Here is a 144,179-nt window from a genome sequence, read left to right as displayed (position 1 = left end):
AATCAAAAGCCATTTGACACTTACGGGTCTAGGCCCTCCTGAGGAAATTTGTCCTGGACACAGGTAGTTGGGGCAGTCCAAAACACAGTCAAAGAGGTAGTAGTTTAACAGGGTGGACCATAACAGGTCCTGCAACTCAAACCCCCTCCCTAACCTGTCCACTGGAGCAGTGTTAGCACACCCACACACAAGACCCAAAGGCTTCAAAACTAGCACGAATCTTCCTGATGTCCTACTGCAGTACTGGACTATGATATCTCCATAATAAAATTCTGGTCTGTCCTGAAGGGGAAGTTCTAAAGCTGTTTGATCCACAGAGCTCTAAAATCCATCTGTCTTGAAGGAAGGGATGTTTCCTCTCTGAAAGGCAGAGAAATGTGTTGTCTAAGGGTAAAAATGAAGGGGACTTCAGGAAAGAGGAAGAGGGAAATAACATCTTGCCTAGTCTACCTCTGTAGTCAGTGGAAAAGGACAAGCCTGAAGAGATGTCCAGCCCTGCCATCCATCCATAGTTTAGTGTGTACTGAATACACACCTCAAGATGCCTGTCTCTCACCAATCAGTAACTGTAAACCAGAGACCTGACTTTTGGATGTATGAAACAGGAGCAAGTGTTCCCACATGTAACTAAACTTGTGTATTGATGAAATTGTCTGAAATGTTTAGATCAGATGAGACTGAGAAGCAGATATTCCTGTGGATCTGAGCCCTTTTGGAGCCTCACTGTGTGAGGAGTGGCTGACTCATGCTCGATACAGATGGTTCCAGACAGCTCCAACCAACCAACAACAGGGCACAGCTGAGCCCTGTGGAGTGAAAATGGTGGCACCTCATGGGAAACATATTTGAGAATGGGGAAAAAACCACAGGTCTCCAGAGAGCAAGGAAGGAAATGAAAGGAGTGTGAAACAACAGAGGAGGGGAGGACATCCCCCTGAGATTTCCCTACAGTTTACTCCCCAAGGAGACCATGGCATGGAAGTTATTTCCCTGCAACACACAAGAACAGGCTCCTGAAAGGAACTGCAGCCCTTGGCAAAGACCCATGTTGGATGATGGAAAAATCTGAGGAGTAAAGAATGGAAGGAAGGAGCTGTTCCCCATCCCCTTGTAAAACTCTTGGGAAAGGAGCTAGAGGACCTGGGAACTGAGGAGGGAAATTGAACCTGAGAGGAGGTGGAAGGTGTATTAGTTTCAGTCTTTCTCAACATTCTAATCTTTCAAACTGGCAGTAATTAAAATTAATTTTCTCTGTGTTGAGTCTGTTTTGTCCATAAAAGTAACTGTTGAGTGAACTCCCTGCTCTTATTTGAGACCATGAACTTTTCCATCCTATTTTTTCCCCCCTGTCCTGTTGAGGAGAGGGGGAGAGAGAGAGGCTGGGTCAGTGTCTTGTAAGTTAGTCTACCATAGGAAGCTAAAGTGTTCATATCTGTCGTAAAATATAACTAATTCAGAGTCCAAAGTCTCACTGATCTAGCAGCAGAAAAAAAAGTAAAACCCCCTGTAAGAACATAGATGGAATTCATATGCACTATGCTGATTATGAAGTGATGGGAACACCGTGCCAGGAGGTGGAGCAATCTTGAGTTGCATCACTCTGCACCAAAACACTGGCCCAAACCATTAAGTACTTTTTGTTTAACACTGAAAATTTTCTGTAGTTTTAGGAAGAGAATATTATAACCTACTTTCCTCAATATGCTGTAGCTCATCCTCAGTTTCATTAGGCTCATTCATGATTACAAGATAAATAGAAGTGCCATAAATAGAACTGTGTTGGCATAAACATAATTTCTGTACTTGGCACTTGACTTAGGTAAACAACCATGCACTTCCAGCAAGCCTTAAGTTTGGAGCCTCATCCTTTCACACTGTCAATGGTGTCTTCTACAGTTAAGCAATTTAACTCTGAGGCAGAATTGAATTAACTGCTGGGGTTGTATGCTTTCCTCCACTGATTACAGAATGAGCTTTGCACGAGATTGCTCCTCTGGCACTCAGGGTGGGGAGTCAGGTCAGGATTTGAGCTGCAATGTGCCCTTGGGGCACACCCAGGGCCTCGCAGGCCAAGCAGATCGCCAGCACACCACTACTCTGCACGGCAGCAGAGCAGGCTGGCTCTCACACTGTTGACATGGCCAGTGGTGAACCACAGCACACCAGGATTTAATTTCTGGGACCTGCAGGAGCACTGCCCCTGGAGGAGGCAGTGCTCCTGGAGTGGGCAGTTTTTCCTCCCAGTGGAGTACCAGGAGCCAAGACTTGTACCTTTCACAAAAATAAGAGACCAGTTGCAAGACAGCAATTCCTTGCTGCCAGGAACAGAGGGAGACAGATGTCATCCTCACAGCCTGTCAGTAGCTGTGACACTGGGTTCTCCATGGTTTTCCTCCAGTTCTGCCAGTGATGTTAATTCGAAGTTGTGGATGTTAACATAGAAGTCATTTAAGTGATGGCATCTCAGAATCTGGCTTTCAAAGGTTACAGTTTGCTGAAATAACAGAATGTACAAAGATTAACGAGGGTAATCCCACACAACTTTCTCCTAGGAAAAGAAAAACCACAAGCAGTTTTAAAGAATAATAAGGATGTAATTCAGCATCTAAGAGTTGGTTGTTTATCATGACTGAGACTTCTATGCCTGAGCTGAATCCATGTGGACATGCCTGGGACTGCCAATAAATACAGTGTGCCTGGGTAGTCTTTGTGGAGTGTTCTGTCTATGTACAATCAGCTGCAGAACTGGGGACATGAACAAGACCAAACATTTACTTGCAAAGGAAATAATTTTCTTGTACTAAAAGCCAGCTACCCAAAGTTTGAGCAACGCAATTGTGATTTTTAACTTGTTGTGTAATATGAGTTTGTGAATTAACTTCTTCCACAGTTTGCAGACTCCTTCAATGGCAGTGCTGTTCCAAGTGAAGCATGCAGTGAATAGTTAATCATTAATTCTTCATGGTTCATATTTGCTGTCTGCTTTACTGCATATAGTTTTGATACAGTTCCTTCCAATAGACTTAATGCTTTCATTAGGAGTCACATGTTGGATCTTTATCTGAACTATTATCACAGTCCAGACACAGCATTACAGCCTCCCTTTGTAAGCCAAAGTTATGGAGTTCAGAAAGGCTTAAAACTTAATAAATACTATGGGTTTTATGGTAATGGAACAGCTGCAGTGGCAGACTGACACACATACCCTGACTGAGCCTGCCTAGTTGCTGTTAACAGGTGCACCTAAAGGCTAAAGCTCTTTTTTTTTTTTTTTTTTTTTTTTTTTTTTTTTTTTTTGTCCATGACACTAATTTCATTGTCAAAATCTAGCCTGACAATTGTGTGTGTGTTGGGATAATGTAAAGGAATCCAGGCACATGTGGTGAATGAAATTCCTGGCTCTTGCAAAGGGGGCAATTTTTTAAATTGAAATTGCAGTTATCATTGTACAGATGAAACAGCCTGGCACTTGCAACAAAAAAAAAAAAAAAATCTTTTGTTATTATTGGAAATCATAGGCTGCTGCATGTTATGGGGAGACTGTCCTCAGAATAACAAAAATCACCACAAAGTGGAGTGAATTATAGTACATCCTGTTCATTCTAGGTACATTCCAGGAAGATCTAAACCTTTACTTTAAATTTTCAGACATAGCCTGGGATCAGATTCATATGTGTTTTGGAAAAACTAGCTTCTCACTGTGTTAAAGTGCACAAGTGGGAAGGCAGAGGCATTTAAAAACTTCAGCTCAAGTGCCTTAGATCAGATCACTAGTCCTGTGGCTAACCTCCTCGACCACAGTAGAAACACTTTCCTTCTTCTCACTGCACATTAATCTGCCTACTTCTTGGAAGATAATCACCACAGTCAGGATCAATGGTAAATAATTGCATTTGGCGTTCCCATTTGTTGACACCTTCCATAGGAGATGCTGTGAATTTAATTTATATTGGATGAATCACCTCCCACACAAAAGTTTTTTTTTTCCTTCCAGCCACTTTTGGAGAGTCTGCTTAAAAGGATGCGATGTCCCAAAAAGGGTAAGTGAATTCTAAATAGGTTACTCTGGAACAAAATACACTTTGCATTGGCACAACATCTTCTATAGGCTAATAGGCTCAACTGAGAAGCAAATTATGAGTCTGGGTAAAGTCATGGGTTAATACAGCCATAATGTTTCCCATAACCTTTCAGGAATATCCAGGGTGGCTTCCAGGATCTGCATGACACTGAACTGTGCCATAGATATGTATCTTCAGCCCATGGCTTTTAAATGAGCAAGTTCCCCTTGTTTCAGGTAAAAAATGACTTTTCCTCATTGATGTGAAAGATCTTATAAAGCACAAGAGAGATGAAGCCAATGTAGGTGTAGAGAAATGTTCTATGGAAGTTTATTTAGAATTAGATACTTTCTGAATACCTGTAAGCCATCCAGTAAAATTCAATACAGATTAGATCTCTGCTTTGGAAATTGATGAGTTGATGGAAAGGTGGAGGAGGTTTGCTTTAAATTCCATGTGGTTTCCCTCTGGTGGCTGGAAATTGTGTAGAAACAGAGGCATGTCTTTTTAGGATCCATATTCTCCCAGCCAGACACCGATCCCAACTTCCAGAGACAGTTTTAGTCATCCCTCTTTTATAGTGCATTTCTTGGCTTTTCAATTGGCAGCTGTGACCTGAGCATTTATGGAGATGTCATAAATGGTTTTAATCAGGTTTCCTCTGCTTGATAGCTGGAAAAGTAATCTCTACTTGCCTTCAAGAAATCAAACTTTCCAGACAATTTCCCTGTAATGAGGCAAACTATGGAATCGTAATGTCTCAAAACTGATTTAGAGATATTTCAAAGAGAATTCTCTTAATAACTGTCAAGCAGAGGTTTTTTGCATAAAAATCGGTGGAAGGTGTCCAGCTGGGTTTGAATTTCCTTGTGTTTAAGTGCAAAAAGTTCCACACATATTTTAGAACCTAGTCTATCAAACAGTGGCTGGCTGTCAGATTTGATAAAAGTTAGTTACCACATGTGCTTAGTGTATGATCCAAAACAGGAAGCACAGCATCCGATGAAGTAGATGACAAAGTGCCAGCAGCAGATATCTGGTCTATGTGTTGCTCAAAGAGAAAAGATATTTTGCCATTGGGCAATAGTTCACAAATTCAGCTGTGATTGTCTGCTTTCACTTGGTTGTCTGCAATTCAGATATTTGAATTGTTCTGAGAGCCTTCTCCACACCCCTTGAAATTACTGAAGGAAATGATAGTGATTAATTTCTTCTGCCAGTTTGTCATTGAATGATGAACAAAATTTAGCTTTAATAATTCTTTGCTTTAACACTTCAAATTTAATAATTCAGTATAGGTTGAAATTTGGGGGTATTTGGGACAAATGTTTAAAACACATATGCTTATTTATCAATCTTTAAATGCTTTTACCTTCCCATAACCCTTTTCTCAAATTACAATTTTTTGTGACATTTTCTGAGATTGATAAGGCCCAGCAGCTTTAAGTGCTTCTCTAATGTCTTATGTGTCCTAAGGTCAGTTCCCTGCTCTCTCCCTTATGAGAATTAAGATTTTTATTAACATCACACGAGAATGCTCTGGAAACACTTGGCCCTCCTGTGACTTTTCTTTCATCAGTGTTGTAAAAGATTTGTCTGGTACTTTGCATTTCCAGTCAGGACAAAATAAACTATATTAATACATTAGCATGTATACATTGTAGGTATTTTTTGTTTAGTTATTGTTTAGGTATAACAGGGACAAAAGTCCTAGACATAGAAGTGACAAGGAAAGTGAGGGGCCCAGCTATGGTTTTTGTGGATGCCAAGAGCTTTGGCTCTTTGTAGAGAACAGGGCCCACATAAATGGAGAAGCCAGAACGCAACTACTTATTCTTCTCACCACTCTTTTGCTGTTGGTTTTTTAAACACAGAGGACCTGAATTTGACCACATTCAATTCCTTCTTTAATGTTACTAATGTTTTTTATCTTCAGTATTCTCTTGTCTCAAGAGAAGAAGTTTCTCAAATGAAATTTGCATTTCAGTAAGGATCCATTGTTGGTTTTCTCTTTTACTTCCAGTATTTCCCTAATTTTGGGCCACTTTCCCTTCTTTGTTTATAGTCCTCATCCAGATCTTTCATGTCCAAGCCTGTTAAGCAGACAGACAGCTATGACAGTATAGCACTAAAAGGAATATAACATGTAAATGAGTCTGTTTCCCAGAAATAACTGTATTTCTTTTGGCTGCTCTGTGGCATGACAAACCTAGTTCAACTGGTGCCACCTAAAGTGAAGGGTTACTGTATTTGCTTTCCCTGCAGCCAACATAAACCAGAAGCAAATTAGAACCGTTAGCCACACTAATGGAATTGGCAATACTCACCCACAGTAGCAACGGGAAAGGCAAGTGCAATATGTGACAAGGCACAAGACCCATCTCCTCTACAGATCAAGATGTGACTCACAAATTTTGGAGTCATGAAACTGGCAGCAATGTAGCCTGGCCAATGGTAAAAAAACAAACTCCCAAGGAGAGATTATATTACACAGTAAGATTTAGTTTTGAGGCTGGCTTTTATAAATCGCTTTTTTATTTTTCCTCAGTTCCTGCAGGAACGCTGCCCGACTGCAAGATAAAGAAAAGAATAATAAAAAAAAAATTATCTCAATTACCCAGAACCAGCAGAAAAGTTCCCAATGATCTCCAGGCTGGATTTTCATCTCTATTTGAGAAGTCAAGCAGGCTCTGTTCAGAGGTTCAGCTACCAGATCTAAATGATTACCCCAGAAAACAGGGAGCATTTGAAATAAATGAAACAGCTGTCTGTATTGCCTCAGCTGTAAAAGGGGCTGAATGTCAATAAAGAAACACAAATAATGAAGTATTTTCTTGGGCCATGTTAGAATGCAGTTGGGACCTTTTCACTTTCAGCCTCCTGGTACCCCCTGGAACTTAGAGACCACATGTTCCAGGGAGCTTCTGGGTCTGAATGACTGGAAAGTGGATTTTCTTCTGAAACAAACCAGAAAGCATGAAGAATGCTATCACTCCAGAGTCAGGGAAGGCTTGCTATTGTTGTCATTTAGATTTTTTGGAGTAATTTTTGCTTCAAATAGAAGAGTGACTCCAGCTAAATATTATTTGCTTGCCTTGTGCTTGTAGTTTTTTTGTGAGGGAGAGGTGATTTGGTGATTTGCCCTCATGTTTGCATTTTTAAATATGTTTTTAAAAAGTTCAGTGGAATAATTATTTTTCTAACAGATAAGAAGTAAGAAACAAAACTGGTAAGAAGTTTTCCCCTGACTCTCATTTACACTGAGTTGTTTTGAGTTATCTAACTCACATGATAATGTCTAGGCCTGTCCAAACACCTGTTTTCTAAGGCAGAAAATATTGCCATATAGCAGTTAGTCTTGCAGCTTGAAACAAGTATGCATTTTGTCATGATTTTAAATGAAATGAGGCCTTCATGTTTACAAGAAGTGTTTGGATTATTTCTGGAGTGGGATGAAAGCTTAGATGGGAATCCATTGGATCACCTTTCTTCACTTTCAGCAGCTTGCTGACCACTGGGAGAGCGCCTGCATGATACAGGATAGCCTCTGCTGTAAATATAACAAGTGACAAACTGTGACCTCCCCTCTTCATTTCTCACTGAGAGAGATGGAACCTCGGGTACATTTGACTGTCAGAGATGCACTGCTGGGAGACAGTGTGGCTCCAATGACGATCATGGCTATGTGTTTTTTGCAGTTCCTTATGAATTTTCAAGGGAGAAATTCCACATTCTGGATGAGGAAGACAAGATAGCTATATTGTTTGAACAAAAATAACTTCTGGGTTTCTAGTTAGAAACAAAAATCTGTTTCAGAACAGACATGTATGTTTCATTAAAATAAAAACCTAATTTTTAAAGTGTACTAAAAGTGTTAACACAGTGCCTGCTGCCACAAGAGCCCACTGCAGTGCTGTTGAAGGAAGGAGGACAGCATCGTTATTTATGAGCGTCTGCACTCTCTCAGCCTTTCATGAATCCCTAATTTTATCTGGCAGCTCTTAAGAATCTCTAAGAAACTGGGTCCTTTGTTACTGCTGCATCCATCTAACTTCTGCACCTAAAAAGACACGGGCACTTCTTTCATAAATAAAGAAGTCCAAACATTCTGACATTAATGTCACACTACTGTTTTAGGCCCTAAACTTTCAAGCTCCCCTCTCTGGGCAAGCACCAACAAGTGCTCCTTTTTACTCAACTTCCAGCTCTGGCTTTTACAATAGTTTTGCTGAGAACAGAATCAGGCCTCAGTCATCTGTTTTCATGGGGGGAAAAACAAGACAGAACAAAACAAACAAAACCCCTTTATTACTCTTTGACAGGAGTAGTGCTAAGCCCAAGGGGGTTATTTTTCTTCCATTAACTTTTGCTAACCTCATCCCTCCCTCATTTTTTTTCTCAGATTTACTCCCAAACAGTTCATGAATATGTGTGCATGTGCCTGTGTGTCTGTGTGTGCATGTGTGTGTGTACATGCACATTTATCCTTGCAATAAAAAGGAATCTATCTGTTCAGATAATTTGCTGTTGTTTGCAACATGATACAGCTAGTCCTTTTGACTTCAGTGTGAATAAACAGTCTGATCCCATAAAATAGGCCTTTTCTCTCCCGAGAGCCTGTTCCAAGACTGCAGAACCCAGGCTAGCAAAGAACATCTGCAACAGTTAGTGGAAACCCTAAGAATTCTTGTGAATAAATAGATTGGAAACTAAGCTGGAAATTTCTCAGTGAGATATAAATTTTTAAAAATGAAATCCAGTTGAAGTACCCAGATTCCCTGGGAGAATACAAGTCTAGCCAACCCAAGTCTAAATACATGTGGTAGTGATCACTGTATGCTGTTTCCAGTTTATCATCAAAAACAATCACAGCAAAATATTGTCATTCAAATTTAGCTTCTAATAAAGAAATGTTACAAACCTCCTTTGTAATGAAGATGTTTGTTAGAAAAAAATAAATTTTTTTTTAAACTTACTCTTTTCTCTTTCTTCTTTTTTTTTTCTTTTTTTTTATGTTTTAAGATATCTTAGATAAACATTACATTTATCAGTAAAAGCCACCAATGAAGAACAATACAGGTCAGGCAGATTGAAGGACTGTAGTTCAAGTTTTACATTGGTCTGCTTCTTAAAATATTCAGGGTGGTAACCCTTTGCAGATCAGACTCAGCGAAAAACTGTTTAAAGTCTGAGATCACTTAACTATTTAGACTTTCACTTTTGTACTGTATCTTTCCTTAGAGGTGCCTTCTTCATTTCATTTGCATGCTTACTCTCACAATTGTTAAGCTAACACAGTCCTTAGAGACTGCCTTCAATTGTTTTGATGTTTACCCCTGGCAGAGTGTTATGAAGCAAAACATTTGAGTTATAGAGGTTATAAGTTAATAGATATGAGTTACCAGCTTTGTGGGAAATACTTCACCCTTATAAAAAAAAGAAGCAATATTGTTTGGTTTGATTTAGTATAGCTTTCTTACGTTGAATAAATCATTTGCAGCTGGCTTAGCCCTGCACATGCTCTGGGGGTGAGGAACACATGCATGTTATCAATTCATTATTTATGCTGCAGTTCCACTTATGTGCTGGACAGCGACAGCACTGTCTACTCTACATCTGAGGGTATAACAGTAATGGCAAGAGATATCAAGCTGTTGGGAAGACAGCAAAAGCTAGACTGTGGTTGGATTAACATTTGATTGCCTAAGCAGCACAGCTTTGAAAGCATGGGAAAATTTGCTTAGTGAGCATGATGGATTTTTTTAAAAAACATAAAGCCTGCCAACATCCCAAACCCAAGGGGGAGAAAAAAAAAAAAAAAAAAAAAAAAAAAAAAAAAAAATAGCAGCGCTTGTGGAGAACTTTAATTAAAGTAAATGGGAAAATCTCCCCACTTCTTCTCACAAAAACATAAATATGCTATTTCGACTCTATGGTCAAACTGGTTCTTTTTCTCTAGCCCCCCCAAAAAAAGTTAGGCAAGAAATTTTCACAAGTGTTTTTTATTGTTCTAGTCCCTATTTCCCCTTTTTTTTTTTTTTTTTTTTTCTGTTATGGTGAAGAGAAGAAAGTCTGTTCAAGAGAATACTGGCCCAAATTGTTCCAGAAGACTCAGTGTTTCTCATAAATATTTCTGCGTACCAAGTGTTTACTCAGTTTAGTCTGCTTTGGAGGCAATACGAAGTTTCCCCCCACACTTTGCTGCATGGATACAGACTGCTGAAGTGGCTGTACTAAGGATGCCCTCTACTGAGAAAAAAAGGATAGGAATCTAAGTAGGAGAGCTACAGAGAATCTTCACCAGCAAGTACAAGTAATAAAAGACTGCTTGTTTTCAGGTGTACAGAACATTAAGCTTTGTTTCATTTTCCAACTTGAGGACAGTTCTGATGAGCATGTGGACAGACTTGGTTACTGAATTACAAAATGTAGCGATACCAGCAAATTAAACTGGGCCAGGAGGTGCTCCTGAGCAATTTGTCTTGATCATTGGTGTTGTTCAAATGCTGGAAGGGTCTCCACACATCTTTGGATGACATCAATTAGCAGCTTCCTGAACAAATTCTAGGTATGACTTGGCAGTTGGCACAGGCCAATGTCCATCTTGAGTGGGGTGGAGTTGGCCGCCTCATTTGGGGTGGCCAAGGCACTTAAATACTCTTAGATACACATTGATACTTAAATACACATTGCTCTATACTAACTGGAGTCAAGTGAGAATATGAACTTTGGCAGATTTAAATTATCGGTACAGATGAAGCCCTAGAAAACAGGGATAAAAGGAGCTTGATAAGATCAACTGCTTCTTGCAGATGGGGTAGATAGTGCAGGACAAATGCTCAGTGGTCCTGACATATGTTTGTCCATACAGTTCTCAAAAATCTCTAGGGACAGAGATCACATAATCACTACTGGCTGCTCATTTAATTGATAATCATACTTGGTTTCATTCAAATCTAACCTAAACACCCCCTACAGCCATGATAGGTAGCTATTTTCATATCCCAGTGGACTCAGGAAAGACTGTGTTTCCTTTCTTTGCAGCTACCATTCAAATACGTGGGATAACACTTTATGGTTTCAATGGTTTCTTCTTAAAGTTAAAAGTAATCAATTATTTTATAGTTTCTTGTGAGTCACAGTTGGCAGATCTCTGACATCACACACATATATGAAGCATTTAAGTCAACATATTGACAACTAACAGAGCATAAGAAAATTCAGCCAGTAAAGTGAATTTTCATCCTCCTGAGGCTGTCATCTCATGCAAAAACAGCTAACAGAGGTATGATGAGTATGTTCTGAAGACACCTATTTCTTACCACTGACAACAAGATGAGTCCAGGTTTACTAATTCCTAATGAAAGATTTACAGAGAGTTGCTAAAACAAGAGCTGAAGAAAGAGAGGTGATCTATTATTGTTAGCACCAAAACATCTATCAGCAAACCCTGAATTCTTGAAAACCACAACACCTGTGGCAGTTCCTGTAATAACCACTACAGGCCCAAACACAGACCAACAGCTTCCTGGAAATATGAATAATTTTATTCTTGCTTATATACTTTTGTGATGAATAGTTTTCTTGCAATCAGGTAGCACATGGGCTGTAGACATTTATGGGAAAGCAGGAATTGCTGTGTATGATGGACAGGAGGATGTGCATCACAATAGTTTTGTTCAGAGGAGTCTCCTGAGGGAGCAATAAGCATTCTGTTAGAATATGGTCTATCTGGTCTTCATATTATTATAGACAGAGTGACATACACACTGTAAAGACACTACTGACCCTGAATGAATGCACCCTCAGAGTGACTGGCTTCATTGAGCCCATTCTCAGAGAAGTATCCAAAACACATCCTCTAACATTTTATCCTCTCTTGGCTATAAATAGGAGACAGATATAACTACTCTTTCTAGGAGGTCTCTTCCTGGAGCCTGAATGTCTTCTACAGTAATAAGGAAAACATTTGTAATGGAAAACAAAACATTTGTTTTTTTTCACCAGAAGGAATGGAATACTGGGGAAATTATTTTTTGAATTATATTGACTACATGCATTATTTACCAAGTTTTCTCCACTCTATCAAAAGGAAGCCCTCCTTTACTCCCGATTTCTGTCAAAAGTGACCTCTCTCTCTAATGTGGGAGGAGGGAGCTCACCAGTGCATTTTCATTAACACAAACTGGGCACTCTTCTGAGTCCCCTCCCTTTTCAAGGGTCTTTGAGGTTTTTTCCATGTCGTTTGATCCCAGAAAGGATGGAGCCAGACAGCAAATGCTTCCCATCACTTGGTGTCCTAGCCATTGTTATCTGAACTTCTTTGAAGCTGAGAACCTGACGCTCTTATCTGTGCCATTGTCTCACCTTTCCTGTTAACGTCTACAGCCTTTCCTTTTAGAGTTCCCTTTTCCTTCACAAAGCACTCAGACAGGCATCTGAGAAGCCAAAAACACACAGAGCCCCTGAAAGATTGCAGTTTTCCAGATCTGCCACAGAGGAAATTCAGGGCATGGAGAAATAGTGGGGTTTTTAAGGGAGTCTGCACAAAATATCAAAAGAAAGTGATTTCTTGGTGACTATGACCAATCATATGGTGCATGTTGGATGTCATTCCCTGATTTCACCATATGCCTAGAAGCTGCAACACAATGGCACGAGACTGCAGGTTCTCAGAGGCTGAGGCATCCTTCCACTAAGGCCACTGGTGACAAGGAGCCCTTAGATAAAGCTCAGGTATTTTAAATTCTTTTTGTGGAAGGATATTCCGTAATCCAGAAGTTGTATGTCTAAAGATTGGATTGAAATCAATGCTGTGTTCTGACTTCTACAGTGCAGATTTTTCTGTGCTGACATTCTCACCATGTGATGCACAAGTCTTAAGACTTGCATGAATAGTTGGTTATCTGGTGAGGCAGCAAGGATCAAGACTTAAGTCTATATTTTGGACAGATAAGTTTTAAGTTACAAAATGAAGTGATGAAATTAAGAGATTAGTGTCCTTTGCACTTCCCTATAATCAGTAGAGAAAACTAGAGAGGCTCTCCAAAAACACTGTCTAGAAAATCTCTCTCTCTCTCTCTGAAGGAGTATTTTGTGTAACATTAATTTGAAAAAGTAGAGGTAGGACATTATTTGAGGCAGAGTTAATATCTATTACTGATGTAGGTGGAAGAATTAAACAAGCTTTTAGGTATAGAAATATTTCTTAAGGCTGGAAAGAGAAGCAACAAATGCTTTGACATATGGAATTGAAATTGAATAGTATATCCCTGTTTTCTTACGCAAAAGAGAGGGTTATCAATATGAATTGTACTGAAAAGGAAGAAACCTTAGAAAAACATATTGTCAGAAAAGAGAAGGAATCTGGTTGTAATTGCTGGATTTTTTTCTTAATAGCTTTCAGTTTTCTTTCAATGGCTTCACATAATAACTAAAAACAAGGACTTCTTAGTAACTTTTTGTAGTACTAGCATTTTCCTAGTGCAATCTGCAATCTCAGCTTTTTCTGGTTAGGACTGGAACATCCACAGAGAAATAATATCTCAGAAAAGAACCCTATGAATATTCATAATTTTGTTTAGTAGAATGATAAAAAAACCCAGAGTATGGAAAAGTGAGAACAGCTCCAAAAGAAATAAGTAATCAAGTTAAGCTTTTTTTTCTTTTTTTGCAAAATAATCAACCAAGCTTTTGAAAGAAGATTTTTGGATCAATATAAAATATTTCAATTCCAAATGAAAGGTATGATTGGTAGCTTAGATAACTTTGCATCCTTTTTTTTAGTTATCTTTTTCTTTTGGTTTGTTTAATTTAAGGCATTGTTTAAATTAAAATATTGCTTCAAAATGAAAAATAAAATATAATTGTGAATATCTCCAAAAATCCATAGGTAGTCTCCTGATAAGTTCATCCCACACATAAACATTATAACAGTATGTTGTGGGATTGTTTATCTTCTTTACAGCTAGTCTGTTTTAAACTCCGGTGTCAGCAGTTTTTGCCATATTTGTGAGACAGAAGTGGTCTTTCACTCTATGTTTCTATAAAACCTTGCATTAAAAAAATCCTACTGTTTGTGTAGGACTCTAAATTACCACCAACCATGTGACTTGATATAAGTCTCGTAATGGAACTTTTTTTGGACAGAGACAGGTGATTAATTAAAAGTGAAACATTTCTCAGAAATTATATGACACTGAGAAAGTTGTGAAGAAACACACATGGATTCCAGAATCTGCTGACTGTGAAAATCTTTTCACTCACCTTGCTGATAAGGTACTGAGTGGATTGCTGAGGAGTTGAGCCTGAAGGCTGCCAGCCTTTTACCAGCACACATGGTAGATAAAGAAACAACACTGTGAAATACATTATTGTCAGAGATTGGTGCCTGTGCCTGGTGGACAGGCTACAAATGCTGTGAGCAGTGTGTAGCCAGCAATGCTGCTCAGCTTTAGCCTCTCTGCAGAAGACCATGTTGACTTTCCTTATGTCACTAAGTTACTCCTGAGCACCTCGTGTTAGCAGATATTCCTAAAACACTACATGTTAAACACACACTGACTAGTAAGCACAGAAAATCCCTGGCACTTTAAAGAAAAGCTAGGATTGCAATGCAGAGCATTACTTTGCAAAACTGTCCAAATGCCAGCAGGACTTTCATTGTTTAGACAAGAAAGATGGCAACAAAAGGACTACCTTAAATGACCTCTCTTAAGGGAACTCTTTGCTTGTGTCCCAGCAGAACATCAGTAGATCTTGAAAGCCAGGGGAATATCATAAATTTTAAACTGAACAGATGCACAGGCTAATACAAGGTCAGAGACAACAGCACTTACAACTTACTAATGTTGTAAGTAATATCCAAGCTAAAGAAAAGAAAAAAAAATAGACATCTTTCAAAGCTGGGTTTACACCCATAAGGGGAATTTATATACTGGATCTGAGAAATATATTTGGAGATCAATATCATTCATTACACTATGAAAGTTCTCTCCTGTTCAGTGTTCAACTAAAGTCCCAACAGCAGACAATCAAACCTGGATTTTTAGATCAGTCATTGCATAGTTCCCTTTGTATAAAATCAGAGGATGATTAATTTCTTTTCAAAACAGACCGTAAGTAAAGAAGACAAAAAAAAAATAAAAAATGGGCCATTGTAGAGCGGAAAGGTGGATATATTCACTTCTTATAGACACAAAACAACCCACAAATGTAACAAAAGATAATATGGTCTCCACAAAATAAAATTTTTGAGACACATCATTGATATAAAATACTTTTCTATCCTCAGAGACATCATAGCATGTTTGTCTATATTACGTGTTATCTTTTGGAAAAACAAGCCACCATCTGGCTTGTATTTGGTAACAAGCTTTCTGTACTGAAAATAAAGTAAACATTGTGATGGTAAGACAACTGCCAAGATCTAAGTAAATAGGCTTTTTTTTCCCTGAGGAAAGACAAGTGAGGATCATAACCAGTGAATCTGAAGAGTTTTGGAAGGAGACCACAATATCCTGCTAAACAAAATTAACATTTCATAATAAAATATAAATTCCATCAAACAGGAACAATATTTTGGGATAAGAAAATGGACTGCAGTAAGGTCAGGATCATCATGGCCTGCCTGATTGAACAGAGGAGGAACAGATATAAGAGTGTGACCATTCCATTTCAAAACTGGGATTGAGATACAACAAAAATATTATTGAATAGGAACAAAATTTTGTGTAGGAGCCTCAATCCCTACTTGTCCACTGGTGACTCCACAGGCTGTGTAACTGTAGTTCTCTGGTATCAGGGGAAGCTAAAGTGCAAATCAGTGGTTTGTGCCTGTCCTACCAAACACGAAGCATTCAAAAAGACAATTTCATTTATGGTGTTTTGTTATAAAAATGTACATGACTCTACCCAAAAAAGTTGCAGGTAGCTGAAACTACCATGGAAGTTCTGAGAATACATAGAGGAATTCATTTCTTCCAGTATGTGTGTATGACTTGGAAATTGGATGCCTTTAACATCGATGACGCAAATAAAGGTGAAAGAGCAAAACTGCACTAGAATGAATTCTGCAGCCAGAGCATGCACCTAGCAAACAATAATGAGTGAAAGAGAAGTCTGAGAGAGCTGGGACTATAGCCTGGAAAAAAGGAAGCTCAGAGGCAGGGGGAGGTGGATCTTATCAAATGTGATAAAAAGTATACACTGATATATTGATGAAGAAAAGGCAGGCAGATTCTTCTCAGTGGTGTCCAGTGATAGGACGTGTGGCAATGGGCAGAGGTTAACAAACCTGAAATTCCATTTGAATGGAATGAAAGCAAGAAAAAAGTCTTATTTACTCTGAAGTTGATCAAACATTGGAACAGGTGGCCTAGAGTGATTGTGTAGTTTCCTTGAAGATATTCAAAACCTGACTGGGCATTTTCCTGGCCAGGTTGCTCTAGGTGACTGTATTTGAGCAGAGAGGGTTGACTAGATCATAGAACCATCAACATAGAATTTGCTGATTTGGAAGGAATTAATCACGATCATTGAGTTCAACCTCTGGCCCTGCACAGCACCATCCTCAAGAGTCACACCATGTGCCTGAGAGCATTGCCCAAATGCTTCTTGAACTTTATCAGGTTGGTTCAGTGACCACTTCACTGGGGAGCCTGTTCCAGTGCCCAACCATGCTTTGGGTGAAGAACATTTTTCTAGTATCCAACATAAACCTCCCCTGACACAGCTACAGGCCATTTGCTCAAGTTCTGTCAATGGGCACCACAGAGATGAGATCAGAGTCTTCCTTTCCTCTTCCCCTCACAAGGAAGTTGTAACTGCAATGAGGTCTCCCCTCAGTCTCCTCCAGGCTGAACAGACAAAGTTACCTCAGCCACTCCTCACACAGTTTCACCTCAAGGTGCCTCACCATCCTCATGGCCATCCTTTGGGCACTTGCTAATGATTTAATATATTTTTTTATATTGCTGCACCCTAAACTGTGCACAGGACTTGAGGTGAGGCCACCTCATTGCAGAGCAGAGCAGGACAATCCCCTCCCTTGCCTGGCTGGTCATGTTGTGCCTGATGCCCTCCTGGCTGCCAGGGCACTGCTGACTCTTATTTAGATTTCCATCAACAATGATCTCTAGAGCTCCCTTCCACCCTAAACCACGGTGTGATCCTGTGACACTTTGAAATGGAGTGAGCAAGCAGTTAAGCTGTGTGCACAACCAGGAGTGTAACAGGGGCCTCAGTGCTTGAGATAGCTTTCTTGGTCTTAGTAGTGTAGATAAAGCCATTTTACAAATAGCCTTTCTCATAGTCCAGAAAGGAAGGACATGAATGGCAGCGAGCTAATTGCCCAGAAAGGTAACTAGAGGCAACAGCTCCAAGTCCAGATGTGACATAACTTGAACTAATGCAATTACAACTGCCTAGCACAGGGCACATCGAGACACATCTAAATGGCAGAGGGATGTTCGCCATAAAGTTTCCTGCTCATGCCATGGGACCTGCTGGAGCTCACAGTAGATTCATCACTGCTTGGGTAAGCTTCCCTTGCAAGACCTGGCAGTGTGAGAGGTCACCTTCTTTTAATTATGACTGCCACTTTTCTTTCTACCATGAGGGTGATATGAGGATAAAGCCATGCTAGGCAAAGGATGTGTGCTGCAGAAATATTGGGTCAACCCTGCACATGCAGAAGAGTCCAGAGCAATTAAGTCATTTCTCTTACTCCATTTATCCACATATCTCCCATCTGGATTTCCTAATAAAGGATGATGAAAATCCTCTTTTAACCTGACTATTTGGTTTGTACTTTCTATCCATCCAGCAAAAGTGTGCAAAATCCAAAATCAGACATACCACAGGCTACCTCTTCTTCCAGAGGATATGTAGGAAGGGAACCCAGATAATTTAAAAATTTGTTGAATAGTCACTGATAATTACTAGTTATTGTTGTATTTCATTAGGAATAACAGCTATGAGGGAGCAGGAATGTAGGAAACATATTTATAACACAGTAGATTCATCATTTCCACTGTCAGTGGAAAACTTATAAACCCTTTTCAAGCAGGAGTGACCAATTCACTTTCAAAGAGCTTAAATTTGTTCATTATTGTCCATCTAGTGACTCAGAATTTTTTTGATCTGTCAGTACACTGCACCATTTAAACATGGGCTATTATTCAACTAAATACCCAGTTAAAGCTTTCATATTCACTGATTTTGGTTTAATAGGAGCTGAATTGGAAATTCCCAGGCTTCTTCCTTTGACCAGAGATCCACAAGCACTTCTTCTTTCCTTTTCTTTTTTCAGATCACAAAATTTTCAGTGGTCTTGAAAAAAATCAGAAATACCTTGATGAAAACATAAGATGATATCTGGTTTTTGCTAGTCAAGGACTCACACTAAAAACGTAAAGCTGTTACATTGAACAAGCTGAAAACACTTACAAGAATGGAGGTAGACTTTATTAGCCCATGCTACTTAAATAGATTTTCTGCAGTTAAGTTGGATGAAACAGCCCTTAGTATAAAAAAAAAAAAAAAAAAAAAAAAAAAAAAAAAAAAAGGGATTTAAACCTCCAAAATGTTCAGAATAGTATTTATGAAGGTTTTAGAGAATTGTGCAGTCTAACCCCAACAGCGTTAGATTTTATCAACATTACTACTATTTATTTTTTCAGTAATCATAGCAAAGGACAGCAAATGCACTAGATATTTTAGAGAGAAAGCACAACTAACAACTAGTTATTAACCAATGTTACTGTGTCTAAAACTGAGCTGAAAATAAATATGCTTTAGAAAATTCCATGTTGGAGCTGTTAGTGTGTAGCATGTAGAGTTTAGTACCAAGCGTAATAACCAATCTGTAACAGGAGAAACCATCAGTATGCATATTTTTAGAGCTATAGGAATGTTTTGAATTCAACCTGACAAGACTATATCAGAAATACTCTCAGACAGGATGTTTTCCAAGTTATTTATAAACCCATGTGTTAATGATTTATCTTAGTCAAGCAGGTGAGATGCTATAATTCAGGGCATAACAAATGAAATATTTAGTGTGTCCTGCACCTACTAATCCAAGTGAAAAAAATATAAAGGGAACAGTCAGACATTTCACAGTTTGAGGTGAGAATACAGTTTATGCGAACAGTAAATAGGTTGAAAGGGAAATTCTGGATGATCAATTCTAGTTATTTGTATTAAACAATAAAAGTATTTTAATTGTGGATTTGTCTTTCATGATTTCAATAAAGTTTGGACTGTAGATCAAAACTCAGTGCAGTACAAGAGAATCCAGTGAGTGCAGCTATCAGAGAATCAGTCTTCTCACTGGTTGAATTTTAAAGAATTTTGCAAACCCAATGTACCTTCCAGGTAACATTTTCTATTTCTCTGCTCACACTTTAGAGATGCAAGTCTAAGCACTTAAAGTTAGGGTAGGAGTTCCAAGTACTGTTTTGATGGGCTAGAAATTACTTCTTCAGCTTTTTCTAGCATGCAATAAAGAAGAAAAGTATCCATGTAGTATAGGAGGAATGTAAAAAGTTATGATAAAGACCAGTGAAGTACATAGTGCACACTGTATATAGAGAGACAATTTTATGCAAGAAACATTATTTTGACAGTGGACAATATAGTTTATCAAACCATTAATGTGAATTAATGCTGAAACTTACATATATAAGACAAACCATGCTAGTACAGGCTCAGAAATGACCTTCCGTGACAGCTCCATTTCTTGTACAACAGAAGTTTGAAGGAAGCAGCCACTTGGGACATAGCTGCAATCATGAACAGGTCAAATAAAACATAAAATCTATTTGCAGAAACTTATGGAACTTGACCAAGAATCTTATAATTTAGTACTGTTTAGTTTAGAAGAGAAAGAGTATTTGCTAAATCAAGAAATATGGAAGTTGAAGAGAACATAATTCAATTTTCTCCCCAGCATGTGGTTACCCAACTTTCTCTGAGAAGTCATGGTCAAGCAAATATTGATAACTCTCCAAGAAACTCCAAATTTACTGCACACTTAACTTCTGAACAAGAAAATGGGGTGATGGGAACTGGAGGAGTGGATGGACCATGATCTCCGTCAAGTAACAAGGCACAGCAGCTTTCATTATATCAAACAACAGGGTTAGCCCCAAAATCATGCTTTGGGATGTGGTGGGGAAATCAGTAGCAGGTAGCTGATCTATTCCAGAGTATTTCTTGTGGAGAGGGAAGCTCTAGAGCTCCATAGACCCCAAGGACAGGGTGACATGAGGCAGGGGGTGGCAGAGGAGCTAATGGAATCCTGAAGGACCTTACCCTTCCTCATCCTCACCCCATATACAACTGCATCAGAAATAGTGGTTATAATTTTCTGAGGGAGAGGCCAATGCAGCAAGTGTATTTGTATGTTCACAGGAGAGAGAAAACTGAGATAAACTTCTGTAATATTCTATGTGTGTTCATATATGTATATATATATTTGTTGATGTCTAAGGTTTGCAATGAATGAACTGTCTACTTAACACATAAAGTCACTGCCAAGGAATATTTTTACTGTCAATGGAATTTGGCAAATCTGTATTCTGCATTCATCTGTTACTATTTGCCTTTCGTTTTCTTCATCTGTTACAGAATTAGTGATTTGAGTTTTTTATGAAGGTGTCCTTTATCATTTTGAGCATCTTCATGTGCACCAGTCCTGTGTGATGACTGTCCCCTAGTTAAGCTTATGTGTTCATTCACTGAGGTCAAAGAAGTTCCAGCCATATTCACATCTCAATGTTCATGTAACATTCAAATATTTGGATTTAGACCTTAAGGCTGCAATGTGATGGACACCTGCTGTTTGATACAGAGTTCCCATGTTTACTCAGGAAATGAAAATGAAATTCAGAGTTTTATGGGGGAGGATATGTTATATATTGTGTTTATCAGCACAAGGAGCTCAAATGGGTTAATCCACCTGCTGTTGTTTGATGAAAATGGGAAGATCAGTTCCTACAGTTCCTTTGCCATTATTGCAGTTTTATGAATGTGTTGTCATTTAAGGAGTTTATTCTTTTTACCTATAGACAAATATATCACACTCTTGCGTGTGAATGAATTATTTGGTTTGGATAAGAATATATACACAATGATTCTCCTAAGGACAGTGTTGGCTGTAATAAATTCTGTGAAAGAACTGTTGCAGTTTAGGAGTATTCCAACCTTGACTGACACCTGCTTCTTATTTTAAAATGTATTTATTCACCTTTCTTGTGAATAAATACTAGAATAGTTTTTGCCAAAATATATATTTACATTTTTTATATTTTGCAAATAAAGGCAAAAATTTCTACTCCTTTAGGCAAGTCTTAGATGGCAGGAAATGCTGTAAGCGTTCTCTCTGTGAGGTTTTCTCTATTCAAACACCTACTGCGATAAAAAATAAAGAACAAAATTTTCCATTCAAAAAATCAATAAAATTGTCTAACAAGATTGTCCTAGATTATACTGAAAGTCCTTAAATTCTCACCTTCCATGTCCAATTGAAAATAGGAATAAAGCACAGTATATCTATTAATTTTTTAAAAGGGAGTTATTTTTGTCCTTTACTGCCTGCCAGTTCAGCTGTCATTGATCCTTTGCTGCAGCTGATTTGCTGTCATGCTCTATTTGAAGTTGCCTGCAGCCATAAAAAGCTGCCAAACGCTGCTAAAAAGACAGCACAGAAAGGCTTTGCACATATTTTTTTCCTATTGTTTTGAAGAGCTTTCCCCTTTTAAAATATGCTTTAGGTGAGTTTAAGACATATAATTGAATAATAAATAGAAATTGATTGTGCCACCAATCATTTCTGTCATTTGTCAAACTAATCATCAATTACTCTCCATACTGGTTTGTCTGATTTCCATGACTGACCAGCTTTGAGCCAGAAAGTCATTCTAAAACTTTTTTTTTATTTTTTTCTTTTTTGTCCAAGTGCAAGAAACTGAATCAGGAATGGATTTCCACAGGCAGACCAGACACGGCACTGAGCTGATCTCCTTCCTGCTGGGGGCCATCCTTGCAAAGCTGAGTTGTGCACACCCAGGCACAGAGTGCAAGAGAGGGGAGCAGACCTACATCTTCTTTTTGCCTTCCTCCTCCAAATACCATGGCACACTATTTGTATGTGGACCAGAACACAGACAGACAGAGAAGTCTGACATAGACTAAGCCTTCTACACAGACCAGTATTATAGTTATTTAAATCCAGTCTTTTGTAAAGAGGTGAGTGATGTTCTCCATCCTGCACCTAGAACAGATCTGATGTGATAGACCTATGATGAAAATGGTGAGGAGAAAAATAGGATGTGGGGTTTTGCTTCAATTCTTGCTATTTGGTGATGTCTCATTGAAGGCATAAGAAACAAGAGGGATTATTGTGAACTATCCCACAGAGTCAGAAGGATGTTTACTTCCACTTATCTGGTGGCTACTTATTAGATATTTCTCAATATCTGTCTGGAAGTAAACACACCTTTTCATGAGGTCTTTATCACCTCACTCTGGATTTATACTCTGTCTCCATGGAGCCTGAGAAGAAAACAGATGTGAGCAGTGTTCACCAAGAGCTGAGTTAAACAAAGAAGTTGCCACAGCAGGAAGACAGCATTCCTTCCATATGCTGAGCAGCTGAGGGAAGGGAAGGGAAGGGAAGGGAAGGGAAGGGAAGGGAAGGGAAGGGAAGGGAAGGGAAGGGAAGGGAAGGGAAGGGAAGGGAAGGGAAGGGAAGGGAAGGGAAGGGAAGGGAAGGGAAGGGAAGGGAAGGGAAGGGAAGGGAAGGGAAGGGAAGGGAAGGGAAGGGAAGGGAAGGGAAGGGAAGGGAAGGGAAGGGAAGGGAAGGGAAGGGAAGGGAAGGGAAGGGGTAACATTTTCGTTTTAGGAGCTTTCTTCAGTACAATTTCTGTCTAAGTAAAAAATTGAGAAACTAAAGGAGGAAGGATGGACACCTACTATCCTGATCCCCAAGTCAGTTTTGGTTGTTTATCCACTGATAGTCTAATAGAAAGGAGATGCATACTGCAGTTAGCTGGGTCCAGCTGGGTTCCACTAAAAGCTCTAAGGGCTTCACAGGATCTGTGGATGAAAGATGCTAAATAGCATTTCTGTTCTGTTGTCAATTTTCTGTCAGTGTGCTAACCAGCCAGCATCTCCCTCCTTCTGTCAGCAGGCAAGACACTGTGCTAACCAGCAGCACATGGGCATTGTCATTGTGTCAAACAAAAGTAATCAGTGGTTTGACGAAATCTCATTCTTCATTTTTTTCTCCAAGGGGCTTGGACAGTGTTTGAGTGCCTGTCCTCATGATCTTGAATCCCAAACTGCTTTAACTGGCTGACAGACACTCATTTCCTAGCAATGGCAATCTGAGTGTTTGAAGGTGAATCAAAAGAGGAACTGAAGATTTCAAATAGATAGTAAGGTTTAATGGCTTACTGAATTTTAGATGCCTACGGGATTAAGCAAAACTGAAAACTGAGTGGCTTTTAGGAACTTAAGTCACAGCATAGGCAGGATTTTGTAGACTGAATCCCATTCAACATTTTTATCATCTGACATCTTAAATGAAGCAATTCAATCACCTACATCATCAGGCCAATTTCTTTGTTCATCCACCTTCTGTGTCTCCTTAACAGAGAGTTTTCACCAGCTTTTGAGCTCAGAAACACATTTTAAAATTCCAAATTAGATTTTCTGCAACTGCATTTACAGACCACAGTTTAACAGTCTGGGTCTTCAACATTCAGAATGTAGCCAGCATAATTGGTTTTTTTTCCCATTATCATGAATCCATGATTATTTCCAAGTCCCCATCTGACTCTGAATGGAGTCACTGTGAAGCATTGCCTCTGAATTTGACAACAGCATTCACCTTATTTGACACAGGTGCTGTTGCAATAGCTGATAACAGTCAAGAGCAGGAGGGAGGGGATGAGGGGGGAAAGGACATCCCATGGAATGAGCAGCAGGTACTTGCACAAACCTTTCTCTCAGTTCAAGTATGTAAAGTGAGATAAATGGTCAAACTGCAGACATACTGTATGCAGCAGGAGCCAAAGGCTGCTCCTCAGATTGGCAGCTCCAGAAACCATCAGCACCGGATCCACTCAGCAATTACCAGCTTGGAAATGCCCTTCCATTGATAATGATGGACATAAACCAGCTGAGTTTCAATACCGAGAGAACAGAGGGAGGAAGAGCCAGACAGCAGGACACAAACAGAACCAAACATTGGGACCAGCTGCAGCCTTCAGGTCACACTTCCATGTCAACAAAAAAATGTTATTTAATATTTTCCAGATACTGAAGTAATTCATCACAAGGTATAAGTGGATCTATAATGTCTGAGATTGCTGGTTGAAGATTAACTGCATGTATCACATTTCCAGTGCAGCAACTTAAATGGGAAACAAAATAGCCTGAACCTCATAGGCAAGGCACTTATTCATTCTCTGCAGTAGCAGGGTTCCCATGCTGGCCAGCCTCAGCCATGACATTTAGGAAATCTTCATGCCAGAACATTTATATGCATGAAGGACAGTGCTAAAGCAGGACAGTGCCAGCCTGTCAGAATTCAGCTGATGTGAGAGCCTGATCAAATGTACACAGCTGCCTTCATCTAATCTAGAGCCTGTACAGTACAAAATTACTGTGAATCACCAACTGAGACAGGAAGAGCTTGATTATTGTTTAAACGTAGAAACAATCTGGCATTGAATGGATCACTACTGGAGGGTGTCTCCAAAAATATCTACTTTCCCCTGCAGACAGTCTTCAAATGGACACCAGGCTTTGCGCCTGCCAGAGAGGCAGAGTTGCAGCAAGCTGCCTTCACTCACACACTGCACTTGCTTCACACAGCTTCAAGATTTTATAACAAGAACAAAAACCTTTAAAATACACAGCACAGAGGGAAGTCCCACAGAAACTTTATAGAGAGGGGGAATTGTGCCACATATCCCAAAGTGTAGATGAAAATAAAAGAGTTTGGAAGTGGCTTTTAATTTCTCACTCATTACTTTTTAGCACACCTAACTCAATCTGCATCTGTGTCAATTGCATCTAAAAACCCCAATAATTAAAAATTCAACCCAGAGTCATCCAGCAATGGTAATGGCTGACATTTCTGTTCCCTCACTTCTGACTGTCTGCATCACAGACTCCAGAACTGCTAACACTGCCTCAAGTCAAGAGCAATGTTCAGGTAGCAGCTGTGGAGCAAGACAGTTCTGACAGAAGCTGCAGTGGTGTCCCCTGTAGCATCCCTTCAGTCCCAGTCACTTCCTGGGAACACTGATTAAATGCAGCCCTTGTATGCCACAGTACCAGCTCTTCTACCAGACCTCAGGAGTGGATTCACATGCCCTATTGCAGGTGTCCAAATCTTAGATGGGCAAGTGTGAATACAGTAAGCATAAAGAGGAAAGAAAAAAAATCCCTCAGCATTTAAACAAAACCTCTCATCTGACCCCAAAAATTCTTTTCCCCACCAATGTTCCTTCAACAATTTTTAAAATAATGATTTTCTACAGAGAGTAAAGGTCAGTGCTGACAGTTTGAAGGTCTGGTACAGCTTTTTCCTCTAAACACATCCAGTCAGCTGGAAAAACACTGCCAGAAACATTTGCTTAGAATGAAGAGGGAGGAGGACATGCCTGTTCTGGTTTTCTTTTTCATTTTTTTTTTATTATTATTATTTTTAAGAACTCTCTCATTTTTCTGAGAGCAGTACCAAGGCTTGCCAATACACATCTATTCGAAACTGAAACCCTAACAAGTAAGAACTGATAGATACGTAGCCAGCAAAATTTCAAGTTCTCTTCTGATAAAATTCCATCTTTCAACAGCTCTTTTAAGAGTTAGCTTTGTGCTAGAGTGAAGGAGAAGTGACAAGGAACATTCCCTGATGTGTTGTCAAACAAAATAACTTCACTCACAATATGGCTTGTTTGAATTCAGTTTCATGTAAATTTGAAATAAGCATGACCCTTCTTTTCTAAAAAACAGTCAGCATTGTCCTGCATTTTTTTACTACCCATCATAGTTAGTTTACACTCCTCTCAGGGTGTCCTCCTGTATTTAGCAGAAACCAGTTCAAACCTAGCACAGACAAATTCTGCCCTAGAAGTCAGATATCTTAATTAGTTAATAAGTGAAGGGCTGAAGGAACATGCTTGACAAGAAACTTCCAAGTGATGTTGTCAGGACAGGGACTCAGCATGATCGCAGCAAGAGAAACCATCAGGGAGAGAGAAAATTCCCTGCCTAACATGCAAGGGTTGGCTATCCTCAAGGCTTTCAGCATGACAAGAGAGGGGAAGAACAAAGCAGGACTTTGCCCTGCCTAGAGGAGATGTGAACATCTGATCATTTAATAGAAAAAGGAGGATGACTGACAACTGATGAAATCAATTTCCTTCATCAGAGCTGGAGGTCTCACAATTAGCAAAGCTTAGGGCAACTACATGACTTGCTTCCCTTCTAGGTTTTGCATGTTTGTTTAGGCTTTACTTTACATCGCTGCATTACTCCTGTGCTTTTCAGTCTAAAATGACTTTCAGGCTGTATGCTGAGATCTCTGCCCTGCAAGCTGATTCATGAAGTCAGACAAGAGAAGTTTCTACACAGTCAAGGGGCTGCTCTGGGGACAGGGCTCCCCAAGATGAGAGTGTTGGAGATGCCATGGTGCCAAGTGACAGTGGAGGAAGCCAGCTCCTACCCAGGAAAATGTGCCGGGTGAAAGAAAGGGATTAGCCCTTGAATTCAAAAAAGCAAGAGGGGATTTTTAATTAACAAACAAAATGAAGAAGGGATTGATTTTAACACCCATGATTTGTGAGAATGCAGAACAGCACTGCACAGAATTAGCAGCAGCTGTAAAAGAGGTAAGAAAACTTGTCCTGAGAAAACATGTTACAAGATTTGGTACTGTCCTACCTGCTCAAGCTTTCCCATGAAAAAAAACAAAGAACAAATAAAAGCCAACAAAAAGCCAACACAAGTTGGTCTTGATTTGTGTGGGGTTTTTGAAAAAACAAAGGATAAAGAGGTGATGTGTCATTCTATGTAATTCACATATTTCACCACTTTGAAATACGTAACACTATTTGTGCTGTTTGTGTGGGCGACATATCCTTACAGCATCACCTCAGAGGTGAACCATGCTGTGCACACATGTCACAGGGGCCAATCCTGTGTGTCCCTGCACACACACACACCTTCTCCCTATTTCTACTCAAAGAAACACAACAGGCAAAAGATCTGAAGAGAACCCACAATTACAGAGCTGAAATGTCCTTGTTTGCAGTGAGGCAGCAGTGAGGCAGCATGTTGATGGGAACCTTGCCCAGACATACTCATGCTCAGCTCCACCAGGAGATGTTACCACTTCTAAACCCACCGCTGAAGTTGGGAGGCCAGGTCTTTACTTCAAAGCTGAGTAACCTTCCTTCCTTCCTTCCTTCCTTCCTTCCTTCCTTCCTTCCTTCCTTCCTTCCTTCCTTCCTTCCTTCCTTCCTTCCTTCCTTCCTTCCTTCCTTCCTTCCTTCCTTCCTTCCTTTTGAAATGTGGACTGGAAGGACTGTCCACTTCTAACCAATAATACAGTATCCAAGCCTCAGTTCTGGGGTTTGGCAAGTGGAGGAGAGCAGGAGCAAAAGGAGAGAAAGCTCTCCCTTGCCTCCAGCGTGTTCAGTTCATGCCACCATCAATACTCTGCACAAAAGGAGACATAGGTGAGCCCAGCTCACCTGGCAAGTAGTTTGGATGTGCCTGTATGGGGTGATGCAGTGTCCAAACACTTGCCTTTTCTCCTCAGTCCACACCACAGCCTTTCTGGTTTCTTCTTCCTGCAAGTAAATATGTGAATAAAAGACACATATTCCTTGTTCTACAGGGTGTTAAAATATAAATGCATGAAAGACAAAAGATGCTTGGATTCCCTTGGATAAGGGAATCATCTTTCTATTCTACAAGAATTATTTAGCAAAAAGTATCTGACTCTTACCTATTTTAAGATTTTTTTTAAGTGCCAAAATGTGTGCACAAATGCATTTGAAGAGAAAACTTGATACACTCTGTTCTTTAGAAAGGACAGGTCCTTCTCTGTATTGATTTTTTTTAAATGTCCTCAAAAAACAATAACCTGCCCTTCACCACCACCACCCCGGACTCCCATCCAGAGGCTCCTCCATGTGCCTAACTAATCAAAGTGTTGTGTTATGATTGCCATGGAGACTGCAATCCAGCAGCTGCCTTGACATTTCATCTTCAGCTGCTTTCAAAATGCTTTCTTTTTGCCAAGGAAAACTTTTCACTGTTATTAATTTTTTTTTTTACTATACACTGCTCCCTCCACTACAAAAGAAATATTTAGGAAAAAATCAGCGGAAACTGCCTCAGTTCTAAAAACATATTTTGCTAATTCCTTTTGTTCTCCTCTCAGGCAATTTAAAAGGTTTCTGAGGCTTTAAACTAAAAGCTTATGCTTTATTTTGCATATCAACTGATAATAAATTGTGCACTACTGTGTAGGGTCACCACAGGAGCAACCTCCAGCCCCCAGGCACAAGGGCAGCTGCCCGCCTCTCCGTGCACACTTTTGAGGCTGTTGCTACTTCTGTCTTTTGAGGAGGTGAGGAGATAAGATACTAGAGAATACATCTAAGCATGTCTGTTTCTTCCTGCCCTAAATGAAGGAAGGTAGTGAAGTACCTGGCTGGTGTGGAAGCCCCCAGGAAAGGTTTTGGGGAAGCCAAAGAGGGTACAGAGGTGGAAGACCATGATCCCCCACGCGTGGCATAGCCGTAGGGTTTAGCATCTGAAGCGGCTACGTTTCGTGTACAGACAGGGATAAGAAAGCAGCATACAGATTTTAGGGACATACAGAAGAGCTCTGTTAACTGATGATTCATTTCACTCTATTCATTTCACAAACAAGAATTTTTTAATTAAATAAGCTGGTTGCCCTCTTTCTTTTCCGAAGGAGGGAAGGTCATAGATTTTCTTTGAGCAGCCTGGGACACAGAACCTTCTCTGCAGCCTTTCAAAGCACTTGCCCCCCAAAGAGGCTTTCCCATCCTAGCCTGCACTCAAGGATGTCTCAGATCGACTGGTGCTAACAAGGTGTGGCTGGGGCATGGAGATGTGCACAGAACATATTGAAAAGAGATTGATTCAAAATCTGAGTAGAATCAATCATCTGCAGTTTGGCCAAGGTAGGAGACATGTTATATCTGTGGGTGTGTGTATGTGTGTGTAAGTTGAAAGGATTTTCACAACAGTAAGAATTATGTTAAAACTCTGACCCATTTGGGCTGAGAAGGAGTAGGGTTTAAAATGAAAGCTTCAAACCAGTTTTTAACAATTTTTCTTTGTTTATAAGTTACAACGACAAATTTGAGTTAAAAACCTTTATCTGAAAAGCATGTATGCTTAACAGGAGGAAGAAGGAAAACACCTTCAGAAGCAGTCAGCTTCCTGTCTTATGTTTTTGAAGTCAAGCTGATGGCTCACAGAACAGATCTCAAATATGTATATACATAACCTCCACAGCTAAAAGTTGTCTATTTTAAAAGACAAGTGTTTGCTCACCCTAGGAACATTGTACTTATGCTTCAAACTTCATGATCCATATGGGTTTTATCAACTTGTTTTCCAGGAATTTAAGTAAAACAAACTTTATTCATGTTCCTTAGAGAAATTAATCCACTTCATGGTCTGCACAAAAAAAAAAAAAATACAGCTTCAGGAAAAAAAAAAAAAAAAAAAAAAAAAAAAAAAGCCGAGGGCATTCCTGGAACTGGCAGGTCAGAGAGCCAAAATAACGGATCCACTTAATTTGAGAAATGAGTGACTTGCAGTGGCATAATTATCAGCACTAGAAGTACCAGCTTAGAAAGTGATTTCATGTCACATCCCATAAAGGACACCCAAATGTGAAGTGATTTCACAAGCCCTCCTAGAACCAGGCACTGCCACTGCTCTGAGAGCAGCATTTACTTTAAAGATGGGGTGTGTAATCCACTAGAAGCACGTGTTCCTGAAGACTTACCTTTGAGGAGTTAAAGTTACATGAGACCTATTCCATATTACCCTGCCTTGGTATATTTGTTTGTATGTAAAGAATTTAGTTGTATAACCCAAGGTTTGGTTTTCCAAGCTTGATGAAAACCTGTGGATCTCTACATAATTTATCAGTATCTTGTTTTCTGTATCACAAAGAACAGGCAGTTTCTGCAAGATGTGTTAATAAGCACTGCTGCTGCAAACAGAGGTGTTTATCTCCAATGACACTTGCTTTAAAAGTACAGTCCAATACAGGAAATATAAATTCTGATTAATTCTTAAAGCAAATAAATTATGCATATTAATCTCTATACAGCCCAAATTTAAATAGGCAGCCTAAAATTAAGGCATTGCAAATCTTTATGGTTGCAACTTTATAGCCTGGTATCTCACCAGCTTTTAAAGAAAGCTGTATTTCTGCTCCATGAGTGGTTTGTTACATTGAATTCATGTTGCATTAGAACCCTTTCAGTGAGTCAAATCACATTACTCACTCATATAGCATTCTTGGCAAGCATCAAAAAACATTTTTAATACTTAGGAACTGCAAGATTGAGCCAGACAGTGATCTGATGTTTAAAAGATAACTAGGCACCTTAAGTCAAAATTGCAGCAGAGGGGAAAAAAAAAAAAAACCACCAACCAAACAAAAAAAACCAAAAACACCCAAACCAAAAACTGTTTAGGTTCTCAAGTCAAAAGGCACCTACTAGTGAAAAATGTTTCCACGCACCCCTGCATCCTGAACAGAGTAGAATAATTTAGCCTTTTCTTCACATGTTACTGTGAAAAATAACTCGTGAAACCACAATTATTCTTCAAACAATACTGAGAAAAAAATCTATAGCTGATCTGTTCTTAGAAAAAGAACTTGATCTATTTTAACGGTGCACATGGTACCTGCACAGCCTGGTGGTGGTAGGGAGGGAGGGACTGTCCCCTTCTGTCCTCAGCTGTAAGGGCCTCCGCAGCATTTCCTCCATCCCTTTCTCTGAGCAGCGTAAAGGGACAAATCACATGAGCAAATCCATGGTTACCCCTGTTTAGCATTCAGGCGATGACACTTGGCTTGCTTTTCTTGCAGCAACAACCTCCCTCAGATGCATTCAACCTCTTGGCTGTTGACCTTGCAATGAGTCTTCAGGTGGCTCATGGATAGACACCAAGAAAGTGAAAAGTCCCGCACATCATGGGTTAATTTTTATGTGGATGATAACTGTAGCTGTTTACTTTTTAAAAAAATGCCTGACATACAGCACAACTGGCTGAGTGCACAGCCAAAAACAGACCACAGGAAATGTCTTTGACAGCCAGGATGGCAGAATTGTTAGCATGGGTCTGCATTATGGTTAGTATTTTTTTCCTAAATTAAAAATAAAAAAGGTCGTGAGATCTCAAGGAGAAAAGCGGATGCTACAGAAAAAACCAAAACCACAAATGGCCAGTTTCTAAGAAGAGACATCTATGAATAGCACAATCATAAATAACTTTTTCCATTTTATCTGAAGGATTATTGTGGCTTTTCACCCCAGTTTATTTCAGCGGAAGTAAAGACGACTCTGCAATACTTAGTAAATAAACCAGCCTAATATAAAATGTTCACTAAAGATAAGAAAGCACACTAGGTTATTTATTGCTGTATTTTTATATTTTATTTCTGTTCTCCTTTGATCTGTGCTAACACAGGCATTAAACTGACAGCTTAGGGCCACAATACGCACCAGGATATTGAAAGCCGGTCATGTATAAGGGAGTATCAGATTGTTTGTTTAGAGCAAGTTACAAGTTTTGGTTAATCGGTTCTCTGGGGTCTAGCTACCTCCTTAAAGATAAAATGTTTACTGGCTTTTCAAAAAAATTTTAAGATAGAGAAAATGTGCGTGCTCCTGGTTTTTTTAAGGTGTAAACATCTGCAGCAGATACTGAGGTTGATTTTACTTCCAGTTACAGTGGTGTAATAAGAGTTGTTTCACAGACTGCAGAGGAATTTCAGCAGTAAATGAAAAAAGAATAAGGTTCATTGTGCTTTTAATTTTGTTTCATGTAGGCAAGAGGGGAGAAAATTGATTTTAGTCCCAGCCTTTTTTTTCTCATACATGTCACTGATGCATTTTCAACCCTTGGAGAATTGGTGAATGTGGGAATACAGGCTCTAATACAAAACACTTGGCCTGTTTTCAGTTCCTAACACATACTCCAGAGTACATGTTATGGTTATCAGAAAGAATCTATGAAAAATGAAGCTGCACACAACTGCAGACCATCAGTGTGGCTTAACCCTGTCAGGCGGGGATGAAGCAGGAAGTGCTTTGTGACACTGACTGGCAGAAATATAAACTGATGAAGAAAACACGCGGCAGGAAAGAGGGTCTTAGATGGTGAGTTAGAGCTGGGGACATTAACTACAGCTATACTCTGCCAGGGCCAAGATCAGAGGAGCTTGACATACTTGTTAAAGGTTTCATCAAAAGGATTAGTTCCAGCAGCTTTTTTTAACCTTTCCTACAACACAATTTACCCAAAGGTGGCCGAGGGCAACAAGGGCTGCCCTGTGAGATAACATTTTTAATTGTACAAATGCCATTCTTGATGTCATAATCCCGAGGTTAATGCAGTTGCAGGTCCTGAACAGATGTGGTGTAGGCTGCTCTGTCGTACAGAGGTGGCCACTCAGGCAGTGAAAATCACCACAGTTCAGAGAGGAGTTTAGCTACTGCTCTGAGTATTTTCCTACACTTTCCCTACGAACTTTTGCACTGTTTTAAATGGTCTCTGCCCAGATGTAAAGCAAACAAAAATGTTGTCCATACAATGTGTTACCAAGAATCAACAGTCAAGTATAGCCACTGCCTGATGGCGCAACTCATAGACATGGCAAGCTGATCCATGAATGAATGAAAGAAAGAAAGAGGGGAAGAGTCCAGAAAGCAGCTGGATCCCACCATGCTAAATCTTATGCCTTGTATTTTAGGAGTGCTGATTAATAAGAAATAAGTTTCAAAAGGAGAACCCTGGCATCCTCTTTGAATTCAAATACACCTGGTAGATTGTAGCAGAGACCATATTTTGCACATTTTGGGAAGACTTTTTGATAGGTTTCTGGATGAAGTACTCTCTTCCTCCCTAAAAAAACAAACCCAAACATTTCTTAATAGAAGTGTTCACACCATACAGTCCAAAGAGAAAAGTTTTCCTCACTTTTAAACAGAGCAAATAGTTTGCTCCATGTGCTAAGCTGTTGCCTATGTCACCAGTTCCCAAGCAGAAAATCATGCCTTGTTGATGTGACACAAGATTTCGAGGGTTGCAGATCAATTAAATAAAGGAACTGAATATGGTCAAGTTTTATGTGGGACCAAAGAAAAATATTTCACTTGAATATAGCAGTTCAAGTATCTGCAGCATGGCACAGGGTAGTTCAGAGACATTCATTCACTTTGGGGTGGGAATGGGCAAAAAGCAGCAGATGAGGACACTCTTTAATAAAGGGCAACCGCTTTTTGTGTGTCAGAATTTGGGTTGTGTGCCACTAGGCGGTGCAGCAAATTGGGTCACTGCCACATGAGCTTTAGAAAAGCTAGGGAAAATCAACAATAGGCCATATTCTTGTTTAGCGTGCCATCTGTGTGCCTACAAAAGAGGATTTGACCCAGTCAGATGCAGCAACTGTGACTCAGCATCTCCTGTCCTTAGACCTCACTTACTGGGGTAACTCGATGCCTCACAAGATTGAAGGGTATCTTACCAGGGATATACGTTTCTCTGCTAATGACCACAGTCTCGTATCTCACATATGGCTGAGGTGTTAAAAGATCATTGGAATGATGCTTTGATTATCAGAAATATGGTTCAAATTTTGGACTTCTGGGTTATTAAATCCTGTCTTGAACTGTTTCAGTTCTACATGCCAGCTCAACCTTATTCATCCGTAATTCATCAGTGAGGTACTAAAGCAGTTTATTCTTGAAGGCATTGCATAGAATACATCTCTTCATGCAGGCATGACTTCCCAGTCATTAGGGCTGAAATTGCCACACAAATCCCATCCTGAACTGCTCTGCATCACTACACCTTGCAGTATTTGGCAAGGAAATCCCAGTGTTTGCAAGATATATGTAAAAGGAGGATTATTCATCCTGAATATTGGATAAGATAGGAATAAAGACAAAAACGATCATACAAGAAAAGGATTACTTCGTGCAGTGGAGCCAATTTACTCAAGATGATGGATGGAATTGCAAAGGGAAGGCATTATTTCAGATAGGATTTGGGGGAAGGCTAACAGGTGCTGGGGAGCACTCAGGTCAAATGAAGACATCTGCTAGGGATGTCGAGAGCACAAAGGTAACTCTGTGTCTGGGAGTAGAGGGTAGGATAAAAATGACAACTGAACAGGAAATGTGAAAGACTGGGACTGCAGAGGTACATCCCAGCAAAGAAACAGGGTGTCAGATGGCAGAGTAAAATACAAACAGACATACAAAAACTGTGAATGCAGACACTTGTGAGGAGCCTGGGAAAAAAAAATAAAAAAAAGAAAAGAAACAGGTGCACTAGAAGGCTGGATGTCTGGCACAGAAGGATGATGATAACCTAAAAGCATTTCTGAAACGTGACAGAGTGGTAATATTAAGGCAGAATATCCTTCCATCAGTCTTTATAAGTGAATGAGATGTCTTTTGAGATGCTTTCAAGCTCCTATACAGACTATAGACTTGACTCCAAATGCAAACTGACCTATTGGCTACACTGCATAGGATATCTGATAGGATGTTTTCAATGACCCTGTGACTAAAATATGGAAATGAACAAGTACAATATAACATATGGGCAGATCAGCTTGCACTGAAGCAATTTATATCAGCACTTCTGTGAGCTTTTAAGTCATTGAAACTTGATCTTTTCCCTTTAACAAATGTATGACTACGTTTAGTCAACTTACAGTAAAAACATACTAAAACATATGTATTCATATATTTAAATGAGTGAAAAAAAGAGATAAAAATAAACTGCCAGAGCTTTTATCCAATATGCTTTTGTTTAGTACAAAGGCACAGAACCCTTTCAGTTAACTGAATGTTTGACCATCAATATCCTGTCTATTGCAAGCAAATGCTCCCTTGTAAAGAAATTCAAATAAGGCACTGCTGAGTATAGAAGCTTTCAGGTACTTTCAGTTTACTCATTTAGGTTATTCCATATGTTGGAGTTCATCTTTCTCACAACAAGACTTAAAATAAGTCCTGTGTGATGGACTTTAATAAAATGCAATAAAAAGAGCCAACAGTGTAAATTGAAAGTAAACACATAGGATAAGTAATAGTATCATGTGATACAACAGGATTTATGAAACAGATCTCATCAAAACACTTGATTAGTTTCAAAACCTATTATATCTAGAACAAGTGCAAATTCACACTGTCTACAAGAGAATTGTTTAATGATAGGTGAGAACAGCTTTGCTCCTGATTTCTCTGCAAATAAAAGTTCATAAGGTAAGGATCCATTTACATTTATTCTGTGGCAAAAGTTGAAGTAGTGGTACAGGGCAAGGTGTCCACCCAAACACTCCCGAGGTGTCCCAGACACCCTTCTCAAGCTACGAGCAGGGATACCTCTTTCTGTAAGTGTTTCTTGCTCTTTCCATTGTCCACACAGGCAAAGGACCAGTGCTTTTAACCTTGGACACATTTTGTGATTTCTGATGCACTTAGACTCCAAGTTTTGAGTCTGAACCACAGTGCACACACCTCCATGTGAAATTTATGGCCAAGAACTGTCTCTTGGATGACTGCTGTTAAATCAACCATTTCTCACATATGGCAGTCAAAAGAGGAAAGAAAGGCCTCGTATTTCTGACATGTACAGAGCATACTCTGCTGGCCTTTATGAGAACAAATGCAGAAAGGTTAATTCAGCTCTGGGAGTTGTTTCATAGATGTGACCCTGACCAGCAGTAGGCGTTTCTTTGGAACCTCAAAGTTGGTGTTTCACTTTCTGAAGTAGTGCCTAAACCACACTATCTCAAAGGTATTTCCTTAAAGCTAGCTAAGCTTTTCCACTCCATACTGATTTCTGGGGATCTGCTTTCTGGCACTTTCTCTCTTTGTGGTTTGATTTCACTACTGACAGAGACACAGATTCCTCTAATCTAATGTCAGCAGGCAGAAAGATGAATGTGTAATCCAAGCTGGCCCTCTCAGCTCCCTCTATGGTAAGCAGAGAGGAACTGGTGTTTTCAGACAGACCCACAGCCCTTACCCCAACAGCCTCATCTCAAATGCCAGGCTGGATCCACTTTTAAAAGAAACTTATGAAAGAAATAAGGTAAAAGGAAACTGTGAAATATGGAACTAGTTAGAAATTTTCCCAGTTTCTACTCAACAACATGAAGAGGTTTTTGAATGCTTTACCTAAATCTTTAACATCAAGTGGATGTAAATCAGTTGGTTCCTGTGACTGTAGAATCTGAATACACTGTCTTCCAGCTCAAGGCTATATAAGGCTTCCCAGTCCCAAACAAAGAATATTAGAAATGGCAAAAGCCTCTGCAACTCAGAGCCAAGCACTGACAATGTTTGAAGTCAAGCTAAAAATACAACCCCTGTCCAGATCCCAAACAAGGCAGGCAACAAATGCCGATGGTTATAGGGGATAGAGTGGCAGGGATGTACAAACAAGCAAGATACATTATACACAACATTGTTTCTTTGTCATGCTGACTGCTACATCCTTTCCTCATATTTCCTGAAATTTCTTACCATTTCTTAGCCATTCTGCATTCATCCTGAAAGAAGTTTTACTGAGTTCACAAATTCACATCAGACTGGGCTTGGCTGCCTTTTTCCAGGCTTGTGTCATGTAACTCCTTAACGCAAATGGTTTTTCATCAGTCCTTGTTGAGTAATGCAGTGCCTGTTCAGGTTTCTGTTATAACCCCTTACTCACACACTCTTAGCACAATGCAAAAAGTTCCTCCAGGTCCAGAGTCATCAGTTAAGTTACTCCCCAGTTCTTTGTGAGACAGACTCCTGCTTTGACTCTCCTTCCTTTGCAGCAGCAGTAGGAAGAAGACTTCAGTGCCCAGAGATCAGTGTTGGGAAATGCATTCTGTAACTTTGGAGCAAGTCCATCTTTCTTCAAGTGATCTTGTTTCTTTATATAAACCAAACCGAAGTTTGCTTAACCTCTTATTCACAAACCTCTAGTGGTAGATTTCCATAGCCTCTAGTCTAATTTAGCACTTAGTCTCCCTTTATGCCAGAAAGGCATTTGGCCAAAATAATTTCCACTCTAGTTTAAGAAAATTATTGAAATTATTTATTTTCCCAATGGACCTGAAAAGAAAATTAATTTCCTCCTTTTGGAGGTTAAATTTAAATGCTATAATCACTCTCCCCTCTTCCACTGCACTTCTCATGTTATGCTGAGAATCAGCAATTAGTTGTAGCAAGTAAATTAGTTGTATTAAAGGTAGAAGTACCATATGACATTTAAAGAAGCCCCATGTGTGGTTTTGTGCTGTGGAATGTTTTGAGGAACTGTTGCAAGTGCCTCTGTATCAACCTGGTCATTGTCTGGGTACCTTGACTTTCAGCTGAGAACAACTTCTGTTTGCTCATGGTAGGATATAGTCTGTCTAAATATTAAGCATCTAACATATAATCAGCTAGCCTAAGCATACTGCTTGGGCTACCCCTGAATGAAGGAGGGAAGAATCCCTGGAGAGAGAGAACCATCCTTACTTCAGACTATTTCTCTTGAGTGAAATGAATCCATCAACCCTGACCACAGAGGAACCTTAAAGAATGAGTTTAATTTGGAGTGAGAGAGACTTTAAGCCCAGAAGTCAACTCTGCAATCACAAATTGTGCTTTGACATATCTATTTCAGAAAAAAAAATTGTGGTTTTCAAGTGCAGATTTTTTAGGAGACACAATAAGGAAGTTTTTACCGCTTTTCAATCCATGTCCTATGTGATGCTGTAGGACATCAGCAATACAGCCTGATCCTACCCAAAGTATGTTGGGGCCCCATCCTATTTAAGCACTGTTTGCACAATTTTGCAAGCAATACATGAGTCCTGTAGTACTTGTGGGAATTCACATGGCCTGTATGGAAACAAGGAATGTGGCACATTAAGTTGCCTGAAAATCTGAAAATCTTAGACAAAAACTCAGGCTTAAAAAGCCAGAAAATAAACCTTTTAATTGGTTCTGGCCTGGTGAAGACCATGAGGTTAGAAAATGTTTGGCTTTACTGGTACATGGCTTGCTTCTTATGGCCTACCCAAAAAAAAAAAAAAAAAAAAAAAAAGGAAAGCAGTTCAGCTCTTCCCAAACCCAAGAGGATAGTGGTGGGGAGGATATTTTCCCTGCTGATATTCAGATACACTTCCTGGCACTGCACCCTGCAATTTAATTTAGTGTGAAACTGTGCTTTAAAGTATCAGTCTATCTCTGAATAAAGACTAGGGGATATGGTTTTGTAGCAGCACCGAGAGTTACTTTTCTCCTTTTTTTTTTTCCTGTCTTCTTCTCTTCTTAGTATTGAATGCAGAGAGGAAAAGGCAGGCAGATGCATGTCGTAAATAAACCCAAGGCGAACAAAGAACAGATGTCCCGAGGAACTTGCTGTCTCAGTATTTGGAGCACAAAGAAATGAAGTAAGCACAGCCCTTCATGGAGGAAGTCCTTCACTTCCTCAAGAAGTTCGAACATGCCAAGAAAGCAAAACAATTTCACAAGGCCAGAGTATACAGGCTTCTAATCCCATAAAAGTAGGATATGTTCTGCCACAAATCCAGAGTCAACAGAGCTTTCCTTTAACACAGGTACAGTATAGGTAAACCATAAGCCTAATACCAGTAAGGTTGTTATCACTTTGGAATTCTATTAGAAAGTGGCAGGAGTTTTTTGCAAGATTAAAGCAAAGATTAAAAAAAAATTATCTTGGTTGCACCTTTTTTTCTCCCCTGGCTAATTCAATGCATCATAACAGAGATGGATCTTATTCTCCAGACCTGGGCAACAACACATGGAAGACCCATAAGTATTTCTGAGCACTGTCTGCTTAGAAACTCTGATTCCTGGTTATTCAAATAGTGTAAAAACCCTGTAAAACAGAATGAAAAAATACACAGAACTCACCACACATCACTAAGAAAGGTTGTAGCATCTGCTCTATTTACTCTGCATTAAATGCAATGGTTTTATTTCCCTGTCAGCAAATCCCCTGGAAACAGACCCATGAGTAAATGCAGAATTACAGATTTGGAGCAGAGCCAGACACCTCTGTGCTCCTGGGGCTGCTGCTGCCCAGCACAGGGGCTGTAGGCCGGTGGCAGCAGGGCCACAAGGACACAACAGCTGGGGAGGCAGGAAGTTGGAGGGACCAAGCTGGAGGGACCAAACCGCTCCAAGCAGCACAGCTCCAGCCACAAATATTTACTGATAAGTGCTGCTGGAGTGATGATGGCCTAGGAACATAGTCAAGGAAGGACCTGGAAGGAGACGTCATATCTTTTATTTCGCCTAACCACTGGAGAGAAAAATAAAGACAAGATGTCATGACCTAAAGCTGAGCCATTATATCTGGAAGTTGCCTATTTTGTCAGCAGTATCAGTGCCTAAATAAAAGACACTGCCTCTCCTTGCAGCTCTTGGTTCGTAAGTATTTCCAGGTCAGTGTTTTTCACTATTACATTTTTAATCCAGCCTTCCAGAAAGCTGATGGGAAAATAAAATTTAAGAAGCCACCAATCACAAGTTGGAGGGAAATGTAAATAAATAAATAGACTGGGAAGTTGTTATAAGCCTAAGAACCCCATGGTCCTTGCCAGTTGCAGTTTTTAGACTCAAGTGTACACCTGTTTTGACAGTTCTCAATCTTGGCATGTGCTGAGGAAAAGAAAAAGGAGACAAGTGGTAGCTGGAGTTCCCTGCTTGCCTGTTGTGGTGTCGCAGCAATCGACAGACTGGAATGCAGACAGCGTTGAATCCCACTTCCAACTGGGATGAAAGGTGGCCAGGAAGGACAGTGAGGACATAGGATGTCCAGTGCACAGCAGAGCCATGACTCCTCGAGGTGGGAGTCTGGCACCAGTGCTTCAGGTAGCATCTCTCCTTGCACCATACGTAGGGGCTCTGTTCTTATTTTCACAAGACTGTTGCTCATGCTTGTCACCATATCTCACTTTTGATCTTTTCCTTGTCTTGTTTTCTTTTATTGTTCTCACTGCATCTCTTTGTGTGCTCCTCTGCACCTCCCTGTCCCAATGCGCTGCCAGAAGCCCCAGCCCAGCTCCACTCTTGTCCCTCTCTCTCTTCCTCAGCACATCCACCCCAGAGCCTTGTTAGCTCTTGCTCCAGCTCTGGACAAGAGGTGTTGGGCCCATCCTGAGCTCCTATTCCCCACCAGCATGGCAGCAAACTGTCCTCAGGGCACTGCTGCTGTGCCAGGGGACAGGGAAGGATGGCTTCTCATCTGCAGGGGATGGCTCCTCCCAGCCCCAGCTCCTACTCTCTGCTCAACCTCCCTGTGCACCACCAGCTGTGGGGAGAGGCTGTAACCAGCAAAGGAAGACCTGTTGACTGAGACGTACTAGACCACAGACACCTCCTTCCCATGGGACATCTTTTTTCCACACTGCCCAGATTTTCTCACAGACAAAGGGTCTCTCTCACATCACCATGAGCAGGGAGCAGTGTGCTGCAGTGGGAAGCAGAAGTGGGAGATCACGGGAGCCAATTCATTTGTCTGAGTGCAGGAGCAATGCAAGAGGCAAGAACATGCCTCAGTTTCACAAAGTGCCCAAGGAGAAACTCAAAGCATTCTGAAAAATCACATCTATAACTATGTGACTCCATCTTTCCCTTATTCAAGTTTCTATATCATCTTTTCCCTATACACACATTTTCTTACATGTTGTCACAGCTGAAATGATAGTATTTGCCCTACAAATGCCATGCAGAAAAGCTACAAATAGAGTTTTTTCTTAGATCATGTTTTTGTTTCTTCTGGTAGAATTTAAATATTTTCCTGCAATTAGATTTCAAAGGGTTAACTTACTACTATATGTAAAAAAAAAATAAAATAAAAGCTTACAGCTCTTGAGATAGTATCAGCTCATTAAACATAGGTAAGAATATGAGAGGGAAAGAGAAGGGAACAGATATTATATATGTAAGGAAAATTAAAACTCAGGATGTTGGGCGTGGGGAGAATGTGCTTTGAAGTACAAAAGTTCCATTGTTAATGTGGGACAAAACCTCCCCAGTATGGGACAGAGATAAAAAGGAGGGAGTTTCTAACAGATCAAGGTCAACCAAGATATATGAATAACATAAATGCTATTAATCTCATACAGCATGAATCAGAGAATTGCAGCGGGGTATAGCTGTGTGGTGGAGTTCATGGCATGAGTGTTTTATGCCACTTTGTATTAGATAATGAGCGTATTCATTACAGACTCCTACACATCATCCAAACTGGCAGAGAAGGAGCTTTAAGGAGCTCAAGAGAACAAATCAAAGAGCTGGATCTAAAGCTTGGAAAGGTAATAGGGATGTTCAAATGCTGCCCCAAGTTTAGATATTTGCAGGCATTCATACAATCTGACTCTGCAGGAAATAGCGTGAGAAAGAAGCTCTTGCTTGGACAGCTTACTGCTTATTATTTATTGGGCTGCCTCTGTCATAACAGCTTTTTTTACTAATTAAAGAAAATTTAAAAAAACCAAAAACATAGAGTAATACAGGAAAACACTACATCAGAAAAAGTCTTCCTTACCTTTTTTTTTTTTTTTTTTTTCCTCATGGCTGCAAATTCAGAGACACAAAGAGAATCAATTTCCATCTTGGAGGACTTAATCTAAACATTGCTGGGAAGCAAGGGACTGAGCCATACTGGAGTCAAAAACTACATAACCAGATGTAATTCTGATTTCACATGTTGCATTTCCACACATTTTAGTCCCCTGGAATTTCAGAGACACATGTGTTCCGCAGGAGAAGCTTAAAGAATAATTTATCTTGGGAAGGAAGGAAATGAAAATGTATACACGTGTGTATATAATTTTGACAACAATCTGCAACCAGATTGTTTGCAGTGGTTTGCATTTCAATTTATTTATTCCAAACAAACATTTTAACTCAATTGCCTGGATCTGTGTGGCATGTTTTCCCTGATTGTTATGCTTTCAGATTTTTGAAATAAAGCTGAAATACAGTTGGGAACAAATTAAAATTCCGAAACCAACTAATTCTTTCTCCCTGAGGTTAGCAGGGTTTTCTCAGCATGAACCTAGACTTGCATTCAATTCTACATTTTGGTGCCATGTAATCAATGGAAAAGGGTAAGCCTCGTAATGGGGCCAGCTCTCCACAATGAGCACACCCAAACTTAAAAAAAGAGATTTTCAAAGAGGGGCTGGTCGTTTGTATGCAGTAGCATCTAGAGGCTGCACAGCATTTAGAGCTCTTCTGCAGCACTCTATATCTGCATATATATACATACATATATACGTACATGCTCTGTGTGTGTATATGTGCACTACCCATGCATACATACATATGTGCACTGTACATACATATTCATACAATACAAACTGCTTCTCTACCTGATCCTTAGGAGATACACTATTTGAGATTAGTGAAGGAAAGCTGCAGTAGCGGAGGTGGGGAAGAGAAAGAGAAGAAAGAGCTGGAATGGCTCAAAGTAAACTGCCCCTCAGGAAACATCTGAAGACTGCTCAAAGGCAATGCCAGTACTGTGATCCAGCAAATTTACAAAATGTGCTTAAGCAGGACAATAATAATACTGGAAGATCAAAGGATAAGCAGCAGATTGGTTTCAAAACTGCCAGCAGAATTATCATTTTGTGCAGGGAAAAGCAGGTGAAGACAAGATTCAGTCAAGATTTAGACCACCAAATTCTCCTTCTGGCTACCTATTTCCAAGTAGCCAAAGGATCCTGAAAGCCTGTACTGGACAGCAGCACTGTAGCCTGACGATCCTGCTGTCCCTCAGAGCCTCTCTGGTGAGCCTGGGAGGTTCCAGAATCCCTTTCCTTGAGCACAGTCCTCTCTGTGAAGAGGCACCTGTCTCCCACAAAGAGCTCTGCAAGCTGCTGCTTCATTGCAGACATTACTAGTGAATACAGCACACCTGGGCTATTAAAATGCTCTGCATCTTGAAAGAGGTGCTTGCTGCATCCAGGGTCCTCTCTGAGCACATCTCTGGTGCCTTTTGTGCACAATTTTAGTTCAGCTGGTCAGAGCATGGTGCTAATCATGCCAAGGTTGTGGGTTCAATCCCTGCATGGGCCATTCACTGAAGGGTTGGTCTCAGGGATCCTTGTGGGTCACTTCCAATACAGAATATTCTGTGATTCTGTGGAGGTCTCTGGAGGAAGCGGTTCAGGCTTCACCTACAAAGCTTACATAAGGAGCCCATGGTGAAAAGAAGTACCTTGCCACTGGAAGTTACTTGCCCTTCTCCCTGGGCACCTTACCTGGCAGGACAGGCAATCAAGAGTGTGAGCTGGAGAAGGAAGAGGAGTTGGGGGCAGAAAAAACTCTGTTCTTCAGGCTCATTGTCAGGGCATAAAGCTGAGAAGAAGGAATCAGAAATATCAGACCAGCTTCCACAGTTTTCAAGTCACTGCATGTCTTAGATAAGACCCATCCCCAGTCTCCTTCCACTTCCTAAAAATTCCTAGCTATACCAAACAGGTACCCTCAGGGAGCTGTTGCTCATACAAAGCTGGGCTGGTCTATTTCCGCAGAGGGAAGAAGCAGCATGAGAGGAGGCACAAAAACTGGCACATTCCCTGAAAAACTGAAGTGTGCTACTGCATCTTCTTTCCAGAAGTGGAGAACAAAAATATGAATGCTTCACTTCTGACAGTAGCCTCACAAAGTTGGGAAGGCAGCAGGGGACAGTTGAACATTTGCTCCTGCCCCACCATACAGACACTCAGCCAGGGCACAAGAACAAACAGACAAAAACATGGTAATATTCAGTTGCATAGTTACAGAGTTGTGAATATAAAATTTGGGGGTTTTCAGTGTAATTACTACATTCAATTTATTTGGATTTGTTAGACCAAAAAACACCTCTCTCAGAGGCTTTTACCTCATAGTTAAATATAGTGGTGAAGCAGTTAACATAGTTTTATGCATCACCGTGTTGGCATGGGGTTTTCATCTTTTATTGGCACCATTTTCTCCCCAGAGACAACAGGAGATTGTTCTTGCTGTGTGTAAAAAGATCTTGTTCTGGCAAGTAGGGTGTTCCCAGTCAACAAGTTTGGAATCCTTGGTAAGGGAGAAATAGGTCGTGTTGGGACTGGCCTGCTCAGCACCTCCTCACTGCAGGAATCACTGTGCCATTCACTGCTCACAGGGCTGCTGCAGCTCAGAGCCCCTGCCTGCAGCCCAAAGAGGCGAAGGATGAAGTACCAAACCCACAACTCTCTGCTGTACTGTTATTACAAAGATGAAGCAAAAGTCTAGATTGATCTTCTCTAGGCATAAACTGCATCATAACTGCTAGAAATTATGGGGCTAGAAGAAAACATGTCTGCTTAGAAGTCTCTTTCTTTGCTAAAACCTACAAAATCCATGTGAAAAAAAAAAAAAAGTTTCTGATTCCCTGATTTAGATGCTTTTGTGTACCCCTAAAAGACATACAGGAATTTCTTTTTCACTTGTCTCTTCCTGGTTGTATAAATAGTGCAATACACAATTAGAGCAGTCAGAGGCATTAGGGATAAGAAGGTATTTACACCAGAGATGAACATACAAGATTATGTGAGAATGGTAAAGTTTTATCTCCATCTTTAAATAAATATTATGCTTCATCCACACCCAAAGTCTTGAAAGAAAGCTGTTTTAGTGTAAACAATTAACTTCCTGGCCAATCATTCAATTCTTTTGATGACTTGCTGCTGAGAAACTCAGACTCTGTACTGTAGACTACACCTTACAAATTTTGATCAGTCAGATAATCCACCCCAAAATCACCCAGACACTGCAGTTTATTTGCAGTCATACCACAACGTTAGGTAGGCCTGGTATTTCAGTTGTTCTTATTTGCAGAGGCTATAAAGTGATTTAGTTGCTACCAGGTTTGACAGCAATTAGGAACACAGGCATGAGCGATGGCAGCCTCTGCTGTATATTTCATGAGTGCCCACAGCTCAACCCTTCTGCAAAACATGCCTCAGATCTCAGATTACACTGGAAAATAAAGTCTCTAGTAGTTAGAGCTGCAGTCAGCTTTCAAAATGTTTACTGAGCATAAGGCAGTGCAAAAGTGATTACAAACCAAACCAAACCCCCGGGCTCTGCGATGATAGGAACCGCCCAGAAGGTCAGAGCTGAGCTGAGATCCTACAGCCACGACCATTTTCCAGATGAACTGAAATTCATCACCTTGCAGCAGACAGAAAATGCACTTATCTCCTTGCCCTGCAGGGATCAAACTGCAGCTGCCCTTCCCTTGCTGCCTTTTCTCTGCAAGGCCCAGCAAGCTGTAGATGTGTCAACAAATTCCTTGAGGTTTTTTTTCATTTTACTGAAGTCTTGAAAATAAACCACTGAAAGAAAGTAAAAGGCATTTTTCCAAAGCAGAATGGGACTTGAAAAGCAGTGTCCTTAATGACACTGAAACAAATCAAACTGTTTTGGGGCACATGAAATTCTCAAGCAGCTTGAGCTTCAGCATTATCTGCAAAATGAAGGCAGTAGTGCTTTTATTCAACAGCTGGCATGCTGGATTTGGGAGATACTAGTTCAGGATGTGGAATCCTTAGCAGTCATCTCATGGGAGAGGATCCTGCCTGCCCTGACAAAGCAGCCCTGTTCTGCCAAGCTCTGCTCCTGGAGCAGTTCCACTCTTTTGTATAAAGTAATTACTTAAGTATACATTGAACAAAGAGAGAGGGAAATTACTTTAAGGCCTATCAGTTAGGGCACTCTGCTGGGAGGTAAAGCAAACCAGTAAATAATTCATTAATGATGCTGCTACTTCAGAGACCTAATAAATTTTTATTGGGTATGAAAAAAGCCATCATCAGGGACTGGGGAAATAGCCCCAGACATCTTGTCACTTGGGGGTGCTGTTTTAGCATGGCATAACTGTCATGCTACGAATGGATACGGATTAAAAAAATCCCCTGCAGGTAAAATGAGAATTGCAGCTTCCCCTGGCAGGTGTTTTAGTGACACAATTTCTGGACAAAATGGGAGGTGGAGCTTGTTTCAGAGCCTTGAAAAGGCTCACATCTTAAAAGAAGAGAATTGTAACTAAGGCTTTTAAGGAACTCAAGTCAGACCACATCTTCAATCAATTAAATAAACTGCAGAGTTCCTGAACTAATTGTTTTAAATGCATCCTCCCTGCTTTATTTGGAGGCTCTGGACTCCAGGCAGGATACCTCCAGGTCCCACCAATGTCTGTTACAGCTCCTTTGCTCACTGGCACTGCAGCCCAGGAAGAGGTGGAGACAGACAAATGGTCTGACGGCAAATTAAACACCACAAAATTTGATAATAAGGTCCTACATTTCCTGAGATATAAGAAAGGAAGACCACCAAGACACTCAACAGTGCCACATCATACTCCCCAAGCCTTCCTGAAGCAGGAACTGGCAAATGCAGCTTAGTGAATTAAGTGTCATCAGGAAAAGTGACCATGTCTGTCACGGAACTTTATGCCCACAATACTTTCAGCTTCAAAGCACAACAAAGAAAAGGAGGATGGCTAGCTCCAAAAGTAAGCTCATGCGACACAATGCACATTGTTGGAGGATTTAGACACTCCTGCTGTAGAAAGTGGTGATATGGTGCCTGAGAGGTCCTTGTCCCACCTCTTTCCTGGCCATGGAGAAGTCTCCCTCTGACTCCCAGAGCCTGAAAACTTTGTCATCTGTTCTCACTTGAGAAAAATTCTCATTGTATCTTTTCCATTTGTATTAAATCATTTTCAAACAGGAGAGGCTTAACATGCAGGCTGTGCAAAAGTGTATGATACAGTTAATTTCTCTCGCCATCTAATGCTAACAACATATGGAGACTGGCCTGAGCTGCCAAGGACATAAATCTATCCTTGCCTCCTGGTTTGTTCACTGAATCTCAACTTTTTATTACTGCTCATTCCTCCACAGGACTTCACCAAAACACCTGGTGGGGACCTTCCAGAGGAAAGAATTTCACTCTTCTGAAAGAAAAGACTCCTCTTCACCCCATCCCCAGAAACAGCCCACCACCCACCAGTCTCCTTTCCCCCAAATCTGGATTTCCATTTCCGTTGATAAAGCACATTCTATTACCAAAAACTGATTCATGTTTACAGTGTTATATAAATATCTACAATGTTTCTTTAACGTTGTTTGACTTGTGGGTGACTTCAGAGCTCCTGATGGCACGGGGCATTAGTATCAGCTGGAGCAAAACCAGTGGCAGGCAGGTATTGTGCCAGCTTCCTCACCGTTTTTCCATCTGACCTCACTCCTTACATGCCAGTTGGCTGCTGTTCCCTTCCCATGCCAAACTATGCGGTGGTTTTGAGACGCATACAAATAAACTACCCAACATGCTGAATAAACCAATGTTCGAATTCAAGTTCCAGGATGAAGATACTTACACAAACTTTGAACCCTGCTGCAGCCAAATTTGGGCATTTCAAGGACACTGGATTTCACTCTTGCAGCTTTTATGACTTACTGTGGAGAAATAGCAGATGAAATACTGGGGATGTAGATGGGCTTACAGAGCAGCTTGCTGGAAAACCATGGAAAACGGAGCAACGCTGCAGACTCGAAATGGGCATTTTCACTTTCCAAGTACAACTTCAAGACAAACATGAATGGTTTTGCCCCTCTCCTTGCATACAGCATTAAATGTTGCATTTTAAGGTATGTAGACATGAAAGATGTACTCTGCTTGCAATCACCCTATGCATCTGGTCTCTCACAAAGCCTGTATGTGAACATTTAATGGAACCAAATCCAAGATGTGAAACCCACATCTGCCTCAGGTGAAACCAGATGTTAATTGATGCCTCCTTATCCTCCTTTTACAACATATGTAATGTACATATTTCATCTTCACTCTAGCAGTATGAATATCTTACAAGTCTGTCAGGGATGGAGGACTAAGTTGTCATCAGTACAGACCATGAATTCCTTTCTGTTTGAGCAAAAGTTAAGTATTTAAAGTTAACTGGTAGCATTTTCTTCAAAAAGTCATTGCTAACTGTCTGAGGAACAAATCTAACCAGAATTTTCTGTGGAAGTTAACTCAGCACTATTTTCATAAAAAATACCTGGCCTCATAACCTTGAGCAATAATCCTTTTTTTTCCAGTATTTACTGGAATACCATATGATTAATTTATTATTGGATTATTCACTAAAAAATGTTACAATATTGTCTTGTGTACTATGAACTCATATGGATTTCAAAGAATGTGCAAAGTTACATCTTCACTTTTTCCATCACTCATTATTTTGCTTTGGATTCCAGGCTTCTCCCCCAGTTCTAGTTCTTAATCCCATTTTCAGGAATACAGTATGCCTCAATAACATCAGCATGAAAAAGGTATTATTTCAAGGAATTGTCTTTTCTTTTTATGGATAAATTAATCCAGAGTTTGTGTTTAAAGAAAAAACCCCAAACCTGAAAACAGCAGATAGAGGAGGAGGAAGCAGAGCATGTTATGCTCCATCCAGACCAACACTGGGATCCCTCCTTGTGAAGCGTGACACACCAGATCCCAACCCACAGCTTTTTTGGTGCTTGGACGCACCTCACCTTTCACAAGCAGTGAAAGAAAAGACGGTGTATGGTGCAAACGCGATTTTATCGCTATGTCAACAACAGTGTGGGCCCCAGCATTCAGCAAGAGATGTTTGCATTGGACCTGAGAAGTTTCTCATCAGCCGGGACAGACAGCACACACCACCAGTTTCACCACGAGGCCCCTGTTTGTTTTGGTGTAGATACAGCAAGGTGCAGAAACACCCACGTCCAGCTGCTGTATTTCTCAGCTGGTGAGTTTGGGTCAGGCTCTCACTGCCTCAGTTAGGCCCCATGGAGAGGGGATGGGGAGGAGGGGAGGCCTGCAGGGCAGAGAGCAGGAGGAGCTGCCTCCCATCCACACTGTTTGCCAATGTGGAAAGGAGTCTCACAAATAGGTCACTCATTAAAACTTTATATAGCTGAATTCAGGAAGCCTCCTCTCACTAGAACAATGGCAAAAGGAAAGAAACCCAACAAAACAGGTTTTTATTGAGCCTTCTGGGTAGGCACAACCACCAGGATGAAGATAAAGCTCAGGTGAAGCGTTACCTCCCAGACACCCATCCAGCCCTTCAGAGAGCAACCGATTATCCTTTATGCTTGTGCCAACAACTCTGCCATCCTTTCCGTAACTCATTACAGAAAACCAAAGGAGGAAAAACATGACTAAAATATTAAAGAAGTCACACTTTCAGTGTTGGGTCCTTAACCAAAAACATTGATTCAGATTTATACAAAATCAGAGAAAACCTCAGTCCCACAAAGAAAAGCATCTCTTCTAAACTCCCCCAACTCTTCAAGAGTAAGGTGACCACTTACAAATGCAAAGTGCATATTATGTGCTAATGTTGGTGGGATTTGAGGCCTTACAGATTGTGAAACTACCCAAAGGGTGGTCTCCCTGCCTGGGCAGGGTGAGTGTATTTGGAAACACACCTTCCTTTCATGGCTGTTTGGACCCGAGGATATTTTCAGAGCCCTCTGAAAAGTCCTTCCTTTGTGTGGAAACTGCCCTGCCAGAAGATGGGACGTGGAGTGGAGGTGGGAGCAAGCAGGTACTCCTATGTCACACAGAATGAAAATTAAATATTAACGTGCCCCTTCTGCTACCTGCCTGGATGTCGCACAGTCACAACATTTTAATTTGTATAGTGGTGGTGAGGGTAAGTTTGAGCTTACAAGTGTTGTTAGACTCTTCTGTTCCCTATTGTGGATCACTTCTCATTTCATGTAACAGATTAAAACATTCAGGCTTAACCTTCCAAATCATAAGAAAATCTTGCTTATTTTGGAGCAACTGACTCATTTTCCCAGAGCTGACAGAAGGAGTCTCCACTACTTCGTAAACAATATGGAGGTTTTTCTCAGCCTTTACTTGACTGAGCTTGCATCAAAGTAAATTTGTGATGTCACAAAAATAAGTTTTAAGGTTATGCCCACATTGCTCAATGAAGGAGTCATGGATTGAAAGCAAACACCGAAGCCCCAATCTTCTGCACAGAGGGGTTGCTAGATCATTCTCTGGTGCAATTTTGGATTGCTCTGTGTAAATTCTCTCCCCATTGACTGGACTTGGTTGCAGCTCAGGCATGAAATTATTCTAGAGGAGGATCTCAACAGCCAGTATGACTAAGACTGCACCAGGTTTGACTCTCTTTCCTCTTCTACTATCTCAGTCCTCCAAACACTATCTCAGAAGTCCTAGGACAATTGAGTGTTATATATACATATATGCAGCACAGACGTAGTCAGTCTGCTGCAGGTCTGCTGTATCCACACAAATGCAAAAATGCAAAATGTTCTGCACCACTGGCCTGGGTGTCAAGGATCTCTTTCTGCAGCTGCACTGCACTCAGGCTGCCTCTGCGAATCGTTTTAATCCATGTGAGTGCAAGTTCCTAAGCCCCATCTGGAAAGTGTAGCCTAGCGGCTGAGCAGCACTCCTGCAGCAAGACTGTTCTTTTTTTGTGCCAAATGTCTAAGTAAAACTCAGAACTGGTGGAACTCTTGCTGTTACAGAGGAAAGATTCAAGTATCAAGTGGAGCTGTAGGCCGCGGAGCACTTGAGTGACCACTCAAAATCTCAAAATTACTCAAGTAGCAAATAATCCCAAAATAACATCTAGAAAGACTGTTCATAAACTAAGTAAATGAGCTGGGAATATGAAAATTTTTGAGCAGTAGCTTGCTGTGTGGAACTCTTAACACACCTTGCCAGCTCTGTCATGGAAACATACAGCCCTCACAAGCCATACCAAAACGTAGCCTGGCCATGGAAACTGGTTTCTCTGGTCTTTGCAAGGAACTCAGCCACTTTAATCACAATACACAAATACTGGGGGAAGGAGTCCCACAGCTCAATGGTATGTTTTGTGAAAAAAATTTTGACGTCTGTATACTTGCTTCATTATGTCCTGACAATTCTTGGATTAGAAGGGAGCAAACAGCTGATCCTTATTTGCTTATGAAACAAAGTCTGTAGGAAAACAGGATTTCACAAAGTCCAAACCATTTCATTCGAAACACCACAGAGTGAAGTCCATTGCCAAATACAAGGCAGGATCCAGGAGGAACCCGGGGGACTGGCAGCTCTGGAAGTTGTGGTATCCTCAGCCACAGGACAGATGTTCCCGAAGGGCAGGAACAGTGGAAACTGTGGAAAATTGCACAACTGAATTTCACAGAAAGAAAAGTGATTTTCCTATAATTGAGGAACTCTTCAGCAAGTTCCAGTGAGAGAGACCAAAAGCTATTGTTTTCTGAGGCACATTTTTTGAAAGGTACTGAAAGGTGCAGTTTTCACTCCCAGTATTTTAAATGCCGATTCCATTGACTCCAGTTGGGACATATGGCTTTGGGTAGAAAAAAGCATCATTTAATTTCAAATGTAATTTCACATTTCTTGATCTGGCAACAGAGTAATACCTGTTAACTAGCTTAGACTAGATGGCGAATGAATACAAACTTTTAGGCAAATGAAATTAAATTACATGAGTCCTATGGCAAGTGATCCAGGCCCTTAAACCTACAGTTAGTTGGAAACAGGAATCATGGGAGAATACCCAGATGCCGTGTATTGAGGAAAAGGCCTCAGGAGGAAGATAATTTCAGGAACAATTAAGAGCATTCACAGCATCCAGTGCCCTGAGTGCTACAATGCTTAAACAAGTTGGCAGGAAATAGTAGGAGATCCTCAATCTTTTTTCAGTGTTTGAAATGTGAGCAATTCATTAGAGTTTGGACATTCACTCCAAATGCCTTCTGCCCTTTGTCACTTGACAGCAGAGCAGTTTTCAGGGCTGCTCAGTAACCCAGAGACCTAGGTTACATTTCTCATCGTGGCAGGGTTCCCCTGTCAAGAGAGAGCTCAGAGTTCCGGGGTGCTGTGGAAGGAGGCACTGAGCACATCCCTCATCAAGACTTGGTCAGTGATGACAACACATGAGGATAAACAAGCACTGGGACAAGTCACCCACAGTGAGTGGAAAATCATTGTCCTCTGGGGTTTTTAAGATCTATCTGACAGTCTTAAGCAATGTAGTGTGAATTCAGCACCAGCCCTGCTTTGAACAGGAGCTCACACCAGATTACCTCCTGTGGTCCCCTCTAACCTGAATAACTAACTGTGCACTGAGTGTGAAAACTACTGGTCCAAAGGAAAGCAGGTAAGCAGCTGCTCAACCCTGTAAATTAGCTATAGCACTCAGATAGGAGTTGGGATTCTTGGGAAAGGTGACTTATTTATGTTAAATGTAGAAATAATCCTGGAAGAAGGAATTCAGGCCAATCCATTGTACAACCAAGCAATACACCTAAATCTGGCTTCATAGAGGAACTTAAATGTAATATACATCAGTCTGATACTCATTTCCACTATCATTAAAAAATAACTGGTTAATATGGATGGTCAAGATTAGCTGAAGAGTGTGATGCTCATGCCCAACCTGGCCCCAAAGGCAAGTGCTTCAGCCTCACTAAATCTGTTCTACTTGCACTACAACCAGCCATGTCAAACCCAAGCCGGCTCCACATCTAAATTTCTGCACTATAATTCCCAGCAGTCCTGATGATAATAGTCATGGTCTAGGAAATTAAAGATAGCTCTGGCTGCAGTTAGAACAGTTACAAAGGACTTATTAGCTCAGGATCAGGGACTTTGGGTGGCTGTGGTAACTTTTCCAAACTCAAACCTAAATCCAAGCTCTTAGCATCATAGCTGTGACTTAACAAATCCAAGCACAGACTTGGGTGCTAAACAATACCAGGGCAGGAGTCAGTCTGTGGGATTCACCATGAAGACAAGCTGCCTCTGGAGAGCTGAGAGTTACTAGTATCTAATACTTGAAGTACAAAACACCTTTGTACTAATTAGGAGTACAAATAATACTGGAATGAATTCTATGCATTTCACAAGCCCTAAATCTGGATTAAATCACGTGATTTGTAACGAGAGCTGTTTAATCACTTTTGTAACACAGATGCGCTATAATTAGAATCTCTGAAAAAGATGGGGATTGGGACTCAGCTAAACACTTGCACAAGCATGAACACAAGTATCAAGAAAAGAACAAGAAAAAACCCTAGGAAATAAGTATGTAAAAATCACTGTTACCACTACAATTAACAATTTAGGGCTGAGATGAAGAAGTAATAAACTGCTGAAGTCTGCGGAAACTTCTAAAGCAAAACAAAAGCAAACTTCACTAGATTTTTTATTTGTAAAACCCCACACACCATCTTTTCTCTTGATAACTTAAATGTATACTGCCCACACATAAAATACAGTGGGTCACTTTATAAGCAGGGACCATAGACAGAGATGAAATTCTATATACAGTACTTATATAGCCCAAATACCGTGAGTAAGTCTTTACAAAAGCCACAGGGAAATAACGAGAAACATAAAAAATGCTGTGATAGCATTTACAAAGTTAGTTGTAAGAAACTTTTAAAGGTCATCTTGTCCAACCACTCTGCAATAAGAAGGAACATCCTCCAACCTGGCCTTGAACATTTTTACATATGACGCATTTACCGCCTCCCCAGGCACCCTTTCCAGAGGTTCACCATCCTCATAATAAAAAATTTCTTCCTTAGGTCTAGTCTAAATCTAATATTTTTCAACTTAAAGCCATTAGCCCTTATCCTATCACAACAGACATTGCCAAAATAGTTACATCCCATGTTTCCTGTAGGCCCACTTTAGGCACTGGAAGGCTGCCATAAGGGCTCCCCAGAGCCTTCTTTTCTCCAGGCTGAACAATCACAATTCTCTCAGCCTTTCCTCATACCAGAGCTGCTCCATCCATCCCTCTGATCATTTTGGTGTCTCTCCTCTGGACTCACTCCAACAGTTCCATGTCCTTCCTGTGCAGGGACCCCAGAGCTGGATACAGCCCTGCAGGTGGAGTCTCACCAGGGCAGAGCAGAGGGGCAGAATCCCCTCCCTGGCCCTGCTGCCCACGCTGCTTTGGATGCAGCCCAGGACACGTTTGGCTCTCTGGGCTGGGAATGCCCATGGCTGGGTCATGTCCAGCCTCTCACCCACCACCACACCCAGGTCCTTCTGGGCAGGGCTGCTCTCCATCTGCTCATTCCAGCCTGTGCTGACACCAAGGGTTGCCCTAACCCAGGTACAGGACCTTTTACAGTTATTTGAGCTTTTGAAAGCAAACAGCAAATAAAGAATAATGTATCTTGCATTATTGTATCTACCAAGTTATTAATTGTATCTTATTGTATCTAGTGAGTTATTAATTTTTTTATTACACTTAACAAAGGTGCAGAATCTTCTTGCATTATATGCCTTTAAGAGAATTCAGGAAGGCAAGAATCATGTTAATGTCTTGCATCACACATACTTGTCAGATTTAACATCTATAGCCAGCCTGAGGAATTGTACTGGCCTCAAGACACTCCATTGAAGAGTCTGATGATGGAAGTAAAAAGAAAATCCCAACAACTCTTTACCCCAGACATTCCTTAGAACTAACAGCAAGTCTACAAAATTTCAAGTTAATTATTATCATAAACCAGATATCTTTTCAAGTTATAAAACCATTAGTTTTCTTTGTAGGGAATTTTTATATCATGAAATTACATGTGTGCTCACTGTGGGAAGATTCTAAATACCAATTCAACTGTAAGGGCATAATTGGCAGGACAATTTCTTCTGCTGAGTTCTTACTAAGTTCAATGATGTGCAAAGCAAGATATTGCAGAACTGAAGATACTTTTTCACAACCAGCAATGACGAAAAATAAAAAAAGTTGACAGACTTTTTTACTTATTTGGGAGAGTGGAGAGAACAACACACAACGACTTTTGCTTTATTTCTTAGGTATACCTCTTTGACCAATTTGATTCTTAAATTCTTGATAATTATTGCTCTCGAAACTTTCAGATTCACACCTCAAAGACACATGACCCTGTAAGAACAAACAAAGTGACTCAGCCTCTGAGAACTGTAACACTCACCATTTAGATATGTCCATCCTCCATTCATATTAAATGTGAAAAATCAAAGTCAGAAGTAAAATAACACTGCAACGTAAATAATTCAACATGGTACTCAAAATTTTTCGCTCACTGAAAAATGTTATATATTAGACACAATCAGTAAGAAGTATTATTGTTCTGGTCTGTGTCCCCCATACAGCTGCTGCTGTTACTGAAAAGCTAGCATTTCTAGTAAGCAGCAGTTTCTCTTTAAAAAGTGCACGTTTTATGACTAAAATGCTAATTCCTAAGCAGCCTGTCACAAAATTTATTGACTCTTTGCACCAGGTAGTTGTAGAGAGATCCTGCCAAGATCAGGAACAAGTGTTAATGAATGCATCGTGTCCACCTCTGAGATTTTAAAGAGCATTCAGGGAGGGAACACACCTTTTTCAACCGTAAACTTGTGTAGGTACCACACTAAGCAAAAGGGTAAGCAAGGTGCCAGCACAATGAGATTTGTGACATAATACAAAGTTGAAAAAACTGATTTCTTCATTAATGTAAATTTCAGTGTTGAAAGAGTTGAGTCCATGACGTATCCAGAGCACAATGTGTAGCAAGCACTCACCATCATTATGAAGGAAGAATTAGGTGGAGACCTGAGCCCAGTCATACGTAACCTGCTGAATCCAACACATGATGCCAGCTTTCAGTCAGAATTCAGGAACATTCAATTCCTGAATGTATAAACTTAGTTTGATAACCACAGGATTATGCTGCGAGTGCTTCTTGCACTTAACGTACGCAAGTTTACTACAAAAAAAAAAAATCAAACAAAACAAAAAAAAACCTACCAAAAAATAAAATAAATTAAAAAATCCACCAGAAAACAGAAACAAAACTCCAAAAACTGACTTCTCAGGGAAAAAATAAAAGCACTTGAGAATCCAAACCACAGTAATGCTACAACTGACTGACAATAACTATTTACAACAGAAATTCCTTTTTTTGCTTAACCACAGCATCACACTGTTCTCAAAGTAACAGCTTTTAAATTGGGATCTGATTTACATTTCAGGTAGAAATGGCTTATCAATTTAATTAGAAGATATCATTTCCACCATTCTGTATACAGAAAAGTGACCCAATAGTGGTGTCTTCAGAAGTTTCTTGTTTCTAGAGGTAGAGGTAAATTTGATCCATCAAAAACAGCTTGTCATTCTCTAAAATAAAAGTCCCTATAAAGACTTTCTATGAAAATTGCAAGAGATTGTGTCAAATTAATTAATTAGAAGTCAAAGAATCAAAGAACTATTATAGAATCATATATGTTTGGGGTTGGAATGGAGTTCAAAGACCATCTAATTCCAACTCCCTTGACATGTGCAGGAATACCTTCTACTAGACCAGGTTGCTCCAAGTCCCACACAACCTGGCCTTGAACACTTCCAGGGACAGGGCATCCACAGCTTCTCTGGGCAACCTGTTCCAGTGCCTCACTAACCTCACAGTAAAGAATTTCTTCCTAATATCTTAATGAAACATGCTCTCTTTCAGTATGAAGCCCTTATCCCCACACCCCCTCATAGAAGGTACCCACCCAGCTCCCCTGTAGGGCTGCTTGATGTCAGCAATGGTCCCACAGGTGCTCATGTTACCAATTACACAATGAATAGCACTGGCTTTATCCCAGCGACCCTTCCAGCAGTAAGACCAGCAAACTCTGTTCAAACACCTGGACAAGATACACCTAAGACCTCAGACACTAGGAAAAAGCTGTGTACAACAGAAGCAGAAGTGGACTAACCAGCAACACTACTGAAATAATATTAAAATTACCAGACTCAGTTAATGAATGCATCCAAGTGAAGCATGCTTCATAGTTATGTAACTCATAAACAATTTATAGCAGTAGGAGTCCGTGTTCCATGCGCAACTGGGCATTTGGAAGTCACGGGACTACACCACCTTAGAAAATTAAGAAGGATGGGCATCTGTGCAGCTGTGTATAATGAAGAATCAATGAAGAATTTCTCATATTACAGTAAGATTCCCACACAAACACAGTGTTTCTTTAACCACAAGAAAGATTAGATTAGGAGTGAAGACTAAAAGAAGAGAAGTAAAAACATGGGAATAACTCAGCATGAAAGAAGCAAAACATTGTTAACTTTTTTTTGAATAGACACCATTTTGTTCCTAAAAAAGGAACAAGAGCCAGAGATCTGATGCTATTTGCAATACTTTCAAGCCTCACTGAATTCCAGTTACCTCAAGTAGAAAATATACCACAAGTAAAAATCCAAGAAAGCTGACTTTATTTCATTTGAAAAGGTTTGAGGGGGAAAGGCAATTACATATCAGAAATAATAATAAAATATGGATGTATGGAGATACAAGCCCTCATTGTAAGAAATAAAAAATACCCTTCAGAATTTCTAGGTACTTTATTTATTAACTGCAGCCAACATGCAGTAGAGCAGCCTTCTGCCTATCCTTGCAGGGAGCACAGCCAATGCACAGAGAAAGGAGAAGGGATATGGAACTGGAAAGCATATGCTAAGTAGAGAACATACAGATGGTAAAAGTATACTCAGAATTATAAAGAAAAAAGATAAGGATCTCTGAATGGTAGAAAAGAACAACATACACTGGAGAAACAAATAGCCTGGACTCTGCTGTTTCTGGGTAACTGTGCACATGTTAATCATGTTTTAGCATGATTAGGATTTTTTTCTTGTCTTATTGAGAGATATTTACCTCCATATCAGAGGTTATTTATCTTCTCTTCAAAAGTCCAGGAAGTTATCCATTGTCATTTCACGAGATGAATGTTTTTTGCTCTGGTGAACAATGTAAGCAACCACACAGGAGGAACTAATGCAGAGTATCATTTTGGGAAAACATTCTCAAGAAGTGGAAGAGAGATTAAAAGCTTTCTGATGTTACAATAACACACGAATAAAGCCACTTTTCCTCACCTGTTGTCATTATTCAAAGGGAGGGAAGCAGATACAGAAAGAGCAGGTTGTTGAAATGAGGTTAAAAGGTGTTGCAGGATGAGGACTGTGTCCGTACCTTAGGTGAGACAGCAAAGCAGAAGCTTGGAGACAACCTCTGCTCTGTAAGGGGACTGAAAATGAGTGACAGATCATTTCTGAAATGTGTTAATAGAGTCCCACAGGCTACCTGAATCACATTCAAGATGCCATTCTTCCTGTGGTGTCTACATCAATAGAAGTAGATAACAAAACTAGAAAAATTTCAATGCCATCTACTCAAACCAGAATTTTCTGACCTCACCTCCCCTCTCCAGCTGTTTTAGTCCCAAGCTTCAAAGCCTTATTTGCATTCATACAAAATCTGTTTACAGTCAACTTCATTGTGCTTCTGGAGCTTCTCCCCCCCACACCCCCAAGACACAAAGCAAAGCTGGCCAGGTGTCTCTAAACCACAGAGCCAGCTGCTCCAAACCAAGCTCACAGGAAATAGCAAGGAAAATATGCAGCATTTGACACATCTGGAATAGATTGCAGAATCTTTGAAAATACTGTCCCAGTTCTCTTCCTCCTGCTGATGAGATTTCAGGCTTCCAAACTGATGCATCAACTAGAGGATTAGATAACGTGTACATTTTTAACGCTGCATATTCTTTCTGACCAAATGAGAATTTTTCCAAGGTAGTACACAAAGTATGTGTATGAAGCTTCCTATAAAATGCATGGACCAAACAGAAGTAATTCTACCAGAAGTTGCTACTTAATATGAGAAAATTGATATAGTTGAAAAATAGTGCTAGTTGATTTTGGCAAGCATAGAAAATGAAGCAATATTGCTGGCTTTGCATGGTTGCATTAACTCCTTAAAAGAAATACCCTCAGAGTTTGTTGCCATAAAACATGGATGAAAAAAAGCAGGGAGGATTGGTTAGTACCTATTTTGCCAAGTAATTTGTCTGTAATTCCATGTTGACACAAATACTGCAGTGTGCATTTTTCGACATGAAGTACAAAAAAAAGCCAAAAAGCATTAAGTCTTAATTAGCAAAACAAAGCAATGCTTTATTATTTGCTTCTTTTTCATCTGGACAATGAATGCAAAAGAACACAGAAACAAATAGAAGTTTAGAAGGAAATCCCAAAGGATATTGAACATAATACTTAACTTTCTTCTTGCCATAAAAAGCTGAGTAGAGGTGCCCCTAAAGTTTTAGTCACTATCAGTTATCTCTGAAAGATTAGGAAAATGAAAATGTTTACATATGTATATTTTAAACATTCATTATAGACACAAAACTCAATACAGCACTATCTTAACACAACATAAACCTCACCGTTTTTAATGTTAGTAATAAAAAAGCAGAATTCTAATTAAAAATAAAAATGGAGGAAACTATTTGTACTTTTTTCCTCAAAGGTGCAACCAACAGCCAATGTATTTTTGCAACTGAGATTCCAGTTGTAAAAAGGTCTGAGAGATGTCTTCTCCTATTTAAAGAAGAAGCAAAAATTTTACAAAATTTAAAAGAACCTACACATGCATTAATGATAGACAGTACCCCTTAAAGAGATGATATTTATAAGAATGTAATGGTATACCTGAAATGAATAAAGGGAGAGGTAAAACACATTTTCTACTTTCAGAGCTTTAAAAGATTTTTTTCCTTCATAGATAACTTCCCAAATTACCTTGCATTTTAACTAGTTTGTTCTTATGAAATTAGGCAACGTATTTATTCTAAACAAGCATTATAAAGTAGTTGTATGATTTTTGTTTTGAGAAGCACTCAATGCAGATGTTGTATTTATAGTGACCTCAAGAATGCAAACCTCCAAAATCACATCTACTACTAACTAAACCTTTAATAGCCAATTAACAAAAAATGTATATAGCTCTAAGATTAAACAAAATTTAGAGAATATGCTGTTACAAAATATATTTTGACGTATTTCCTAAGAAGCAATTAAAACAGTCATTTATGCAGAGTTATTTACAGGGGACTCAAAGTGTATCAGTTTTAGCACAAACCAATATATTGGTTTGAATTTGATAAAATATTGGCGAATATAAGTTTGTGACAAAGAACTGGGGTTTAGTAAACTTAAAAATGTTCTATACAATCATCAGATGAATCTAAATTATATTAAAAAAACCTGTCTGAACTGGTTAATCTAAATCATTTAATGCATTTTATTGTACTCAGAAGTTCAGATCACCAAGTCAGTGGTACGTACAAGCTGTGAAAAAAGTTACCACTCAAGTCTTTCAGATACAACAAGCACAGATTAACTGAGTCTGACTGTACCTAATCTATACTTACAGATTGTTTTTACTTCAATACTATCTTTTTAACAAGCACATATACACATGTGCTAAAACAAAAGGCAACAATTATAAATATTTACTAGAATGACCAGAACTGGTACTTGATCATAAACCATCCTGTCATTAATTTTTGAAGCCATATTTTCATTAATTTGTCTTCTGGTTTTAGTAGCCTTCTATCTTATTAACTTGGAGGGTTACAGATCATCTGGAAGTTTCACACCAGCATAGGAAAGGAATGTCTGTTCGATGCAGTCTGGAGATAAAGAAAAAGTTGTACTTCAGTTCATCGCCGTGACTCACCAGAAGCAGCGTTGCTAAGTGACCAGCAAATCTGAACTGCAAGCAAAACAGCAGACTCCCCATCCCCCACATCACGATAGGAGAAAAACCCCCAAAATTTACTTTTATTTGTTATGATTTTAAAAGAACTCTTGAGAATATTTCTAACTGTAGGGGTGTTATTTGTTATTTATTAAAACTAATAATCAGTGTAGAGGAGTCACTTTAGAGGAGCTCACTTGTCTATGCAAGAACAAGGACATTTAACTGTGATAGCAATCAGAGGCTATCAGATGCTAGATGCTTCAAAACCCTAATATTTACATGTTCATCTCTCTAAACACCCCACAGACCTTTTGAGCCCACAACCCACACATCTGTGGTGCTTACAGGTAAAGAAAAAAATTCAAGGCCACTGAACTCTGATAGGACAACTCATTAACTCCAGTAAATCCTGTGTTAAGCAGTGTTTTGTCCCAACACAGAATTTTAACTGCAGAAGAGCAAGGAATCCCAGACTGCATTATGCTACACTTTAACTATTCTCCTCAAACTACAGTTCTCAAATATGATTTAGTCCTAACAACTGGTTTCAAAATAGTATTTTTAAACTTTATTGTACTGAAAGATATTTTCAGCCACGTCTACAGATTTCAGTATTCTGAAGAGGTTACCACAACACTAAGAAAAGAAGTCATATCTAACTATTGCAAAAAGGCAATGCTGCCATGTAGTTGCCAATTTAGACTGGTTGGTAAAAGGCAATATACACCTCAGTTAATTAACTTACTGCAAAACTTGGAAAAAAAGTTAGCACATTTAAAAGATATTATATCACAGTTATATTAACAGATTTTTTATATAATCAAGTGTATACTGTATAAAACACATTCATCATTGGCTGTTTTTAAATGTTTAGCACTGTCTTATATAAAAAAGAACCAGGTTGGGGTTTTTTTCAGCCACATACTCTCTCTGTTTTCAGGCTTTAAAAACGTGTTGCAAATTACTTCAAATTGATCCTGGAGAAAATTTACAAAATACTTTTTTTTTTTTTACAGCAAACATAGCTTCTCAGGTATGTCAAAAAACAGTCTTTAGGCACTTTTAGTAAAGTGCAGGGCAATGAAAATGCTGCAATACTTATTTCTAGGCTTAAATTTATCTTGTCATGCAATTTAAATAAAAAAAAAAAGTTGAATGCAAATAAAGACCCCTGGTTTAAGTTACATAGTGAAGTCCAATAAATCCACTTAACGGATAAATAGTATTAAAAAAAGAGGAGTGGATATGTGCCAGACTGATTCGTCAGCTACCTGAAGGATACATAATGCACATTGTTGCATACACAATAATCATACTTTTACATGACTGTCTTAATCCAGTCATGTAAAGAGAGACAATACTCAACTATTGTTTGCATGTTCAGACCCATGTCAATCAGATTTAATATGCAGGCAGATTAGTGCTTCCTAACTTGCTGACAACAGGTTGACTACTAAAGCCAGTTTTCCAGCACAAAGGACAGTATCCTGACAGCAGCAGACACTGTTTCTTAGGAAAAACAACATGTTCCTCCCAATTTTTGTTGCTAAACATTTGTTCCAGGGAAGACTGGAGGCAATGAGGATGCATTATTTGCTTTCAAGTAAGAGAATTCATACATTTCCAAGCCCATGAAGAATATATATATATAAAATTCATGACAAATGTTCAAAAACCATGCAACTCCTACTTCCTCAAAGATATTTGATTACTTATTTTTAATATTTCTTTTTTCTCCATTTTCCTGGGAAAGATAACCTCATCATTAAAAATGGCTTACCTTCAGTACAAGAAAAAAAATCTTGTTCTGTGAGCAGCTGCCATGCTTTCAGACATATTTCTGACTTTAAGATAATTAACAAAGCCTCGAAAGAACAGAAGGAGTCCTGAAAGTGTAGAAAATGCACAAAAATAGGTATATTAACATAAATACACACTATCCCACATTATTCTTATTAACATAATTTTTAAAATCTAGCCTACAATGCAAACTGAAGTCTTTGTTTATCATTCACAAATTCAACAAGCAAATCAGTTTTCATCTTGTGATACAAAGATTGAATTAATAAGGATTAATAAAGGATCAATTTGTGAATTTTTTTTCACAAATTTTAGTGATTTTCAGTTCAAATGTCACCAGTTAAAAAGACTGCATGAAAATACCTACAAAGAAGAAAAAAAAATCCTGAAAAGTAAAAGAATCTGGTTTGCAAATTCTTTTCAAGCAGAATTCTCAAAATAAATTATTAGTGTGTTAGAAGCGTACCTGCTTTACAAAATGTACCTTTAACAATGTGCACAATAAATGTACTGCAAGTCAAAAGAGGGAAAAAAAAAGACAAAGCAAGGATTGCTCTAGCAAGAAGCCAATAATGAATTATAGCAGATTATGACTTGGGATTTAACCCCAGACATAATCTGCTTTTAAAAAATGGAAAAACACCCATCCAAGTGGAGGAAGAACAATTGCCAAAGAAAATTACTCAACATATGTCAATATTACAGTTTTTGTCAACTCCAAATTTCAAAATCTTTTAGATTATCTACATTTCACTGCATTTGAAAGAATATTCCAGCTAAGTGGAAAAAGACATACACAATAGTCACAGAGAAATCACATTTGCAATAATGGTACCTTGAAGATATATGCTTATGTGAATATGCACATGTGTATTAAAACTGCAAAGGTTCAAATGAAAATCTAAACTGGGGTTTTGCAAGTTTAGCAAAGGATTTAATTCTTTTCTTTCCTACATGATATACTTTTTCTTCCTGGCGTCCTGGATAAGCCCTTGATTTTTTCAAATGATCATTTCTTCTCTAAATTATTTTTGTTTGTGATTTTTTTAAAACTTTCTTTTTGTTTTTTTAAACCAAAGCTTCATTAGGACATGCATGCATGCAAAAAAAGAAGTTACAACAGAGAATGCTCTGTTAACCAGTGAAATGTCATCTAAGCCAGACACATTTCAGTGATTAAGGCAAATTCTCTATACAGAAGAAAGCAGTAAGATCTTGACTTCAAGTCTACTACAAAACCTGTTAACCAAAGGCTACAAGACATAGTCCTCCTTTCAAATGAAAAGAAGCTGAAACAGCAAAATGAGGGCAGGCAGCTCTTTAGGTGCTTGATAGCATATTTTCTGCATTTTGCATGTTGGAAAACCAGTGCAAGTTCAACCCATATTTTACATTTCTCTGTTAAGAGTAGAAAGAAAAACCACCCCACTTTCCATTGTGTTCCTCAATAAGAAACGTTGGCTAACATTTAAATTTAAAATTTAGAATTGTCTCTCCAATTTCTTCACTGTACATGACAGCTCTTTGGAAGTAGAGCACTCTACTTTTCCGTGACGCCTAAGCACATTTTTCCAGATGTTGAAAGAAGGGAAGCGAGCAGAAACAGATCGATGAACACCAGAAGCAAGGAGATGGCAGTAGGTGGGCTGAAGGATGTCAAAGGGCTATGCAAAAGAAGGACTCCAACTCATTCACTCCCAGAGAGATGCTGGACATACTACTTTGTGTGCTCTGACAAAAGGTTATCCAAAACAACAAAACACAGATCTGGTTGGGAGTGTTCCCATGACATGATAATACTCCTTCAAAAGCTAAGGAGTCTTTTTAGGTACAATCCTTCTATGATGTTCTAGCAACACCATATAGCCACTTTATCAGTTTAAAAATATTGTTGGCATATTTCATGCAAAACATACATAACACAAGGGAATGCTAACTGCCAGATGCACACTGTATGCCTCAGAGTGCTTTTTATTCCAAGGCATATTATAAACTTTGTGATTTAAAGAAAAAATAAAAAAATCCTCAGACACTTCAGACAAAAAATAAGGCTTTCCCAAATTAAAGTGAGCTATTTCCTGAACATGTGAAAAAGATTGGTAAAAAGAACAACTGCAGCTTTTTCCATAGACATGCAGGAGCAGGGGGAGCGCTAGGGGAAGAACACTATTTTCATCCTAGTGAAAAAAGGTGCCAAACTTCAATCTCGGGCAGCACAGGGCTTGGTTTTAATTAAAAACTTATCTGGAGATGTTTGTGCCTGCAAAGAGTCATTTAACTTCAATGTCTGTTTGTGTCTGCAAAGAGTCATTTCACCTACTTCAATACAATAACTTCAAACAACACGAAAAACATTCAAGGGACTGATGCTGCGATCTGTTAAATATTTGCTGGTTTTATGTATTTCAAGCAACCAAGTGCACAATAGCAGAGCAAGGCAGGCATTAAAAAGTCTGATCAATGTCCACAAACACTACTAAAAGGCAGATAGAGAAATTTTCAGGTAATGTTGTGTAAGACTTTTGGCATTTCTTGCAAGATAAATAGCAAGTCACAAACAGTGAAGATCTCAGAGCTGGTGTTTTTTCTTAACTTACTCAAACACTTCATTCTAACATCTGCTGTTAGCCACTTGAATCAATTGACTTAAAGGGAAGAGTGCCACCTACTGAACCAGCAACAGTTTACCATGCTTCCAGAGCTGGAAACAGAAATTAAAATGCATAGCAGCACTCACTTCTGTAAAAGAAAATCGTTCCAGATTCCATATCCAAATTACAAAATCCACAGTTGGAGAAAAGTTATAGTGATTGGGATTGGTATATTCTCATTTAAAAAAACCAGGAGAGCAGAATTTGATGTGCATAAGACTTTGAACATGGGTAGGCAGAGCTCTTAAGAGAAAGCTGACATCATGGGACTGCTGTGATCAGCAAGCATGAAGCCATTCTCTCATCCTACAGAGCAACTGCTGATGCAGTTTGCATTTCAAAGGACTCAAAAAGGACATTCTGTGACCTGTGCACAAGACAGCAGACTCCACCTTCCTGGGTTCAGTCACATTTCTTAAAATTTAATACTTGACATATAGGTTTTTACATGTAAATACTATTTATCACTCACTTTTCAATATGTTCTCTACATAAAGCCAAAGTTTCATTACACAGTTCTGCACCCCTGTATCAGTAGAAGCAGCTTAAAGAGCACAAATTACAAGTGTGCTTTACACATAATCTCATATGCAGAACAAATTTTTTTGAGCTGAAGGGTATTTGAATAGTCCAGAGTTGTCACAATAATACCACTATGGGAATCAATGAATACTAGGAAAATAAAAACAATATACTAAACTATCAGCAGCTAAGGAAAAGCACATAGATAAACTTGTTACAAAACTCTTATTTACAGTTACATGATTCAACTTGGACTACTTCCACACCAAAACAGAAATGAACTCAACTGCCACTTACCAAGTACGAGAAATATCCACCAAAGCCAGTACTGTCCATTGAAATATCCAGTAAAATAATCTGAAAACTGAAATTCATACATGAGGCTTAGCTGCAGTAAGATAGATGACTTAGAAATATTTAATGCACTATGCAAATAGAGAAAGCATGGAGGAAAAAGTAAGTTAAAATAAAAGTAACATAGCCTACTGAAATGCAACACTAGTACTTGTAAAGTAGTTTAATACACAAATAAAACACTTCTGGTGTCAGTTGGTTTGCAGCAAAGCAATTAAAAATCTCTCAAAAAATGTGCGTGCCCATATAAATATATATATATGAAAAATACCCTTGTATTACTTGTCAGTAATCTGACATCTTTTATTATAATGAATCACCACTTGTTGATTTTCCTTTTTTCCCCCCAGTGCCTGCCATCCCAAACACATTACAGCAGCCTGCTGCTTCAGATATTAACACGAAAAGCCACATTAGTTTAATCTTATCAGACAGGGATGTTCTGCTGACCCCACAAAAGAAGAGCTTTTGACCTTCTGTATACCCCCTACTGTTAATCGCTGCCACGAATACCAGCCCCATAAAGACCCCCAACTCATTAAAGTCTTTTCATTTTCAAACCAGCATTCAGTTCCCAGCAGTGAGCTGAAGGCAACTAAATGAACCTTGAACTGCCATTTCAACTGTTCCTTCGAGTGACCATGGCAGACAGTTTTGTCCTCCCTGTGAAGTGGGAGGCAGCTGGAGGGCAGGGTGTGATCATACTGGAGACAGGTATCTGTGCCTTTACCAGACTCCAGACTTCATGCTTCACTGATAAAAAGGCTAATCAAATGTCTCCAAAACCCACACAAAAAGTAGAAACGGGGAGATGAGTGAAGAGTTGCCAGAAGGAATAAAATAACCTACTTAGCAGCTCTGCACACTTTCTATACACTTTTACCCTGCTATCATTCATTATGTTTACCGCATCCTGACAGTGCTTCCCATTTGCCCTTTCTAGGACATTTCAGTACATCAACCAAGTAGTAATGAAGGGGAAATAAGAAACCCTGAACAAAAAAAAAAAACCCCACAGCAACAACATTTAAAAACCCAACAAAAGAAAACCAACCAAAACCAACCAACCAAAAGATACCAGGCCACACATGCAACCAGATGAAAACCTAAGGCATTTAAAGAACTCTAGATAAAGCAGGATTTTTTCTTCAATTAATCCATATATTTTCTCCAGAATAACGCCAGATCATGTGAATTCATTGACAGTTTATTCTTATAGACTGTATTCATTTCTATCACCATCAAAGAAAAAACAGTAAGAAATAGAATTGCTAAGTTGAACTAAAGAATTGGTATTTACATTATCCCTATATTAATACTCAATTCCTAGGATTTTGACAACACATTGATATCGATCCCATCTCACTTGTTAGTCAATATTTTCAATTCTCTAGACATTATATATGTGTGTGCATATAAATATATACACACACAAACATATCAATATACTTTCTCAATAGTTACAATTTCATTTAATTGGAAAGAAGATTTACTAAAACCAACAATCAAATACTTGCCCATGTACATTACTCTCCTCTCCTTCTCTCCTTGGGCAGAATCAGCCATGGCTCAGAATTTCCCCTATAGTAAAATTGTGCTTTTGTTCCCCCTGCTCTTCCTTCTCCCCGGTAAAACTGATACAGATCAAGCATATGTGAATTCAGGCTGTTCAGACACTAAAAAGTTTTGCATCACTGCCCCTGTGTGAAAAAGGGTGACACAAGCCTTTAGAAGATCTTGAAAGAAAAGAACAGAACAATTTGGTGCACACAGTCCTGCTTGTGTGTCACTATTAAAATGACTGTCAACACACACCTCACAAGTTTTCTGCTCTTGTCCCTAGGAAGGGACACAACAGAGGAATGTGACCATCTTCATTATGAAAAAAAACCCACCCCTGAGGTCTTGGAATTGGCCAGCTCTAATATTTTTGAATTAGTAATGGATTACATGCATTAATTTAATTGTAGTCTAGAACACAGTAATTCTGCAAGGAAGTTTAGCATATATTAATTTTTACATTTGTTTTGAGCACGTTTTCCAGGAGAGAGGAATAATAAAACTGACATAATGAGCAAGTTCTGCCCTCTGTTTATATGCCTTAAGGGAAGCTGAAAATATCCAAACCAACGCATGACTGAAAAATTTATGCCTTCTCTCTCCATTAAGATGAATTCCATCTCAGCCCCTGAATTCCAACAAATACACCAGAATCACATCTGGTCAAGAAGCATTTCCCTGCTCTGAATGAGCCAAAAGGAAATTAAAAAAAAAAGCTCTAAGAAGGATTCAGTACACATCCAGGAAGGACCATGCAATCTTTCAACAATATTTTTACTATCATGCTACAACTAAACCAAGTTATTAATACAAACAGGAAAAAAAAAATTAAAAATATCACTGGTGGCAGAATATGAAAGATATGTAAATCAACCAAGGTCTTTTTCTTTGTTAGGGATGGGATTTTAAATGCTGTATCTCACAGATACGTAGAATTCAAGTTCAGAAAGCAGCATTACATTTCATCTAGCATCCACTTAGCTAAGTAACTTGCATTTGGCTTATGTGCCTTTTGGAAAAGTATCTAGTTTTGCAGTGAAAACAATCATTTTAGAAATCAAGCATTTAAGATTGTAAAAATGTGACTAACTTCATATTTAAGTCAGACTCGGTCCCATATGTACCTTACAGGGAATAAAAGAACCAAATACAAGGAAGAAATGTTTTCTTATATTCCCTTCCCAACAGGCCAAGACATCTATAAATCTTTTATAAATGACACTATAATACCGGTGATATTTTAGGTACTTGCTCCACTTCTTCTGTAGACTTTTAAATACTTGTAAAAGGAATGAGTCATTCTCATTTTAGTGAGCATTTATTTTAGTGGAAATGTGAACATCAAATGCTATGTCAGGTAAAAAAAGAAAAAAAATGGCTTTTAATTCCCTTATTATATCCTTGAATAAACTGTTATGGTTTTGTTCTACAGAGTCTGTACAGAGTGTGAATCAAGAAACGTACCCGTACAATGAGAATCCATTTGATCAGGGAGAGACCAAATCCACAGATTGCACCATACCTTCCAGCTATAGTATTTGTTATACAGAAGGATAAACAAAATCCAATCCAGTTGAAAATAAACGCCACTATAAAATAAAAGAAACAGTAGCTTCTGTTAATCTGTATAGCTAAGCAAACAGACTTAACAGTAATTTCACTTTTAAACTACTAAGAACATGCTTACACAGTCAGTTAATTCCCTTCCAGTAATTCAGGCTTTGAACCCAGACATTCCCCATGGTATAGTCACTTAATGACAAGGCAAATGGTAAACAGGCTGGAGCCTACTACTTTACACAAGAGAAAATTCCAACATAAAAGAAAATATTACACTGCAATAGACACCAGATTATACTGGACATGAAAAGTAAATTCACAAAAAGGACTAAAACATACAAGATTTGGATTAAAACAAAGAAGAAAAATCCTTGCTACACTTTTATAACCAAAAATATAGTTACATGCACACATACGTGCATGTATCAAGGCTGCATGTTCAGTTTTAGCCAATTTGGAGAGAACAGAATAAAAGTATCCACTCTTGCTCCATAAACTTAGTGTGGAAATGAAGGTATGTGGAGAAGCTGATGTTTCATGGGTCACTCTTAGATCTATATTCATATCTTCTCTTTTAGATCTATATTCACAAGACATAAGAAGCCTTGGAAGCTTTACACAGAAGTTTAAGAAATCAATGAACAAAAAGGACATTGAGTATAACTACCACTATTGCTTCAATTAACCCTTTCACACAACACCAAGTTCAGAAACTTAAAGTTTCCTATCTGCATATGTACTTGGCAATCAGCATCATCATCTGTATTGACTTCAGGTTGCATGCATTACATCAGAGTGTGAGAATTCACAATAAGGGGAATGGGCAAGCTTGGGAGTCAGTCAGGGCATCCAAAAAGAAAATCAACAAACAGAAGAGCTGGAGGAACTGGTAGAAGAAGGCAACTCAAGGAATTCTGGAGAGGACATGACAGTGGAAACTTGAAAACATTAGGAAACTCCACAGTAAACACAAGAATCACAGAAGAGGGAAAGAGGAATGGGAGAGGCAGAGGGGAACAAAACCCCTGCCCACAAATCCTTACTGATTAAAATCCCAAACCCCTGCCCTTAGCTACATAAAATTCAGACATTAAATTATCAGAGGAAAATAAGTCTGTCGCTTCAGTTAAAGTTCTTCCTCAACCAGGGACAGAAAATTGCACAATAGTTTTCATTAATTAAAGCATTTTGAAATACTATCTATAAAAAACTTCTATTTTTATACTGTAAAACTTTCTTACAATTCTTCCAATAATCCACATGAAGATGCAATGATATGCTCACAAATGCAAAATTAGTCTGTAAAACTGCAGCAGGATTCCATGAACTTTAAATAAACTGAAGTTCCAAGATAAGTTTTGGAAGGCTTCACATCAAAATAGTTATTCAGTACAAGTGAGAAAATATCTTGCATCGGTCAGAGACATGGTAACAGATGGTGGCAACAAGAAATCTTACTTTTATACAAATTACTCATTTTATACAAATTACTAATCTAAAAGGACCCAAAAAACCCACAATCGAAAAAACCACACAACTTTGAACAGATGCTGATCCAAACCAGAAACAAACAAAACCAATCCAATCCCCGCTGAAAAAAAACCCTAGAGAACAACATTGTGACTCTAACATTTACCTAGATTTCCAAGACACATTTACATTTTAGAGAGCCTAGATAAACTGCTTTGATTTCCCTACTTTAAGCAAACTCTCCAAACACACCATCTTTTAGCAGTAACAGATCTCAAAATCTCCTTATTCCAAGCATTCTCTGATCCTGTCTCAGTGTAGGAGCTCATGGGTCTTTCTCCCCACTACTCAAGCTACAGAGAGTGACTTGAATTATGGTTAGGTATGCCTAAACACAGGTATCTTAAAAAAGGACACAGGATTCACATGTTACTAATGGTCTATGAGGACTAGAGGAATTCTCAGAATATGTACAATTTTTATATATTTTTTTAATTGCCTCAACTAATTTGTAAATGCATTATAAAAATTAGAGATTTCTCCATCATAAATTCAGAAGGGGAGAAAATTAGATTTTATAATTGAAGAGAAGCACTGACAATTTTACCCTACTTTCAACTCAAACCAAAGGAATATTCAAAATAGAATCCACTGACACTGCATAAGTATTTGATGGATATTTAACATCAAGGTATTTGTCCAACTCTTGAAAGTAAAGGCATCAGCATGTTCCAGTCTTGTTCACAGTAAGGGATTTCTTCTCTCTAATCAGTCTGCTGTTCCATTAAGTTACATAAGCAGCTAATGCAAGCAGAGAAGACACAAACTTTATAAAAGTTGTAAACTATGCAAGTTCACGCATTCCAATAAAACTGAAGTACATACAGAAGAAAAATCTCATTATTTAAGTTTTTATCTGTAACCATTTGCTAGAAAAATCATACAGTGAGGACCTAATCAAAAATCTGTGTCTTCAGCAGCACAAGGAATGTGTTACTTCCACCTCTCTAAAACTCAGGCAATGCATTAGGGAGATTCTCCCAACACTGCCTTGGTGTTGCATCATTTTAACAAACTTAAGAAGGGCAACAATAATGTCTACACGTTTTCCATCTTTTCCATTACTCCTCTCTTACATCCCATGTCCTACTAGTATTTTGAAAATCATTCTTCTTGTCTCATTCTGGTTACAAAATATACTAGTTGCTTTCAGAAATGCATCTCCAGCTTCTGAACAGACTACAATTCCTTCCAATCGCTTTTCTCTACATCAAGATCAGCCTCATTTGCCTACCCGTGTATCTTTTTCCATCATGTGCATCCATATGTATCTTCTGTCAGCCATGCAAGCTCTGAGCTTTACACTGCATCTGCTAAGTGTTACTGCAGTTAATTCCTGTATAATTCCTGTCTCAACTTACTATTGCAATAAAAGTTGTTCATAATTCTCATACCTATGTTGCCGTAGAGAAGCCACAGCACAAGCTCTCCCATCAAGCTGAGGGATAAAACAGACCGGTGAGGGGAGTGACCAGTAAAAGGAATTATGTGCTAATTTCTCTCGAATTACCAACTTCTTTCTCAATCTACTAGAGACAACTAAGTTCCTTGCTATAACAAATGCTACCCTCCACTATTTTTCTAAATCCACTCAGTTTGTGAAACATAAATGACACTGCCCAGCTGTTCAAGAGACGACCTCATCCTTCATACCACACCAGATTCCATGACATTCCCACACAGACAATGTACCTGGCGTGACACTAATAACATGCTATCATAAGGAAAACCATTCCTAAATCTGAGGGAGAAAAATCTAGTGAGTTGCTGCAACCATATGATTCTAACTAAAAAAGAATTCTTAACTTCTGCTTGCCCATCTTCTTCACGCAGCCAGGTTCTGTGTGCACCCTGTAGATCTCCACTGCAAATCAAACCACTGTGCAACAAGAATTGTTTTCTATCCCCAAAGCAATTACATCCCTACTTGAGCCCAAATTTCAGCTACTGTCAACTTTCTTTAAATAAATTTCAGACATTTAGGTGAAACTCACACTGACTGCACTGTCATCATGATTCCAGTATCTACTTTTGATACTCTAGCACCATTCAGAGAAGTGGGACTGATATAAGCATGATTTTTGAATTTTGTAGCTCCTGAGGTGATGACAATAGGAGACAGCAAGTCTATATAAATGTAATTTACATAAAAAGAATATAAACATTTGCATTATCTCCTCATGACAACAAAACTCATAATGAAACACATAAGAAATTGGTTTTTTCGGCAAGAGAAGGGTTGAAGTAAAGGTCCTTTTTAATAAACAGTGTTGGTGATCCAACACAGAACCTACATTTATGCTGTATTTCTCCTTAAGGTTTTCAGTAAGATAATCCCAGCCAAAATACAAAGTACAGGACTTTTGAGTCGTACATACTGAAAAATATCAGATGAAATTATAATGACAAGTGTATTACACTGTGGTTTTTCCCCAGTTGCTCCAGCACTTCACCTGCTGATCTTTTTTACTTAGCCTTCCACAACTACACATTAGTCACCTGTTTTAAGTTTATATTCAGTATCATGAAAAGAAGCCAGTAAAACTGATCTGAAGCCTTATGTTCCAAATTTTAGCCATGGCTCAAGCCTGTAATAAGATTGGCAACTACATATACATAATGCATCTTATGCTCCGTTATAGCCTTTATTCTACAATTTGTTCGTTCATTTATTATTTTAATATATAGCAAACACCAAAGAGCTTAATGTTTTCTACCTGGTCTAGACTTACTAAGCATATACAATAATACATAATCCTCTCCAAATCTTCATGCACCATTAGGAATTGTTCTTCCCATTCCCATATACAATTTGTTCCATTCTTTAACTGGGATACATCTTTGCTCCATCCTGAAGGTTCAGTTACAGAGTGATGATGATCACTAAAAGTATTGGCTATCAGCTTCCACAGAAAAGAGACAATTTTATTTTTCCTAGCAGATAATGTTCAGAAACATTCCTTGGCAATTTATTCCTACTTTTTGTTGCTATGTTTTTCTTACTACCCAATTAGAAGCTTCCTCATTCCAATTGTTTTGTATTATACCTAAGGCAAAACACAAGTCAAATTGTTTCTACAGAAAGAAGTTAGGTGATTGTGTATGAAGGTAAGTCAACCCACCCATAATAACCAGAGAGAAATAAGAACTCAAAACACTTCCTCTATCTCTCAACATTAAAATTTTAATGAAGTGACTTCCCTTCAGATTCTCTTGCATGACTAAAGGAAACCTGGATAACATTAGTGATGTGGACACACAGAAGTCAGGCTTCCTAAAGTTACACAGAGGAAGCCTCCCATGGGAAATTCAACCATGCTTACCATACTGAGGAGTTTCAGGAAGCATACGCAAGGAGGTTGTGCTCACTCTGAGCTTGTGCCTTCCAACTTGGGCTCCCTTGAAATCCCAAAAGCAAGTATCTGAGCTTGTGTGCCGGTTATTGACTGTTTGATGCACTTAACAGTTTTGAAAACTGTATGAACACTAATTTACAAAACTTTGGTAGGGTTATTTTCAGTTCAATATAGTGTCTAGGACACCACGTACATTTACATTTCCCCATAAAACAATGTTTTATTGCTGTGAGTTGTATACAGTGCTTAAATTGCCTAGATGTTCAGAAAGAACAGGTCAGATTTCTGTATGAGAATTTAAGCTTTAGTTGTACTACTGAACACTTTTCTCCATTTTTTTTCCTCCTTATTAACCCATCTGTGAAGTCTGAATTCATTTTTCTTATGTTCTAGGGACAACTCTAAACTCCCTTACATGGTTTCAAAGGATCCAGATAAGCTCCACAACTCCTCTTGGGGCCCCCATAGGAAAAAGGTTGATTCTAAAGCATTCCTTAAACATAAAGGAAAACCATATAAGCCTTTTAATAATGTCCAAAAGGATCTCCTTCAGAGAACATACCAGTATGAGTTTATCAGACATAATTGAAAATACTTCCACTACAGGCAGATTAAGCATGGAAACCAAAACCTTTGTCCATTGACAGTTACTTGCTCTATCACAATTGCAGCTGTGTTCAAAATGGAATGGATACAGATCAGAAATTCCTCCCTTTTGTTGTGCATACAAAAAAAAAAAGCTCTGAGAAACTCAACTTCTAACTTTCTCTGGCATTCCATAAAATTTCTACTAAGCTGTATAAGTCAGAGCTGACTTAAAAATACAAAATAGAAAAAAATACATGAAGTGGTCTGATAGCAATTTTTTTTTTCCATTTTGCACTCGTAGCAAAATGAATATATTCACATATATACTCATTTCCCTTAAAACAAGAAGCTGACCAACACCAGCCCCAACTATTAGAGAGCAGATTCTTAGCTCACCAACATAATCACAGGCTAAGGGCAACACCAATTTCCTGAAACATGGTTTTACCACATATTAGAAATAAAATGGGTTGTTTTCCAAAGTTTTTCACCAAGTTTGTGGAACAAGCAAAAAAAAAATCCACCTCTTCATGCAAAGGATGTCACTTCTTTAGTGTGGTTTGTCTTATTCTGTTTAGTCCTGCTAAAGAGAAAAACGCTTCAGAGCTTAGATGGGAGACAGGTCTGTAACAGGCATGCACCGGGCTCCTAAACCAAAACCCTCCAAGAAACTGTCTCACCACTAGATGGCCTGGAGTTTGCAATTTTATGCAACGTGGGCAACCACCACTAGATGGTGGCTACATATCACCAAGTGACTGCAATATGCAGGTAAGCTCAGTAAAAAGTTTATTTTGCTACACTTCACCTGAATAAAATGAAATTAAAGAATGCTAACTAACTGCTATACTTAAAACAAAGCTATCTGCCCCTGCTTCCATCCCCAAGATCTTCTAAAGCTGTACTTGACAGTCGGGGAGGAGGTGGGAGAGCACATCTCGAACAAGCCATTTGTTCACTCTCCTTTCACCAGAGAACCATTCCTGATACAGTTCTCTCACATTTTACCTATCTGAGGGAATTTATTTGAGGCTTTCTGTGATCTGCCACCTCTACTTCCAGCATTTAAAGATATCCCACTCTGGGAAAAAAAACGCAAAAGATAGCCTTAGTGTAAATTTCATTTTAATTGCTGCTCTCTTAAATCTTCATACATCAACTTTCTGGAGACTTTTTTCTCCTTATTGGACAAATGTGAATACACAGCCCACTATATATAATATACCCTCATTATGTTAAGCTGATTTTTCATTTAATTCTCCAATTTCCTAAGAAAAACTTCTAAAACCTAACATTACAGTTCTATTATTATCCATAACTGTGTTTTTGTGAACTCCTCATACTATGAGCACAAACAGCAAGTAAAGTTTATAAATTTCCCTACGTAACCAGTATCCATAATAACCAACACATTCCAATTAAACACACACATAAATACCTTACAATGTGTAAGTACTCATTTTATGCATCTCCTTCATAGGTCAGCAAAGTCTGCAATAAAAAAGCCTCAGAATAATCATGAAAAATTATGATCCACAGAGTATTTTTGCCCAATGTGTAAGAAAACCGCTCTGTGCAGTCAGACTCAGCTAAATACCTATTTGAAGAGAAGGTTGCCAGTTTATCCAAGTAAATACTTTCATTCTTGAAGGTGGACACAAGGTTCTGGGAATGCAATTTTGGAGATCTGTGACTTAAAGGACTTAAGACATATTAAAGCCAACAATCCCCTTGGCCTCCAAGCGCAGTGCTAATGAAGGCCTGAACCAGAATTTAAAAGGAAGAACAAGTTCACACAATAAAGGATCTAAATAGATTAAATAAAAAAAGTTATGGAACAAAGAAAAGAGAGAGAAAAATAAGGCAAAAAAGAAAAATTAAGTCACACCTCCGTTTGCTCCCAAGAATATACCTTTTCTAGGCTCTAACTACAGAAAGAGCTCAGACTACAAAACTCACTATAAGCATCTTTACAGATTTGCTTTGTGAGGCAGACACGTCTATTTTTATCCCAGGATGCAAACACTGCATCATACACCAACCTTTTGTGAAAGCATTGTAACATGTGTCTGCAACAGTTAAAAAGATTGCAAAAAAGATTTCAGAAAAAAACAACTACTATGAAACCTAGGCTGAAAGACATAATGGAGACTTCAGTGAATAATCAATCAGCTTTAATCCTGATGAATTCGCAACAGAACAGATATATCCCCAACACCAAACTTCCATCCAGATTGCCAAACACATTTTTTTCAGACAGGGAAGAAACCCTCAGAAATTAGAAAAAAATAAGCAATTGATAAAACTAACACAGCTTCCTCATAAGAACAGGTTCTGGTTGCTAAATCTTAGCTTGATGCAGTACACAAGTTACAAGACATGCACAGTGTGCACACAGTACATGACGAAGGGATGTACAGCTACAGGAGGGCTGGTTGAAATCACAGGTTATCCAAAGACAATGCATTTTTATATGACAGTGGTTAGTTCAACCTGAAAATGAGTATGGTTGGATTTGTCCCAAAAATAACGCACGGCTGCCTAATTCACTACACTAACATCAGCAACTTTAATACAGCACATTGTCTCTCTCAAATTTTTTCTAGTTAAAAATCAATTGCCAGATTCCTGTCATCTGGCCTTTAATTCAAGTTGGTGGTCCAACTAGAAGATGATAGAATTTCCAGTGCTAGATCTTCAAGTATTTACTCTGATTTTGCTTTGTCCCCTTATCTGTGACAGATGCCACCAAAAAAAGGCAACATATTTGCTGTATCTGGAACAGGAAGTGTTTATATTGGTGCACAGGCAGAAAAATCTGTTCATTACAGTACATTAATGCAATTTATCACAGCTCTCTTTTATATTCCATAGGAAAAAGGTACAATTAAGATATACCTCAGGAGGTCTGGGATACAAGATAACTTACTGAAAAATGCCAACATGAAGATGCCATCATTGCCCACTCTAAGCTGATCTGCATCACTGAAATCATCCCGTGGTGGATACTCTTCTTCCTGGATTTACAGGTTAGTGATAATTTAGTGAAAAGTTTAGAATAACTATCTGTAGGATAAAGTATTAATCATGTTTCTAATGCTAGAAGAAAACTGACATTTCTGTAACATCTCCACATTAAGGAAGTTTTTTAAAAGTAATTTATAACTATAAAACAAGTCTTATTTGTTGCTTATATTGACAGAGCCCAAATTTTCTGTAAAAGTTTCTGTAGAAGATATGTACATACTGTCTATTCATCTTAAATGAAGAATTATTTCAGATTAGTACTTTGACAATAAAACCAACATACATTTCTTTTACTGTAACTATCTTGATATTTAGCCAAACTATTAAGTATTTTTTTGAAAAGCCATCACACAGTATGCTCTATACTTTTCCTGCTGGAAAGGTCTTCTAATGATTTCCTTAATATAAAATAAAAGTTATAGAATAAGGTTAGTATCTTAAAATCAAGTGCTGATGCAACAGCACTGCACTAACCAATTTTATAACCCACAGCAAAACATAAGCAAGGAAAAGAACACCTCCAGGGTCACTAGAGGGCGTGAGCACATTAAAAGTGTCTAAAAGGCTTCTAAACTCAAAAAAGCACAGCACTTGAAGTCAAACAAAGGCAAACAGAGACATCAGTCAAAACGATCCAAAGATTTCTCCCATTGCGTCAAAATGCTGGACCTTAAAATACTGAAAGTGAGAGTTGCTTTGTTTCTCAGCACTAGATTTTCAACAGAACTTGGCAGATATTGCATATGCAGTTCTATGCACAGGTGAAACATTCCTTCAGCCGTAGACTGGCAAGCACAAAAGTTTTCACAATGACAGCACTTCCTAAAGAGCCTGATGAAAAGTAAGACCAATTAAATGCCATTTTTATACTTAAATGAGTAACATCAAAGCTATGCAGGATGACCCAAGATAAATAATGCTGTCAGTAGCAGCAGTAAAATGGTCTAAACAGAAGCACAGGTAATATTCTTTTCCTAATTTTTCCTCCTATTATCATAATGTGTTGGAACTGACATAAGAAATTACCTATAAAAACAAATGAGATCAAAACAGATCAAGAGAAATTTACTTGGCTGTTTCACCTACAAGCACTTACTACAGAAATAATATTTATGACTTAAAGGGCATTCAACAAGCACAGCGATCTAAAGCTCTGTCATATGTTCCCCTTTGTCAATAGAGCAAAATAATTTACCAGGGTATGGCAATTAGGTTAAAAACTGCTGTAGCAACTCAGAGCAGGCAGCTTCACCCTCAGTAACACGGCCATGAAATTCCAGCTATGCTCTGTATTTCAGATTAATTAACCGAGACACTATCAGATAACTTACTTAAAAAACACTACTATTTACACAGACAATTCCAATGGAAGCACAAAAAGCCAGTTGAACAACAATCCTAAGGCACTGTAACTCAACTCCAAATAATTTTATGTGTTCCTAAATGGTCATCTTAAGTGACTAAGAAAGCATCAGTTTGTTTAGCTCAACTTTGCTTCAGCTACAAGACTGATGGAGAGGAAAGGAATGGGAGGGAAGGAAGGGCTGAAAAGGCATTTAAAAAAAAGAACTGCATTTGAATGTGTTTATCTCTGAAATGCATGCCATAAAACTTCCTTTTTCAAGTCAGGATAAAAAAATTGTTTTCAATTTTAATTTCACAAGGTCTACAAAACCCCATACATAATAACTTTGTACTTTTTAAAAACTGTCTGCTAACTACTGTACTGCATACTGGCATTTCTGAAACAATTAGTGAATTATTCTCCAAGTAAAAGTTGCCTCAGAAAAAATAAAATTTTGCTCAATGACAGTAACAAATTTAGCAGAGGCTTCTCTGAGGCTTACACATGTGAGAAACAGAGGTCAATAAATACAGCTCAGGAACATGAGAGCAGATATTTCCATATTGTCGTATTAAGTGTGAACAAGTATTAATTTATCACACTCCATGTCAAAAAGGAAGATGAAACTGAGTTCTCTTTACTGTCTCCAAAAACCAGCATACAAAAACTGAGTATTTAAGAAATTAAATACTTAGAATACTAAGAAATTAAATCAGCCTATATCCACATCATTTAGGATTATGAGGTTTTATGAGGATTCCTGCAGACAGAAAACACTAACTGACCACTGTTAAGGAAGATGGATACCATTCCTTGCTTTCTAAATAAGCTGACATCTGTAGGAACAGAAAATTTACTGCTCCTATGACCAGAGAAACATCTGAACAGCAAATTATATCATCAACATAAATGGCACGTCACACAGAGTAGTTTCTCTAAACAAAAGAACATCAAATGGTACACAGTATCTATTGAAGTTGAATATATTAAATCCCCATAAACTAAAGTGTTCTCTGTAGTATTCTGCAAGAGGAGGACTGGTTTTTGTCCTCAATGTTTTTTTAGTTTTTTTTCAAACTGAAATCTAGTATGGCCTATAGGGAGACAATCACCTTAATTAAATAAAGAACGACTAAACTGATATAACTCTTCCCAATGCAGTGGTTACAGAGAAACTTCTGAGGAAAGGGTTAATTACTTAATAAACCCCATAAATTATACCTTCAGGATACAAACCAATAGGGAGAAATTAATAGTTGGGGGGAAAAGGTACAATTAAACCCCAGAAGCATTTGTTTCCCAGCAGGAAAATTCATAGCAAAGTCTAAACTAGAGAGAACTATACCATACCTCTGGACGACTGAGGAATATTTCATCAAACAGACTCCTAGATTCCCTAAACTGGGCGTGCTAAGCATGTAAAAACAGAAAAACATAAGACAAATGCAACTGAAAAGCATTAAGTAAAAGCCATTCATTGCAACATACAAACAAAGTCATTAAACTGTTAGCAGTATTTTTGTCCATTTAAATTGCCCTTTCAAAACTGACCTTGAGAATTTGAAAAGAAAAAGGCAGGATAACTAATGCTATCACTACTGATGACACAGGGGTAGTATAATTTCTTTGATAAAATGAGATATCTGGGAGCATTTGAAAGGAATACACGTCTATACATAATTTATTCCTTTAAGATGAGCAACACAAAGAATTATAAAATTATTGAAAGTTTCAGTAAATGTTGAATTTAAATTGTTCTTATTATCTGTTAACACAGGGCCTATGATGAAGTATTTAATATGACCACATTATGACCACTTTTAAAGTGGCCTACATGATTTGGGGGAAAAAATATGAAAGCTGCATAAGTGTGCTGCCTTTCCATGTCATTTTCCTCTCTTTTGCTTAATGAGTAGATTTGGACATTCACTGTACACTTTGGAGTATACCATGAAAATTATCACCTTCACACATCACTCAAAGTAACATAAGAACATTTAACTTTTTCCAATTGTTCACATTATTGCAGTAAAGAGGCAATATATCCTCGTCTACCAGGAAGAAACCAGAAGTTTAGAACACAGCAGAGTTCACATTTGTAAGAGCGCTAACTTCATAAGGCTGAAAATAAAAACTGAAAAATCTGCATGTTACATCATTTATCTATGTTTTGCACACTGTAACATGCAGGTCAGATAATGTCTGCAGCTGTCACTTGTGAAAATGAGAAAATAATTGAACTTTGCACTACTGTTACATAATTAAGTTACTTATATGCTCTTCCATAAGTATTCAGACATAAACCCTTCCCCTAAAGACGGCAAACCACCACTCAAACTGTAACAAGAGCCTTCTTTCTTATTCCAGCCATCTGCCACATTAAGACAGCCTTATTACACAGTCTTAGTCTATCTCAGTGTAAGTCCAGAGGTATTAAATAAGGTAGAGACTTTGTGGCAGCATCACATGGTAAGATAATTAAAACAGCAGAAATTAAAACTGCACTGGCACACAGTTTTAATATCATCTACAAAACTGAAACTCAGCTTCAGCATTTCTTACTTTTTCCCCAAATCCCAACTTCGCAACCTTAATGCTGTTTCTCTAATACAGCTTGTGCGTGTGCACACATTTGCTTAAAAAAAAAAAAAAGAAAAAAAAACAGAAGCAAACTGAGCAGAATTACTGTTAAACTTGAGCTCTTCAGCAGTCAGCAAGAATTTGACTTTCAGATACATTTCTGAAACTAACTTAGTACTGCCATAAGTCTAGAATCTTTTAGCCAATCTCTGCTTTGGGGGAATGATAGTGTGCTCCTACTGATTTTTCATGAGTGAAATTCTTGTGGTGTCAGCATGTAGTTCTTGAATTTCAGGCTCTCCTGTATGTTCTAGCAAAGCAGACTGTGAAAAAGTTTATATCTCACTTCATCACTGTATCCAACTCTCTTGCCTCTTACCTCCAGATTCCTTTTCCCTCCCTGGTCTTCTTTTCTCTCACACCAGCTTCAGCTCCTTTCCCAGTACTACATTTTTTCCCCACTTGGGTTCCTTTCTCCACCAGTCTCAATTAATCCATTTCCCTTCTGTTTCTCATTTAAGTCTTTCTACTCTCTCCATACCATAGTCCTCCATTCATCCTTGCCTTTTCTTATTTTTGACTTAGACCCATCCTTTCTGAACCCTGCTAGAGCCAGTTACCTCCCTGTTCAATCAAAATCAGACTTCTCTTCCCACAACATGTAAGGTTCAGCCACTGTCCTTCTTCCCTCCACCCACCACTGAAGAGAGCTGAATCTAGTGGCTTTCCCCTTCCCTTCTAACTGAAGGCTAAGAATAATAAAACTGCTTCAGGGCACACCAGAAATTGCTATTTCTCAGGTCCAACGTTTTCACCAAAAGCAGCCAAGAGCAGCCATAAGATGTATCTACTTTTAGTTCTGTAATTCTACTCTGATACAGAACAATTGCGGATGTTCTCTGGGAACAGCACATCTGAAGCCCCATCCCCTTCAGAGCTTTGAGCAGCCTAAACTTTTTCATGCAAGACCATCTCCATGCATTTACAAAATCTGAAGCTGTATGTATCAACTGAGGAAACTCATTTTTTCAAAAATTTGTGGTTTGACCAAAACCAGGCAGACTGTTTGAGGAAGGACAAAAGATGTTTCTGTCACCGTGACCTGAACTTGTAAGAAAGAGTAAATAAAAGTTTAAAATGACAGGACAAAAAAATACTTGTTCTGTTTTGGGGCTTTGTTTGTTTGTTTCACTTAGCTTTACTCTGGAAATTGGCTGAACCTCAGGCTGAGTTGTCAAGGGAGATTGCTTGTATGGCTGAAATTGGTGCTTCAGAGAGTTCTAGGTGTAAGAACAAGAACCTGGCGAGAGCTGCGCATCCTGTCTCAGTGTCACAGGTACTCTAAAAGTTAGGGTTTGGGCTGTTAATTCCCCAAATATGTAACTTTACAATAAGGGTTTCATTCAGACCAGTATTACAGCAAAAGTTTTATTTATGTGACAAGCAGTAAGAACAGACTACAAAGAATCCATGCTCCAGTTAGAGCAGATAAAATGTGACAATGGAGATCATCCCCTCACTGCCAAAACTTGGCAAGTCCTCCGTGGTTTCCTACCAAATTCAGTCAAAAGGATTTGTGTGACACCATCACTGGTGATGCTACACAAACCCACTTTAACATTAGCTGTGCATACCTGCAAGTGGGTGCTGTGCACAGCCAGCACTGTGCAGCAGTCAAGGAAGGACCTGCCTCCTGCTGGGTGAGTAAAGGTGTTTTCCCAGTCACAAGCACACCACAGCCAGTAAGATTGGAAATGCATATCAAATGTAATCACATTTGATCTCAAGGAGGAGATTTTTAATGAAAGCACTGAAAGCCATTTTTGAGTATAGTATATTATGGTCAATACTACCAAGTAGCAGAATTTCCACATTCCAAAACTTCAGAGAAAAAAAGAAACTTGCTTACAAAACTAACATTTACCACTAACTGCAAATACTATTTTGAAGACTGTATTCTTCATAAGGTTAATTCTTACAAAACTAGAAACACTGAATATACACCTATTAATTGTTTACCACAACTCATGTAGGGGCTTTTTTAAGTACTTGGAACATTACTTTGAACTTCAGTATTTAAGTTTCCATAGATCACACAACAGGAACCTTTCCTTTTAAAAGTTATCTACACGATTTGGGGTCATGACCCTTGCAGACTGTTGAAATTCTCCCTTCCTCTCAAAAGGTCTTTGGTAATTCTTTTGGTTTTACCATCCAAAACAGTTCACATTAATGATAACTCTACAGAATAACATTAGTATGGGATACCTAATTAAAAGTTGATAAAATACTGGATAAACTATTAAAACAAGGCAAAATTTGGCTTTTAAAGCTGTTTGGACAGCCATGTCTTTCAAAAGACTAAATATGATGTTCTTTTTATAGTATTAACAACTAGCTTACACTATCTATATAAACCTAAACATCCAAAATATTTCATCCAAAATCATCAGCCCACCATTATAATAGTAGTGGGTCATAATACAGGCCCAATTGTTATAAATAATTAGCCTAACACATTTCACAAAACTGAAATACAGCAGAACTGTATCACTTACTCGCTGGGCAACTTCAGCTGCAGCAGCTGCCATGGCTGCAGCTTTGGCCTTCTCTGCTTCATCGTACGTGGGAAGAGAGGTAGCTACACTGTATGGAGGTGGTACAGGATAAAACTCATTGTGTGTGTCTGTTCAAAATAAAGAGGTTATTTATTTTTAAACCAAAAAGACACCAAGAGTTTTAACTTTCACATACACATAAGCATTTACCTTTAAAGTATATTTTTTACAGAGGCTGAAACTGAGGATATTTGCATTTTAAGCTCTTAAAAGTATTTATAAAGAAAAACTTTTAATAGCTTGATGTTACTTAGAGCTGCTACCCAAGGCAGAAGCCTTAACATAGATTATGGCAAGGAGCCAACAAATTTATGAAGACAAAAATCATATTTTAGTTAAGTTATATCCCCAGGCACTCCTACCAAATGCTTTTTAACCAATCATACAAAAGACATACACACAAATTTTTTTTTTTTTTTAAGCTTTCAAATATCAGTATCAATCTGTTACTTCAGTCTGGTAATAGCCATGCTGTATTCTTATCAGTGTGGCCTTGTTGCCAACTGCAGCTGCTCTCTGAAAATCAGTTTTTCCAAGATTTCAATTTCAACACATTCTTTCAAAATTGTTCCTTCCATCAAAACGGACTACAGACTTCATTCTTTTGTGTTGTAACAGCAAGACATCACCATATAGAATTATTAACAATATTAATTAAAAGTACTTAAAATATGCCTTGAGCTTCCTCCTACAGCCAGCAGTAGCTCGTTAAAAGGCTGTGTACGTGGTAAAGATTTGTCAGCACAGGTCACATGGTCAACAGATTTGTCAGCACACCAACACAAGGATGTTATATATAGGGATAATTCCACACAGCTATGTATTATACTTGGCAACACTGTCTCAAAGAACAGGGACAGGAAACTGTTCTTTTAACAAACATTAAAAAAAAATAGGTTGGCAGTTACTCCTAAAATATTTATTTGGCACATAGGAGATACAAATCCATGCACCTTTATTTAAACAGGAACTTCAGTGTTGCCTGCTGTTAAGTCTCCCATATCACCAAAAAAAGTCACAATCCCTAAGAAAGGGAGCAGCGAATAAATGGATAAAGAGACCCATTACGCATTTTTCATGAGAAGTTTTATCAAGACCCTTTAAAGCAAAATTAACCTTTTCATGGCAATGTTTTCACCAAACCATGTCACACACTAAGGAAGTCTGAAGAGTTTTTTATAAAGAGGCAATGAGAATTGCAAATGAGGTCTAATAATGGAGCACTACTCAAAGATGTAGATTAAATGTGGAAATGAACTATAAGCAGACTTAAATAAAACCTATTAAACTAATTAATGAACATCCATTTAGTCTAGCAATTTGAAACAATCAGTGTAATTTAGAAGCGTGCTTCTTCTGCACAAACCAAAGGGCTGCACATCAAAGGACAGCCTTTTACCGCAACTGTGTGTATGGGAAAAAAAATACACGGCAGCATCAGACCACTTTGAACCAAGGGCTGATTCATACACGCTCATCCCTGACAAGCTGCTATTTGAGAAAAATACCTGAGGTTGCAGCAGCTTCCACAGCTATGCTACAGTAAGGAGGAGGGGAAGTATCTGCCTCAGGTGAGGCTGCTGTCTGTGGAGGCTGCGGAGTCTCTGCAGATGTCGAAGGCTGCTCAGCTGCCGAAGACTCTGGGGGGTCATCCTCATTGTGAAGCTTAGGAGAAAAACACACACATTTCAGAGGCACTCAGGGAATACTTCCCATGACAACCTAATACTTGCAGAGACATGTTCAAAGAGAGACAAGATTACTCTCGTCAAAACAAATTATTTACAAAACAGCATGTGACCACTTCAAGTAGTCCAGCTAAATTCTTTTAAGCAATCAGCTAAAGATTATCTTAACTGCCTTGCATTTTTTTCCCCTCAGGAATGGTTTTCTTCTCAGTGATTTTGAGGGAGTTCTCAAAATCTGGAGTTTTCCATGATTCATGGAGTTTTACTGTAAGGCAAAATACTATTATATGAATATTTTAATACCATTATATTTTTGATCTTATGTACAGTCATAAAATGTATTAACCTATTTTAAAACACATCATGTGAGAAATATTATTGTTTATTGTATTTATCTAGAAGAAAAAGAATTAAGACACATTTCTACTTCTGTAACTGGGACTTTCATTCTCTTGCACCTTGTCAAAGAGCTAATTCCAAGGCTTCTCAAAATATTCTGCTCTTCTTTATACTCTGGAAACAATCTTTTCCCTACAAAACTTCAAGTTGCTGGTTTGGTTTTTTTCTTGATTAAGATGCAGTTTTAAAAAGACATATCCAGTAAAGCATATACAGAAATAAGAATTTGGGTAAGGAAGAATGTTGACTAAAACTGTGGAATTCAGAACCAGTACCTAATATCTTCTCTTAGAGAAGACATTTTTGATTATTTTAGCTAACTTGACAGTTCTTAGAATGTATCAAGCTTTCAAAAAGAACGAGTACAAGAATTAAAAAGTGCTAGTTCCCAGCAGTGTGAACTCCAAGATAAGATGCCTAGAAGGCAACAACTGAAGCACCACATGTAAAACCCAGACCAAAAAATAAGACTAACTTAAACATATCTAAAAGAATTCTATAACCTCAAATTGGTACTTTTTGGAAAAACCCTAGAGCAAAATATTATTTCAGTAACAAATTTTAAGAATATTATTTCCTATTAGGCAAAGTACAATCAATTACTGGAAAAAGTGCCTTCTGAGAAGAACGCTAAATTTCTTATTAAGCAGTGTAACACTCACACCAAAATTGTTTTAATATGCAGATTATATCAAAGTTGACAGAATGGTTGAGGTTGAAAGGGAGTTCTGAGCCCATCTAGTTCAACCTCTCTGCTCAAGGAGAAGCACCTACAGCTGGATGTATGAGACCACACCCAAACACCTTTTGAGTATCCTCAAGGATAGAGACTACACGGGCTATGTGGAAAACCTGTTTCAGTGCTCAGTCACCTTCACACTACTGAAAATAAGGAAAAAAAAATGTTTCTTGATGCTCAGAGGTCACCTTCAATAGAAATGATAGGTGTTTATGAGGGTTTCTGGGTCCTGAGCAATCAGGTCATTTAATGCCTAAACAGTGATCCAGAAGTAGCAGTAATATGGAGAAATAATTTTAGCCATTTCAAGTAGTTAAAGTCAAAGAAAACAAAAGCGCTTCAAAATAACCTAATACATTCTGGGATACAGAAGGCAAGTGAGAATACAAACCACTCAGCTCTAAAAAAGTTTATCAGATCAGAAAAGCAAGCTGAGAGATACAAATATTATGGTTCTAAATTAAGTACAATAATTCACAAGAAAAATCTAGTACTACAATGGATATAGCTAAAATAAGCCCATTATTAAATAAAACTAATTTTATTAACTAAGGTATAAAGAACAAAACACTACTGGCATGATTCTTACACTAATGGCCAGTACACTCACCCTCATTTGGGATGTGTGTGTAGTTCTGACTACCCCACCAAAACAACCTGCTCTTTGGGCAGGGGAAAAACTAAAGCAAACTTAAATAGATTTCTGTTACTTCCATTCTTCCTCTCCTGCCCTCCTCCTCCTCAATCACCACAACTTTTTTTCCCTATCACACCACAGTAAATGGTGTCACTGATCTGAAGATACAGAGACCCACAAGCATGTCATTGGTCAAGGAGCATATTACTCCTAAACAAAAGCAAACAAACAAACAACAAAAAACTTCCCCATTCCCAAGGAATTCAATTTTACATCTTCAACATGGTCTCTTGAAAGCTGTTTGACTCCAAATTACCTGTAATATACTAACTAACTAGTGGAGTGATTTATTAGATGATGGAGTTAACATGAAGATCAGATACGAACATGTACATGAGACTTCTTGCCTTCAAAGACAAAGTTAATGAGTCGTTCAATGGTTATACCAACTGCAATTAGGAAACGGAAAAATTCCATCCTAAGGGTTCCAAAAAATTGAGACCTGTTAAACCCTTTAGTGCCACTCAAAGTGCTTTCATTTTGTAAGACTTATATTTAGGAACCAAGTATTTCTGTTTATCCTCGCTTCTATTATAGAGGCCTTTCAGAAATTCTGAAAAGCACCAAAGGTTATCCTAATGCAGCAACTTAAAGAAAAATCTTCACCTGTGGTGGTAGTGGCTGGTAACATTTACCCCTTTTATTTAAAAAAAAATCCCAAAACAAAAAAACCAAACCAAACCAACCAACAAACAAACCAAAAACCCACACACACAAAAACCCCAAAACTAAAAAACCCACAATAATTGGATTAAGTAGCTTGAGTGTTTACAGATAGAATAATAAACACAAGTTGTTCCATGAACACAAACTAGCTTTGGTTAGCACCTGCTCAAGTGTCCTGTATGCTACTCTCTCTCCTCAAGGCAGTAACTAAGCAGCTTTCAGAGAACTACTTTGCTGGGTTAAAAAAAAAACAAAACAAAACAAAACAAAGCCCCTCAACTGCAGCAGAACCTGCCCCAGTAAACTGGAAATTTTACCCACACCAGCAGGGCAGACAGCAGTGCTTGTAACATTTTTGTCTTGTAGCAACTCTGCCTTTTTTTCACAGAGCACTGACTCTCCTCTCTGGAGTCAACAGGAATCTGACTACCTTTGAGCCTCCCCCTTCACGTTTAATTTTGGCTTCTTCTGGTAGTAAATTTAGAACTTATTTCTGGAGACAGGGATAAAGAGGCCTGACACTCTTCATAGGCTTCATTGCCATAGAAACCAAGCTAAAAACAACCAGAAAGGAACAGAAAATGTCTGTTTCAAGGCATTACTTATGCTATGCATTTAAATGTCACCTGAAGCAGCATTTAACATTGAAAGTGTATAAACGGTAGCCAAGATTTTCTTTTCCCAACAGTAAGAATGTTTCACCTAATTTTTAATTAAAGGACTAAGGAGAACCCACAGTTCATCATCTCAGCCCCTCCCAAGCCTCCAATGAACCGTTATTTGGTAGTTGGCAAAACAGCTGCTTTTGTCAAGATTATGGTCAAAACAACTACCAAGGCCTATTAAGCCACAGACAACTGTAAATTAGTACCTTCCCCTATTCCCTCTCTTACATTTTAAAAGTGGGTGACACTGAAATTTTTTCCTTCATGTTTTAGTCTGTACTTGGGGTATCTGGCTGACTATATGGGGCTTCACTATAAAAAGAAAAAGTGAGTACTTTGCTATCAGACACATTACTGTTAAACTGTTAATGCCATTATTTCAATCCCTGCTTTTGCAAACTACAGTACATTACAGGCTCATATTGTCAAAAAGCATCTATGATAGGACATGTAAAATTCAAAGATCAATTGAGGAGCAATGGCTGTTTTGCTGACAACAACTCAGTCTCATGGCAACTACAAAAGGGTGAACAGCAAAGGATAACACAATAGTTTCCTTCATATGATATTTACCCTATACTATCTTCAGTTTCCTTCCCAGAAAAGATCTACGAAACAGTGATTTACTACTTCATTTCAGAAATTAAAATCCATGCCAGACCTTTCAGCACCAAAAGATTGTATAAAACACAACTATCTTTATTTTCTACTTCTACATTAACAATGTCTTTTGAAAAGAAATTATTCTTATACAATGTACACAATTATTCCTTCTACAATTGATTTCCTTAAGTCTGTTATTTTGCATAATTATTCCCAAAGTAATCAGATGCAATATCTGAAATCAGCTGACAGCTTACAAAGAAACATGACCCACAAGAAGGTGCTTAGAACAGAAGCTTTACCTGAGGGGATGGATGCAGATACTTTAAATCTTTAGGCTTATCAAAAGAAAAACTAAAAGTAGAAGATATTCTTTACTTGACACTTTTCATCTATCTGCAGAGAGTAACTTTATCTGACCTACAGAAGTTTGCTTTCCCAAACAACTAGCCAGCTTTCTTTTCCTGTTTCTTTTAATACCTTTATTACCAATTCATCTTGTCAAAATGTGACTTTTAGGTAAATTTTAGCAGTGATGGTTCTGTCTGGGGCATTGCAGAGCTACATAAAATTCTCATTAGCAAACAAATTACAAAGCACCTTTCAAATGAAATTAAATTTATGAAGAAGCTTTGACTCGTCCAGTTTTGACCTTATGCTGATGAGTTCATAGATTCTACCAAACTGTATTATAACTAATACAACACACAAATTCCATGATGTTGGACCTAATACTTTGCTTCAAGTAAAACTGGAGGCAACCAAGTAGATGATGCAAGTTCAACCTTCGTATGCAAAATTCCATTGACACACTTCGTTCATAAAAAGCAACACTCTTGGCAACTGAGATTTATCTTCTTTGCTTGGTAGAAGTTACTTTGGTCTTCTATTATCAATTTTTCAGATTACGACAAAAGGTCAACCAAAAATATTCATTTATTGCAGCTTCTAGCATTGGAGGGAAAGCCATGACAACCTCAAGATTGCTGGTGCACTGCACAAAAAGAACTCTGACATTTCTGCATTAGATTAATGACATCTTCCATACTGGTACATATGTATTTATTCCACAGAAATCAAACATTGTAAATACAATAGGTGCAACTAACAGTGGGTTAAAAAAAAAAAGCTATCCTCTCCAAAAAGCTAACAGGGAGCTTTTCACATCTGTGTTTCACCTGATGCTTTCATTTGCTGAAAAATACAAGTCCTTTTACACTTGCCTACTGGTAGTGATTTGTAAGTCTGCAATAAACTCCTCTCTACAAATGAGGCATGAAAGCAGAGATCTCTTGCTACATAAATATAACTTCACTTCAACAAATACAGACTGCAAATTTAATGCTTGTTTTGTAACCACTTACTGCATTTTTCAGCTTTACTAGTCTAAAAGTAAGATTTATTTATCTGTAAATAGCAAAACCTTAATCTTGGGATCTTCAAGGCAAAAAAAAAAAAAAAAAAAAAAAAAAAAAAAAAAAAAAAAAAAAAAAAAAGTTGAAAAATATTTGATCCTGAACCTGTTAGAAAAACATATCATGATGTTTCTTTTTTCTGAATGCCACCTAATAGTATCAACAGCTCATACTATCAGCTATTTTTTTTTTTAATTTTAGGAAAAACACATAAAACCTATATCACTAAACTATAACCACCACGAATAGAATCACAGAACGATCTATGTTGGAAGGGACCTTACAGATAACAGAGTTCCAAACCCCCTACCAGGGACAAGGACACCTTGCACTAGACCAGGCTGCTCAAAGCCCCCTCCAGCCTGGTCTTGAACAATTCCTCAGATGGGGTGCTCATAGCTTCTCTGCACAACATGTTCCAGTGCTTCACGCCCTCCACAGAAAAATAATTTCTTCCTATATCTAATACAAACCTACCCTCCTCCAGTTTGAAGCCATTCTCCCTTGTCCTGCCACTGCATGTCCTTGTAAGAAGACCCTCTCCGGCCTTCTTTTAGGCCCTCTTTAGGCACTGGAAGGCTGCCATAAGGTACCTGCAGAGCCTTCTTTTCTCCAGGCTGAACAATCACAATTCTCTCAGCCTTTCCTCATACCAGAGCTGCTCCATCCATCCCTCTGATCATTTTGGTGTCTCTCCTCTGGACCCACTCCAACAGTTCCATGTCCTTCCTGTGCAGGGACCCCAGAGCTGGATGCAGCCCTGCAGGTGGAGTCTCACCAGGGCAGAGCAGAGGGGCAGAATCCCCTCCCTGGCCCTGCTGCCCACGCTGGTTTGGATGCAGCCCAGGACACATTTGGCACTCTGAGCTGGGAGTGCCCATGGCTGTGTCATGTCCAGCCTCTCACCACCAGAACCCCAGGCCCTTCTGGGCAGGGCTGCTCTCCATCTGTTCATTCTCCAGCTTGTGTTTGTGCTTGGGATTGCCCCAGCCCAGGCACAGGACCTTATACACTGGGCGTTGCTGAAATTTATGTTTGCACCCACCCACCTCTCAAGCTCATCAAGGTCCTTCTGGGTGGCATCCCTTCCCTCCAGCATGTCATCCACACCACACAGCCTGGTGTCATCAGCAAACTTGCTGAAGGCAAGTGCTAAGATCAATCAGCTCCGATTTAGGTCTCTAGTAGCCACTGAAAAATCGAAACTAAAACCAATAATCTGTAATTACACCTAGAGAATGATTTTAAGAGTAGAAGAACTAAATAAATCTTTCTGCAAAATAAATGTTTTCATTTTGTTGCTTATTTAGGAAAAAAACCCACACAACAGCTTTTTGAAAGAAATATTTCACAATTTTCTAGAATACAAGGATTCTTGAGAAAATACATGAAACAAACCACAATGTATTTAAGCTTACTAGCTTTCTCCTCAGTATCACTTTTTTATCCCCCACAAATAAGGTAGTGTACAACATGCCCTCTTCTTCAAATGCGTGTTTTAACACCAATGTCCCATGAACCCATGCAGACCAGCTAGCAGGAAGGCAACTATTTCCAGCTCTCCACCATAGGCATACTCTGCTGCGATATAGCTCTGGCCACAGCCACAGCACTCCAGAGAAATATCATCCTCTAAAGATTGGTGAACCCTCAGATCAATAAACGCTGCACTACTAAGCAATTAAGCTTAAAAGGCACTTCAGTAAAATGCAGAAGTATAGAAATTTTCAGCTACTTTTTCCTTTTATGTATTCAAAACTAAGTGATCAAATCTGATAAGAATTTCTGACTGCACAGAACAGATGCACATCATTTTCTTTTCCTCACCATCCCATCACCTGGCAAGCATCAACTATCCAACACCCAGATCTAGCAATATCCGTTCATGATAATGAAGTGAGTTGGTTTATTGATTTTTTGGCTTTTTCTTAATCAAGCATCTCTGCAGAAAGTTTTCAACAGTAGTTAGTATGTCAGAAGGTCAAAGGTGTAAAATCAGCACTAGAAGCAGGAAAGCTGAACAGAAGTCCACTGCTGCCATTCCACAGCTGTATAGAAATACCAAGTGTGTCTTAAACAGGGATTAGATACCATGGAAACCCAGAACCTCTGGAAGCAAACTTCAACTGAAAAGAATCCAGAGATTTATACTGAATGTTGTTGAAAAATAAGTTGCCAAAAGAATGGCTTTTCTACCACAGTGATTTCCTTGTGCAAAAATGAAGTAACCTGTAACAAGCGAAACTGTTTCACATGCATTTAAATGATACTTAAATTATTGCAGCTCTCTTTTAACTAGGGATCTTAAGGCTATTGAAGTTTTCAAGGTTTTTTAAAAGAATCTTACAAGTCTGATTAAAAAAACAAACCAAGTAAAACAATGGTGATCAGGACTTTGTAAAGGAAAAGAAAATAAAAACCTTATAATCTGTGTGCAGATAGATCTATATAGATGTGTCTGTCCATCCCAATGACTACCTCATATATAACATTTTACTTGCCCTTTCATTTTATATGGATTATAATCCAGATTTAACCAATTAATTACACATTTAGTAGCACAAAACACACATCTGCAGTCATTCCCTATGGCTTCTATTGAGATGTACTCCTCCCAATCTCTCCTATTAACAGTAAAATAGAGCCATTAGTGAATATGAGAATATACCTGGTGTAAATGTGTGAACTCTTCCAGAAAAGTAAATGTTCTAAGACTAATGATACTAGAAGTATGGTCCTATTCTTCAAAGTATATCCATGTCTCTCCCCTTTTCTTGAAGGTTTCTTGTCTGCTAAAGAATTATGTCACAATAATTTTGACACTGGAATTTAAACGCTGGAATTTTGGTATGATCCAAACAGATACAGGCTTTATATTTATTGTAAAATTATAAATTGGGCATTGTTTTTAGGATTCTTCCTATTACACAGTTATAGGAATTAATGGAGAAATTTGCCAACAAAAACTGATATGTCTAAATACTAATAGCAACAATGGCTGGGACCAACATTTTCAAATCTTCACACATGATATAAAAAAAATTCTAGGAAAAAGATGTTGTTAAAAGCTTACTCTAAAGCTTGCACACGATGAGGTACTGCAACTCTGACCTACTCCAGAATGTAGAAGCTACTGAGAACATTACCACCTATCACGTAGCCTTCTGTTTGTCAAACAGTAACTTGAAAACAGCTAGAGGAACTGGTTTAAATTCTACAAACAAAGTATAAAACGAGGTTTTCCTCCTTAAACACTTTCTAGATAGAAGAAACACAGTAACAAAACAGAAGCATGTTACCGAGACCAGAGGTCATTCTAAGGGCATGTTCTGACTCCCAGGACAATCATCAGCGCACAAGCCTTAATCACTTTTTTGACTTCAATTTTCCTCAGATCCCCCAAAATGCACAGCAGTTTCATTACAGCTGGTAAAGTGTACATCTCTGCCTATTTCACTTGCATCTGTTATAGATTTGATGCGAGTTTGTTTTCTTGAATCTGATGGTATAATCTGCCCGTGTAATCTTGTGTACCAACAAAGTGCGTATGTTTGCTTCTCCTTGTGTACTTTTCTAAATCAAACCTCAGCGAGCACTCTACAATTTTAATACTGCACCGTTTGGTGAATAACAGTTCCACAACTGCTTTAGCCACCACCTTGGTGACTCTGTGCTGGTCACTTCCAGCTCGCACCACCTATTTCAGACCACTTTTAAGAAGTCTGCTTCCCACTTCCTTTCTGCAGCTCCCCTTGTGAGCCACCAAAACTGTGGACAGTACCCAACACACGGGCAGGTCCTGTGTTTCACACAATAATACTCACTGTTCATTCTCCCTACATTCCCGAACGATGGACAGTGTTGCATCAGGATTTGTTGGCAGCTGCCATTAACCAACTGCTTCAGCAAACCACCAGCCACAGGTCATGTCTTCACTCAGCAGCAGCTTTATAGAATCAGTACAGAAAGTAGATCTGGGTCACTCTTTAGTCACAGAGAACATACACAACATATAAACTGTAAAAGTAGAGGGAACAGGAAAGCCTGTAGAATCAGGAAACGCCACCAAGTGCAGACTCAGTATTCAACTATCAGTTCCAGTTTCCATTTTCACCTGCATTCATTTGGGCTGCAAAATTCAATGTTGATTGAAAAAGCTGAATATTACTCTAAATGTTATACATATTTCGTTAAAGTACAATGGGAAAGGTCAAGCACAAAATTTTTTTAAAGACAATGCAGGAGGATGCTAAAATGATAAATTTATTTTACAAGGGAATAACAAAGATGAGGAAGAGTTTCTTCCTGGAAATGCATTATGGAAACTGAACTGCAGAAGCAGCACGCAGTTTCACCACAAGCCCCTGATTTGAAAAAAGTAGGAAAAAAAAGGATTCAAGTTTGTGTCTCCTGTACCATGCATAAGTGTCATTGAAAATTCTCCAGAAAAACTATTAAAAATTTTAAAAGTCTCAAGTTTATCAACAACCCTGGAATTTTATTGCACGTGTACTCAAATAAAGCCAGCCCAGCAGAACAGTTTTCTACTCAACAATATGACTCAGTAGCCACAAATGAAATCATTAATTAAATAAAATATAAATCAGAGGATACTATTAATTAATAAGAGCAAACTCTATTTCTATTAGTGGGCCAATCATGCTTGACTTCTTCAGTAAAACTCATTTTCTTAGTAACTGGAAATGGAGTAGTTGAGCTTCTCAACTTACAGAGATAATACACACAAATTTCAACAGCTTAAAAAAACACACATACACAACATCAGCTGAACACACTTATTGTGAACTGCAAGAAAAGGGTCTACTGAAAATATTTTCATTTTGATTTGAAATACACACAACACTTATAAACATTCAAAGTCCTTCTTTAAAAAAAAAAAAAAAGTATATGTAGGTCTCAACAGGTAGTTGGGAATTTTTCCAATGCTACTGTTAAAGAGTGCTGACTGAGAATTTTAAAGCAATCCTACAAAAATATGTGGCACAAAGGACAATTCTCTGGACCTCTCAATTGCCAGTGAGATGATGTACACACCTGAAAGCAGGCACTTTCCAGCACATTGTTGACTATAAGGCAGTTAAACAAAACAAAAAAGCAGCAGTCCAGGAAGTTCACCTCTTTGGAAAACAGCAAAACATGACCAAATCAGTGCTGCCACTAAATCATATAAAGTATTCACAGGAAAAAAAAATAGATATTGGGGCACACAAGAAAGGAACGTAAGCCACACCACTGAACATCAACTGTGGCGCAGCACTGCAGTGCTTTAGTGGCCAGCTCCTTTACTTGAATTATGCACTCATTCTAGAATTTGTTACAGATTTTTAAGAGCAAACAGCTCGTGCAAGTCTTCCTGCTAATCATTTATTCCATGTATTTGATGCAAGTAAATTTTATGACCACAATTCTGGAGATTCAATTAAGAGCCTTAATGCTTCAGTACATTCCTTGAAAAATACCTTAAGGACTGTTTCTGTTAAATGCCAAGATATGACAATTGATTCATAAGTACCATGGTCAAAACAGACAATTGGCCTCAGTATCACCCAAGACCCCTATCCCAGTTGTTTCATGTTTTACCAAAGACATCATTTACTCCTCAAAGAGGACAAGTGTTAATTACTCTAACCGTTACCAAAGCAATGTTTAAACATGAGCTTACACCACTTTAAAAGAACCCTAAACTTTCCTGCAGGAAGTAAACAACTGTAACTGTAAGTATCCTCTTTTCAATAACCTTTCCTCAAGGCTGCTCTATATAACTTTTTCAGATTAATCAGGGAAAAGCAAAAGCATGTTCAGTAGCTCATGGTACATATACATCTTTACCAAAGACAGGATTCTGACCTCCCCTACAAGCACAATCAGTGAACATTTATAGGACTACTTTCAACAGGAAAAATATTGTCCAAAGCTAAAATGGAAAATCACGTGTATGAATATGTTAAGTTACCCTGCAATAGTGGGAAGACCAGCTTTTTCTTTATTTTTTTACAGGAAATCCACATTTTACAAGTAAGATTACAAATCTCTGCTAAGCACCTAGTCACTAAAGAAAAAGAAGGGCAGGTTTACAAAGAAAAATAAAGAAATATATAGCTTATTGCAGATATTGTGTCTACACCACTCAAAGTTTGGAGGACTTTTTTTAATTGATCTGTGCATTCCAAACACAGCTGGAGGAACAGCCATGGATGAGGCTGGGGGCATGACTCAATATCTAATGTTTTGGCTATGGAATGGTTGAGGAGTAAGTTAGACTATCTCAGTCTTAGGCTAATCTTAGCCTAAGATAATGGAAACAATACTTAAGTGGAATAACCAGCTAAATGTTAAAATGGAAATATATTTTTCACTTTCACTGTCAATCAGACATGCTCTGAGTGCGGGCTGTGCCTGACAAGATTTAAGCACAAGCCAGAAAAAGTTAGTCATGCTCATTAAAAAACACAGCTGGTGAAGGGGGTGCCCAATTTACTAAAATCAGCTACTTGTGAAGTACTTGCCCAGGAAGTGGGAGACCTAAGCCTGAGGCAACTCAAACCCACAGTCTTGGCTCTGCAGTAGTTCAGTTTCAGTAGGAAAACTTGGCAGTGCCTCTCTAACTTAACAAGTTGTCAATTTTTTTTCTTTTTTTAATTTTTTAACCTAATCTCTTAGGATTGCTTTTTTCTTCTTCATTTGAAAATGGCTTCCCTGATTTGAATGTACTGGTATAAGTTCATTCCCCTTTTCAAAACAGATGGCAATCAAGAGGGAGATTTGAGGCTATGAAACTAGAAAATACAGAAATCTATGACTAAGTTGAACACTGAGGTCTCCCACAGTTAGGTGTGTGTGATGATGTTACCGGTTGCCACATCTTCCTCGTTTTGTCAACACTGTCACAGAGAAGAAAGTTTCAAAATAAGCCTGTAATTAGCCATTTGTCAAAAGTAACTCATTTTCCCCACTGAGAAGATGACTACTAACATTTTGTATTAATGCAGTGCTTGATTTCTGAGATTATCCTGATGTGGTCCCTACTACATTTTTCAGATACAAACAAGCTGAGAAAAGGCTTACAGTTTCTCCTTTTTCAAGTCCCACGGAAAGAACATCTAGTTTGGCAATAACACAGCTGACTCCTGTCAGAACCCTGCTATTTGAAGTAATTTTATTCATGTTACTGAATTTTCCTAATAGGATTAGAAGGCTTACTAGATGTGACATGCACACCACAGCCTGAAGCTGCCTTTTTACATTATGTGATTTCATGTTACTGCATGGATCAGGTACCTCTTTCTTCAGGTTTCATGCATCATTCAAGAACCTAAAAACCCCCAGTTTCACAAGATGGGCTCAGCCACACCAAGAAAGGCCAGTCCCAACCTCTCTTCCTGTACTACTTTGCACAGGTTCCACCTCAGATTCTGGCCTACCAAGACCATTGGTGAAAAACCTGAGTGGAGCACCCCAGATACATTTTGCTGGTTTTGCTCTTTTTTTTTTTTTTTTTTCCTCAATATGGTAAAAGTTACAAAACAGCCAATTTGTCTACAAAATTACTTAGGTCATTCTGTGCCCAGGCCAAAAAGAAAGGAAACTGCCCACACAAAAACCCAGAAAGTTACCGTAACCACTGATATTCCTGATGTACCAGTAAGCCAGGGTTTCCTCCTATGAATCAGCTGCAGAACAGGCTGTTATGTCAGAGGCTCTCCAAGAGATTCAAAAATCAGAGAGTAATAGCAATACACAGTTAAACAATCCCTTTAAATTTATACAAAAACTATTGTACCTGCCCAGTACCTCTACTTGGAAGCAACATGCAGAGAGATTTGAAGTTTATTTCTTTGTTCATATAAAATGAGAAAGTACTTAGAAATTTAACTAAAAAGTGAAAAAAAAAAAGTAAAATGTAGTCCTTTACATATTAACTGCATTCCTACTGTATATGCAAGTGTCTCAACAGCTATAATTTTTCTTGTTTATACCAGGATTCTTGATTAAAAATAGCGAAAAAGTATTTACAAAAATATTAACGCTATTCCTTCAAGAGAGAAACTACTGTTTAATAGAGAAATTTGTAACAGGTAAGTGCTACACAAATAAATTAAAAATTTAAAATGGCGAATATTACAGTCCAAAAAACACTTAAGATGCAAGGACAGATCATTGTCTGAAGGCGTCATTATACCTCATTTCAGGAGATCCTCATTTGCTTTTCTAAGCCATTAAAAGTCTAAACTAGGTGTTTCATGTGCAAAGTCAGTCCAAAAGCCAGTGAGGCTCCTATCACTAAAAATATCTGTGCAACTGTCACAAGCAAAGAACTGTAACACTTATCAGTTAATGCATCTTTCCTCAGTACTTTTCAGTATTATAAACTTAGTACCCCAGATGCAGAATTTTATCTTCCAGTCACATCATCCTGTATCTGTGGAAAGCAACACAATTTCCCTAAGCTAGCTTGAGCTGTTCAGTAACACCAATTACATAAGAGTTTTCCTAGGACAAATACTGTAGAAAATACAGTAGATAGTATATATAAGCTGACAGTCTTACATCAAAGCCATAGAATTACCTAAATTTGGGAGTTTACGTGCCAATCATTATAAGGCTCAGTCCTTGGAAAAAAAAGAAGGAAGAGATTTTTCTTTGTTCACACTTCCTGTGTAGGTTGACTTTCATGGGAGTTACAAAGACAACTTGACTTAGATCGAGGTTTTTAACCAAGTAACATTGGCAGAGCAAAGAGTCAGTGACAATGGAGGTAACAGATACAGAAAATAAAGCCCTATCTGAGTTTGTGCTCTGCTATAGTGTTTACAGAACAAATTTTCACCTCTTAGCCCCATTTCTATAAGCACAGACAACTTACACTCATACAAGAATAATATCCCTTTTAAAACCCACAATTTTTTTATTCCTGTATAGTGCCATAAAAGAGCAGGCTACCATCAGAGGCTAATCTCAACCATCACTTACAAACCTCACCAAAACCAAGTGCTACAGTGGCATGGCAAGTTCAGCAACAGCTGAACTGACATCCCTGTGGAGAGCTGCCTTTGGCTCCACCCAAAACAGTTTCTTACCTTCCCATTTTACCACTTACCTATTTAGCTCTGACCAAACCCTAAGTCAAAGACTCAAGATTGCTTGACCCCAAACTGGTTACCCAAAACTTTAATCAAGAAAGACTGGTTATTATAATTCATGAGCAGTAGAGCTTGTAAGTCCTGCATCCTTCAATACACTCTCTGTGCCTAAATCACTCACGTGAACGTGAAGTCTTCCCTCATGACTCAGTTATCTGGAAAGCCACATTTCTAAGTAAAAAAAAGGCAATTTCAAGCTCTAATGTTTAGTTGCTTTCAGTTTTATGTGCTGCAGAAAACAGCTGCAATTCCTCCTCTTTGTTTCAGTACAGATTCCCAAAGCTTCATTCCAATCACTTTTTCTGCAAACAGGCTGGACTAGAAGCAGATGTTTCAGACAAGATAGTAATGCTATTAAGGTCAGATGACAAAGAACTAGAAGGTAAAAACAATCAGGAGAATTATTACTGAAGAATTTTTATTATAGTTTTCCTAAACTTGATGCCTTGTCCAACAAAGAGAAGAATAGGGGAAAAAATAGAAAAAAATAAAACAATAAGTAAATCATAGAGCTGAACTGATTTATACCTGCAAGGAATGTCAAATGTAACATTTAAGACACATTTACCAACAGGAATGCAGTCATTCAAGTGACTAAGGAAAATAAAAAAGGAAGTAAAGCAAGACAACAAAGGTTGGCTAATTTACCTCTAATGTCATACTCCAGCAGGGAAGCATGACAAATTCTTACCCATCAATTATTTGTCTTTTTGCCCTATGAAGAGAGACAAAACAGGAGTGCCAGAAAGCAATACAAATCACACATGCCCGCGGCAGATAGTTACGTAATGCTGACGTACTGCTTGCTCTTCGCTCACACTTACTTTGCTGCAGTTCCAAGCACCAGCTTTTAACAGCTGCCCAGTTTGAACACTTTTAAACTGCTTTGTAAATAAAATGCAGGCACACAAAGAAGAACAAGATACAGAATGAAGCTTTAGAGCTATTTCCAACAGAGATAAAAATAAGAAAAGATGGGGGTTAGCTTTATGATGAGACATTTTCTGTTTCATAAGAAGTCATAGAACAGGCTTTTTGTGCTAAAACTCAAAACTAAATTGCCTGCCAATCTAAAGTCTTTTAGTTTAACTTACTTGAAGAAACCACAAATAAAAAGACAAAGGTTGCTCCTTCAACTTCACTGAAGTGCTACTGCCAGGAACAGAAACACAAGTCAGTAATTCTTTTGATAATAATATACACCTAGAAATCTTTCTATTTAGAAGAGAACTTGCCATGAACAGAGTCAAAGAGATCAGCTAGAAGTATAGGCAGAATGGGTGCAAGCAGGGCCAAAAAGTATTTATTATTAATCACAGGAGAAAGAAGAAAGAAAACACAAAACAAAACAAAACAGTGAACACAGCCAGTGAACTGGCCAGATTTCATAAAACTAAATTCATAGAACATTCATAAAATGTGGTATTAGCCGTATTAAGTCATCTTTTTTTCCTGCATTTTGTCTTTAAAAACTAGGACACAACCATAAAATCTGCAATGATGTATTGCTCAGTACCTATCATAGCCATTATGTAAGCAAATACATCAGAACACTTAAGATCACATGCTTGAATAATCAGCTGCTAATTAAGTATATCTGCAATTGCCTTGTTCCTTCCTTTCTCTGACCCAAAACAGTAAGTAAACAATATTACAGAGAATCTCAGTCTTCAGTAGTCAGATAAAACAAGAAAACTAAAACAATATACTCCTTCCTATGGGGCTGTAATCAGTACGACTGCATTTTAAACTTTGGAGCACAGCAGACTGATTTACAACAAATGACTACGCATTTTAATATACACAGCAAACTGAGGAGGCCAACTCTCTCAGTCAGACATTAAGATAAGCCCTTTTGGAAGGCCACACCAAAGAGTGTTTACCCAAAGCTGGGCATCAGCACCATCACCAGAAGCTCCTAACAAGCATAAGATAAAAACATTACAGAGACAAATTATTTCTTCATGTGTTTGGGTTTTTTTGTACTCCTTTGAGTAACTAAATAAAAGTTTGTCTTCACCTTGTCTGACCTCTAATAACAAATGCTTTCAAGGCCTTTTAAAACATACCCAGGTTACCTCAGGCCTCGAGGAAGACAATGCTTGTAGGCTCTCAAGAAAATGCTCTGCCAGCATTTTCCTTCTCTGTTGCAGAAAAGAAGGAATTACTTTAGGACTTCTACTGATTTCAAGTTATGGAAGCACAGTGCCAGAAAAGAAGTGTGCTAGAAAGCTCTGACCCATATAGCAGCTGGTGACCAACTACCATCCTAAAGGCAAACGTCACAGGCTGCGTGGTGTGTTCATCACCTCTGTGGCAATCCCTGTATCAAAGCGTCCAAAAGCATACAGAAATTTACAGTGCTCGAAGACTATCAAAATAAATATTCCAAATATAATAAAAGCGTTTCCTATTATTTTTTCTTAAATCATAATCTAGGAACAATCTGAATATAAATACCAGTATTTGCATATGCACAGATGTGGACATTCTTTTCACTGCTCAAGCTGTAAAACACAAATACTAAGATAAATAATTCAGGATTTAGCTAGAAGATTGCAGTAGAAATTTGAATCACAGAGAGTAACAAAGATTTCAGACTTCCTTATCTTTATATTCATAGCAAACCTATAAAGCACAAGAAACTTTATGACAAAATTTAAACTTTTGAGGAGACTGACTGCACCTAAGTCATTTTTACACCCGATAATCAGAAAAGCTTACATATTTTGAGTTTAACTGACCTTAAGCTAATGACTGCAAGATTTATGTAACTGACATTAAACTCACGACTGAGAGAAACAAACAGGACAATGAATCCAGGCAGGACGAAAATCTTTCTATTCTAAATGATTGCTTCCGTGGTTAAGTTCAGGAACGAAAGAAAAATTGGTCTCAGTGACCCAGAAAGCTGCAGACCGTTCTTGAGAAGTGTGCTCGGGCATGGGCACACACAAACACACACACACACTGAAGGTCAGTCTCCTCCCTGCATTTCACACTTCCCTCCCTCCCTCCCTCTAATCTTCACACAGGCCTTGCACTCTATCGCTGTGCCAGACAGCTACGGGCCTTTAGAAATCCCAAGGTTTCAGAGGTTCGCTCCGCGGCACGTACTTAGCAGAGACAAGGACCGCTGCCCCTCCCTCCCCCGGCCGCTCCGCACTGCCGCGGCGCGCCCTGCTCTCCTCGGCCGCGCTCACCCGGGAGCCGCCACCGCTCCCGGCAGCGGGAGGCGCCCGGGGAAACCCGCCGAGAGCGGGCCGGGACAGGCCGCCGCGAGAGCCGGCGGGAGGGAAGAGGGAGGCGGGCAAAGGCGGCTTCCCGAGCAGGCCGGGCAGCCACCCACTCCGAGGCCGGGGCAGCCGGGAGGGCGAGCGGAGCAGCCCCCGCCGCCCGAACAAGGCCCGGCTATCAGAGCCCCTCTGTGGGACGGGCCACGCTTGGCCCCGATTCCGGTCCTGGTCCCTGCCAGACCTCCGCAAGTAGGAGCCGAGGCGGGGGCGGGGGTAGGGCGCCCCGTTCGCACCGTGCCCCGCCGGCCGGAGGGGGGAGGCGAGCGGGGCCTCGCCGGGGCCGCCGCACTCACCACTTGGTAGCGGCTGACGGGCTGGTGGTGATCCATCCTGGCCGCCCGCCGACACGCACGGGCGCGGCCGCAGCTCCTCCGACCTGGCGCCGCGTCGCTCGCTCGCTCGTTCGATCGGTCCGTCCTTCCGTTCCTTCCTTCCCCCGCCCGCTCGCCCGGCGCGGCCGCTGCCCGGCCCTGCCCCGCTGCGGCCGCCCCCCGCCCGCCCCCGCGGCGGTGGAGCCGGCCCAGGCCCCGCCCCGCCGGGAGCCGCGCTGGCTCTGCCCGGGCCGGGGGTGCGCCCTCCGGCCCCGCCCGCTGCCCCGGCCGCGCTCCGCTCCGGGCGGCTCCAGCGGGGCTGCCGGGAGCCAGGCTTCGTCTTTCCCCGCTCCTCGCTCGGCAGCCCTGTTCTGTAAAGCTGGTATGTCCCAAGCCCAGGCCTTGCTTAGATATTTATCGCTGCTGATCCCCATGGGGCAAGAAGAAGTACAATATGGCACAGAAGACATTTTGGGGACTCGGAGAGCGATTTTGAATAGGCATTTACCTAACAGATTAAGAATCCTGAGTCCGTTTGCTGGCTGTTCCTGTGGCGGCAAAGCGCCATTCTGTGGCAAGGAAATGATGTGATTTTCCTCTTCTCTCTTCCTCCTAAAAAACTAAACGTTCAGATGTTTATTTTACTCCTGGAGTAAAACCAGTTAAAAACGCCTGCACTCATAAAGGTGTATCGAATGAGGCTGACTCATTTCTAGGTTCCCGGGCTGCTAGATGTGCTGTGGCACGCAACAATTTTAGACAGCCGTAGGTGCATCTCTTTGCTGCAGAAGAGTGTTCGCGTGTGCTGCTCTATAGCTGAACTGCAAAGCAAATGCTCTCACAAAAGTGGCTTCTCGCTATCACTAATGGCCGGCACGCCGAACTTTATCCTGCAGCTCGGGTCATCACCATTCCGTAGCTGCTTGCTGCCCTGAGCAGCAGGGTGAGTGTTCTTGTGCAGGCAGTCATCACTGGCGAGCTGGGTGAGGACCTGCGGGAGTGAAGTGCGAGAGGTGCGCGTGGGAGGGCAGAGAAGTGGATGGAGAGCGAGCTCCATTATTGGAGTTCTTTCGAGATGGGGATGGGACTGAAGATAAGGCAGGATTATAAAGGAGGAGGAGGTGGAAGCGTGAGACTTTGTGTGTGTGCCTGGGACTTTGCTTGCACCCCATACCTGGCTAATGCAGCAGTGACTAAAGCAATCCAAATGAAAAGAAAAACATGTTTGGAAAGTTCAGGTCTATTCTGTTTGTTGCTTTTGTTTTGTTTCTTGTACAACTCTGTTGCACATCAAAAGCCCCAGCAGTTAGGAAACAGAGTTGGCAGAGGAATATAGGTTAGAAATGGATTAATATTATTTTCCTAACAGGATTTTCTCATTTTCCTTCATTATACATAATGAATGTTTAATTATTCTGTTATAAAAGTAAAAAAAGTATTAATAAAGGCTGTCTTGAGTTTTAAAAAGTTTGTACAGAGTACTGCAGTCTGTTTCGGTTACCAAAACTTCTTAATTATATTTCCAGATTTCACGGGACATGGAAACTGGACCATTCGTGTAATCAGTTTAACACCTTCTGTATAATTAGCAACAATCATCTCCAAAGTAAACTTTTTCTGAAGTGTTTCATGTGGCTCCTCAGTTCAGGGAGTTGTCACCTGAAGTTGTCGTGGATTTTGAAGTGTTGTGTCTCTGCTCTGCAATACACTCCCCAAGAAACTTCAACAATTAAGAGCTGCCAAATGGAATTTGAGACTGCAAATGTTGGAATACAAGAAAGCATTTATTAAGATGTAACCTTCAGTTTTGAACTCGTGCAATTAATTCATGTTTTAAGGGGGGAAAGGACAATAGGTGAGAACCAAAGGAATAGGAAAATTGAAAAATATTCCATAGTGCTTGGGAAAAGAGTCAGTAGAAGCAGGAGCAGATTCAGTAGAAGTAATAGATTTGTGTGTGGAGAGGGAGTTACATGTTTAGGGACAATTTTTGGGTGGATGGTCTAGCTTATATACAGAGACCAAACTTCTTTTACTTTGGGAATATAAGTGTAGTTATGGGACTTACACCAAAGCAGGCCATGTGACTAATTTAGGCTTTAAATATGCCCTTCTTTTGATTCTTATTCTTTCTGGAACTTCAAAATATAAAAAAGGAAGATTGTGCATTTCTTTCAGGTCTTTGTGTTTTCAAAATAGTATAATCTGTATATTGTAATTCAACTGTCTGATTCCAGAGGTCTTGACCATGGCATACTATTAATCTATAATGCAAAGCAATTGGCAAGCACTAATGTTCCTTAAGGTTCCACAGAACGGCTGAGGTTGGAAGGGACCTCTGGAGGCCATCTGGCCCACCCCTCTGCTCAAGCAGGGATACCTCGAGCAGGCTGCCCAGGACCAGAGGGTTTTTGAATATCTCCGAGAATGGAGTCTCCACAAGTTCTCAGGGCAACTTAAGTCAGTGCTCAGTCACTCTCACAGTAAATAAAAAGAAAATCCAGGTGTTTAGAGGGAGCCTCTAGTGTTTCTGTGTGGGCCCATTGTCCTGGTTTTGTCACTGAGCACTGCTGAGAAAAGCCTTGGCTCCACCCACTGCCCACCTTCCCTTCAGGTATTTAAATGCATTGATGGGATCCCCCCTGAACGGCTTCTGCTCCAGGCTGAAAGGCCCCAGATCTTGAAGACTTTCTTCACAGGAAAGATGCTCCTGTTCCTTCCTCACCCTGGTGGCTCTTTGCTAGACTCTCTCCCCTGAGTCCATATTTCTCCTGTACTCTCTTGTACAGAATATATATTGAATGGAGAAAATGTGTCTTTCAGAAGTGCTAGGACTTTATTACTTAGATGAACAAATCATGTGGACTGTCCTGTTGACTAAAACACTTGAATGCTAGTTTTAAGGTTTACTTTTTTATTTTGACCTTCTTAAACCTTAAGGGCCTACAAGAAGAGTGATGGTTATGACTATTTTCTGGATCCTGCAGAATATTGGGTTTTTGTCAAAGAACTGTATTTAAAGAAACAGAAATAGTGCTCTAAATAGCATGTAATCAAAATAGTTTCCAATTTACATTTAAAAGGAAGTATTGCTTCAGACTTTTTTTAGGGAAAAAGAAACTTAATTGCTGTTAGTCAGCAAACTTACAACAGTTTAAACTTTGTTCCACCATGAAAATGAGCCAAGAAAAGATTCTTCTTGGTAATACCAGCTCTTGCAAGCCCAGTTCTGTGAAAAGTTGTCTTGAAGGATGGCTTCTGAATTCAGACAAGTCTGAACTTAATTGCACAAAGGCAAGCAGCACAGGACTGTTAGCAATTTTAATCTTGTTTTTCACTCATTATTCAATCAATGGCCAGCAAATAAAAAAGCACAGTATTTAGCTTTACATTTCTTCACCTGTATAAGCCTAATCAAATTTTTAAGGTTTCTCATAGAACTTACCGGGTCGGTAGATCTCAGAACTAAGTTAATTTGATCTTAATAAAGATACATAAACCAAATACTTATATTGGTTAAAATACAAATATTTATACTCCATTTATAGTACATAATTTTGTACTATTTTAGGTAAATATAGCAGTTACTATAATATTTTACTTGCTGAATCATATAAAGAATTTAGAAATTTAAAAATAAAAGCTGTACAGTCCTATCCAGAACCTGGGAAACCAAGTAAAATTTCAGGTTTTATAGCTTTGCTTTACACCTTTAGCCTGTGTTTTTAAATGTCTAATACAGATAATGTCAGTGAGAAATAGATTTGTTTTTCCAAATGTAAATCTAATGAAATTAACGTACTTAATTTACTCATAGACCAATTCTAAAGCAAGCTATGAATTTATTGACTGTATTTATTTTTGTCTGTATCTTCAAACTCCTTTTATAAACTATTTGGTTTTAATTCTATGTTCCTGCTTATATAAACTGCACAAAATTTTGTGATCTCTGTATGGGCTTAGATGGTTACTTAAAGCAGGAAATTGGCTTAAACAAAACATTGGGACTGAATTTCTAAGAAACAGCAGGACTTTGGCTTGGTTTTTGTCATCATTTTTTCTCCTTTTTTAGGGCAACAGAGGCAATGCCGTAGCCATCATTAGCAGGAATACTAGGGTATTTCTTAGATTTTGTAGCTGAATGTAGATTTTCAATGACATTGTCATCATTTGTGTTCAGTGTGTATATTCATGTGCACAGTCTTGCAAACCTGGCCTTTGGATATGTCCAAATACCATGCAGATATGTCTGAACCAGGTTTAAAAGTCATTTCTGCAACACAGACCTCAGGCTGAGAAATATCTCAAATATTTGCCTTGGTCTAGAACAGATTTTGCAGCCTGCATGGATCTCTTTACTGCTGCAGCTATTTCCTGCTAAGTCACGGAGACAGTTCTGAACCAGCTCAGATATATTCTGACAAACTCCTCACAGCTGTGCATTGCACAGCTGTACTTTGTCTAAGCCAGTAACATGGTTAGATCCCTACATCTCTGTTGTCTCCCTTACAACCTAGGTTAATTACCTTTGCTGAATACAAGAACAGTTAAAACAGGACACCACAGAAGTGAAGGAACATCATCTTTTAAAAAGGCTTCAGACAAGTTCAGGGAGCCAATACTCACATTAACAGCAGTACAGCTTCTTCAGTACAGCTCAATGGTTTTGCAAGGAGAAAAAAAGAGCATAATGAGCTGCCAGTGCAAGATGACTGCTTAGCTAGTTCTGTGCAGTAAGCTATGAGTCTAGAGGAAATGGTACAGAGTCCATAAATAAAGGCTGAGGCAGTGTGTGCTTGTCTCTTAGAGTAGATTCTTCTTAAAAGTCAGATTTCCATATAATGTGACACATTGAGAAGGAAGAATGAATGCAAAGGCTGCTAGTGTTTCAGAGAGATGACAGAGGAGGGTCTAACACTGAGTAAAAAGGATCTGCCAAGTCCCACCTTTTTGGAGAAGCACATGTACTTGAGAGAAGCCAGTTTAAAGCAGAAGCATCACAGGAGTGAGTGTGTGCCAGTTTGAAGTTCTTCACTTTAAAACTAGATTCTCTCTTAAAAATCTGTGAGTTTATAACTATTTTTAAAAAAATCCCTTGTAATAAAATATAATAACCTAAATATTTGAGTGTTATGAACACTGATGATGGACACTACCTAAACACACCACAAATGTCAAAAGATGAAAAATATCTAGAATTTTCTAAAATTTATGTGGCCTAGCTTTTCAGTGTGTTTTCAGCTACAGACCTTAAATTAAAAATGTGATGTTAATAGGTGCCAACATGTGCTGTTATGTAAATACACAGTGTTTAACAAACAAAAAAATCCCCCTATGGCTTTGAAGTTTTCATTTAACAAGTGAGGTTGAATGGAATGTGCAGGAGTTAGAGTCAATAAAACTGATGACAGTAAATTTGAAATACAGAATAAAGAAGTACCAAACTGAAGGAATGTGGGAAATATGTGAGAAAATACCTCCAGCTGGAAAATAATGAACAACAAAACAATCCCCAAACCCTTGAAATCTGTTGGGGAAAAAATTGAGGAAACAATAGAAAATACAGACATCTGTAGGCTCAGTGCATCAGAAGTCAATACAGATGCATGCTACATGAAGAAATCCAATGCTGTTATGAAGTCTTATTTGGATAAGATATTTCTATTCTGATCCTGACAATTCTTTTCATTTCTGTAGTATCAATAAGGCATGATTAAGTAGAAAACAGTTTTAGCATGTATTCCTTAGGAAAAAGATTATTCAAATATTTGTTGATCCATTTACCTGAAAGCTACTTTGATATTAAATTGGCTGCATGCAAAAAAAAAATGTAATCAGTTAAGGCCTTGATGTTGTCTGAAAATCATTTTCTTAAAGAACTAGAAAAGACCAAGCAATAAATACACAAGTAACTCCATACTCTTGTATTGCCAATGTTGCTGTATTAACGGAAAAGCATAGTCTCTGTCCTAAAGGAACAGAAGGAAGCTGGATATATATTCACAATAATTTACTGCTAGATCAGTAAGCCTGAAGTGTTGGCATTTCTTCTAATGCTTATAATATAAAAATGTATTTGAAAAAGCTATAAAATGAAAATGATCTGTTCAGTTATCCAAATGATGCTGATCATTCAAATCACATGTGCTGTGAGATTGCCCTGCACAGCACTCTTAGTGGGTTTTTGTGCATAACTTTCAGTCTGTTCACCATTGTATATGTCTCCCATATATACTGCTCTTGGGCAGGCTTTATGCCCAAATTGATTTTCTTCTACATAAAATAAAGCTCTGCATAAATTATAAACCTCTTTTATTATGAACTCCCCCCTCCTTTTATTCTGTGCTTGTAATGCAACTGCATTTAAACCCACACAGTGGTTACAGAGCTGTTGAGCTGTTGAAATGGCTCCTTGTAATGTCAGCTTAGTCTCCTTTGAACGTAAGGCAGAACACAAGCAGGACTAGAGCAGAATATAACAGGAAAGTTGTTAACCACCAGATCATCAACCAGACCTAGTCAGTTGCAGTACTAACTCAGCCTAAATTCTGACTAAGGCCCCATGCCTTGAGTTTCCTGTTGAGTAAGCATTCTGTTTCTTGGTTCAAATGACTCTTCAAATGACTTTCAGAGGATTTCTGGTGTACATAGATTTTACCTGTTAGCTACCTGCATAAGCTTAGGTAGCATGTGAACATGACCACTTAACAGATAATTTCTTAAACATCAAGAAAACTTCTTTTTCACTGGTCCAACATACTAACAGCCAAACAACATTGTGTCCTATTGTCAGAATGCACTCTGCTATTTCAGATAGAGGCAGTTGCCTAAATTTTATCCAGTCACTGCTCAGGAACTAGTAATATGCAAACACATAAAAGTTGCTCAGGTCTTTTGCATACTCTTGTTTTGAAAAATATGTAGTTCTCTGGAAAAAATACCTCCTTTGGTGAATCTGAGTGGAAGTGTCCATCAACATCTGATCTGACCTAGGGCTGCAGTGGTAGAAAGGAAAAATAAGTGTTGAGAAACAATCTTCTGTGAAGATTTCCACTGTAGCTAGCTTTTTGTTTTTCAGTTAGCTTCAGGCATGATATTTCAGTAATCCTGTCAGTTTGGAGGCAAAGAAAGCAGCCCTATGCTTGAAAGTCTTAAATGCTGCTGGAAATATGCAGAAGGGCTCTAAACCAAGCAGTTCAGTAAGGGTTTGATCCTGTACATGCTTGTATGAGTTCAGCCAATTGAAAGGAGGAACACTTATCTTGAAATATTTGTCTGCTGTGTTGCCCCAATTTATTCTACTACTGGGCAGTTAGCTCACCTAAATTTAGATGTTTCTGTCACAGATATCTGCATTGGATCCAGATATCTGGGTATTTTTTGAAGTGAGTGGAGTTTAAACGGCACTTTTATGATGCTATTCATTTCATTCTAAGATACATGTTCCTGGTCTTGTCACTGGGCACCACTGGAAAATGTGTGGCCATCTTTTCTTCATTCCCTCCCTGCAGGTATTTATACACATGGTAGGATTCCCCTCAGCCTCTCTTATCCATGCCCAACTCTCTCAGCCTCCTCAAGGTGCCAACAATTAAATGTGCTTCCCTGGAGTTGATAGCTACAAACAAGGAATAATTGATCCGGGATATGAACGTTGGAGCCGCCTTGGCTGCAGTGGCCATTTGACTACTGGAGTAACAGGATCCAGAAGGATATGGGGGAAGAATATCCAGAGAGGACGGAGCAAGGGAAAAGTCAGGACCACAAGCCTTCATTTTTGGGAGCTCAGAACTCCAACTTCTTCAGAGAACTTTTTGGAATAACCCCATAAGATATGACTCTTGACCCTAGACAGAAGAATGTTCCAGGAGAGCTGGTTTATATTTCAATATCACCTCCTTCAAGCTTAAAAAAGCTCCATCCCAAGTAAGAGATCAAACAAAGACAGCAGGGATCCTGCATGGAGGAGCAAGGAGCTCCTAAACTAACTCAGATATAAAAAGAAGTGCATGAGATGAGGGAAATGACAGGTGACCCACAGGGTGTGCAGAATGTACCTTTAATAAGAGTATATTTCTCAAAAAAATAGCAGAAGGTAATTTATTTCAGTGTTGGAACTATTTTATTTTATTTTATTTTATTTTACTTTACATTATTTTATTGTATTTGGATATCTCATTTGATTAGCCCTTTCTACCTGGAAAGTTGAGAGAAAGGACATTTAAGGGCTAATTTTTATCACCACAAAATAAGGGAGAAAAGATAAAAGAAGGAAAGGATATTTAAGAATTTGAATAGGAGATAAGTCTCCTGTTTTGCTTCTGGAAATGTGTTCACATGCCAGCCATATTCTCTTAGAGATGAAAACCTTGTGGGCATCAACCACCATGCTAGATCTGCATGGCCAAAGCAGAAATAAAAAATGAAAAAACAAACAAAAACCACAAACAAACAAAAAAACCCACCCCAAACCACAAACCAGGTACATATCTCAGATAAGAGAATGAGTGACTGGAGACCAGGACCATGGCATATTCCAGCCACAAGTCTATAAGTACACTGAATAACGATTAATTGAACTTATTTCCATGTAATTTGGAAAGCTCTTCAGTGAGATCTTCCAGAAGTTCTGGGTCATGTCCTGACAATACTGCTATTAAGATGATGGGAACTGAAAATGGAAGCCTCTGTAAAATCTGCAGGCAATATTGAGTCTCAGAAAGAAGCATAAGCACCAGACAAGGAGAAACAGGTGAAAAATAATTTGCAAAAACCTTTGGAAACTTGGGAACCAACAATTGGGGGGAACCATATTGCCTAAGATGCTGGCTGATGCTTTGAGAGTTTGACTAGAACTAAGAAATAGTCCTTCACTCTCGATACTTAGAGATCTAAGGCTGCTTTCCTAGGTTCAGTTTCCCTTGACCATATCCCAACTCCATTTGAGGGACATACTCAGGCATGCATTATAGCAAATTCCTTCGCCTTTGATATTTAACGTACTATGTTTCAATATAAACAAAGCCAGGACTTGTGAGCTGAGTGGGACCCATAGTGTTTAACAGCATCTTTTTCTGGTATTTCCACCTGGAATTGTGCCAGAGTCCCAGTAAAAGTGAAACTGCATGTAGCAGCTGTAGTTAGAACTCAGGAAGTGCTGCAGGAACACGGCTTCAAGTCAGGTGTCAACAATTAATACAGAATGCTGTACAACTCAGCACACAAATGTCCACTTGGCAGGATGTGCTGGTCCCAACTACTTTCACTCCAACACATGTTCCAGTCATGAAGGAAGTGTGGCATTTGTTTGGCTCATTGGGACATCAGATTTATGAGTGATAGAAAACTTGGTTCCAAAGGTGGAATATACCGGTTGTTCTGATGTATGAGCTCTTGCTGAGGTAAAGAGTCTGAGATAGGAACCATGGTATTTGCATATCAAAACAGTTTTGCCAAGCATGTGCCTTTCAGGATGACCTTTAGAAACATTATTTTATCTTAGCGCTATCAGAACTAGGTAAAGTAAATGTTAATAATTCACTCTTCTTGAAGACCAACAAATGCATCCCCAGGATTCAAAACTTTTTCAGGACATTGTAGGCAGGACTGGGTACCTCAAATGGAGGCATCTGACACAGAGTTATCTGTCCAGGGTCTTCAGCCTTGGAACCCAGCACATACAGTACCAATATGACTAGCAGGCTGCAGCCTCTGTGTGTTTTAAGTTTTAACACAATTATTAAGACATATCAGGATTCCAATGGACTTGCCTTGACCTGTCTGAAGGTTGAGGTTAGTTTGTTTAGCTGTAACAGCTGTTGTCTGATAACCAGCTAACAGTTACCTGATTTGTTACAACCTTTGCTTAGCATTGCACAGCTGACTAGTATAAGGCTTATTGCAATACATATATTTTTATAAGTAGTGAATACAATATGCAATTTTTCTTTCTCTAGTGATCTATGATGCTACTACAATAAAAATACAGGGTAGAGATTAACAGGCATCAGATGATAACTGGAGCCTTAGCAGTAGAGACACAGGCTGCTAACAGAGGCCTCTGGTTGCAAACAACTTGGGAGCAGCCAGTTACTGGCTGCCAAAGGAACACTACCTTGGCAGATGGGTAAAACAATTTAGGGGTGACAAAAAGAGGAAAAAACAGGTATCTGATTTATGCAAAAACATGTTGTACATAGAAGATTTTGCTGTAATATGGAGTTGTGAACCAATGAGTAAGGAGCAAACAAATTGTATTAGGAAGTACATAATAATGACACTAAGAAGACCCAAGAATGAAGAAACTGTCAATACCAACACCATATTTTCAGTAAAGAAAAGAAAGAAACCCTCCACATCGCACGTCTTCCATGGATGTCTTGCCGTGACACACCCAGACCCCTCAGACAGAAGCCATCAGCTTTAGGACAGGATCTCTGTGTCACCAGAATAACGCTGGAAGGGTGAGAATAATACCAGATAAAGGGAAAATTACTATAAAGTTTGAGTATTTTGATTTTTACCCTGTGATTATAGGGAGGAGCCATAATTTTTGAATAATTGGAATTAAAATTTATAGTATCATTATGTTCAGATGAATAAAAATTCTTTGATTAGACTATTGAGACATGAATTAGACTTGCAGTAAATTCCCAGTTCTGCATAAAATGTAAGTGACCCAAATAAGCTGCATAAGTTGTATTGCACCAAATTGGCAGGGGTGACCTAAGCTGTAATTTAAATGCAACGTATCAGTACTAAGTTTGTGGAGGACCTAGTTTGTGGGCCTACACTCTTAAAACTTTGATATAGCTACCAACACTATAGATTTGATTTCCACAGACTTTAATGGGAGGTGGGGTGTCAAGTTCATATGTAGGCATCTTGCTACATCCTGTGTGCCTTCAAAAAGATGCTGATTGTGTGTTTTGTCATTCTCATTGTGCAACTGAAGAGATGCCAGGTGCTAGCAGTCAATTCATGGAGGCTAAATACTACAGAGTCACAGAACCAAGTAGCTTAAATGGGACATGTGAAGGTCAGCTAGGCCAATTCTGCACAAAGCAGGCCCAGTAAGGTCAGGTTGCTCAGGCCTTGCCCAGTCAAATTTTGGATATCTTTGAGGATGGAGAAGCTGTTTCAACTGTGAAACATAATTCTGTTCTCTAGGTTGGCTATAAGAAGGGCTTCTGTGCTAACTTTAGACAAGGATTAATGAAACACTGAGGAACTCAATGTAAAATCACAGTTGAGTGTGTAGTTGTGGACTGGTGTCACGGAGAGGGTGCCGGTCTAAATAGTTGTGGGTTTTCTTTTCTGTCTGACTCAGTCTAGTTATAATGCTTTTATACAACCTCAATATTCTTCCTTCTTCAGCAGTTTTTGGACATACAGTCATAACTCTGAGCAAGCACTCAGATGGAGGAAAGTTCCTCTCATATAAACTCCTCATATATTTTTTTAGCGAAAGAAGCCAATGGACACAAAAGAATTGGAATCATACCAAAGCATGAATATTTTTAGCACCAGATGTCTGAATGAACTAGAAGACCCTTAATTCCATCTGAACCAGATGTCCATAAGACCAGAGCTAAGAGGGGGGAAAAACACAGCTTTTCAGACTTTTCTTCCCCCCCTTTTTTTTTTTTTTCTTTTCCTCCCCAGAAATAAAGGTACTGCTTAAATAGGATTTTTTTTTTTCATGGGAGTTTAGGGATCTGTCACACTATTAACCTCTACTAAGTCTGAGAAGGCTGCTTCTCACCAGAGTACAAAGTTCAGATTTAACAAAGGACAAAGCAGTATGGATCTTTGCTGTAACTTTTTACTCTGCTGTTTCTAAACATTATAGCTGACATATGTTACTGAAAAGTACAGTGATTGATATATCAGATAGAATAATAGTGAAGCAATTCAGGAAATCAGTGCCAGTATCCTCTATTTTCCAAGATAAAGAGGGTTTTTTGTCCAAATCTGGCTGGCAAATTAATATATCAAATAGATCAAGTTGCTAATTCATTTCACTAGTAGTACTGTTGCCACTAAAAGCACATAATTATATTTAGTGCCTCTATTTGTAAACCCTATTAGAATTCGTTTATGTGATCTTCATCTCACAGCCTGGCTATAAGAGCTCATAAATCTGAAAAACTTAGATCAAATACCTCTATCAGGAAAAAAACCACACTGTCTGTATGGAAACAAATGACTAAGGTAAAAATGGCAATGAGTCAGCCCATGGATGGCCCCAGCAGTTAGTGACTGGCTTACTTCCCAACAGCATGAGTAGGGAAAAAACTCAACCACTGTGTGGTGGTTAGGCTCCTTTCATTCTTTGTATTTCCAGTACAGAAGTCTGTCAATACTTAGGACACCAACACAGTCCCCATGGACCTTGCTAACTAGAATATATCTTAAATATGTGCTCTATGTACACCACAGCTGGAATATTCATAGGCAAGTGCTCGAACTTGGTTCTTCAGAAAAATAAATAATGTTGTGTTGACTTTGTATTGAATGTCATGCTGAGTTTCAAGATTTGGAGTACCTGCCTCCAACCTGTGACGTATTTACGTCCACAATAACCAGGAAAAGCTGCAGATCTTAAACAACTCTGCTGTTTTCACAAAATGAAGCGTGCAAGAATGAGTGTAATGATTGCTTGTGACTTTTGAATAGTTTCTTTGTGATTCAGTATCTGTTGTAGATGCTAAAATCTGCTGCAGTTTCCTCTTCTTTTTACTTCAAGGTGCAATCTAATTTTCTTTCATAAGAACACTGTGTCAGTGATACAAACTAACTGATTTCCCATAATGAGAGCAAAACAGAAGCAGCTTCTAATGTGCAGCCCCTCAGCGCCTGTTTTCTCCTCAAGAGGGTGGCAATGGATTCAAAAGGACATAAATTTGTTTGGTGTCTTATGAAAACACATAGGGTTAGTTTACAAAGGCCACAGGAGGATCTTAAATGTCTATCATGATTTAAAGACAAATAAACACATGTAGTTGACAGCAATGAGAGTTTAAGGTTATTTCTGAATTGCAGGTAAATGTAGTGAAATTATTGCTGCTGTGAATCTTGCTGTAGAAAATTCATAAATACACAAGAATGAACTCTTCCTGAAGGACCACTTCCTTCCTGTAAATTTCCATGGAACAAAAGCAGATTTCCTGCAAAAACACTCATTCACACGAATGAGAGCAACATTGGTTACTTATAAAGGAAACATGATAAAAACAAGGTTACTCTAGCAGCTAACTGCAAGGGAAACTATGTTTTCCCTGGCTACCTCAGAAAGCTACTACGCTGTCTGGCATTGCCCTGAAGCAGTGACCTTGTCTGCGCAGAGGTTGCATGAAAGGTCTTGCATTGCACTTTATAAGAGGGAGGCACAAATGCTGAAGATGTTGTGCCAAAGTACACATTAGCATTTGATTTTTTTAAAAATGCCATTGTGTCCAAAGCTAAGGAACAAATATAACTTTGTATTTTTCTGTATATTAGTACAATAACATGTTGTCACTTCAGCGAAGTATGAATAATTGATTCGGTGAGTCATTATAATTTATTTTAAAATAAGTCTAGAATAAAATAATACTGCCTTTTGCACTAACAGTACCACAATAGTAGAACTTCCTATGTTTAAAATAAGTAAGGCTAAACTAAACAGTTTTGAACTGTGAGGACCAGATACTTTGCATGTCCTTAACTGCTTTCATATGCTCAAAGTAAGGAAGTAGCTTTAAAAACAGAATTCATAAATCCCAGTGAAATAAACTCAGGTGTCATCCAACTGCTATACTGCTCCAAAACATTTTTTTAAATATTATTTTCTGGAATAGAGTTGCTTTCCCATGGAACAGAACACAGACTACTGGATTTTAAAAAAGCATAGCCATGAAATAACTTGTGGCAGTGATTAGATTTGCCCCAGTTCCTGGGAAAGTAAGGCTGGGTGACTGCAATTATTTCCTTTCATTGTCTCCCTCTGCTTAGTTTTGCTACACAAGTTACCAAATCAACTGGAAATGCTAGAATAAAAACAGACAAACAAACAAGCACTCCCACTCCCACCCTTTTCCCATAGTTTCAGGCTCTAGGTGAGGCTCTTCTGAAATTGCCTGGGATAATCAAGACATCCTTATGAGACTGGCCTAACCTAGGAGATACCTCAGCTTTTTGAGGTGTCTGAAAGCATCTACCTCAGAAACCAGAGGGCCTTTGAAATAGCAATTGAAAGTTAAAGCAACTGAACCAACCTTTTGTATTTTTTCTGTCTGATTATTTTCCTTCTCCCCACTCAGCTCAGTAAACCCACACAGCAGCCTCATAAGAAATGAAGATATTCACAGTAGCAATTCATTTTTTTTAATTGATAACCTTATCTCTCTGAAATAATTTTTTAAGTTCTCAAAGTTTAAAAACAGAAACACTGATTTAAATTTTCACAGAAACAAATCATTAGTGAGAGTGACACATGCTGACAACAAAAGCACAGCAGATTAGTAAGATACTGTATAGATCCACAACTATATCCATCAATAATATGCTACAACTATTAGAAAAATGCCGAGGAAAACAATGAGGATTTTACATTATGCAACTATTAGATGAAGGAGGAAAAGTGTGTTGAGAGAAAGAACATCCTGAAAAAAAATCAGTTATGCCTGCTTTTTTCACAGATCTAGCAGTTTTCTGTTAAATTTAAGTCTTTCTTCCACAGGTCTTGCCTCATTTCTATTCTTGCCATGAAAACCTTAACACTATTTCCACATATATGTTATAAATGAAACAAACAGTAAACTCTAGAGAAGGCAGAGCAAGAGATCAAGAATGCTGAGAACAGCCAGGACTTGAGCTGTCAGAGTCTCTTTTCTAGCCATTATCTGACTCTGTTGGAAAATAGGGTTTTTCATGGATTTTTTTTTTTTTTTTTTTAATAATAATAATAAAGTTTCATAGAAACATAGAATGTTTTTGGTTGAAGGGACCTTAAATATAGTGTAGTTCTAACACACTTGCCCTGGGGATGCACACCTTCCACTATAACAAAATGCTCAGATCTCCATCCAAACTGGCCATGAACACTTCCACAGATGAGATGCCCATAGTTTCTCTGCACATGTTCCAGTGTCTCCCCACCTTCATAGTAAACCATTTTCCCGAATACCTAACATAAACCCCCCTTCTTTCATTTTGAAGCCATTCTCCCTTGTTCTGTCACTGCATGTCCTTGTAAGAAGACCCTCTCCAGCCTTCTCTAAGACCCCCTTTTAGGCACTGGAAGGCTGCCATAAGGTACCTGCAGAGCCTTCTTTTCTCCAAGCTGAACAATCACAATTCTCTCAGCCTTTCCTCATACCAGAGCTGCTCCATCCATCCCTCTGATCATTTTGGTGTCTCTTTTCTGGACTCACTCCAACAGTTTCATGTCCTTCCTGTGCAGGGACCCCAGAGCTGGATGCAGCCCTGCAGGTGGAGTCTCACCAGGGCAGAGCAGAGGGGAAGAATCCCCTCCCAGGCCCTGCTGCCCATGCTGCTTTGGATGCAGCCCAGGACACGTTTGGCTCTCTGGGCTGGGAGTGCCCACGGCTGGGTCATGTCCAGCCTCTCACCACCAGCACACCCAAACCCTTCTCCCCAGGGCTGCTCTCCATCTGTTCATCCCAGCCTGTGCTGACACCAGGGCTTGTCCTGATCCAGGTGCAATCCCTTGCGCTTGGTGTATAATAATCTTGCATTTGGTTCTATAATATTCCTTCCTGGAATCTGACTGGGTTGCAATTAAGTATTGATGAGAAGTAAAATCTGCGGATAGTAATTACACTAGCCTAATAGCCTCTGCCTCCCAAGCATTTAATATTTGAGGGATATCTGTAGCTTGCATTACTCATGTTGTCTTTTCTTCTATATCAGATATGTAGAATTTATAGATATGTTTTCCATATTCCAAATGATGAGTTCATAAGATACTTTGAAAAATTACGGTGTCAGCTAGTGGCCACTTAGCTTTTGTCTCTCAGAATACTAATAAGGGAAGTTGACTACCTCTGATCTGGCTCCCAAAATCTCCCAGATGCTCGAAGAGGGGAGTAAGAACAAGACAAGCATATAGTGACACATCACAGAATAATTAATTGTCCAGTCTGTAGCTTGCAAACTGTATGCACTGTCCTTGTGTCTGACAGTCCCCACAGAATTTCCTTCAATACATTTATTCATTGCTTTTTGAACTCCCATGATGTTTTAATATTCCAACAACACATGGCCAAAACTTCTACATTGGGTGAAAAAGTATTTCCTTTTCTGTTTTTTTGTTGTTGGTTTTTTTTGGTCTTTTTTGTTTGTTTGTTTGTTTTTTAATCTGACTCTCACCACTTTTATTTGATACTCCTATTTTTTTTTTTTTTTCAAAAAGATAATCAGCAGTTGATTTCTCTCCGTGGACTTCACTCTACTTATGTAGACTGCTTCCTTCTCTTCTTCAGACCTCCAAACCAGTGAAGAGCTGGTGGTAGAGCCACTGGCTATATAGCTCTGAAGGAGATGGAATGGGATAGAGGGAAATATGGTAGATACTATCACTGAAGTGAAAAAGATCTGATGGACAATGAAAGTGGAAATCTTTTTATTTCAAAGAATACAGTTACAGAAAAATGGAGAGAATATTTGAGTAAGCTTCTTAATTATCTCGTAAGCAAACAGCTTTTTCTGGAAACTAATGTGGCAGAAATATTATTTTAAATGAACAAGAGGAAATCAGACCAGTTAAAGGACATACTGTTAAACCTCTTGATTCATTATAAAATGCAAAAGATAACAAAAAGACTTTAACAAGCTAGGTTTAGTAGTTGGAAGATATCTCAGTGGAACAGATGAACAGTTAGACATAACAACTTTGGAGAAAGTATGGTTAAATTAATTTGAAAGACTATCTTGGCATCTCTATAATTAATGTCATCTTCATTATACAATCCCAAAATCAAAGGAAATGAGAAGCAACATCAATAGGAGATTTAAATTAAATCTACTACTAGGGGATCAAATGTTTTGTCAGCTACTCAAGGAAAACATTAAAAATACTGTTAAATATATTGACTTCATAAAATTAATGGTGGACGTGAAGGCATATTGGGACATACTGTAAAATGGCCTTGAGTTTTCAAGAAAAATTAGGAATCTCAAAATACTTGAATGATAAAATTAGGTACTGGAAGCTGAAAAATTTACTATATAGATAAAGAAGGAAATCTCTTCAGTATATCGGTTTAGAAGTACTCCAGGATATATAGTAGCTTCTTTAAAATGACTACTGAAAAAATGATTTAATAAGAATATAAAATTTTCAGAATATCACAACTACAGAAGAGTTCCACCATCTTTATGCTAATAATTTGGTTATAAAATTAGATACATAGGTTGGGGGGGGGGGAAGTGTTATTGGATTTGGACAAAAGAATTTGGGATCAACAACAGCAACAAGAAGAAATTTATTATTGTAAACTGACAAATTATATTAGCCACCAGCCTGTGAACATAAATATTAGTAAGTTAAAGCAATTGACATTATGACAAGCATTAACTGAGAATTATTTGGACACAAAGTAAATTAAGGCCTGGGGGCAAAGATGGAATGCTTATAATTATTCTTCAGATAATTTCAGTACCAAAAATTAATTGTGAAATGCTTTTTCATATAAATGATTCTTACAGGCAGTCTTTTTGTTTTGTTTTGTTTTTTCAGAGGGAATATTTGAGTAAGAAAGATAAATCAATATATTATAAAATTAAGTAACAATTTATATATGAGTCAATTTATAGTTGAGTGAATTTCATTTTTCATAAATTTATAGAACATAATTTTCCTTTAAATTTTCCATTCCTTCTTCGAGAATACCTTGAAAGAATAAATAGGTGCAAAAGGAAGAATACACTCAAGTGTCATTTTCATATCAAATAGGCTGATTTTTTCACTTTCCTTGAAAATTTTTCCACTCTGGGTTTTTAAAGGATCATCACTTCATAAGGACCCCTGAAGATTCTGTGTTCTTTAACAGAACTAATTATTTGAGACAGTCATACCAAGAGAAAAAAGAAAGTTGAAGCGTGTAATGCATTGCTGTACAATACTGATGCCACTGTTTTTCTTAGTAAAGCAATCTGAGGACTGATGAACATCAAAATACTGAGTTGTAAGTTATCCCTTTGATATTTTCATGGCTCATTGAAACCAAAAGAAGCTGTGCACTTCAAAGAGTGAAGTGTCTGTGCAGTGTCTTTTTTTCCAACTTTGAACATTTAACATGAGGATATTTTTCACATATTTGCAGCCTGAAAGATGTTAGTTTATCAATTAGTTTTTAGACATGACTTGTTGGAAGATGCATTGCTGTAGCAAAGAAGGTAAAGGACTATAAGCAAACCAAGTCTAGTCATAAGTATGGCTATTTTATTCACAACTGTTTGCTGACAATAACCGAAGCCTTTTTGTATGCCAAAATTATAACAAATGGGTAATGGAAGGAGCATTTCTGGGCATTTACTGAGCAGCCAGAGGAAGGGAAAGCCAATACAGTGCTCAGAAGGAGTGATCCAGCTGCCAAGTGGCATCTGGCATGTCTCCTAACCATCAAGTTTCCTCCCACATTAAGGAAGAACTGTTTGCCCTGTACTCCTTCAGTTATTCAGGCCAATGCATTTTTTAAAATAGGTCTATAATTAGGCCCTAAATCCATACATTCAACTTAAGCAATCAAACTTTCTAAATTATCGGGCACCTGGAAATTTCCACATCAGCTAGCTGGGCTATATTAAGAAATCAAATGTACCAAGGACTGTTCGCTGGCACTAAAGGCAATTGGCATGCAGCAGCCCTCACCCCCATAGCTATGTGACTAGGCTGTCCTGAACAGGGTGGCCTGACCTAAACTGTCTGTTAGGGAAGGTTCTTTACCCATGCTGTTACCCAAACCATGCCTAGGTACTGCTACAATGCTGGGCAAAGCCCAGAGTCCTCCTAGGGATCATACGTGCAGTTTAATGACACAAAGCATTAAATTAAAATGCCTGAGGATTCTCTCCAGCATTTCAAAATTGCTAGCACAGTCATGGCTAGTAAGCACTCCTAGATGCTCAGGATTTCTAAAAATAGAGCCTCTCATTTGGTAGTTTTTTTCAGTCTTTCACTGTTCCTATTTGTTAAAATTAGCCTAATCGACTTTGTTCATTTATGCTAATATCAGGGATAAAAGACCTTCCCACTATATCCTACCAACAATATTTTTCCAGAATACTAGGATGTTCTTTCCAGCTTTTCAGCACCTCATTTTCTCAGATGTCGTGTTAACACATTAACCTCTGAAAGTTAGACTTTGACTGTGCACTCCTTTGTGGATTCAGTCTTGTTCCTTGCACTGTATTTTTTAGGCATGCAGACTATAATCCTCTTGCTTGTATTAAAAGATAGCTTAGTGTGAGTAGTCCACTGGCATCAGTGTGATTACCTCCGCTGGATATAAATAACAATGGTAAAAAAAAACTGGTATACATAGTTCTTGGGACTCAGTCCCCACGTTATTTTCCATGTGTCTGTGATTTTTTTTCTGGTCTCTGTCACAGAGTCATTGAAACTTGGAGCTTTCACAAAATAGTAAATCAATAAAGAAAATGACAAAAAAGATTGTGATGCTGGTTTAAAAGTAAAAAATAAAGGATACTCATGGTAAGACCAAAGCTGTTTAAAAAGGAAGAAAGATTAGACAAGGATTTGCATCTCTTCATGGTTGTCTAAGCTTTCTAGAAAAAAAAAAAAGTTATTTGTTTTGAAAAGCAAAATATCATGAATTTTTCAAAGACAACTCTTACAAATTTATCTTCATGAATTGCTCTGTTTCACTGTTAAGCAGAAATATGTCCTTAGTTCCACAAATATCTCCAGGCGCTGCCCAACAGGAGTGGGTGGTATGAGATGTACTGATGGGGGCTGTGTCATGGGAAGACAGAAGGACTAATCAGAAGGGAACTGCTATCAGGATTGCATGAAAGGAAACTTAGAAACAAGAAAATTCCATTATCCAATGGGCATTAAAGAGTTGTATCATAATCTAATCACATGTTTTAAGAAAACAGTATACTTTCAGACCTCAGATTGCTTTGAGATCCATTCTGTTTAATATTTAGAAAGCCTCAGAAAGAGAAGTGGTCTACCTTATGTTAGTCTACCATGCCCATAAAGTGGCAATGAGGATGTGACTAATTATGTGATAGCTGACAGCTACAATCTGAAAGCTGATTCAAACTGAATTCAATAATTTTAAATCAAATTTTAATTAAGGAGATTTCTATTTGAATGAAAACTACAAGGACTCATAAAAGGAGCTGCTATTCTTCCTGGTTTGTTATTTAAAAAATGTATTTTGTCTAGAATGTCTACTTCTGTTATGATTTAAGGAAAGAATTTTCTACACATGAGATGTTGAAACTATGTTTTTGGGTTCTACTGTAAGAGAGCAGCTATATAGTAACAAAAGCTAAGATTAATGCATCAATTTCCTCCATAAGTAAGTAAAAAGGCACTGCTTCCTACTGAGAAAGCCCCAGGATCTGTTGGAGAAAAGAAAAAAAAAATTACAAAACTTTGAGAAGAGGCTTTTAAGCATCTGGTACAATTATTACAGTAGCTGCCTATTGTGCTTACATCTCCAGTTGAGTTGCCTCAATACATCAGCTGTACAAACACAGACAGAAAAGGAGCTGAATATATTTACTATATTTTTCTCCATTCTTCAGAGAAGCTTTTCTTTTCTTTTTTCTTCTTTTCTTTTCTTTTCTTTTCTTTTCTTTTCTTTTCTTTTCTTTTCTTTTCTTTTCTTTTCTTTTCTTTTCTTTTCTTTTCTTTTCTTTTCTTTTCTTTTCTTTTCTTTTCTTTTCTCTTTTCTTTTCTTTTCTTTTCTTTTCTTTTCTTTTCTTTTCTTTTTCTTTTCTTTTCTTTTCTTTTCTTTTCTTTTCTTTTCTTTTCTTTTCTTTTCTTTTCTTTTCTTTTCTTTTCTTTTCTTTTCTTTTCTTTTCTTTTCTTTTCTTTTCTTTTCTTTTCTTTTCTTTTCTTTTCTTTTCTTTTCTTTTCTTTTCTTTTCTTTTCTTTTCTTTTCTTTTCTTTTCTCCCCCTTCCCTTCCCTTCCCTTCCCTTCCCTTCCCTTCCCTTCCCTTCCCTTCCCTTCCCTTCCCTTCCCTTCCCTTCCCTTCCCTTCCCTTCCCTTCCCTTCCCTTCCCTTCCCTTCCCTTCCCTTCCCTTCCCTTCCCTTCCCTTCCCTTCCCTTCCCTTCCCTTCCCTTCCCTTCCCTTCCCTTCCCTTCCCTTCCCTTCCCTTCCCTTCCCTTCCCTTCCCTTCCCTTCCCTTCCCTTCCCTTCCCTTCCCTTCCCTTCCCTTCCCTTCCCTTCCCTTCCCTTCCCTTCCCTTCCCTTCCCTTCCCTTCCCTTCCCTTCCCTTCTTTTTTTTTGCCCTGAGATGACATGCAGGGTAAAATTCATCATTTCATTTTGCTAGTGAAATAAGCAGAACTGAATCAGAGATTATTTTTCCCAATCCATAAAAATATCTAACTTACATATGTTACATGACTTATATTTATTATATTGAAAACTTCCTTATAGGTTATACTGTGGTCGATCAGACTAATGAATATGTTTCCTGTAATAAGAACTACAGAAATCTTGATTCTCATTTTTTTCATCTTCATGTGTAGGCTGTGCAAAGGACTGTACATGAATTTTGAGACTCCGTATTCCATTTGAAATATTATGTAATACTCAAAATGCATGTTACTGTTACTGACAGTAATAATTACAAAAAGAGTAACACTTAGCAAAGTACAAAGGCATTACAAATAGGGCAAAAAATGGTTACATATTCTGATATACCCCTTTTTTTAAATTTAGGCTCATCAAAACACAAAGTGGAATATTAAGTGGCAAACACAGTCACTAGCATTTGTTTTTCTAAAAAAACATGATCTAGTATGGAGGTTTTTTTATTCTTCATGGTGATGCCTTAAGTTCAGTTTTCATGTTTGCAGATTCTGTGCTGCCTAGGGATGTAGTTCTGAGCCTCATATTAAGTGGCAGTAAGTTCTCTTCACAGAGTAGGTAGACAAAACAAATCCTTTTTCTGCAGAGAACCAAGGACAGCTTTCAGGCCCAAGAGCATAAACAATGGTGGACTGTAGGGAGCAACAAGAAGGATGAGACCTCACAATCTGAAGCTGTAATTGGACAATTAAACCCCAATGTGCAAAGAGACCAAAACTTATAAAAGTGTGAGAACTCTTGACTGGGCTGCCATTTTTTTGTGACTATTCTTGGTCCACCAAGGGTGCAGCCTTGGTCAGGCTCCTGTCCTGCCCAAGGTGGATCCTGGAGGCCTTTCAATAAATACCTACTTTATTCTCTAGCTCTGACCAGTCTCTCTTTCAGGTCAGCCTTCCAAGGCATCAATGGACACACAAAAAAATCTAGCTAATTACTCCAGTTTACTGTTTAGCAAGTCTTTAGAAAGTCTGAAATCTGTGCTTCTAAACATCTTTTCTCTCTGAAATAGTCACAAGCATTCAAGTGGCAGTGTCTTAATCAAGGGTCATTTTCTATTCTAGCATAGCATACTTTTTAACATGTGAGCCATGCTAAAAAGGCAGAGTTGCTTGCATATTTGAGCAATACCTTCTTTAATAAATAGACATGAATATCAGTTTTAACAATCAGGCCTTAAATGAAAAACATAGAAGGCTTGTATGAAAGCACATTGTAATAACATTTATTTTAATTTCTGCCATTCAAGTAGGTGACTGTTCAGCATATAGTCACAAAAAAAGTACTGACTAGTTCAATTCAATGGAAAGAGAAACTGCAGAGTTCCATATCTAGAAACTGCTTGTAATAAATAATTGGACTGAGTTCAATAAAAATCATGAATAAAGACAACAGAAGGCTGACCTGTAAATCTTGACTTTTTTTTTTTTTCTGCAAATGTCTACAGGAAATACATTCAGTTATTTAACCTATGACAGTTGTTAAAAAAAAAAAAATATAAAGGAGGAATAGAAGTCTTTTAATCCTAAATGGATAATCATAACAACACCAGCATGAAAAAAGTAAACTTGGGCTAGCAAGATCTGTCCTAGGCCACTCATCATCAAGAGCCAATATTTGAAAGAAAAATTCTGGTGACATAATGGTGATTAATTTTACTGACTGATAACTATGATTCCTAAAGAGTGTGACTCTTCTGCAGTGGCCTTCAGGCAAATAACTGAGGCATGTTAGCAAAAGAAAGATTCCTGTGTGCAGCGGATGTTCCAATGAAGACCTTGCAACACCATTAATGTTGTAAAGTAACAATAATAAAAAAGAGTAGGTTAAGTTAGAGTTTTCTATATTAGATACTACAAAATAAAGCTATCAATATGTGTGAAGTTTACAGTTTGCAATAATTATGGAAACAAAATGTACATGTCCAGGAGTGTGATGCCAAAATAAAAGAATGGTAGCTAGTCCTTATTTCTGTGTTCAGTAACCCTGACTTGCACCCTGTTGTGAATTAGCAATGCAAACAAACTTCAAAAGGAAATACACATTCCCAAGGTTCAGTCACACATGTACCACAGCGTTTGAAGACAAAATATACCACCTAGAAGGAGGAGTTGTGTCAGGAAGATGTACATTTTCAAATGTAGTATCACATTCTTGCTTTGAATTATTACAAACAAAGATGGTGTTGCTTGGATCACAAAGGAAAACGGTAATAACGTGCAAAGTGATAGAAGAAAAGCAACATAAAGTGCCTTGGTATAATGAATATACATGAAAAATCAAAGGTCATAAAGCACAGAACATTAAGAAGGCATGAAAAACCATGGGTATTATTAAGCTAAAGGCATGGTTTTGAGAAGCCTAGAAATCAGAGTGGTATTGACACTGTATTGAATTATGGGCTCTTTGTAATAAAAAATAGGCAAGAATAGCAAGGGTACTTCCAGCAAGCTTAACTTTGGGATATTTTTCTTCTGTAAAGTAGATCCATACATTGAAACGGATGGAAAACTACTGACCTTTTTCATACAAATAACCTGAATAGAGTTTTCAGCGGAAAAATCAACAGTATTTGATTTTTTTTAACAGTATTTGAAAAATCAACAGTATTATCCCTATGATAATTTGTTGATGTACTTAATTGTATTGTTTGTGGCCAACACTTTATTAGTAACATAAATAAACATGCCACTGTTTTTTATGTCTGTACATAAAGCTGCAAAATGTATTAAAGAGTTCCTGCTGAGTTACTATTACACTGGTAAAAAGGACAAGATGGTGTGGGACCATGAATGTTATTTCTTTAGCCCATTGACCAAGTACATGAAGAAAGATATCTAATCATTCAGTTTAAAAATCAGACTGTGTCCCTTTGCCATAAATCAAAGTCCCAGCAGAAGCACCTAAATCAGCTATTTATAATTTCTCTGGTGCAAACAGAAGCTAGGTTTAGCAGCAGCCATACCATTCCCTGAGGAAAAGAGCTGGCCCTGTAGTTGATTCAGGAAGAAGTCAGGCATCCATGGAAGAGAGGAGCAGAGCCTTCTGCAAGGTGTAAGGGGCCAGAGATGGAAAAAGGAAAAAAATCACACCGAATTAACAGAGAGATAGAAAATTCCATGCTCTACACATTTATTAGTTTGGTATCAAAGAGGCCTTGCACCAAAATATAAGGATTAGAAGAACAAAGTCCAGATTTCAGATAACTTGTTTTTGGAGCAAGTGCTTTAACTGCTTTAATGCTGTAAAGGAATAACCTCTTTCCTTCCGTCCCTGGAATCTAACTCCTTAAGGGAGCACATACACCCAGATGGGATCTACCTGACCTTGTTTGGGACACTTAACATCTTGATAATTACATCTGAGTTAGCTGTCCGAACTGTCTTCATAGTGAAGAAACAGTTGGATAGCGCCATTCCTTTCAGTTAAAATAAATACACATAATAAATAGGTCTAAGTAATAATTTCCTATAAATGTTGTTAATTATAGAGGGAGACCAAGGTGACTAACAGAGAGAGAGATCATTAACACACAGCATAATTCAGGCTGCAAAGGACCTCAGTAAGTCTCCAGTCCAACCTCTTGCTCACAGAAGTCAGACTAGGTTGATCCATGTTGTGTCCAGTCAACCCTTGACCATCTTCAAGGCCAGAGATGGCAAAACCTCCCTGAACAGCCTGCTTCGCTGCCTGCCTGTCCTTGTGTGGAAAAAAAAATCTTTCTTATGTCCAGTCTGTCTCACTTTGTCATTTCTTCTCTTCTCACCATGGGAAGAACAAGGCTTCATTGCCTTGCTCACCTCCCCACACACATTGTTAGGTAAAGGCTTCTAATAGGTGTCCCCAAATCCATGACTTCCTTAGGCTGAACAAGCTCCTGTCCACAGCATCTTCTCACAGGCCTCAACCACCCTGATGGTTTTCCACTGAACTCACCTCAATTTGCTGTACTAGGCAGTCCAAAAATGAATATTTTCACAACCGTAGAATGTTTTGAGTTGGAAGGGACCTTTAAAGACCATCTGGATCAACTCTCCCTGGACAGGGGGAGGGGGCGCAGGGACGCCTTTCATTGATCATGTTTCTCAAAGACCCATCAAGCCTGGCTTTGAACTCTCCTGGGGATGGGACATCATAAATTCTCTGTGTAGTCCACCAATCAGTGTGTGCAGCAGGAAGGGGCTAAACATAGGGGAAAATAAGGGACTTGAGGATTAAGTGGTGGCAGGGAAAGCCTCAAATCAAAAGGAGTTTCTGCTTAGGATAAGATCTAAGCAGCCATGTAAGTCTCTGCGTCTGTGTCTAGCCTGACCTGCTGGGGTCATGCTGTGCAGTCTTGAACCGCAGACAGAACAGACATGGAGGCACTATAGGTCTCTGGTTTTTGTCTAGTCTCTTTCTTTCCCTCACAAATCAATAAGAAATTGATGCCACAATCTGCCTGTGCCTTGCAGCTAGCTGTGCATCTTCCCTGAGAAACAGGAAAATATTCCTGGGTTTCATAGTTCAAACATTATTGTGATCACACACTGCTCCAGAGGTGAAAATGGTTCCTCCAGTTTGGTCAGAGAAGAGAAATCTCCTAGTATTGATTCCAGTTCTGTGTCATGGCCACTTCCAGCTAGGAATACACAACTGCTAGTCATAAACAGAGAACCTGGAACACTCATCTGACAAATGATGGACAGAAGACATGTCTTGCACAGAAATTGTGAAACAGAGCTTAGGTCTTCTTGAATAACTTTGGCCAAGTGCTCCTTCTCACTTGGAAAATGGGGTTAATATTTCTATTTTCTGTTTAGCTTTTAAACTTTTATATTACAATCTTTTGCTAAGCATTGACATTCTGACTTCTCAGCAACAGCTGTAATTTGTAGGTATTGCAAAAAATAGGAACAGTCAAGTAGAAAAACAGCAACGTAGCATTTGGCCATGTTGCTGGCAACAACAGTGTCTAAATACTCAAGATGATTTCATGAGTATTTGCTGACTAAAGCAAAAAAACTAACCATGCAGCATATCATTATTTTGAAATGTTGCAAGAATCCTTTTCTTATCCCCTTGTCCATTACACCAGAACCATGACCTTGGATTTGCCTCACCACTACAGGCTTGCCTGGAGGTCACTGGATGGTGGCTGACCTTGATAGCTTGTCACAGACACAATCTCCACAAACCCATCTGACTTCCCTTGACCCTAGACCTGCTTCAGCCCCATGGAAATGTCTAGTTGCCCCGATTGCTGGCTGACCTGGTTGCCATTATAACCCTTCCTCTTTTCCCCTTGTTTGGATGATGGGAATTGCTGTCCTGCCAGCCTCTCCATCCCTCCCAGCTGTCAGTCCTAGTGGCCTTGTAGAGTATGCCAGGGTTGTTACTTCCTGACATAGTCAAGCTGTAAAGCAGGCAGCAGTCACAGCTCTATATTGGGCACCAGGAGATGCAGATGGATAATTTTATTATAGGTTGTACTACTGATATTCATGGAAATGCTTGCAATGCTATGAACCAAATAACCCTTCTTCCTCATCCAACTCTCTTCTTATAACACTTAGTCTCTCCTCCCCCATGATGGTCTTGTACATTACTGCTTTGTGTATGCCTCAAAGTATCAGTAGCTAATGTTTTGGATAATGTTCAGGCATGAACACAGCTACTTTCTATTTGCACAAACACAAACTTGCATTTGAGAATCATAAAATAACAGAGAAATAAGATCTCTACCAACTACAAGATACCAGAATTACAGTGTAAAAAGGCCAAGTGTAGACAGTGTATCTGGCCAACAACTTTTCTATAGTCTAACTATATGAACGTCCTTTGTCTCTTCTTCCTGTTCATTATCCTGTAGTAGAACAATTATCCAATATATATTGGATTATTTTGGCTACATAGATATTGGGCTATATATAGCCCAAATAATCATGACCTATAACATTGAGAAAATCAATAGAAAATGTCTGCAGGGTTTTTTAATGCTAATATGTTACTTCTTTAATTTCACTTATTAAAATAGTTTTTGTATGTGTGAGGACATTATCTATACTCCACTTAAGTTACAGTTTATTAACTTCATAACTTTTGCCAAAGAAAAAATAGATTCTCTTCCCAAGTAATTTCATGCGCTTAGCTGAAACTGCCCATTGACTCCATATAAAAATTGACTTTAATGGGGCCATACATGAATTAATTTAACCCACTTAAATCTGGCTGTACTTCAAAACCATCTGGTATTTTCCTCGCATGGCTTAGCTGAGACCTCCTCAGTCAGCAGAGCTGGGTCTTCCTCTTACTTTCTCCTAATTTGGCATGGTATCTATCCACAGGCTTTCAACAACCTCTTGAATAAATAGTGAAGACCACTGTTTTTTAAACCAGCAGGATTGTAATAAATGTTGACAGGAGTCAGATTCTAGAGCTGAAAGATATCCCTTTCTATATGTCTGTATCTATGTTTCATTGCAAATAAATTTAAAGGAATTATTTTTGTAGAAGTTCTGTTGTAACCTGTGACTGCATTATTATCAATATTTTTAAAACTTCTGATATAATTTCATGTGTGATTTTTGCCAAAGCTGTTTGAACATTAAGGAAACTTCCCTGTCTGACCATTCAGGAGACACTCTGGCTGTCACACTCCTGCCGCCAGAGACTGTCACTGCTGGAACCGAGGTCCCGTCACAGTGGGCAGCTTCAGCGAGCTGACAGCTGCCTGTCTTGACACCCTACACACCCCACTATCACACAGTCAGGCAGGTTTCCATACTGGCTCAACCCTCGGATTTCCGTAGCAGAATCTCAGACTTCTGGACCCCTAAAATAATTTAATCATGGTGCAATCACAGAATAACAGGCCAAGCTGGTGCCTCTGAGGACAGACCCTGAACAAAGGACTCCCTGGGCTTTCATACCCTCACAGTCTGTGCGTGGTAAAGTCTGGGGTCTTCTAGATGAGTCCTCAGCTCCTGCCGTGTCCCTGAGTGCCCGGTCACCTGGCCGGGCCACAGGTCCCTGTGCCCTTTGTTCTGCAAAGGGTCAGCAGTTCACAGCCCCTTGGCTGGGGCACCAACACCCAGAGCTCAACCCACAGCTCAAACTGCAGCTGCACCTCAACCTACCAGCACTGCATGCATTCCTCACCATGAATATCAAAGTGATTTCTAACCGTGATTTCCTGATTACAGATCAACATGGAAACATAAAAAGGATATAGAAAACAAATAAATTATTCTTTATAAAATGTTCCCATATCTCTATGGCCTAAATTTTAAAATACTTGGGAACCTCACCTGAATTATAAATGTGCCTGGTTTAGATAAAATGCCATATTTAGAAAACTAAGCAATCACCCTCTGAATATCCGTCCCCCTTCAAGTATCACAGATGGAAAATTTAAATACTAGAAACCACAGGCTGATATTTGAAGATGTAAGATAAATATAGAAGAAATCCCATTACAGTCCAAATTCTTCTTAAAATTGATTGACTTATGTAGGGATAGTCATGTACAAGTTCTTATTGTAATAGTTGCTCAACGAGCAAGAAAGATTCTTGTTGGTTTTTTCTTGCTTGTTTTAATCAAGGCATAATATTAAGGACTTAACAATTTCCCTGAAATTCCTTTTCTTTTCATCCTACTTCCTCTATTCAAAGCTATGTCCATTGGTTTGTTTACATATACTTCATTAGATTAAACTAATCCACATGTATCTTAGTATATTTATAGCATATATCATTCCCACATGGATACCCTTTGCTGGTGACAGTAATTTCTATTTTTAGTTGAACAACATATTTACTGAGTGCTGGTGCAAGTGCTTGGCTTCAGATCTGTAATACAGTCAAGGTGTATTGAGCCAACAATTTTGTGGACATACTAATATGGCTGATAATGAAGATACAAATACTTGTGTACAAATTCTGTTTATTCTTACATTTCCAAGAATTATATATCTAAAATTCTGTCAGCTTCACTCCTCCTCAGAATGTGCATAGGATTGGGGTTTTTTCTAAATTAAACCCCAACAAATAAGTACCTACATAACAAAACAAAACAAAACAAAACAAAACAAAACAAAACAAAACAAAACAAAACAAAACAAAACAAAACAAAACAAAACAAAACAAAACAAAACAAAACAAAACGAGGAAGAAGAGCAAACACCAGTATCCAGCTTTTTTTTTTTAACCCGACTAAAATTTTATTTAATTATATTTCATTACATATCATTTCATTGCAGGATAGCCCTTACCGTTAGACGAAAACATTCCTAAAAAGGTTTGTTTGGAGTAGGAGAGTCTCAGGGGAACCGTCTCCCATGAGTATTTTGGGAGAGCCCTCCCTCTAGCGGGAAAAGAGGAGACTTTTTGGAAGAGATGTTTTTCTGTCACCGCTGGACAGATACACATGATGAGTCGATGCTGCCAAATGGGAATAGGTAAGAAAAAAAGGCTTTTAGCTAAGAATCAGAAGTTAGATGGAGGAAAAAACCATTGTGGACCAGGTCGGAGTGTTTTACGGAACTGTTAAAATAGTGGTCGTCATCTTCTTCCTTTCCTAAAGGGAAAAAAGCCCCAAATAAAACCAACAAAAAAACTTCACACAAAACTAGTTTTCTTATATCAAAGTGCTGCACCTTTTATATAAAAATATACCTGAAAATCCTTCAGACCTTTACATAAGCAGCAGGTAGAAAATCCTTTCATACTTATTGATTATTCAAGGATGCAGTCCAGTTTCAGATTAGCTTCTGAGAAAATTCTGTGTTCTTGTTGTATCAGCATTTAATATAACTGTCTTCCCTTCATCCACGGTGATTCATCAATTCTGATAAGCTTCATCCATTTTGACAAGCTTTACCTAGCTTTACCTTCCTCAGAGGCTGCAGAAGAAAATGTAAACATACTCTGGAAAAGGTGTTAAAAATGGGAAATCTTAATTTACTTTGTATTGCTATACTCCCCATTCACTACAATGTTTTGGGCCCTGTCATTCAGTTCTTCACTCAGTGCACCGTGTACTGCTCATCCCACAATTGTACAACTTGTCCAGAACGATGCTGTGTGGGACACTATCCAAAGCCTTACTAAACTCTAGAACTCTACATCCACTGCATTCTCTTTATCCATGAGGTGGATGACCTTGTCATAGAACAATATAAAATTATAGTTAAATAGGAATTTCTCTTTGTGAGCCCATGTAGACTGTGACTGATGATTACATTATTCTTCAAATGCCTTTCAGTAGTACACAGTACAATCTTCTACAGTGTTTTTTACAGAAACTGAGGGTAGAATAAAATGCCTCCGATTTCCTGGGTCCTCTCTTGCTCGTTTTGTTGATGGGAATATCACTGGCCAATTTCCAGTCAATTTCCTCCCCAGACATCCAAGACCTTTGGTAGATGGTGAAGAGAGGTCCTGCCATAACATGTACCAGCACCTTCAGAACTCTGGGATGAATCCCATTAGGCCCCATGAACTTGAGAACACTCTGCTGATACAGCTGGTCCCTTAAAATTCTGGTGTCCACAAATGGAGAACCACAATTCCTGAAGCCCTGTGACTCAGAGACTTAGCACCCCAAGTAATATCAGTAATTATCAATAATACTAAAGACTGACTCAAAAAAAGCATTCAATGCCTCTGCCTTTTCTTTATCACCATTTGTCAGGTGATCAGCTTCATCAGGTATTGGTTAAGTATTTTCCTTAAACCTCTTCTTGCTATGAACATACTTTTAAAAGCCCTTTTTGTTGTCTTGACACAACACTGACCAGTTTCAACTCTTTGCCTATTTGTGTTTAATCTTCCTGCAAAAGCTGATCTTGCTTCCAGAGAACATACAATTTCTTCTTCCACCCCAGTGGCAAAAGGAGCTCCCGGTTCAGCTAAAATGGTCTACTGTCCCACTTGCTGACTTACAATACCGTGGCATTGCCTGCTCCTAGGCTTGCAGAAGGTGGTGCTTCAAAACTGACCTCACAGAAAGCCTTAAGTCCTCAAAAGGCAGGGCAGAGTAAACTGGCTCCCTCAGCAACTTAAGGCTTGCCCTCTTCTAGTCCAGGCCGGTGACTTCACTGACCTTTTTTCTCATTACACTGCAAATTTTAACTCCACCATTTTGTGATCTGTGTGGCCAGGTGATTATCATTTGTATTACTACACCTACCACCACTTCTACGAGTCCTCTATAACACAGATAAGAGGATTTGGTCTTATCTGTTGAGTATAAAAGGAGCCATGGGGAGACACATGTGAAGTGACCCGACATGTTGCCTTGTACAGTGTGAGCGAGAAGCCAGCCTCTTGCTCCTTGAGGACCTGGGATAGAGAGTCTGTGGCCCTGAATGACAGAGCTGGCCATCAGGACAACTGGCAACCTTCATTTAGGCGTTGCCTGATTTGTAAGCTGTCCACCTTGTAATGCTGTCAATGCTCTTTGGACCCAGACCACAAACCAAAGACATGAGTGAATATTTTTTCAGTACTACAAAGCCATCTCACAGATTATACATATTTATTTTATTCAGGGAATCCTTATAAAAGCTTCACCCAAGACTGCTATAGGAAAGAAATGCAACGATCCTATATCAATTGATTATGTAGTAGAAATATTATCAGGGTGAAACAAGGTACTTTCAGATGGTTTTCTCTCTAAAGTCAGGAATATCTAAGTGCTATGAGAAATTTTAACTGAGAAATCGAGGCAATTATGACAGAAGTGAGATATGGGAAGTTCTAACAATTGCTATTAAAAAGTTGGAGAGAATTTTTGTACCCCTTGTGTCTTTAAAATAATGTTTTTAATACCTGAAAATTACTGAGGAAACATATTTGATTTGAAGTTAGACTAAAAGCATGAAAACACACTGAAAGACACTTTCTAATTTTAGACTGCAGTGAATCAAGTTTTTTTCCTATATTTGGATTCTAGTAAACTTCACCTTCCTCAGTGTCTGCAGAAGAAAATGCAAAAATACCCCTTAAAAATTTGTAAAATGTTAAAATACTATACCAGCCATTCATTAAATTGCAGGGGGTTTTTTGTTGTGGGTTTTTTTTTTTGTTTGTTTTTTCTTTACAGGACATTTTTTTGCTTTATAGGATGAAAATGTCCAGTTTTTAATTTCCCTAGTTAAATGTTATTCAAAAATTTGAGACACAAAAAAAAAAAAAAAAAGAAAAAAGAAAAAGAAAAAAGAGAGCAGAAAAAGAGGATCCCACAATGGCTCCTCTTAAAACCAGTTTGGTGATTTTCCTCTGGAAATAATCCAAGTTGCCTCTAAAAGCATGACCAAGAAGCGGCAACGTCTGTGCTCCCTCTCCTGGCTCTGCAGCAACAGTGACCTGGGCAAACCCTAACCAGGATAAGGTCAGAGCTGAAGCCTGTGCACAACAGAAAGAACAAAAATGTGAAGCACTGCACTGTTTCAGCTTCCTCAATGAAAAAAATTAAAAGTTGCTCCAAATGGAAATTAAAATTATTTAAAAAATACTTTATTTCCAAGCTTCCTGAAAGTTTTTTTCCAAGATCTGACAATTTAAAAATATATAAATGCCTTGCACAAGGGACAACAGCATTTTTCTCAATACCTATAATACTGCAGGTAATTTTTAAGTATAGTTAGTTACAGACATCCTGATCTCTATGGTGGGCAATCTGAAATCTTTAAAATAATAGTTTATCTAATAAATCTTTCACAAAGAAGATTTAAATAACCTTTTTTTAATGCTAAAATTTCATTCTTTTTAGTTGCGTTGTTGTAAGCCCAGTAGCCCCCCAGAACCAAACAGTACCAGTAATAAAAAGTAGGCAGCTTCATCCTCTCAGGAGCAATTTGTATATTTCTATAGGAAGAACTCATAGACTTTATTGCATCACCATGCATGATTATGTATCATCTACTATGAAGAAGAACAAGTGCTGTGAACAATACAACTTCCACCTCAAATATGACAGAAGGTATCCATTAAAATTCTTTCAGTGGTTCTACCACATTCAACACAGAGCTCTTATATCTGTGGGATGAAGCCACCGTTGCTGGATTAGTCACGTGGCTTCTCAGCAGTCTTCAATAATGCCTGGTTATTTCAGTCTTAACTGAAAAAATGTCTTTATTTATAATTAAAAATAAATTAGTGGTTTCACAATAAATGGATACAGTACGTAAGTACATTCTGGCACTTGAGATTACTTTTTCATTTATTATGATCTTAGACAGCTGAGCCATCTCAGAGGCAGCAAGGTTCACACTGTGGCTCACGAATGCCTTCTCTCCAGCATGATGTACTCTACACAAAAACTCGGAAAAACTATTTTCGTCTACTCTTGTTGAATTTAATAGGAAGGTGAGCTGGGCATGAGGGGTAGCAGGAAGGACAGAATAAAGATCCTGCCTGCTTCCTCCTACATTTTTTGTATTATTAACCTCTGAAATGGAAAGGACACCTTTTTTTTTTTTTTTTTTTTTTTTTTTTTTTTTTTTTTTTTCCCCCACAAGATTTGCAAAGCAAAATACACTAGATAGTACTAAGTGACAATCTGCCACTCCAGGAATCAACTGTCCACATACTGCATAGTGTGACTCAAAACTGAAGCAGAACATTAGAAGGTGTCTAAGACACACCGTAGACAGAACTTTGAAAATAACACCTGGGATGGACCAAGTTAATTACCAGGGATGCAGCCTCTCTTCCCTCGCAGTAAATCCCAACCACAGCATGTGTTCTTCATCACATGACAGCTGAAACTGCTGCACCATCACCAGCATCACAGTTGCCTTCAGCCTCAACCCCTCCTTCACAGCAGTCTGCCCAGGGGAACTGGGGAATGTGGGCAGTCTCTTATCCCACATGCAGGCATAAATTCGGGTGTGGCTCTGCCCCATAATCATTTGCTTGTGCAAACCACAATGACACAGTAGCTTGAGACTCCCTTAAGAAGATTTCTGGAAGAAAATCTGATGGCTGGTGTCATAGCGGCAGAATTATGAGCTGTATCTTTTCTTCCTTGCTACTCTGCAACTTGGGAAGAAAAGGAAGGAGGTAATAATTACATCCTGGCCCCTTTTTCAGTCATCCTTCCCATAGGCCCAAGCAGCAGTTAAGCTTAATTTTGCTGCCATTGGCAAAGTGGAGCAATCCTGCATCTCTGCTGGTACAAGTTAACGAGCAAGTCCACAACAAGCAATCCCTACATTACTATAAACTAATGAGGTTCTAAAACAACATCTTGACTTACAAAACAACACTTCCTGCTTTTCAAAACACAAGGCCATTTAGAGATTTACAACCCACACTTAGCACAGTGTGACTTCAGAAGCGTGATGTATTCTGCTAAATATCTACGAAATATCCCACTTCCAGTCTCTGTATTTAAACAATAATTTAAACCGCAGAATTTGGAGGTTTGACTTCTGATGGTAGCAATTTGTTGCAACCTTGGCTTTCAAGAAAACCTGCTGAACAACTGTTAGGTCAGTTCAAAAATGCAATGCTGTATTCTGTGACTTGCAATTTCAAGCTAAGTGCTACATGCACCAGCTACAAATACTTCAAACAGTTGTGGCTCTGGGACACTCTGCACAAAGCCTTCCATAGAATTTTAGGGTGGTTTAGGTTGGAAGGCACCTGTGGAGTCCTTCCCTTCTCAGTAGAGCCATGCAGATCCTTTTTCTCCAGCTATGTCACCTATCTGCTTCCTGCAGCAAGAGAAAGCAAGAGAGATAAATAATCCCAAAGTTTAGGGCTGTTGTGTAGAAAGACCATGGACAAGGAAGTTGTCTAATGTCCAGAGTTTATTTAATAATTAAATTTTTGGTTTCAAGGTTAGATGAAGGCATTTACATCTTAAAGACCATCTGCTCTGAGAGCTTCTACAGGCCCTGCTTTTAAAGTAGCAATGACTCTCGTCTGTTAAATTCACTATGCAGAAGTCAATAGTAAAAAAAAGCAAAGAACTAAACATTCCTATAAACAATGATCTTTTTGGACCACAATCAAGTAAGAGTATTACAAAGCTGACCTGTTTTGTTATACCTGTGGAAGCACCAGTAGGTGTATTCACGGGAAAAGGCAAAATGCCTCAGCTTTCAGATGCTTAAGAACAGATAAGCATTTGCTATTTGTGAAGGATGGAAGGGGGAGTCTTCAGGTCTGGATCAATTCTGTGATATGATTCTCAAAACTCATATTGACGCCTCCTGAAATGAAACTCACTATAGACGACGAGCATCAGGAGGAATATCCTTTGACCCTTTTACACAGAGTAAAGGCAGTACCCGTACAGATACATGTCTAGATTGCAATTAATGGCGTGCCCCAAAACTCAATGACAGTACAAACTAACAATCTGAACAACATACAAAATGGTTTAATTTCATCAACCCATCCTGATGCTATCCAGTTTCAGCAGCCTTGCTTTTTTAGCCTGTGTGTTGATGCTAGGAGCTATGATAAACTGCAGGAATATGGAACCCTTGACCTCTAGGTCATCCACTCTGATACACCTGAGGTCTATAATGCTGAAATGCTTTTTCTGGGAGACACTAGAAGCCCCAAGTCTGGTGTGTTATACCTGCTATGCAAAACTAGAATCACATTTAATACTAGAAGAAAATCTCCAGTCAGGCATGAATGTTTAAATACAATTGCAAATGCAACTGCATTTTCCTAAATAAAAAGGTGAAGTGTTAGAAGATAGATTGAAGAATTTTTTAATGATATAAACCAGTCTGGCTTGTCTTCAAAAGAAAATTAAACTCAATTAAAAAACAAAAAAAACCCAAGTCAAACCAAAACAACCAAACAAATAAAAAAGAAGGAGAATTACCGTGGGTTTTTTTTTTTTTTTTTTTCCCCTATATGACAGAAACAGGGACTAATGAAGGTATTATAGGTTTGGCAAAAAGATGGATGATGTACCTAAAAGTTATTCTCTTTTACAGCTGCTTTTTATATTAAAAAAAAAAAATGGGGGAGGACAAATCTGAGTTAAAAAGACATCTATGGACAGTTAAGAAAATGTCAGCTTTCAAAGAAAAATCTTTAACACTTAAAACCTGCAGCTTTACACATTGACAAAGATTGCTTATGAGCACAAGTTCGATGGTTTTGGAGAGGAGTCAGCAAAAATAAAATATCAAGAAATGTCAGGAAGGACTGATCTCTCTCAACTTCACTGGCCACATTCAGCCCTCATGTTAGCAGGTGATCCAATAAAAATGTGAATAAATACAACCCATTGTTTTTAGGCATCAAAGGTCACAACATTGTGTTAGATAAGATTACTGCAAACTAAGTGCACATCAAACCTATGAACTTTGGGAGTTATTATACCCGAAAACATCTATACTACTCTGAAGAACTTAACAAAGGTTTCATAAGCCAAAAGGGCTGTTAGGGGTCTACGATGCATAAGTAAAAGAACTAGATTTGTATTACTTTATTTTCATAACAGCCTAGTTATATTTTGCGTTTATTGGTGTTAAAATGTAACATTTATATGAATCCACAGAATATGTCAATTTATGTCAAAATTGACAATATGTGTCCATTTCCAAAGTCTTGAAATTATTATTTAGCTGCTTAGATCCTATTAAATGTTTGGCACCCCTAGGTCATATACATGATACAGAATGTCACTATCATGTATCAGCTGTAATGGATTTCTTAAATGAAAGCATTAAATTGTTGAAACCTAAGGACAGCTGTTCAGAGTGTTCTTTTTTCCTCGTTATCCCCTTCGGGGCTTTTTTGTACAGGTAGGGATGAAATTTAGGGTATGGGGTATTTTTCCCCTTTAACAGTTTGTGAATCTTATATTGAACAGCTACAGGAGAACAAATCCGCTTATTTGTCTTACAGAATTATGACACTGTAGAAGTTAATTATTACTTTGACCCTTTGTACAGGTTCTTATGTTGCCTTAAATGAAACGCAATCTTTATGATTTTTATTTTAGTTAGTGATTTCACATGTGAATGAAGCTTAAGTAAAAACTATTCCTTTTTTGTTTGTGTATATTTTAAAAATTGCTATTAAGATCCTAAAGGTATTGCATCTTAAATAAAAACAACCTTATATATAGAAGACACTTTATATTTCAAAGGAAACCATTTCCTCTGATCTAATAAATAGTTTTATTTTGTTCTCCTGTAATTCCAGCTGTGAAATGAAATGAACATTGCCCAAAAGATGCTACAGAACCTTGCAGTCACTTCTGAAGGTGTGGGATGTAAATATTTATGAGGCTTTTAAGATTTCAAGTCTGCAAACTCTAGAACTAGGAATGTCAGCACTTATTTATTTATTTATTTATTTATTTATTACAGTTACTCTGAATATCACCACAGAAGTCTGATAACAATACAGTTCTATAAACACAGAAACGTTCAAAAACTACCTCATGCAGACAAGCCTTGTCCAGTGATAAAATGTATTTGTGAGAACCTTTTCGTGGTCACTAATTTACTAACAGCATTGTGCTTCCAAAAGGCTACAAAAGCAGTTTAGAAAATGAAATATCAGAAAAGTTGCTACTGTGATTATATCCATTCATTTATGTGGGGAAGCCTTAGAAGCTGTGTTTTTTTGATGCCTGTTGTATATACAAGGATCAAAGGCAGTTGAAGTGCTTGTCTAAATTATTTTCATTAGACACTGGCTTTTGCAAAGAATTGAGGGACAGATCTGAAACAAAATTAAGATTCTTATCACAATGCCTAATCTCTATGTGCCTGTCCCTTCAGAGACCCATCAGAACCCCAAGGTTAGTGACCTTTTTTACGTGTTCATGGGGAGTTAACCTACGAGTTGGTGACTGTGAGTTGAGGACTTCTATATGTTTATAGAACAGTCTCCAAAAAATTTCAGGCTCTGGTGATTTTCTGCCTGCTGACAGGATGTGTTGCTCATTCTCCACTGTGCAGGGAAACCAAAGTATATCTTGTAATTGGGAAGTCCTCCCGAAAGTACTCACTAAACTGGCAGCTTATTTGGTTCGCTTGACACACTCTCCAGTCTTCAACAAACTCCCAAGGATGATAATCAAGTCACAAATAATTGTGTGCAGGCAGCCTTAGCCTCCTCCAGCTCTCATTCAGCTGTCTCGGTGACAGTGAATTATCTGCAGTTCTCTCCCTCTGAGAACACCAGGCAGGCAGCTCAGGAGTCACCCCGAGAATGGCAGAGTGAGTGATTTCCATGGGACATTTGCCTTTGTGCGCTGCCTGTGCAGAACGCCTGGCTCGGGAGCTCAGGTGGGATGCAGATCTTTCGAAAGCGCAGATCAATCCGACTTGAGGGATATCGACCGGGGACATTTTTTCAGTGCTCGGTTGACCCCGGGCACCAGAGAAAGCAGCACGTACCTAACTTTTCATGGGAAGGGGCCACGCTGGTGAGTACAGGTTTGCAGGGGGCCGTCCCATGTGCTCCCTCCGCCGCTGTCCATGGAGATCTCCGAGCAGCGGCATGGGCTGGGCTCCCCCCCGCCAGATGCACCCTGAGGAGCTGGGACCCCCGCGGAAGGAACTCATGGAACTTTGCTGCCAACTCCCATGTTTTCAAACACTTATTTTTTGGTCCCATCCCTTCTTTAAAGAAATTATATATATATGTATGTATGTATGTATACATAAAATGTTTTCCCTGTTCTTGTCGGTTGCAAACATTTATGGGAGTTTGCGTGTGGCGAGCCGAGGGAGTAGCGGCTGTGCCTCGCTTCCTCCCCCTCCAGGGTGTGGTTCCTGTGGTTCCTTATTGCAGCATCTCCCTTATTGCCCGGGAGGTCGGGGGGTGCTCTCCGCTGGTGGGAGGCCGGAGACCGGCGCCAACTGTGTTCAGTTGCCTTGCTACACGGAATAACTCCGGGCACCAGTACAGACTGGGGGTGAAGTGCTGGAAGGCAACCCTGCGGAGAAGGGGCTGGGGGTCCTGATGGACAGCAAGTTGTCCACGAGCCAGCAGTGTGCCCTGGTGGCCAAGGCGGCCAATGGCATCCTGGAAAAGCATTGCCAGCAGGTTGTGGGAGATGATTCTGCCCCTCTGCTCAGCCCTGGCGAGGCCACATCTGAAGTGCTGTGTCCAGTTCTGGGCTCCGCAGTACAAGAGAGACATGGAGCTCCTGGAGCAGTTTCAGATGCTATGGAGATGGTTAAGGGGCTGGAGCAGTTCTCTTACGAGGAAGGGCTCAGGGAGCTGGGCCTGTTCAATCTCAAAAGGAGACAATTGAAGGGGATCTCATCAATAATTATCTGAAGGGAGGGTGCCAGAAGCACGGAGCCAGGCTCTCTTCGGTGATGATGAGCAATAGGACAAGAGGCAGTAGGCAGAAACTGATGCACAGGAAGCTCCACCTGAATCTGAGGAAGAACTTCTTGATTGCATAGGTGACCGTGCACAAGAAGGGATTGTCC

At 38.8% G+C, this 144,179-nt stretch overlaps 1 protein-coding gene across 2 annotated transcripts; it reads right to left on the bottom strand.

Annotated features, from left to right (window-relative positions):
- Positions 1–59,438: 59,438 nt before the first annotated feature.
- On the bottom strand, positions 59,439–104,342 carry NDFIP2 (Nedd4 family interacting protein 2). Of its 2 annotated transcripts, XM_066176341.1 has the most exons (9): positions 104,164–104,342; positions 86,050–86,206; positions 84,482–84,609; positions 80,694–80,753; positions 77,901–77,988; positions 69,402–69,526; positions 66,321–66,387; positions 62,831–62,936; positions 59,439–60,979 (listed from the first exon to the last, which is right to left on the bottom strand). In XM_066176341.1, exons 1-8 carry the CDS (start codon positions 104,197–104,199, stop codon positions 62,833–62,835), a joined length of 765 nt encoding a protein of 254 aa, XP_066032438.1. In that variant the 5' UTR covers positions 104,200–104,342; the 3' UTR covers positions 59,439–60,979; positions 62,831–62,832. The 2 variants fall into 2 exon arrangements, with proteins under 2 accessions (XP_066032438.1, XP_066032439.1); XM_066176342.1 differs by lacking the exon at positions 80,694–80,753.
- Between the last annotated feature and the right edge of the window lie 39,837 nt (positions 104,343–144,179).

This window comes from Chamaea fasciata, unplaced genomic scaffold (assembly GCF_029207755.1).
Source record: "Chamaea fasciata isolate MVZ Bird 193981 ecotype frontalis unplaced genomic scaffold, bChaFas1.0.hap1 SCAF_2, whole genome shotgun sequence".
NCBI classification, from domain to species: Eukaryota; Metazoa; Chordata; class Aves; order Passeriformes; family Sylviidae; genus Chamaea; species Chamaea fasciata.
Note: the sequence above shows the minus strand (reverse complement) of the source record. Positions and strands in the feature narration are given on the sequence as shown.

Coding starts and splice junctions, on each gene's coding strand:
- NDFIP2 (XM_066176341.1), bottom strand. CDS start 104,199: ATGGATCACCACCAGCCCGTCAGCCGCTACCAAGTG. Junction 77,989..80,693: donor TATTCCTCAGTCGTCCAGAG/GTATGGTATAGT, acceptor CTGTAAATCCAG/GAAGAAGAGTATCCACCACG. Junction 66,388..69,401: donor AATGGATTCTCATTGTACGG/GTACGTTTCTTG, acceptor TATGAATTTCAG/TTTTCAGATTATTTTACTGG.